The sequence below is a fragment of the Pseudoliparis swirei genome, chromosome 24 (genome assembly GCF_029220125.1).
Source record: "Pseudoliparis swirei isolate HS2019 ecotype Mariana Trench chromosome 24, NWPU_hadal_v1, whole genome shotgun sequence".
Classification (NCBI taxonomy): domain Eukaryota; kingdom Metazoa; phylum Chordata; class Actinopteri; order Perciformes; family Liparidae; genus Pseudoliparis; species Pseudoliparis swirei.
The window spans coordinates 11,232,408-11,376,586 of record NC_079411.1 but is presented as its reverse complement, the minus strand read 5'-3'; the positions used below and the strand labels follow the sequence as shown (position 1 = coordinate 11,376,586).

General features: G+C 40.6%; 9 protein-coding genes and 2 non-coding genes across 14 annotated transcripts in view; 7 read left to right on the top strand and 4 right to left on the bottom strand.

The window, feature by feature from the left end:
- Window positions 1-2,013: 2,013 nt before the first annotated feature.
- Window positions 2,014-2,087, bottom strand: trnai-aau (transfer RNA isoleucine (anticodon AAU)). The gene has a single exon. It is a non-coding gene; the product is annotated as a tRNA-Ile (tRNA).
- A 3,808-nt stretch (window positions 2,088-5,895) lies between these two features.
- trnai-aau (transfer RNA isoleucine (anticodon AAU)) lies at window positions 5,896-5,969 on the bottom strand. The gene has a single exon. It is a non-coding gene; the product is annotated as a tRNA-Ile (tRNA).
- Window positions 5,970-15,214: 9,245 nt separating this feature from the next.
- On the top strand, window positions 15,215-22,912 carry sparcl1 (SPARC-like 1). Its single transcript, XM_056408753.1, is given in 11 exon segments — window positions 15,215-15,284; window positions 16,214-16,269; window positions 16,367-16,820; window positions 16,823-17,403; window positions 17,694-17,802; window positions 19,246-19,367; window positions 19,459-19,579; window positions 19,671-19,807; window positions 20,090-20,238; window positions 20,940-21,088; window positions 21,499-22,912. Coding segments are annotated over 10 exon segments (1,905 nt in total). The 5' UTR covers window positions 15,215-15,284; window positions 16,214-16,215; the 3' UTR covers window positions 21,528-22,912.
- A 24,164-nt stretch (window positions 22,913-47,076) lies between these two features.
- Window positions 47,077-50,275, top strand: odam (odontogenic, ameloblast associated). Its single transcript, XM_056408788.1, has 8 exons — window positions 47,077-47,136; window positions 47,213-47,248; window positions 47,352-47,399; window positions 47,516-47,758; window positions 47,856-47,912; window positions 47,998-48,120; window positions 50,042-50,125; window positions 50,240-50,275. The coding sequence occupies exons 1-8, from the start codon at window positions 47,077-47,079 to the stop codon at window positions 50,273-50,275; spliced, it is 687 nt and encodes a 228-aa protein (XP_056264763.1).
- A 5,103-nt stretch (window positions 50,276-55,378) lies between these two features.
- Window positions 55,379-74,018, top strand: LOC130189819 (tetraspanin-5). 3 transcript variants are annotated; one of them, XM_056408763.1, is made up of 10 exons: window positions 55,935-57,321; window positions 59,302-59,352; window positions 61,954-62,100; window positions 62,197-62,367; window positions 62,486-62,611; window positions 63,884-63,931; window positions 71,115-71,231; window positions 71,322-71,383; window positions 72,085-72,138; window positions 72,258-74,018. In XM_056408763.1, exons 1-9 carry the CDS (start codon window positions 57,238-57,240, stop codon window positions 72,095-72,097), a joined length of 819 nt encoding a protein of 272 aa, XP_056264738.1. In that variant the 5' UTR covers window positions 55,935-57,237; the 3' UTR covers window positions 72,098-72,138; window positions 72,258-74,018. The 3 variants fall into 3 exon arrangements, with proteins under 3 accessions (XP_056264739.1, XP_056264737.1, XP_056264738.1); XM_056408762.1 differs by lacking the exon at window positions 71,322-71,383 and having other exon boundaries at window positions 55,874-57,321; XM_056408764.1 differs by lacking the exons at window positions 62,197-62,367; window positions 71,322-71,383 and having other exon boundaries at window positions 55,379-57,321.
- Window positions 74,019-78,265: 4,247 nt separating this feature from the next.
- Window positions 78,266-89,534, top strand: mttp (microsomal triglyceride transfer protein). The gene is made up of 18 exons (XM_056408751.1): window positions 78,266-78,429; window positions 79,951-80,135; window positions 80,343-80,486; window positions 81,391-81,498; window positions 81,594-81,710; window positions 81,798-81,937; window positions 82,015-82,165; window positions 83,250-83,407; window positions 83,518-83,686; window positions 83,880-83,987; window positions 84,127-84,339; window positions 84,437-84,648; window positions 84,784-84,881; window positions 85,150-85,271; window positions 85,697-85,924; window positions 86,581-86,705; window positions 88,315-88,485; window positions 88,591-89,534. The coding sequence occupies exons 1-18, from the start codon at window positions 78,333-78,335 to the stop codon at window positions 88,736-88,738; spliced, it is 2,694 nt and encodes an 897-aa protein (XP_056264726.1). The 5' UTR covers window positions 78,266-78,332; the 3' UTR covers window positions 88,739-89,534.
- Window positions 89,535-96,287: 6,753 nt separating this feature from the next.
- Window positions 96,288-111,030, bottom strand: LOC130189809 (uncharacterized protein C4orf54-like). The gene is made up of 2 exons (XM_056408750.1): window positions 106,767-111,030; window positions 96,288-101,397 (listed from the first exon to the last, which is right to left on the bottom strand). The coding sequence occupies exon 1, from the start codon at window positions 111,018-111,020 to the stop codon at window positions 106,791-106,793; it is 4,230 nt and encodes a 1,409-aa protein (XP_056264725.1). The 5' UTR covers window positions 111,021-111,030; the 3' UTR covers window positions 96,288-101,397; window positions 106,767-106,790.
- A 5,342-nt stretch (window positions 111,031-116,372) lies between these two features.
- On the top strand, window positions 116,373-122,340 carry LOC130189814 (leucine-rich repeat LGI family member 2-like). Its single transcript, XM_056408756.1, has 8 exons — window positions 116,373-116,548; window positions 116,716-116,787; window positions 117,038-117,109; window positions 117,437-117,508; window positions 117,638-117,709; window positions 118,522-118,691; window positions 119,445-119,609; window positions 120,303-122,340. The coding sequence occupies exons 1-8, from the start codon at window positions 116,373-116,375 to the stop codon at window positions 121,136-121,138; spliced, it is 1,635 nt and encodes a 544-aa protein (XP_056264731.1). The 3' UTR covers window positions 121,139-122,340.
- A 6,093-nt stretch (window positions 122,341-128,433) lies between these two features.
- On the top strand, window positions 128,434-136,993 carry LOC130189813 (coiled-coil domain-containing protein 149-like). Of its 2 annotated transcripts, XM_056408754.1 has the most exons (13): window positions 128,434-128,600; window positions 129,630-129,791; window positions 129,937-129,975; window positions 130,505-130,612; window positions 130,842-130,958; window positions 131,974-132,146; window positions 132,310-132,382; window positions 133,538-133,622; window positions 133,802-133,949; window positions 135,387-135,463; window positions 135,579-135,614; window positions 135,793-135,858; window positions 135,954-136,993. In XM_056408754.1, exons 1-13 carry the CDS (start codon window positions 128,556-128,558, stop codon window positions 136,505-136,507), a joined length of 1,683 nt encoding a protein of 560 aa, XP_056264729.1. In that variant the 5' UTR covers window positions 128,434-128,555; the 3' UTR covers window positions 136,508-136,993. The 2 variants fall into 2 exon arrangements, with proteins under 2 accessions (XP_056264729.1, XP_056264730.1); XM_056408755.1 differs by lacking the exon at window positions 135,579-135,614 and having other exon boundaries at window positions 128,435-128,600.
- A 122-nt stretch (window positions 136,994-137,115) lies between these two features.
- LOC130189820 (extracellular superoxide dismutase [Cu-Zn]-like) lies at window positions 137,116-140,483 on the bottom strand. The gene is made up of 2 exons (XM_056408765.1): window positions 140,256-140,483; window positions 137,116-138,828 (listed from the first exon to the last, which is right to left on the bottom strand). The coding sequence occupies exons 1-2, from the start codon at window positions 140,267-140,269 to the stop codon at window positions 138,198-138,200; spliced, it is 645 nt and encodes a 214-aa protein (XP_056264740.1). The 5' UTR covers window positions 140,270-140,483; the 3' UTR covers window positions 137,116-138,197.
- A 1,669-nt stretch (window positions 140,484-142,152) lies between these two features.
- Window positions 142,153-144,179, top strand: part of LOC130189811 (ATP-dependent RNA helicase DHX15-like) — a 12,695-nt gene continuing 10,668 nt past the window's right edge. Inside the window, 1 exon segment of the mRNA XM_056408752.1 lies at window positions 142,153-142,304. Within this exon segment, the coding sequence (XP_056264727.1) occupies window positions 142,240-142,304 (65 nt within the window). The 5' untranslated portion in view covers window positions 142,153-142,239.

The window sequence follows — 144,179 nt, the reverse complement described above, 5'->3', positions numbered from 1 at the left end:
CAAAACAATGTAAATTCACCTTTTAAAGACTTTTGCATATGACACATCCCCATGTGTTATACATCAAACATTCCAGAACAATCTCAGCTCTATATATTGAGGCACATTGTCCTCGCGCCGTGTTCTCTGCTTCTCTGACTGACAGGTTGCTCAAGAGCCTCACATGTGTGGTGGGAGGTCCTTGTGATTTACTGAGTGATCATTGGTTGTATTTTTCGCAAAATGTTGACAGACAAACGGATTGACCAATCACGTTGAAGGTTTCGTGTGATGAGTTCTTTCAGCGCCGCGTCACCCGACACGTCGCCCCTCCGTTCCTCTGTGTATCAGAGGGGGAGACGGGAGGAACGAGGAGCAGGAGGAAACCCGACTGATTCATCCACGAGTTAAACTGATTTCTGCTCCTTATTTTCGCGAAGAAATAATTGTTTTAAAAACGGAAACAGTGTCAGAGGAGTGTAAAAACTTCAACGAACACCGGAAGCAAGTCGAAGTGTCCTTGAGCAAGGCACTGAACCCCCAGTTGCTTCCCGGGCGCATCACTGCAGCCCACTGCTCCTTAATAACTAAGGATGGGTTAAATGCAGAGAACTAATTTCCCCTTGTGGATTAATAAAGTATATAAAAAATAAAAAAATCCCCCCCCCCCCCCCAAAAAAGTGCGTTAATTGCGTCAAAATATTTTAGTGCGTTAAGGCGGCCAAATTAATCGCATAGATTAACGCGTTAACGCTGACAGCCCTAGTAAAAACATATATGTTGTTTATAAATATATAGTTTATATATAAATGTGTATATATATAATAAATATGTTATATTTATACATACATATATGTGTGTATATATATATAGTTATATTTATATTCCAAACAATTCGGTTAAAAGTAAAAAGACACCACTATGGTTAGTAATTAAAATATTATTATACATATACAGGACTGTCTCAGAAAATTAGAATATTGTGATGAAGTTCTTTATTTTCTGTAATGCAATTAAAAAAACAAAAATGTCATGCATTCTGGATTCATTACAAATCAACTGAAATATTGCAAGCCTTTTATTCTGATTTATTGCTGATTATGGTTTACAGCTTAAGAAAACTCAAATATCCTATCTCTAAATATTAGAATATCATGAAAAAGTATACTAGTAGGGTATTAAACAAATCACTTGAATTGTCTAATTAACTCAATACACCTGCAAGGGTTTCCTGAGCCTTGACAAACACTCAGCTGTTATAAATCTTTTTTTTTACTTGGTCTGAGGAAATATTAAAATTTTATGAGATAGGATTTTAGAGTTTTCTTAAGCTGTAAGCCATAATCAGCAATATTAAAAGAATAAAAGGCTTGCAATATTTCAGTTGATTTGTAATGAATCCAGAATGCATGACATTTTTGTTTTTTTAATTGCATTACAGAAAATAAAGAACTTTATCACAATATTCTAATTTTCTGAGACAGTCCTGTATGTTTGTGTGTATATATATATATATATAGTTATATTTATATTCCAAACAATTGGGTAAAAAGTAAAAAGACACCACTATGGTTAGTAATTAAAATATTAAATTATTAATTTTAATCTGTGAAATCTATCATATCTTTATTAGGCTGAATCATAACAAACCGACCACAGATTAGACACTTTCCGGAGGATGCATCAGAGGAGACTTGTGCTCGCCGATATCCCAGAATGCATTTCGCACCAGCAACCAGAAGCAATAGCAGAGGAGAAAATAAACAACCGACGGTTGACTTTTTCTAAATATTACTGTTGTTGATTCACGTTCTCCCGTTCTTTGGAGTCTGGACTCCCAATACCAAAGTCCAAAAGAACACAAGTCTGTAATCAGCGTACCTGGAATTGATAAACGGCTCAAGTGTCAGTCACTATATAGGGTGGGCTACATAGCTGTTATATCCTAATACTGCGCGAAGAATGATATGACACGTTGTCATCTTGGATTATTTAGTTTCGACGGAAACATTTTAATTGAAGAAAAAAAACTATTGGCCAGTATGGGGTTTGAACCCATGAACTTGGCGTTATTAGCACCACGCTCTAACCATCTGAGCTAACCAGCCATAAATTCCGCATGAAATTAAAGAGTTATGAACTAATGTTGCTCGGTTCAATGTCGCAAGCTTCAATACTAGTATAACGATTTCATAATACATGCAGTGGGATCAAGTAGAATATGTTACCCTAAAATTGGGGGAACTTGATAGAACTTAACAGCACAGTCAAGTTTCACTACATTAGCAAATGTACTTTCCAAAACGGCGCTTATGTAATTGATACACCTATATAAACATGCAAAGACCCATATCATGGTTCTATCATTTGTTTATTATTATCAAAACAGTAAAAATAAATGTTTCGGCTACATTATCGTCACAATTGTAATCACATATACAAATACCATCAGTGGCAGTTAAAATAATAATGCCAAAATCAACAGTCAGAAGCGATGGGCAAATACAGTAAAGATGGGCAAAGTGTCCTGAAGTCTTCAGGCAAGTCATTTAATGGTGCAGTAGTTCATAGTGGAAAAATATAAAGCTGCACATAAATGCATGTCATCATCTCCTTAGACTTAACTCCCTCTCATTCTCATCTGGCACCATCAGAGAGTCCACTGAGTATTCAGCGTCGTCTCCTATATCCTGGAACACATACTCGTCACTATCACAGTTCTGAGTTCCATTCACGCAGTCTCTGGTTTTGATTTGCACCAGCTCAGCGCTGTCACTGGCATTACTCTCCTCTGCGCTCTTGCTGGCATCACTGCTGGCATCACTGCTGGCATCACTGCTGGCATCACTGCTGGCATCACTGCTGGCATCACTGCTGTCACTGATCTCGTTGCTTTCACTGCTGGTGTTCTCACTGCTGTCAATGGTGGCATCAATAACTTCGCTGGTGTCACTGCTGTCGCTGGGATTCTCCACCAGTGGTAGGTTTGTGATGGTCCCCTGTCTGAAAGTGGTGCTGGTGAAGGTATGAGTGGGCTGTTTCTCAGTCAGGTGGTCTGATTGACCCTTGACCTCTATGCTGATGTTGTCCTCCGCACTCAGGACTTGGATGACACTTGCAAACACTTGAAACCAACTCTGAGGTGAGGAATGAGCAGAACACAGTGTTTCCAATCGGTCTGTTGATGTTAAATTGAGCAAACGCCTAATCACGGCAATAAGTGTTCACAATATTCTAATTTTCTGAGACAGTCCTGTATATATATATGATATATATATATATATATATATATATTTTTTATATTTCAATACCCCCCTTGTTTGAATAAGTTTCAGGTTCACCCCATAATTTTGTGTGTTTTTTTTCCATTTTTTTTTATTTTGTGTGTGTTTTTATGCTATAGCATGTTTACTTGAAGGTCAGTGAGGCCTGCCTCTGTATTACCCAAAAATATTTAAATGTGATCTGACGGTTAACTACAGAAGGCGTACAGAGTACACTGTATTGTCTATGATTGCAAACATGTGAAAAGCTGAATAAAAAGAGAATAAAAAAATTAAAAAAAGACTAAATCTGCTAAATGAACGAGTAATCCCTTCAGACAGCGTGTATTTTAGACACTTGTTTAAATGTATTCTTTTTTAAAGACAAAACTTCACACAGAGCTGTGTTTTCAAAGAGGCTCCTACCTATAAAGTGCCAGCGAGGTATTTAATATCGTGGATGATAAATTGTTTCTTCAGTGAAACATCCAGATTAGTAAGAAAATGTGTATTAAAGACCCCATTGGTCCTGTCATCTTTAACATTGAACAGCAGAACCAGTGGCCTTGGTAACTGACTGACATTCAAATATGTCACGTTAACCCTCCGGAGGCTGGGGGCATTTTCTCGATTTTACAAAACAATGTAAATTCACCTTTTAAAGACTTTTGCATATGACACATCCCCATGTGTTATACATCAAACATTCCAGAACAATCTCAGCTCTATATATTGAGGCACATTGTCCTCGCGCCGTGTTCTCTGCTTCTCTGACTGACAGGTTGCTCAAGAGCCTCACATGTGTGGTGGGAGGTCCTTGTGATTTACTGAGTGATCATTGGTTGTATTTTTCGCAAAATGTTGACAGACAAACGGATTGACCAATCACGTTGAAGGTTTCGTGTGATGAGTTCTTTCAGCGCCGCGTCACCCGACACGTCGCCTCCGTTCCTCTGTGTATCAGAGGGGGAGACGGGAGGAACGAGGAGCAGGAGGAAACCCGACTGATTCATCCACGAGTTAAACTGATTTCTGCTCCTTATTTTCGCGAAGAAATAATTGTTTTAAAACGGAAACAGTGTCAGACACACAGAGGAGTGTAAAACTTCAACGAACACCGGAAGCAAGTCAAGTGTCCTTGAGCAAGGCACTGAACCCCCAGTTGCTTCCCGGGCGCATCACTGCAGCCCACTGCTCCTTAATAACTAAGGATGGGTTAAATGCAGAGAACTAATTTCCCCTTGTGGATTAATAAAGTATATTTAAACACCCCCCCCCCCCCCCCCCCCCAAAAAGTGCGTTAATTGCGTCAAAATATTTTAGTGCGTTAAGGCGGCCAAATTAATCGCATAGATTAACGCGTTAACGCTGACAGCCCTAGTAAAAACATATATGTTGTTTATAAATATATAGTTTATATATAAATGTGTATATATATAATAAATATGTTATATTTATACATACATATATGTGTGTATATATATATAGTTATATTTATATTCCAAACAATTCGGTTAAAAAGTAAAAAGACACCACTATGGTTAGTAATTAAAATATTATTATACATATACAGGACTGTCTCAGAAAATTAGAATATTGTGATGAAGTTCTTTATTTTCTGTAATGCAATTAAAAAAACAAAAATGTCATGCATTCTGGATTCATTACAAATCAACTGAAATATTGCAAGCCTTTTATTCTGATTTATTGCTGATTATGGTTTACAGCTTAAGAAAACTCAAATATCCTATCTCTAAATATTAGAATATCATGAAAAAGTATACTAGTAGGGTATTAAACAAATCACTTGAATTGTCTAATTAACTCGAAACACCTGCAAGGGTTTCCTGAGCCTTGACAAACACTCAGCTGTTATAAATCTTTTTTTTTACTTGGTCTGAGGAAATATTAAAATTTTATGAGATAGGATTTTAGAGTTTTCTTAAGCTGTAAGCCATAATCAGCAATATTAAAAGAATAAAAGGCTTGCAATATTTCAGTTGATTTGTAATGAATCCAGAATGCATGACATTTTTGTTTTTTTAATTGCATTACAGAAAATAAAGAACTTTATCACAATATTCTAATTTTCTGAGACAGTCCTGTATGTTTGTGTGTATATATATATATATAGTTATATTTATATTCCAAACAATTGGGTAAAAAGTAAAAAGACACCACTATGGTTAGTAATTAAAATATTAAATTATTAATTTTAATCTGTGAAATCTACTGCGCATATCTTTATTAGGCTGAATCATAACAAACCGACCACAGATTAGACACTTTCCGGAGGATGCATCAGAGGAGACTTGTGCTCGCCGATATCCCAGAATGCATTTCGCACCAGCAACCAGAAGCAATAGCAAAGGAGAAAATAAACAACCGACGGTTGACTTTTTCTAAATATTACTGTTGTTGATTCACGTTCTCCCGTTCTTTGGAGTCTGGACTCCCAATACCAAAGTCCAAAAGAACACAAGTCTGTAATCAGCGTACCTGGAATTGATAAACGGCTCAAGTGTCAGTCACTATATAGGGTGGGCTACATAGCTGTTATATCCTAATACTGCGCGAAGAATGATATGACACGTTGTCATCTTGGATTATTTAGTTTTCCGACGGAAACATTTTAATTGAAGAAAAAAACTATTGGCCAGTACGGGGGTCAAACCCGCGACCTTGGCGTTATTAGCACCACGCTCTAACCATCTGAGCTAACCGGCCGTAAATTCCGCATGAAATTAAAGAGTTATGAACTAATGTTGCTCGGTTCAATGTCGCAAGCTTCAATACTAGTATAACGATTTTATAATACATGCAGTGGGATCAAGTAGAATATGTTACCCTAAAATTGGGGGAACTTGATAGAACTTAACAGCACAGTCAAGTTTCACTACATTAGCAAATGTACTTTCCAAAACGGCGCTTATGTAATTGATACACCTATATAAACATGCAAAGACCCATATCATGGTTATATCATTTGTTTATTATTATCAAAACAGTAAAAATAAATGTTTCGGCTACATTATCGTCACAATTGTAATCACATATACAAATACCATCAGTGGCAGTTAAAATAATAATGCCAAAATCAACAGTCAGAAGCGATGGGCAAATACAGTAAAGATGGGCAAAGTGTCCTGAAGTCTTCAGGCAAGTCATTTAATGGTGCAGTAGTTCATAGTGGAAAAATATAAAGCTGCACATAAATGCATGTCATCATCTCCTTAGACTTAACTCCCTCTCATTCTCATCTGGCACCATCAGAGAGTCCACTGAGTATTCAGCGTCGTCTCCTATATCCTGGAACACATACTCGTCACTATCACAGTTCTGAGTTCCATTCACGCAGTCTCTGGTTTTGATTTGCACCAGCTCAGCGCTGTCACTGGCATTACTCTCCTCTGCGCTCTTGCTGGCATCACTGCTGGCATCACTGCTGGCATCACTGCTGGCATCACTGCTGGCATCACTGCTGTCACTGATCTCGTTGCTTTCACTGCTGGTGTTCTCACTGCTGTCAATGGTGGCATCAATAACTTCGCTGGTGTCACTGCTGTCGCTGGGATTCTCCACCAGTGGTAGGTTTGTGATGGTCCCCTGTCTGAAAGTGGTGCTGGTGAAGGTATGAGTGGGCTGTTTCTCAGTCAGGTGGTCTGATTGACCCTTGACCTCTATGCTGATGTTGTCCTCCGCACTCAGGACTTGGATGACACTTGCAAACACTTGAAACCAACTCTGAGGTGAGGAATGAGCAGAATACAGTGTCAGTCAACTTGAATCAGCTTAATCAAGAAATTGTGTAACACTAAAATGTTGCATCCACCTTTCGAACGTTCTCCTCACTGCCCATACTATTATCTCTGGTTTCAGCCATGGAGTCTGTCTGAGGAAGTACAGAGAATACAGTATGAGCTAAGTGGAGACCATACGGATGAAGTGCCATACATTAACGACACAGTGGGTTTAAATAAATAATTAATTTAGTTTACCACATCATCCTCATCCGATAGACTGTTACTCTCCTCTGAAGTCTGTGCGCAAAAGAAACATACCGTTTTAGAACATAATGGATTTATTTCCAAAATGGACAGTGCAGTATTTCTTATGTTGTATTACTGCACTAAGAACACTTTTTAAAAGTATTATTATAACAGTTATATTACATCCACAACTCTTAAAATATGATTAATCTGAAGGAATTAACCCATCAATGACATGCTTAATGTAGTTTAGTGATGATAATAAAACCCACCGTGTCCTCTGATGTGGATTCTAGCGATTCTGATTCAGACTCAGACACTGAACTCTGACTCTGAAAAGATATCAAGGATATCTTTACAATAATTCAATCCAAATGTTTAGATCCCATGCAGATTGACAAATCAAAAGAACTTACTTGAGTTGAGCTATTTTCTTCAGAGCTCTGCAACATAAATAGGAATACAATACCCATTAGGGTAGAAAATCAGCCAGCAAAAGTATTGCACAAAGTCTAAAAATAATACTTTCCCCTTTACTGTAATACATCTATGCATTACCTGAAGCGCTGATGTACCATTTCCCGATGATTGTGAAACAGAAAAACTTTCAGTCTGGGAAAGAAAAACACATTCAGCAGATACCACAATATATTTAATTATACCGTATAACTGCAACACCAGCAATCATCACAATCAAGCTTTTGCTACATATGGGTGCAGACATACAGTATAGTAAATATTAGTGTCTGAAATTGGAATTGTCTTGAGTCTGGAGAATCTTCCAGTATCCACACTTATTGTTAGGTTTTCTGCTGCATTTGTGAGGAGCAAAATCTGCCTGCAGTCAAAGGATTTATGTGTAAACAGTGTTGAGTTAAATGTCTTAAGAGGGGACTGATTTCAGAAAGCACTCACCGAGTTTGATCCAAGCTCATTTGATTCCAACACGGCGTTGAAGGAAATCTGTTGTAAAAAAATATATAAAGAAATCATATTTAACAGGATTGAGTTGATGTTAAGAAGATGGCTCTATAAGTGAAGTGACATGACTTTGACCCTCTAACAAAACTCGACTTTCTTGTTTAATAAGTATATTAGATACGTTCATTTGTAGAAGCAAGAACATGTGCTAAATGCCTATTCAATTGCATATTTACATTAAAAAGCCTTGTCTTAATTGTTTTTTTCTTTTATTTCTTTTTATCATACTTACTGGGTTGGCAGAAATGGCTCCCATTAGGCAAAACATTATTATGTTGACCATCATTCTGTAATAGACAAACATCATGTGATGATTTGATTTAATTCATGAATCAATACTCTTACTTTATATTATTATCAAGGGAATTTTAGGGTGAAACTGGTTTGCAATCTTAAAAACACAACATTACTAAATAAAACTTGAATACATAATCAAAACATCTTAGAGTTCAAATAGTGTCTCTGTTCACACAATAGTTACTTTTGCATGTATACTGCAGAAACAGAAAATTGTTGAATTTACAATACAACTTGGAGGCTCTTAACAACAATCACACTTTGGAATAATTTTAACCAATAGTGACAAAGACTTATCCTGTAGTACATTATAAAGTAAATATTTTACCTTTTTATCCGTTCTATTCAGAGCTGGTGTGAGAAAGGTCCTGTTCAGTGTATGTAGAAGCTAACAGGGGGCCTAATCTGATCCACGTATGAAAATCTGCTGGTAGAGGCAGAAAAATCCCGCCGTGTGGATATGCTGTAGAATGCTCCGAGGACAACTGCATATAAGTAACCTTAATTCAAAGGATTGCATCATTTCCTTCCGGTTGACTGATGGCACACGTAGGTGTTCTTGTTTCCGGAGAGCAGGCTCAAAACAACATTCACACTGGCACAATTATAGGTGCAGACAAACACACCAGAAATACACACACACAGTTGTTTCATTCAGCCTTTACATGTCCTCCACCCCCTTCCAAGTCTTCAGTGAAATATAGTGTAGCATACTAAACCATAGGGTTTGTGGCCCGTTGAGAAAACAAGCTCACCCACTCAGAGTGGAAAGGAGGGCTCTCTCGCTTCCGGTGAAGAGGATGTTTTTGTTTTTTAACTATCTAGTCTACCAAAAGTTCAATATTAAAACCATTAGATATAAGGAGTAGGTGAAAGGTAGTGCCTTGCTCAAGGGTAGATTAAAAATACTTCAAAAATAATAAGAAAATAAATTCAGTCACGCACACACATTAAGGCTAAATACACTCATTCTATTTTTGTATTAACCCATTGTCGTGCAGTGTTACCTGATGTTATTGGTAATGTGTCTTGCCCTTCGAAATAGGGCATAGAAGCAAAAATAAAGACTTGTATATTTCCTCCCTTAAGCTCAACATTGTTTCCTGGATATCCATATATGGTCAGGCCTAAAATACGATTATATAATTCCTTGTTTAACCTCACTTTAGATTTCAAGCGTGCAAAAGAAACCTGTAATTAGACGGGATGTTCACCAGTCTGGAGCTGTTTGCCAAAAACCACAGCTTGCAGTTGTTGTAAGGTCCTGCTTTAGAAAAAGGGGAGGAGTGAGGAGAAGATGATTGATGCTTGTTGTGGTACACAACAGACCAGATCCCCCATAATGCTAAACACTGTTATTTTTAATAATCCAAAATTAATGAAAACTAATACATTTGGATGTAGATTAGGATAGACCCTTATCATGTAAAACGAAAGTAATGTGTATACACATTAATGTATCAATGATTATAAATCAAATGTTGTTAGGTAACAGGTCTTGTTACCCCCCCCCCCAGCACCAAGGAATGATGACACAGAGTAACGTTTGGCAAGATATTTTATTTGTAGCTCTGCTCTGCCAGTCCCGTCCCTCCATCTCCCCTGCACCTATTCCCAGCACCTGTTCCCCGAGCCACTCCCCCACTCACCTCCACAGTTGATCCTAACTACACCCAGCCACCACATACCCCCACCGCCCGGCATAGGTCAGGGCTCCATCCAGCCTAAACTACTCCTCCTCCCCCCTTGAGAGTGGGAGAGAAAGTTGGCCTAAACCATCTGTTTCCCCGGCCTGTGGATCACCTTGAAATTAAAAGGCTGCAAAGCCAGATACCACCGAGTGATCCGGGCATTGGTATCTTTCATGCGGTGGAGCCACTGGAGCGGGGCGTGGTCCGACCAGAGGGTGAATAAGTGTATGAAAAAGTGGTTCCCCACAGAGAGCTTGCTTTACCTCCTCAAACACCAACTGGCACTGCTCCGTCCACTGGACCGGATCTGAGGTACCTTTCCGGGTCAGGTCAGTCATGGGGCTGGTCAGCTCTGCAAAGTTTGGGATGAACCGTCTGTAATAGCCTGCCAGTCCCAGAAACTGCCTCACCCCTTGTTTCGTCTTGGGCCGCAGGCAGGCTGCGATAGCGGCGGTTTTGTCTATCTGCAGGCGCACCTGCCCACCGCTCAAGTGATACCCCAGATACCGTACCTCCCTCCATCCAACTGCATACTTCCCTGGGTTGGCGGTGAGCCCCGCCTGCCTCAGGGACTCCAGCACATCACCCACCCGCTACACATGCTCTGCCCAGGTGGTGCTGTGGATGATCACATCATCCAAGCAGGTGGCAGTTTATGCAGCGTGCGGACGCAGTACCCAGTCCATGAGGCGTTGAAAAGTGGCTGGGGCCCCGAACAACCCAAAGGGAAGTGTGGTGAATTGGTATAAACCAAACGGAGTGGAGGAGGCCGTCTTTTCCTTGGACTCTGGCAACAGAGGAATCTGCCAGAAGCCCTTGCTTAAATCCAGGGTCGTAAAGAAACGCCAGGGTCGTAAAGAAACGAGCAGTGCCCAGTCGGTCCAGAAGATCGAAATGTGACACATCATTCACCCTGCAATAGTCCACGCAGAACCGTATAGACCCATCCTTCTTGACCACAAGAACAATGGGACTACACCAGGCAATGCGGGACTCTTCTATTACCCCCATCTCCAGCATAGCAACCAATACCCTCTGAACCACTTTTCTTTTGTGTTCAGGTAACCTGTAGGGTCGTGACTCGTGACCGCACCGTCGCGCCCGGAGGAGTCTCAATCTGGTGCGGTATGCGGTTTGTGCGTCCTGGAAGGAGAGAGAACACAGCAAACTGCTCTTGCAACTTGGCAATGTCTGTTCTCTGGGTCCCGGAGAGATGGTCTTCACAAAGGAGCGAGGCCGGATTGGTAGATTTTGGGACCTCAGGCCCCAGCTCCTCTCTCTGAGATACCGGAGACACCAGAGAAACAGACACCACCTCCTCCATGCTTTTAGGAGGTTGAGGTGGTAAATCTGTGTAGCTCAGCCCCTGTCAGAAAGTATCACCTCATAGTCAACATCCCCCACTCGCCGTGTGACTACAAAGGGCCCTTGCCACTTGGTGAGGACTTTAAAGCTGGAAGAAGGAAGCAATACAAGTACCCTTTCTCCCGGTGTGAATTGTCTCAGCTTTGCTCCTCTGTTGTACAGCTGTTGTTGATGCTCCTGGGCCTGGAGCAAATTCTCACATGAGAACCCTTCCCAGTGTGTGGAGCTTTGATCGCAGGTCCAGAACGTGTTGGATATTACTTTTTCTGATGCTCAGCCCCTCCTCCCAGTTGTCTTTACTGAGGTCGAGCAACCCCCGTGGAGTCCTGCCGAACAACAGTTCAAAGGGAGAGAATCCCATGTAGGCCTGGGGAACCTCCCATACTGCAAATAACAGAGAGTCAAGCCATTTATTCCAATTACGTTCATCGTCATTAATACATTTACGGATCATGGACTTCAAAGTCTTATTCAGACGCTCCACCAGACCGTCGGTCTGTGAGTGGTACACACTGGTCCGAATAGACTTGATGCCCAGTAACCCATAACGTTCTCTCAGTGTTATTGACATGAACTGGGTGCCCTGGTCAGAATCTCTTTCGGGATTCCGACTCGGGATATGACCTGAAACAGCGCCTGCTCGACACTCTTTGTAGAAATGTTGCGCAATGGCAAGGCCTCCGGATATCGTGTTGCGTAATCCACAAGGACTTAACACAAAGCAATATCCGTGTGCTCTCCGGTGAAATGGCCCGATGAAGTCCTTAGCGATTCGCTCGAATGGCACCTACATTAATGGCAGAGAACGCAAAGGCGCCCTCGGAATGGCCGGGTGGTTTACCAATTGACACTCCAATAAAATAGTGTTATTATCCAGTCTAGTGTATTTTCATATCCCATGTGACCAGTCATCGGGTTATAGTGAGCCACCAGCAACTGGTTGCATTCCTGCCCTGTCTCAGCGCCACGGTTCACTCTGTACAGTCTGTCCTTAATCAATGAAAAGTCCAGATATGACTGCGCTGCGTCAGGACGCACCAGCTGACCATCAATTTGTATCACTTGGTCAAAGTCTTAGTGTTAGAGTATCGTCCCGAGACTGCTCGAGTGGAAAATCTTCCACGGAGTGGAACTCGCACGCCGGCGAAGTCCCCACGGGAGGCTCTGCCAGTTCACCCTCCCCATCTGCAGTGTTGGACAATCTCGCGTCACCGTTGATTACAGCTCACATATCGCATGACCCTGTTTGACACAAACGCACCCTCGCAGCCTTCCCCATTAATTTATCAAACCCCGGCCAATCTGTTCCCAAGATTACTGGGTGCGTAAGGTGGGAGTTAAACGCAACCTTCATCTGTCTAATTTCCGCTGACACTATGGGATACTCGTGAATGTCCCCATGCACACACCTTATCGTCACCCAAGATGCCTCCAACAATGCCCCGGGACAAACCAGGCTCTGGTGGATCATAGACTGTGTACAGCCAGAATCAACCGTTGCCTGATGTCTACCCCCCTGGATTCTTACCGGTCGATCCTGGACCTGGGGAGGGTGTTGGAGAGCCAGCAACCCTTATCACCTGGCCCACTTCCATCAGCGGACACGTTCTCCAGACATGTCCGGGCTGCCCGCACCTCCAACACTCCTGCCCTGATGTTTAAGAGACCCTCTGTGGGCTGGGAAGGGTGCCTGCGTTTGCTGGTGACAGGATTGGGGAACCGAGGGAGGAGTGCTGACCTGGCCGTTATGAGTCGCGTCAGGAGCTGCATCAGCCTGGCCGGAGCCAGTGCGCTGCCGCTGTCACCCTGACCGCAGGGATGAACCGCCAGGTGATCATCTGCTAGAGTGATGGCGGCCTCCAGCGACGTGGGGCCGGAACAGCGGAGCCACTCAGATGTTCTGGCTGGCAGCTCCCCCCACGAACTGCTCCAAGACGACCTTCTCCACTGTCCCCTGCGTCCCTCCTGAGCTCCCGGGCTGTAGCCATCTGGTGGCAGCAAGTTTAGTTGGTGCGCGTACGGAAAGGTCCGGTCTTTGGGCCCCAGCGTTCTCTCCCGTCGGTGGTCCTGCGAGGTCAATCCCAGCAGATCCATGACGGTTTTACGCACAGCCGCGTAATCATGCCGAGCTGTCGGAGGCAGCCCCACCACTGCTGTCTGCGCCTCCCCGGTGAGAAGAGGCAGGAGACAGATCATCGACTCCGCCGCCAGCCAGCCGCACACCTCCACCGTTACCTCAAATGTCTCCAGAAAAGATGGCACATCATCTCCCGTCTGTTGTCATTTTGTGCCGAGGGGTTCTGTTCAAGAGCGTAGGTCTGCCTCTCTGGCATATTCGGGTGTTGCTCCTCTCTTTCCATGTGCTTTTTTAATTCAGGGGTCCCCACGTTGGGCTCCAGTGTAACCATTTTTGTTACTTTCCCCAGGTCCAGCCCCCCCCCCCCCCCTCATCCTAACTAACATGGCTGTAACTAAGATGACAGATATATTCTACTGAACTGTTGAACTGCTATTCCAATAATATTCATCAGCAAAGTTTGCAAGTGTCACAAAACTGTGAATGCCCAGAATAATATGTACATTTAAATAACATCCACATTAATGTTACAGCATTTCCATTGATGTGAAAGTGTTTTGTCAAATGAGTAGTATAGCGTATTATAATGAGAAAATGTCAAAAAACATACCTTACAAGCAGTGGCTGGAAATACTTGAAGCTGATAGTGACAACTATTTATCAAGTTGTTAATCATCTCACTCATCCAAATCAAATATTACCACTCGTTATAGTTGTGGCATCAAGATCACTGTAAAGAGTGACATCTAGTGACCAAAAGCATGTTATTTGTGTCACGTAACTATAGGTTTCATCTGACAGGTTTAACTGGTTTAATTTGACTCTGTCAACTACACACAACACAAAACCAAAAAAGAAATTAGAAATTTGACATTATTCATTTTAAATGCTGCCCTATGGCATTAACCAGACAATTTAATTCAATTCAATTCAATTCAGTTTATGTTGTACAGCCTGTTAGAGCCAAATGTGATAAAAACATGTATGTCCTCCATATATACACTGGGTGCCGCTGTTCTGGTGTCTTAAGCACACCAACAGCAACTGGTTTAATTTGACTCTGTAATAAACAAACTACACACAACACAAAACCAAAAAAGAAATTTGTAATTTGACATTGTTAATTTTAATTGCTGCTCTATGGAATTAACCAGACAATTCAATTCAATTCAGTTATTTGTACAGCCTCTTCGAGCCAAATGTGATAAAGTCCTCTATGTCTCACTGGCAAACCTATATCAATCAGGTGAATAATTAGTGACGGCAGGTGTTGAACCCCGGAAAAGGAAAGGGTTTTGACCCCTTTCGCGGTCGAGCTTTCTGCTTGTTTAACGCGGATTGCAAATGACTAAACATATATTCATACATAAGAACGTGTCGGAGAGTCATGTCGGCAATTAAAGGGGAACACAAAAAAACCAGCTGTTGACACGTTAGAAAGATCTATCCGGAGGAAATTAACGCCTCACTAGCCCCAGTAATGGACTGTGATCCTTTAACACAGCCCAAAATCGGGGGGGGGGGCATGTGCAGCATGCCAGTCTGTGTAGACACTGTGAGCGCTCTCTTGAATACAAAAGGACACCTTCACAGGTTCAACACAGACAAAGCTTGTCGTTTCTCTTGCAACTGCCAGCCTCAGGTAAGCTCCTGATTATTGAGACTTTTCCATTGCTTTGAAAGGTAATTTGTAATTGTTCCAATAGAGATGTGTGTGACATCGTGTTGACCAGTAGTTTAAAATCAAACTTGCCAAAACTTTGCTTTGATATTGATGTTTCTATAAATGCCTTAATTATTAAGAGATTTGGATTATTAATATTATATCTGCACTGTGATGTACTAATATATTGTAGGTAATAAACATATTTAAACGTCACTTCTATATACCATCATATATTTTACAGGACAGTTAAATATCCTCAAATATAGGAGACAATCCAAAATTATGATTGTTGTTTTAGAGATGACAAGTTAATGTGTCACCACAACAGTACTGTGGAGAGAATGTTTCCCTTGGGGACAATAAAGCATACAAGTCCAACATTGCCTCGATATTAAAAAGATCAAACCCCTCAACCCCCCACCCCCACCCGTGCACCTATTTGGGGTTTAGTAGGCGGAACCAGAGAGCTATTTTCCCCCTGGACAGGCCCACTAGTGTCTGTTTTGTTTGTCGAGAGAGACAAAATGTTTGTGGACTTAGTCAACTTTTTCCAGTCTGGCAGCTTCTGATGTTTACTTTAGCTCTGAATGTGACGTTTGAGAGAGCGGCGCATCTCAGAGGCCTGTAACCATGACAACAATGAAGGCCAGTCCTGCAGCTCCGCTTGTCATGAAAGTGTTGGCAGCACACGGGTGCACTCATTTGTTTCAACTTTGAAAGATTTGCCAAGTACCTGTCTGTGTTGACGACAAGTCAGATTATACTGAAATTATTCTTTACAGTGTGTTTTGTTAAATCAATTTATCTAAATTCCAGCTGTGCTATGATTCACAATAATTTATAGTCTAATTCAAATTGATTTCGATTTTTGTCCCATGTTTAAAGTATTCCTTCCCATGTTTCAGGTATGAGGGCCTGTTTAGTATTCCTCTGCCTACTGGTAGCAACATTTTTCTTGTCTGTGAGTAAAGCTCTTTTATTCGACACTAGACTTTGCTATGACAGAAGTTGTGATGTGATATTTGTTTAATGACTTATGAATTATCTTTTACATCTAGGTAAAGAGTAAACCTCATTCAATACATCATGGATTGTATAAGACTTCCCATAAAGCCGAAGAAAAGCAGGAGCAGGAAGATGAAGAACTGAGCTCCCAAGACAATGCTAAAGCTAACAAGGAGGAGGGAGAGTTTGAGGAGAACAAAGGGAGCGACAAAAGCACTGCAGTCCTGCTGAGTGAGGAGGAGTTGGTAGACCTCTTGACGAAAGGAGCAGAAGAAGAGGAGGAAGCAGAAGAAAGAGTAATAGAGGATGAGAAAGATGTGGAGACGGACGAAGGCAAGGTGGAGCCTGAGGTCGTGGAGGACGACAAAGCTAAGGCGAAGGAGAGCAAGTTGGACGACAAACTAGAAATAGAGGTGATAAATGAGGAAGAAGAAGTAAATGATGAGAGTGTAGAGGATACTGAAATGCTGGACAAGGACAACGATGAGGTGGAAAATATGCAGACGGAGAGGAGCAAGGTTCATTGCTGGAGGAAACAGATGGAAGCACAGAGTCAGAGATCCCCGTTGATCTTGACTATGCTGCTGATAGTGGCATTTTACAACCTCTACAGATTGTATCTGCAAAAATACAAATAAAAACAGATGTTAAAGAGAGGGAAACCCAATGGAAAGTACCAGCCACCATTGCAGATGACTTTGAACACAACACTGAAAACATGGAGGCAGTGGACCATGAGGAAGTGTCTGATCAGGACAAGGACAAAGGTGCACAGGCCAAATCCAGGGATGTTGATGAGAAAAAAACAGAAGCAAATGTGGACCCTCAAGAACCAAAGAGCAGTCCAGGGTTTCAACTCGATTCTGAACCGGCTGGAAAAGAGGAGGAGAAAAGTAAGAATGACAGCGGAAGTTACAACGAGGGAAAAACCAAGAAGCAAAAGAAGAACAAGAGGGCAAGGAAGCACTCTCCTCAGACTGAGGAAACAGAGTCTGTACCAGAACAGAGCCAACAGGTTCCTCAGATGTCTGAGGGAAGCAGTATTGACAACAAAGCCCAAAAGGCAAAAAGGAGAAGGGCAGGAAAATGGGTAATGCATACACACTTTATTTTAAGTGGTTATGATCAATAATTTTTAGTTATAATGGATCACTTGGCTAAAAGGGGTTTTCCCTCATAGTGGCAGAGTTATCATTCTCCTCTGATGTTCCCTTTACCTCTGTAGGGCTTTTCAGCACCCTTCAGCTCATATTGCTGTATTTATGGGCTTCAACTGTCCACTCTCATCACTCCTCATAGTAACGTTAGGCTGCAGTAGGCAGCTGTTGGCTCATTTTGAAGAAATATCTCAAGAAATTAAACTTTCATTTTCTTTTCCAGGGTCCTTTAGTAGGAATGAATCCAGTGCAGATAAGAGCCACAGTGGATCTTTACCCCGGCTCCAGGCCCTCTCTTGGTGGAGGCGTACATCACCCAGAAGCCCCCGCTGGTTGGTTAATTCAGCACTCACCAAACTGACTAATGCACTATCCCAACAGCCTTACATGGGAATCTGCTGACTGGGTCATTTAGCAAAAACTTCCGCATGACTAGTATCACTCTGCTTCATGGTCACTACCAAAACACAGCTTACGGTTTGAATAATGGAGATCAAGTTGAATTTGATCGCTGTGCAAACTCAAATGGCAGAGGAATGTAGGCATGTGTTTATGGGGTCAGATCAGTCTCAATAATTGCCACTGCACACAGAGAGACTCACAAATTAAAACACAAAGATTCACAAATGCGCACAGAACATTTTCCTAAATATATTCAATTTACAAATGCACACAGAACAATTCACGAATACATTACAATGCACATGTATATAAATTACGATTCATATACATGTAAAAGAAAAATCACAAATATATTTTTGCATTTCTATGTGGATTTGTCAATTTGTTTGTGGATATGTATTTATTTGTGGATCGCACTCGATTGTTTGTGGATTGCTACACTTGACGATGGATTTATGAGACTCCCCTGGCGTGTCTCAATCTGTAAATGTGTTTTTTTCAACATGGACCAATCAGATGTTGTCCCGCCTTAGAGGGGCGGGGCTTATCCCTGTGGCTTGACTCCGTGGAAAAAGTTAACTTTCCCGCCATCGACACGAGAAGTAATAACCACTAGTTCTGCTTTATAATTGCTGAGGACATCCCACACGTCGGAACATCTAACGCCCTTGTGTTTGGGTTTATATTCCTGCTACCGACCACGCCACTGCCCTGTTGAGACTCCGCCCACTCCTCCTCTCTACCTCCATCTGCCTGATGGATCGTGGAGGCCTCCATCGTGGAATATGCCTACTACGAACTATTCATACACTCTGTCATATTCATTGATTGTGTTACTGTGTTTTAATTTGTGTATAATGATTCCTTCTGTACACATGGCATCTATTACAACTGGGATGTCTATGTGTACAGATTGTAAAGCACTCCGAGACAAATTTGTAATTTGTGAAATTGGGCTATACAAATAAATTGAATTGAAAATTGAATTGAATAACATCACCCGTAGGCTCACACAGCTCTATCACTTTCACCAACTCGGTATGACAGACTGTCGCTTCCAATGTGACTAGAGAAGCAGCAGTCAAGCCACAGAAATAAACCCTGCCACTCTAAGGTGGGACGACATCTGATTGGCTACAGATCGGTCCATGTTGAAGAAACCGCATGATCCACACAAAAAAATGCAGTGCGATCCATTACATAAATAAATACATATAAATTCACAAACAAATAGACAAATCCACCTAGAAATGCATAAATATGTTTAATAAGACCAAGCCAGTCTTGAAAATGATTCTCGATGGAACTGGTTTTAAAATTCAGACAAAGTATACAGGTCAAAGGTCATTGCGGTGCTTGTTTCTTTCTTCTAGATCCATGTGACAACTTTCCCTGCAAACGTGGAAAGATTTGTAAGCTTGATGTGGACAATAAGCCGAACTGTGTGTGTCAAGAGTCGTCAGAATGTCCTCCCGGTGTGAATGAGTTTGATCATGTGAGTATCGATGGCCTGTTGAAAGATAGACATTAGTGTGTTTCAACAGCTGTTACACTGCATTTGATTGTTGCTCTATCAATTTCTGCAGGTTTGTGGAACAAACAACAAAACATATCATTCATCGTGTGAACTCTTTGCTACTAAATGCAATCTGGAGGGCACTAAGAGAGGACACAGACTTCATCTGGACTATACTGGTCCATGCAAATGTGAGAGTTAACCTCTGTACAAAGTATATGGTTTGAAGAAGTTTTCTGTTGGAATATTTGAGCCTGATCTGTGTCTCTGTTTCTCTTCCAGTAATACCTCTATGTGTGGACACTGAGCTGGTCCAGTTCCCTCTACGAATGAGGGATTGGCTCAAGAATGTGCTGCTGCAGCTCTATGAACACGACTCCATGTCTCTTGGCCTCCTCACACCTAAACAGCGTTTTAGAGTAAGATCCACCACACAAATTAATATATGGGATTGTAGGTTTTTATGGAGAAATAATATTTTTTATTAAAAACTGTTAAAGTACTATGATTTATCTTGATTCTCTTTGCAATTTGTTCTGTTACTTTTATCCAAATTTCTCCAATTTTGTCCACTGGTGAATCAGAAATCGTCACACAGCAGCTGTAGGACATGAAAAACGTGTATAAAATGTATGTTGGTAACAGTTTATATGTTTTAGCTAATCACAGTCAACTGCACTTTGGTGTTCTGTATTATGTAGGTGAAGAACATCTTTGAGACTGAGAGGCGTCTCCATGCTGGGGACTACTCTGTTGAGCTGCTCGCGCAGGACTTTGAGAAGAACTACAATATGTACATTTATCCAGTGCACTGGCAGTTCGCACAACTGGACCAACACCCGTCTGACAGGTAAATTTGATTACTCTGCGCTTACAGTGAACTTTGATTTTTGTCAACCTTCATATTACATTGAACAAATATTGTAGTGTTCAGGAATGGGTTTCGCTGGTTGTTACACATGAAAGTCAATGAAGCCAATATGTTTGCCTATGGTGTTTATATCTCACCATTTTCATTGGAAAAATGTAAAGCAATGATATAATTGTCTATTTAACAAATCCCCAGCTAGAACTGGACAGGGTATATAATAAAACCTATTCATGAGTCATACTATAATGCAAACATACTGTACTCTATATGATTCAGTTTCAATTCAATTCAGTTTATTTGTATAGCCCATTTTCACAAATTAGGAATTTGTCTCAGAGTGCTTTACAATCTGTACATATAGACATCCCTGTCCTGTCCCAAAACCTCACATCGGATCAGGAAAAACTCCCAAACAACCCTTCACGGGGAAAAAAGGGGAAGAAAGCTTCAGAGATGAGAATTCATCCATAAGTAAAGAGAAAAGAGGAGAGAGGTGCTCAGTGTATCCTAAAACGTCCCCGGCAGCCTATAAGCCTATAGCAGCATATCAAAGGGCTGGACCAGGGCAAACCTGATTCAGCCCTAACTATAAACACTGTCAACGAGGAAAGTCTTCAGTCTACTCTTAAGATGTGCAGACGCTAAGAATGCTCAAAACTGGATGTTCCTCCGTTCTGCAGAGTCTTGTCCCACTCAGAGCTGGCCCCACTTTCAGTCCCTCTGGTGCCGATGGAGCACTGCACCTCCCGCTTCTTTCAAGAGTGCGATGCTGACAAGGACAAGCAGGTGTCCTTTAAAGAGTGGACTTCCTGTTTTGGCATCAATAATGGTAAAAGCAACACTATGTCGCCAACATACTATGGTACACTATTATAGGCATTGATGGCTTTCATTGTGACACTTCTGTGTTGACATAAAATAGCTCTTATGAATTTGATGATTTAGACAATTAAAACATTCTACAATGTCTTATTATTTTTAAATACAATTTCTAAATGAGAATGTAGATAATTTAATTTATTTAATAGTATTTTTTATTTTGTATTGTATCCAATTCAAGTACTAATGTCATATCACATAGTGAACGTAGCAGTTAGCTTTTTGTAATTGGTTTTCAGTAAAAAAGACCAGTTTACACGTGGTTTGTTTATATTCGTCTGCTATAATTCTAATGCAATTCTAAAGCATATGGTAAATACTGTTTATCATACAAATGCCTGCAATCTCTTTATTCCACAGATGATATGGATGCCAAACTGCTATTCTGAGCTTCATTTTGTCATCCATTAACTAGACAAGCAGCTCGAGACGGTGCAGCATGGTGATCGTGCAGCTTGAAGCCTCCATTAACCTCCACTGACACAAACGGATGAAAAAAACTAATGTTTACCTCCTGCAAGTGTTGGTGCTAATTGCTGTTATTTTGTGTCAGGCTAAGCTTTTGATCTTTGATCTGTATTTAGACAAAGCTGCTTGAATAATTGTATTAGAATTAGTGCTGTGAAAAATAACGCGTTAACTCAGTTAATTCAATTACAGGTTTAACTAGTTATTTTTTAAAACGCATTTAACGCATGCGCAGAATGAGCTTCCAATCCGTCTGTTGTTGGTCGTCGGGACGAAAAAAAAGTCACTTGCAAAATGAGCTTCCAATACACCACTTCAATCTGAACTCTGTCCGCTCTCATGCAGACGGTCTGTTCATCGGTAATGATCCTTCCGCAGGTTCACCTACGGAAACCGTGTTACGACTTTTACTTCCTGTAGATCAGGGGTCTCAACACGTCGATCGCGACCTGCCAGTCGATCGCGGCGTCGTGTTGGTAGATCGCATGACATTAAAAAGATTGGCCCGCCCCCTGACATGTTCTCTATAGCACGTCTTTGTTCTTTTATTAAACTAAACGTCTGTTGTTGATCGTATCTCCACAGCAGCATGTCATTTCTGTCTCTTCGCGTTGCGTTAACACTTATCGATCTCCGTCTCGCGCGCCACAGAGCTCCGTGCACGCGCATCGGGACCGAGCAAAAAAAAAGCCACTTGTCAATCTGTCCACCTGTCCGGGCCGGTGAGGTTTCAGCTTTGCAGCGGTGTCCCCGCCGTCCCTTTCATCACGGCCCAGTTCATGAAGAAAACCCACACAGTCAGTTTGCCTCAGCAGCTGCTAGAGGAAGACTAGAGGCCTTTAGATTGCATCATGGTGGAGTTAATGGTTGACAAACAAGAGAAACATGTTCTGTTTAACCCTCCTGTTACCTTTACATTTACTAACATATTTTACCCTCGGGGTCAATTTGACCCCAGCAATTAAAACCTCCAGAAAATTATTAGAATTAATATTGTTTCCCAAGTTTAAGTGTGAGGTACTTTATGTTTGTTTGTTGACTACCTAAATAGCCCTTTAAATAAATAAAAAAGTTGATATTTCTTATATGTTTGACACAGTGAAAAACAGCCTGGGGTCAAATTGACCCCAAAGAACACCAACATTAAACATTGAATGGGGTCAAATTGACCCGAAAGGTAACAGGAGGGTTAAACATTCTGTTTAGGATGAAGATGTATTAATGTTCCATATGGAAGAAAACTGCTAAATAACTGCTGAGTTGCAGCACCATTGTATAGAAGAATGTATAAATGTATATATCCGTCTTTTGTCATAAATCTCTATGTTCTCACAAAATATACCGAGAATATCGGTAATATGTGATTAATCATGATTAATCCACAAAAACCTGTGATTAACCCGATTAAAATTTTTAATCGTTTCACAGCCCTAATTAGAATTGAATAATGTGTTATGTTTAGCTGGCTTTATCAAGGAACTGTTTCCTGATGCGTTCTACACTGAGGAATCATCAGCTCATTAGTAGAAAGGTTGTTATATGTTGTACAAGGCTTTAAAATATCTGTTGATTTAATGTTTGAGTGATTTAGTGGAGAATTACTCTTTAAATCAAGGTGAAGTATCATTTTACAGTTGGAAATGTAAAACAATATCTGTGTTTCTTATCTTAGTGGCAAATGCTGTAAAGGTTAGTCAGCAGGGCCGGAGTGGGGCCACTTTTCAGCCCGGGAATTTCAGGCTCAAGACCAGCCCACTTTTTTCATGGTATCGTGGAAATTGGATAAATGAAGCAACAGTTCAGCTCTTACTATCCTGTAGTTCTTTTATTAATACCATGGTCCAACAAATAATGTTACGGTTAAATAGAACAATAATAATCCACTTAAGATGAGAAGTTAACAAAATATGCACAACATTAAAAAAGGCAGAAGGGCGTAGCAGGGGTGTCAGACTCAGATTAGGCAGTAGGTGACTTCCACGAACATCGATGTTGGACGTTGTATGATAATCTGTAGGCATGGACGGATTAAGAAACCACGGGCCCCTGGGCCTGGATGTGTCAAGGCCCCCCCCCCGCAAAAAAAAAAACACATCGCTAACAAAACAGTCCGTATGGAACTACAGATCGTATCATATCAATACAAAGTTAATAACAGAGACTTCACGCAAAGGCTCTGGCTAAGGGGCCCCCTGAGCTCATGGGCCCCTGGTGCCGGTAGGCTCGTTCGGTAATCCATCCCTCAGTAGGACTATTGGGGCCCTGTTACTGACATGAATGACTTAAGCCTAGCATATACCGGCTCCGGCGCATCGTGTCATATCATCATATTCATATCAATACAATGTTAATAACAGCGACGTCATGCGCGGAGGCTCTGGCTCAGGGGCCCCCTGAGCTCATGGGCCCGGTAGGCCCGTTTGTTAATCCATCCCTGTCTGTAGGTCCTCCATTTTGGTGATCGGGCCCTATAATAATAGTAATATTGTGTATAATATGGTCATTCATGAACCAACTTCCTTTTTTTTTGGCGTGAACAAGTCTTCAAGTCTTGAGCTCTGCTGAGCCATGACTGGTCCTTGAGTCTGTTCTGCCTCTACCTGGTTGTCACGATCTTCTATACCATACCAGCCATAAATATCATGTAGGCAGTGTTTTTGCTTTGCTTTTTTCAATTTTTTTTTTTTTCTTTTCTTTTTTTTTTTTCTTTCTCTTTTTTCTTAGTTTTCTTTTTTTTCTTTTTTTACACTTTTTTTTTCTTTTTTCTTCTTTTTTTTTTTTTTTTTATACTTTTTGTAGCACTGAGTCTTGAAAAACAAGATAGGGACCGCCTGTCTGGCGAGCCTGGGCTGACGATCGCGCGCTGTGCGCTCGCCTGGAGATCGCCGCCTGGAGCTGCGTGAGCCGCTGAGAAGAGAAGAGACTGGCGGGTCGAGGTGAGCGCGAGGAGGGAAACGAGGGAGATCGGGAACGAAGCGGAGAACGGGAAACAACGGCAGGCGGCATCGGAGGGGCCGATCGGAAGAGGAACTGAGGGCGATTGATATCAAGACGGATGAGGTGCTCGTGCTTAACTGTCTCGAGCTTGGATCAGTGAGGGCTGCTGGGGACTATTTGGATCACAGCGCGTCTTATCCGCGGATCACAGAGGCCGCTGCGGACTATCCAAGCTACAGGACACACTGCCGGCTTCAGGACTGGTGAGCGGTAAGAAGACCGGTGCCATGTGTGCTGGAGTGTGAATGAACGTTGAACGAAGAACTGGCGGCCCGCCGCGGCCGTGAGTGCGTGAGGTACGCCCGTCAGCCGCCGGTGTGCCTGAAGCCTTTGTGCCGAGACAGTCCACGCCCGGAGAGCTGTGGAACCCATCCACTCCGCTGTGCATGCTCCACTGCTGTGTGAATCATCAGCCTGGAGCATTCAGCTCTGCTGACTGTGCCTGGAGCATTCATGATTATCACTGGTGACTTCAACCACACCAGGAACAAGCAAAAACAACACACCAAGTATACTCTGCAATTTAACACTGCTACAGCTCTGCACTGCCCCCTGTAGCGCCGGACTGTCGACTGATCCCTGAATCCAACTCTGGTTCTGACCTGCAGGTCACAGGTCTGACCGGGTCTGCTGAAGAGGAGGCAGGTCCTGGTGAGACCACCAGGAGGACTGGTCTGGAGGCAGGACTGGGACCAGGTGGACTGTTGAGGACTGGGAGGAGAGGACGGGAGGTGACGACGGGAGGACATCAAGTCAACATGCCATCACCATCGACATCACATGCCTGAGGACACACACACCATCCCACACAAGCATCCCATGCTTCCCAACAACAAGCCCTTGGATCACCAGGGACCTGAAGCGTCTGGAGACAAAGGATGAGCTGAGGGTCCAAGACAGGATATGAAGGTGAAAGAAAGCCTCTGGAACCAAGGGCAAGCTCAGAAAGAAGGGGAAAGGAGGCAAAGGAGAGGAGGAGAGGACTCTGGAGGGCAAGGAAGCAACAGGGTGGTGGGGTGGTGGAGGGAGACAGATAAGGGCAGTGACAGCCTGGGAGCTGAGGGAGGAGCCCTGGAGGAGAGGCCAAGCGAGCTGAACTGCTCCTTCAATAGTTCAGTTTCCTCCCCCTCCTCCTCCTCCCTCCCCTCCACACCTCACTCCACCCCCCCCTCTCTCCCCTGCACATCCACCCTGCCTCTCTCCCCCCCCTCTGACCCTCTCTCCTCTCCCCTCTCCCTCTCTGTGACGACACAGCTGGAGAAGAGCTCCCAGAAAGAGAGCAGAAGAGCCTGATGGCATGTAGCATCAGCCCCAGGGTCCCTGCAACCCTTCAACGCCCAGCCAGCTTCAACCCTGCTGGCCTCTTCAACCTGCGGAAGCTGGGGGGTGAAGAAGTCGTCCGGTCCCTGTCCCCAGAAGTCCAACACCATCTGGCCTCAATGATCGTCGCCTCACCCTCACTCCCATGTGAGGTGCTGGAGGCTGGTCTTGGAGAGGCCGGTGCCCAGGTGTCCTCAGGTGCAAGCTGCGCACTTGCTCTAGCTCAGCCCAGCACCATGTGGGAGTGATCATGCACCTCCTGGCTGCCATCACGATCCTGCTGCTGGATGGATGGAACCGTCTCTGTGGATGGAACTTTGACTTCTGTCACTTCCAGTGCATTCTCCAGTGCTTTCTGCTGATCCAGCAGCTGCGGCGTGTGTGAGGAAGCTGGGTGGCATCTCCTGGATCACTGACTCACTGACCACCACACAACAGAATGTTGACTGGCTGCTGGGAACGGGTCGGGGTGGCACTGTGGATGTTGGGGAACTGTCTCTGTCTCCTTCCTTCCCTCTTCTTCTTCACCACCACACTACACAGTACAACAACAACCATCTCCCAGCATGCCAGCATGATTCTCTGATGATTCTGCAGTGGTCGGATGTTAGGGAGGAGGAGGGAGGGAGGGAGGGAGGTGAGTGTGAGTGACTTTGTAAGAACCAGGGGACTGAACCACCTGCCTGGGAGGAGAGAGATGGTGAGGAGAGAGAGGGTGAAGTGGTCAGGAGGAACCTCCTGGTGTCTCACCTCTGGACGTGGTGTGGTGTGGGAGTGGACATGGTGGAGGTCCATGAGTACCCCCACTGCCCTGGGCCAAACTCAACTCTGTACAAGTGTGTGTACAAGGGGACTCTTTTCCTTTTTTTTTTTTTTTTTCTTGAGCGGTGCAACGTGTGTGCTGATGCTGGAGTATGGAGTGTTGTTTGAGTGCTGTGTGCTGCCCTTGCCTGCTGGGGAGCTGGGGGAGAGGCAGCAGACCGGTGACAGCAGCCGCCTTAACAAACTGGTTAGAAGGCGCTGGCTCTCATATCTGCCAGCCAGCTGGAGCACCTGGAAGGAGAGAGGAGAAGAGACTGTTGTTGTGTGTTGGACATTGGGACCACGGACCACTCCACCACCACCTCCTACAGGGAGGAGTACTTTCTCTCAAACCTCTCCGCCCTCCGCCGCACAACACACACAGACAGAATTCCTTCCGCCGACGGCTGTGAGGCTCTACAACAGTTCACCTCTTGCCAGATCACCCAAACCCTTCTTATATTTGTGTTTTTTTTTTTATTTTTATTCTTGTGTGTTGCTGCTACTGGCTCGACAAATTTCCCCTTGGGGATTAATAAAGTATATATCTATCTATCTATCTATCTATACTGATACAATACCATAAAAACAGTATACCATAAATAAGACACTGGTATATTTATCTATAATAGTAATAAATAAAATATCTGTATGGTTCACTTTTTACCAACTTTTTCAACACTTAACAAATGGCAGTAATATTAGTATTAGCCTACAAGATATGAATGAAACTACATGGAGCCATCATAGCATTGATTATACACTATGAGGCCGTTAGTCTCTGACCAGATGATACCGAGTTCATCAGGATGAGCAGCTGTAGTTACAGAACTTTACAGACTGAACTTTAACATTTCACTTCTGGCATCTTTTTATTTTTTTATTTTTAAAGCCGACAATTCCGCCACTTAACGCCCCTCTCTGTTAGCGCTGCGCAGTGTGCGCAGACAGCTTGACACGGAGCAGCGCGTGCGCTCTGATCCCGCGCTCTTTTAATGAAGTATCGAGACAAAAAATATGCTAAATCACATCGCTCTTAACGTACGGGTACTTTGTTAGTATCGCTACACCGTGCAGCGTGACAGCAACAGATGTAGCGGGCTAACATACAAGCTAACCTAAACCACCAAACGCTGAAGACGTCTTGACGCTGATTGGCCGAGACGCGACACGTCCCATCAAAGATGTTTTATTGCGAAGAGCACCACTCCACATTTTCTCCGTGTCCCACTCCAATCTCATAAACGCCGGCCCGCCAATTGAACCCCTACCCCAAAACAAAAACTCTTCGGATCTACACGATTCACGTAAGTCACCTATTTTGGTTTCAAAACGGCGAATTTCGCCGAAAGGTGAGGGATTTTCATGCCTGTGTCTTATCTGCTGCTCCGAAGCTACAAAGAAAAATTAAGTCATATTACTGCATACTTCAATATCAATAGTATATATCAATATTTGCATAATATTTGCAAAGTCTATGGATCACCATATTTTGGGTGATATAAAAAGGCTAATATTTTAATTCAATTTAATATTTTGCTTGGGAATAGGTTGACAACGCTACAATGACGAATCTTGAATCTTGAATCTTGAATGATATTAATCAAGGCCACAACGTTAGCCGAATAGTTATGTTGCTAATCATTAGGCCTTTGTCTCGCCACTTGTGTTTGTCCTCTTGAAAATAAATCGGGAAGCTTGGCACATTTGGCAGCATCCTCCTCCAATGCCTTTCTTTTTTTCAACCTGGCTTTTTCAGCCCCTCCTGCCCTCTTCCTCCCGTCCATCCTCCCTGACTCGTATCGTTGCGGTCGGACCGGCCCAGCTATAGGTAGCTGAGAAAACTTTTTGGAAAAGACCGCTAAGGACCGAACCAACTTTATTTTGGAGGGGTGAACTTCCTCGCATGGTATACCGGCTGTAGCCTACCATGCGTGGAAGTTCACCTCTCCCAAAATGAGTTGGTTGGTTCCATAATGGACTGAACCAACTCTAATATTTGGGAGGGGTGAACTTCCTCGCATGGTACAACCCATGCAGAGGCTGCGCTGTCAGAATGCGGAACGTGTGTAGCCCACCTTAAGAGAAGATGGACTAACGTGACAAATGTCAACAAATAAAATTCTCGACCGGCCCAGAAGTGAAGCGGCCCACCGGGAACTCTCCCGATTCTCCCGATTACCCACCCCGGGCCTGTTAGTCAGTACATATATGTTTATTTGCAGCTCTAATTAAAGCTTTATGGATAAGAGTGGACTTCTTAATATCATGAAGACTAATTGATAATCTCAAAACCTCTTTGGCTGGCGATGACAACCTTTCTGCATTTCTTGTCAAACAGGTGAAACAGTCATTACTGCTGCCACTTGTTAACATCTTCACTTTGTCTTTGAAAACAGGTGTTGTGCCAGAAGATTTTAAAATTGCGAGTTATTCCTTTGTTTAAAGCAGAAAACCCATGTTTTAACAACTATAGACCTATACCTATATTGCCTTGTTTTACAAAAATACTAGAAGTGTAAAAAAAAGGATATTGTTTCATATAGTCTAATTCAATTCTTTACAAACACCAGCGTGGTTTCCGTAAAAATCATTTAACATATATGGCTTTACTTTACCTTGTTGATAAAGTTATCTCTGCATTTGACAACAATGTTATTTGCAGTATTTTCATAGACCTTTTCAAAGCTTTCGACACAGTAAACCATAATATATTGGAAAAGCTGCATAAATATGGATTCAATTAAATTCAATTAAATTCAATTTATTTGTATAGCCCAGGGGTGCTCACACTTTTTCAGCATGCGAGCTACTTATTATGTGACCAAGTCAAGGCGATCGACCGACGGGGGGGGGGGGGCTAGTAAGTGTGCTCACCTACCGCGCGCGACCCGAGAAGAGTTGTTGACGGGGGAAACTCCGCGCACGAGACGGCGGGCAGAGGACTGTTAACGCGACACGTAGAGACAGAAATGACATGCTGCTGCTGTAATGTGGCGCTATAGAGAAAGTGACAGGGGGGCGGGCCAATTTTTTTTAATGTCATGTGATCTACCAATACTATGCCGCGATCGACTGGCAGGTCGCCGCGATCGACTGGCAGGTCGCCGCGATCGACCGGTCGATCGCGATCGACGTATTGAGCACCCCTGGTATAGCCCATTTTCACAAATTAGAAATTTGTCTCAGAGTGCTTTACAATCTGTACATATAGACATCCCTGTCCCAAAACCTCACATCGGATCAGGAAAAACTCCCAAACAACCCTTCACGGTGAAAAAAAGGGAAGAAACCTTCAGGAGAGCAACAGAGGAGGATCCCTCTCCAAGATGGACAGTTGTAATAGATGCCATGTGTACAGAAGGAATCATTATACACAAATTAAAACACAGTAACACAATCAATGAATATGACAGAGTGTATGAATAGTTGGTAGTAGGCATATTCCACGATCCAGACCTCCATGATCCATCAGGCAGATTGAGGTAGAGAGGAGTGGGCGGAGTCTCAACAGGGCCATGGCATAGTAAGTAGTAGGCATATTCCACGATCCAGACCTCGATGATCCATCAGGCAGATAGGATCTATGACGAAAAATGACTCCGGGGAGGAAGCAGAGTTAGTAATGTACAATAGAGCTGAAAATGCATCCATAACTAGAGAGAAAAGAGGAGAGAGGTGCTCAGTGTATCCTAAAACGTCCCCCAGCAGCCTATAAGCCTATAGCAGCATATCAAGGAGCTGGACCAGGGCAAACCTGATTCAGCCCTAACTATACGCACTGTCAAAGAGGAAAGTCTTCAGTCTACTCTTAAATGAAGTGAGAATCTCTCTCATTCCCTTCCCCCTATCCACAGACACCTGTGGTTGTTGTCTCCCCAGGACCTTTCAAGGCTATCTCCATGGCAGTGACCATCTTGCGGACTGAGAACTCTGTCTGTTGTGGCCTGGGGGAGGACGACATACCAGGCCACTCATACACAAACTTTCAACACACTGATATGCATTCACTACCCTCACCCCCATCCCACGCCTTTGCCTGCTTCGTACCCCCAGTGTGACAGGACGGGGTCTGTGACTGGCAACGTAATGGCTGCTGGACCGGCTGGCTGCTTGTCTGTGCTGGTTACCTTCCGCCCCCCAATGGCTGGGCTTAGATCACCCAGTCTTTGGTTTACCCCCCCCCTCCTCCTCATTGCAAGTCATGTTTAAAATGTATGTGTTTATGTGCTCTCTCCCCTCATGTTATGCTGTAATCTTCAATCCTTTCTTGCCATTTCGTTGCCTCTGTACCTGTACTCTAGCAATGACAATAAATTGAATCAAATCCAATCCAAAATGAGTTGACTTTGTCTGCCTCCCGGACTGAAGGTGGAAGCTGGTTCCATAAAAGAGGAGCTTGATAACTGAAGACTGGCTCCCATCCTACTTTTTAAGACTCTAGGAACTACAAGTAGTCCCGCATTTAGTGAGCGCAGCTCTCTAGTGGGGCAATATGGTACTACAAGCTCCTTAAAATATGATGGCGCATCACCAATCAAGGCTTTGTAGGTTAAGAGAAGAATTTTAAATGCGATTCTTGATTTTACAGGGAGCCAGTGCAGAGCAGCTAGTGCAGGAGTGATGTGATCTCTTTTCTTAGTTTTAGTGATTACACGAGCTGCAGCATTCTGGATCAACTGGAGGGACCTAAGAGACTTATTATAGCAGCCTGATAATAAGGAGTTGCAGTAATCCAGTCTAGAAGTAACGAATGCGTGAACCAATTTGTCTGCATCTTTTTGAGACAAGATGTGCCTGATTTTTGAAATATTACGTAGATGAAAAAATGCAGTCTTTGAGATTTGCTTCACGTGGGAGTTAAAGGACAAGTCCCGATAAAAAATAACGCCGAGATTCTTTACAGTGGTGTTGGATGCCAGGGCAATGCCATCTACAGAAACCACATCACCAGATAATGGATCTCAGAGTACAATTACTTCAGTTTTCTCTGAGTTTAACATCAAGAAGTTGCAGGTCATCCATGTTTTTATGTTTTTAAGACATGCTTAAATTTTACTGAGCTGGTTGAACACCTCTGGTTTAATCGATAGATATAATTGAGTATCATCTGCATAACAATGAAAGTTTATTGAGTGTTTCCTGATAATATTGCCCAAAGGAAGCATGTATAAGGTAAATAAAATTGGCCCAAACACAGAACCTTGTGGAACTCCGTGACTAACGTTGGTAGTTATCGAGGCTTCATCGTTTACAAATACAAACTGAGATCGATCTGATAAATAGGATTCAAACCAACTTAGTGCGGTGCCCACAACATTTCTCGGAATTATTATTGATGCAAATTTAAGTTGGAGTAAACATATTGTCTTTCTTAGTAGAAAAATAAACAAATCTATTGGAATCATAAGGAGGGTTAAACATTTTGTGTCTGCAAACTGTCTACTTATTATTTATGACAGTTTAATTTATCCTTATATTTCATACTGCAATATAATTTTGGCAAGTACTTTTCCTACTTCTCTAAAAGAAATGTTGGTCCTCCAGAATTGTTTTGTTAGGATTGCAAGACGATCACAGTCTCCAATCTTAGCTGCTCGTTTTTACCCAAACTACAGATTCTTAATTTGTATGACATTAACATTTCTTTAATTTGCATTTTCATGTATAAGATACTTTTAGGTGAAGGAAATATTCCTGATCATTTCAAGACCTTCAAAGTCAATTCACAGATTCATTCTTACTCGTCAATCTTCACATCTTCATCCTCCCAAAGTTCTGACTAGCAGAGGTCAATTTTCTATTAGATTTCGGGGAACCAAATTATGGAACGACTTTTCCCACCTAAGAAATGTCCTTCGATAAAATGTTTCAAACATTGCCTATAAGAAAGTATAATTGCTGGTTTGTAAGAGTTTTTTTATGGATTAGTGTTCATGTCTTTCTTGTTTTAGCTGTTATATCAAAAATATGTATCTGTTTCACTCATGGGGACTTTTATCATTACCATTGCTTAGGAAATGCCACAGGGGTATCATCCAATATCCCTGAACAAACGCCAGCCATGCTTACTTTCACATGCACACACATATACTTGATATAATTACACTATCTTTCTTTCTTTTCTTTTGTTGTCTATCTTATGCATTTTTCATTTTATGTTTGTAATTTTGTAAAATGTTTAATATATGGGTGGAGGCTTCAAATAAGCCCAGTTGTCTTTTTGTCTCTTCCTGCACTGTGATATTCATTTATCTGATGATTTTTATTTTTTAAAAAACAAAAGAAAAAAATGAAGTACAGTAGCATAGTTCAGTAATAATGATTTTCCTTATAGCCCTGAAATAAAGTTATTGCTTCATATTTGTGGATCCCAGTTGGGAAAACATCCGGTTATGCTTTAATGTTTTATTCAATGGTCAATTTCCCTGATGCCACCATGACATGAAAATACGACCACTGCAACATTGGTTATGAGAATGCAAGTCACTGACACGTAGTTATGGTTTGCCACATAATCCTGAATAATGGCCATCTATAAGGTAACTAAGCAAAAAATAGCCTCCAGCATGGTCATGATTATTACACTGACCTGTTGTTTTGAGACACTAAACTCTGATTGGATCGTTCTTGGAGATCATAAAAGCTGACACTCTATAAAAGTAAAGAAAGAAGCAGCTCTTTACCTGTCGACTGTCTGCGCTTACTGAGATAATGTTCTGCATTCTGTGGGTCGTCTTCCAGACCTTGGCGGTTGTGGTGGAGGGTGGTGTGTCTTCAGGGAGTGCTGAGGCACTTGCCAATGGGGTAGTGAATACCAATGGAGCTGCAGGAAACAATGCTAACCCTGGGGCTCAAAATGGGGTCCCAATAAATGGCGAGCACCTAGTGGCATACTTAGTCCAACTTGGCGGCTCATTTTTTATCCAGCCAGTTGGAAACCAAGTAGGTCAGGCTCCCCTGCAGCAGCTGATTCCAGTCGGAGCTCTCCAACAAGGTGGGGCGTTTCTCGCAGGCCAGGCAGGCATAGCCAATGTGAGTCCACAGGGGCAGCTGACTAAGGGAGCCAATGGTGGGCCGGTCACACTGTTTGCTGTGCTGCCTCAGAGAAATGCTGGAGGAAACCCACAGAGTGCCCCGTTTACTCCGGGCCAAGTGCAGCTGATCCCGGTTGCAGGGTTGAACAACCATCAGCTGGGCGCCGCTGGTGGGAGGACTGTCGGCAGACTGAGGTTTCAGCGTTCAGTGGCAGCTCGCCTCTCGAGGACACAGTTTCCAGTGATGAAGGCGATGGCAGCTGAAGAGGAGGAGGAAGAATGCTCTGGAATGGAGATGGAGGGGAAGCATGCAAAATGAGACAATACAGCTGTGATATCTCATGTTTCACTAACGACATCCTGAACCTGTCCGAAATGTTATAAATCATTGTCACCATAACTAATGACCAATAAATGATGAAAGTCAATGGTTAAATTGATGTGGTCTTTACTCCAATACATTAATAAAATACCTGCTTGACTGTACATTATTTAGAGCCAGAAATATGCGGAAACACTGATAAACTAGTGCATGGGTGTGGCTCCTCTGATGTCATTTTTGTGAGACAAGTACAATTATGCTCACATTTCTACTTACAGTACACTGCTTAACAACTATGTACAATATGGTGATTTAGGTCTCTAAATATGAAAAACATCTTGAAAAACATTGCTCACGTCATTACAGAACAGATGTGTGTTTAAAGAAAAGTATGAAAAACAGATTCTACAACAAATTCACACATCATACATGTAAAACCACTCATGTTTGCGTAATCGCACGTATCATTTGTCACATAATGAAACAGCAAACAATTTTAACTGCATGACAGTGTGTAATTAGTATAAAGCTCCATACCAGACTACAGAGGGTGTTTACCTGCTCTGCTGTGGGCTGTCCAGTCAGACAGCCTCAGTATGTGACAACATACAACCACACTGGGAATAAATATAATGACTCTAAACAACTTGAGAAAATATGCTGATGAAACATGACAGACAAATATCTGCTACTGTAATTAAGGAGCATCCAAGGTTTTAACTAATTATGGCCTTTTGCGCTCACCGCTGTTGTGTTGCTGTGCTATATGGTATTTGTTTCATGCTGCTGGGAGAAGAAAGGCGATTGGGAAAAACATGAACAGAACGCATATCACAGTGAGGCTTCCCTCCAGACGTGCATGTATTTCAACTCTGCATGATAATAGAGCAGCAGGAAACATGAAATGCCATATTCTGTTTTGCTGAAGTCATGGCCAAATTGCCTGTTTGATAAATATACAATTACATTTATGCTTACAGATGAATTTTTTCATGGTATCGTCTACAGCAGGGGTGCCCACACTTTCTTGGCTTGCGAGCTACTTTTAAAATGACCAAGTCAAAAAGATCTACCTACATTAGTTTTTCTCTATGGCTTTGGCTCAATTCTTGAAACAGAAATGACACTCAAAGATCTTAGTGCATTTGGTAAAATAGCATATATGGTTCAGCACAACTACATAGATCACCTTCAAAAGGTCATATCTCACCCAAAACAGTTAACTCAAGCTTCAAACCCAAATCATTTTCTCATAAAAATAGTCAGTGCCCCCAAAATGAAAACTTCCTTCTCGATTGCTGTGGCTCACCTCTCTCTCGAAAAAAAGGACATTCTCAAAGCTTTAAATACATTTGCCAAAATAACGTAGATGGTTTAGCAAAACACTATGGCACACCTGCAAAAGGTCATATCTCTCCCAAAACAGACAACTCATCAGTCAAAACTCATTCATTTTCTCATACAAATAGTCAGTGCCCCCAAAATGAAAAGTCCCTTCGTCATTGTTTAAACACTGCAGGTCAAAATGTTTAGATGTTTTGTCAGTATGGCAGTGGACCATAGAAATATCCCTCATGTGCACATTTCAATCTTGGCTTAGTCCTTTGACACTGAATGGTTACTGTAGGAGATGTTTTCTTTCCAGAATACAATGTGTATCAAACAGAAAAAAGATTCATTCAAGAGGAGCCAACAAGGTTTCCCATCACATACTGTATTGCACTTATACTGCCATGGAAATTGTTACAGTAATTGCAAAACAGAAACAGAAAATGTGTACAGCAAAAAATAGTGTCAAACAAAAAGCACATCAAAAATATAATTAAGTATAGCCTACACTACTGTAACAAAACATACAGTAGGAAAGTAAAGCAAAGCTGGAGCTCAAAGCTGGAGTTCATCCTCACTCTCCTGCTCATCCTCACGTCTGTCTGGCCACAGATTTTCATCAACATCGCATCTGATGTTCTCCCTTGCGATGCAACGCAGGAAGAATCGCCGTGCATGCCGCAACCATCCCCTGCACTGATCTGCTGTGACATCGGCACAAGCAGCATCCATTGCCTGGAGAAGGGACCTCTGGTTTAGAGCCCGATGCTCATACACCCTCCACCGCCATGCAGAAAAAAACTCCTCAATAGGATTGAGGAATGGGGAGTAAGGTGAGAGGAGCACCATCAGCATCCTTGGATGGGCAGTGAACCATGCCCTGATGAGCGGGCCACGGTGAAAGCTCACATTGTCCCACACAATCACATATGTAGGCAAGTGGGGCCCTACCAAACCCCCCTCATTTAGAGGGATAAGATCAGCATGCAGGTGGTTCAAGAACACCAGGAGCTTCTGGGTGTTGTATGGGCCAATACTTGGAATATGGGTGACTACACCATTTTCTGAAATGGCAGCACACATAGTGATGTTGCCCCCACGCTGTCCTGGGACATCCACCGTTGCCCGGTGGCCGACGACATTCCGGCCACGCTGTCTTCCTTTGGCCAGGTTGAACCCAGCTTCATCGACAAAAATGAGGGTGTGAGGGTTCTCATTCGCCTCCAGCTCCATTATTCTCTACAATACAGTCAACACAATATTACTGTAAATTGGTTATGCAGTAGAATCTGACAACAAATTACATGGAAATGTTCTGTGTTCTCTGCTAGTTCAATAAACTGGGCTCTATACTCCACTGCTAACAGGTCATAATGATATACAACGCATAACACTGTACAATATACTCGGCGTAGTGCACACCACTGCTTTACCTGTACATACTGATAGCGCAGCTCCTTAGTTCTCTCAGAGTTCCTTTCAAATGGAACTCTGTATAGTTGCTTCATGCTCATCTGATTTTTACTCAGGACCCTGTCAATTGTCGAGATGCTGACAGCGTTTACGTTCTGGAAGATGCCAGCATTGTCCTCTAGGATTGTGGTCTGGATTGCTCGCAGTGTGATGGAATTGTTGGCCACGACAATATTGCAAATTTCCTGTTCCTGTTGTTGGTTGAAAATTGCTCTTCTGCCACACGTCCCAGGTTGTCTTCCAATCCTAGACATTAGAATGCACAAATGGACACTATTACCAATTTTATTTAGTTGTTTTACTTTTACTTTAGTTCAATACATTTGAATACTACAGTTAGTAACTCTACCACCAATAATTCCATAGTTGACTGAGCACATACCTGTTTTCCCTGCGGAAAGTTTGGATGATCGAGGACACTGTAGAGCGTGGCACATTAGGCTGAACTCGACGACCTGCCTCTGCCATTGTGAGGCCATGGTTGACCACATGGTCCACAAGTGTAGCCCGAATTGCATCTGCCACTGCCTGTTGTCTTCGTCCTCCTCGGCCTCTTCCCCCTACTCCACCACCACGCACCCTTGCTCCTCTTCCTCTTCTTCTTCCTCCTCTTCCTCGAACAGGCAGTTGCACTTGTTCGTTTACCTGGCCAGGTGCTTCCATGTTCATACTGTAAACTGTACTGAACTTTGTCAAGCCCTAGATATTTGATGGAAGCAGTTATACTCCTGGAGAGCACCTGTCAGCTAACTAAAATGACTGTGTGATTGGTGATCGGATGTGAGAAACTCCCCCTTAATTAGTAAAGTTCTAGTTGCACCTGAAAATGAAGCCGATGATCCAAGAGATCCATATTACAGTATATATACCATGATATTTTTCATGGTATTATGTGCCTGAACAATTTTGACAGTGGAGTGAACTATTGTGCAGGTGATGATGTACACAAGGAAATTATGCCAAGATGTTTTGCAGAGAACAACGACTTGACTGAGAAGCAACAGTCAGTTTATACCAGCAAGATGTATTCAATTGGTAATTGGGCTAACTGAAGGCAATTGTACCAAACCGTTTGCACAGATGTGCTAAATCATTTGAAATGTGTGCAAGCTGTCGGCAATTGTACTTGTCATTTGCAAGGAGTTTCTAAAACAATTGCAATTTGATTAAAAAATGAGAAAATCAAATCTGTTGTGAACAAGTGCCCAGTGGTTTGGAGGTTTGCACGAGTTGTTTTGAGAATGTCATTTCTGTTTCAAGAATTGAGCCAAAGCAATGGAGAAAAACTGTAATAATACTATATACCAACCGACCGACACAAACATCTATACAGGACTGTCTCAGAAAATTAGAATATTGTGATGAAGTTCTTTATTTTCTGTAATGCAATTTAAAAAACAAAAATGTCATGCATTCTGGATTCATTACAAATCAACTGAAATATTGCAAGCCTTTTATTCTGATTTATTGCTGATTATGGTTTACAGCTTAAGAAAACTCAAATATCCTATCTCTAAATATTAGAATATCATGAAAATGTATACTAGTAGGGTATTAAACAAATCACTTGAATTGTCTAATTAACTCGAAACACCTGCAAGGGTTTCCTGAGCCTTGACAAACACTCAGCTGTTATAAATCTTTTTTTTTACTTGGTCTGAGGAAATATTAAAATTTTATGAGATAGGATTTTAGAGTTTTCTTAAGCTGTAAGCCATAATCAGCAATATTAAAAGAATAAAAGGCTTGCAATATTTCAGTTGATTTGTAATGAATCCAGAATGCATGACATTTTTGTTTTTTTAATTGCATTACAGAAAATAAAGAACTTTATCACAATATTCTAATTTTCTGAGACAGTCCTGTAGTTGATGCTTTTGCCAACCTAAAAAACAAAGTTGGAAAAGTTAACATTTAAAGACGCTCGACAATTTAATGCAGTATAAGAATTCTTTAACTCATTTTATAATTAAACAAGTTTGCTGCATCAGACAAAAAACTAATAAAAGTTTTCAATCACTTTATTAAAATACAAATACAGTTAAATATGTGCAAAAATAACTTACATTTGGCAAAAAAAATAGCATGTTGTGGCTGCAATTAACCTGTTTTACACTGAATATCTTTTCAAGATAACAATAAAGTGCAACCTTTGAAAAACTAAAACAAAATAAGTTCAATATTTGGCAATAAAGAGTTTAACACTATATATCATTTCAAAACAACAATAAGGTGCAGAACAAAACTAGTGCAGACATGTGTGAGTCATCACGTGTTATCATTATTATACGCTGCTATGAGCTTTCCACGACACCTCTTTTAAAACGAGGTTGCAGGCTACGGTCACTCTCAATAAAGCTCAATGTTGAGCTCTCGTTTTGAAGGGCAACAGTAGGAAAGCCAATATCACCGAGGTAGACCTGGCAAGTCGCCAAGAATCTCGGCAGTCGCGCATACGCAGTGTAACCCGTAAACATTTACACGAAAATACAGGCATTTTGCACTTTATTTATCAATGACTTAATTTTAAGTCTGTGTACTTCGCAGGGCTCTCAAGTCTCACGCATTGAGCGTGAGACTCACGCATTTCGCTTGCCAGTCTTCAAAACTTGAGAGCCCTGACTTTGTAAGATGTGAAGTTATAAATAAAGGTCTTGAAATAAAAGAATCAGCATTTCACCTCGCGCCCCACCTCTTTTCTGCTCCTGAACCCGGAGCAGGAGAGCTACTCTGAGACTACTTGTCCATCTTCACCACCAGTGGCGGCTGGTGAATTTTTTTTTGGGGGGGGCGCAGTTGGGCGACGCGGTTTAAATAGCACTCAACAATGAAAAGAAAAGAGGTTTTGAGTAGAATATTGTAAAAACCAAAGCTTTATTTCAAGAACACAGCGTGCTCATCAACACTGTCCAATAACAACTATCAACACACTGTAACTTTGGGCATGAGAGGTTCAGAGCAGAATTCTTTAAGAAACATTGGGTTGGGTTTTAGAGGTTTGCAAAATAAAAGAGTTTCACCCTCACATGAAAGAGGTTCAGAGCAGATGTTACAGATGTGGAACGGGCATGGAAGAAGTCGGCTCAGATGGTGGATTTTCCCAGCACTTATTTATTCTGCAGAAGACAACAGAACACACACATCTGCCTTCTGATCTGTCTCTGCACTTCCACTTCCCTCAGCAAAATAAAACCATTGTCCATGGAAGACAGGACCACATTAAATCTAAATAATAACAATTCTCATCAAAAACCATGACATGTAACATACAAGGGGAAAACAGAGACCCCTAATGGACAAAATAAATAACTACAGTCATTTCAGCAGAAACAGAGAAAATTCTAACTTTGAACAAAAGGGAAACACATACCTGCAGAAGACAACAGAACACACACATTTGCCTTCTGATCTGTCTCTGCACTTCCACTTCCTAGACACGCAAAACACAATTTACACAAGGAAAATATACGTCGGGGCGACCGGATGAAGCTAAACAACTATTATGTGCCTGAACAATTTTGACAGTGGAGTGAACTATTGTGCAGGTGATGATGTACACAAGGAAATTATGCCAAGATGTTTTGCAGAGAACAACGACTTGACTGAGAAGCAACAGTCAGTTTATACCAGCAAGATGTATTCAATTGGTAATTGGGCTAACTGAAGGCAATTGTACCAAACCGTTTGCACAGATGTGCTAAATCATTTGAAATGTGTGCAAGCTGTCGGCAATTGTACTTGTCATTTGCAAGGAGTTTCTAAAACAATTGCAATTTGATTAAAAGAATGAGAAAATCAAATCTGTTGTGAACAAGTGCCCAGTGGTTTGGAGGTTTGCACGAGTTGTTTTGAGAATGTCATTTCTGTTTCAAGAATTGAGCCAAAGCAATGGAGAAAAACTGTAATAATACTATATACCAACCGACCGACACAAACATCTATACAGGACTGTCTCAGAAAATTAGAATATTGTGATGAAGTTCTTTATTTTCTGTAATGCAATTTAAAAAACAAAAATGTCATGCATTCTGGATTCATTACAAATCAACTGAAATATTGCAAGCCTTTTATTCTGATTTATTGCCGATTATGGCTTACAGCTTAAGAAAACTCAAATATCCTATCTCTAAATATTAGAATATCATGAAAATGTATACTAGTAGGGTATTAAACAAATCACTTGAATTGTTCAATTAACTCGAAACACCTGCAAGGGTTTCCTGAGCCTTGACAAACACTCAGCTGTTATAAATCTTTTTTTTTTACTTGGTCTGAGGAAATATTAAAATTTTATGAGATAGGATTTTAGAGTTTTCTTAAGCTGTGCCATAATCAGTAATATTAAAAGAATAAAAGGCTTGCAATATTTCAGTTGATTTGTAATGAATCCAGAATGCATGACATTTTTGTTTTTTAATTGCATTACAGAAAATAAAGAACTTTATCACAATATTCTAATTTTCTGAGACAGTCCTGTAGTTGATGCTTTTGCCAACCTAAAAAACAAAGTTGGAAAAGTTAACATTTAAAGACGCTCGACAATTTAATGCAGTATAAGAATTCTTTAACTCATTTTATAATTAAACAAGTTTGCTGCATCAGACAAAAAACTAATAAAAGTTTTCAATCACTTTATTAAAATACAAATACAGTTAAATATGTGCAAAAATAACTTACATTTGGCAAAAAAAATAGCATGTTGTGGCTGCAATTAACCTGTTTTACACTGAATATCTTTTCAAGATAACAATAAAGTGCAACCTTTGAAAAACTAAAACAAAATAAGTTCAATATTTGGCAATAAAGAGTTTAACACTATATATCATTTCAAAACAACAATAAGGTGCAGAACAAAACTAGTGCAGACATGTGTGAGTCATCACGTGTTATCATTATTATACGCTGCTATGAGCTTTCCACGACACCTCTTTTAAAACGAGGTTGCAGGCTACGGTCACTCTCAATAAAGCTCAATGTTGAGCTCTCGTTTTGAAGGGCAACAGTAGGAAAGCCAATATCACCGAGGTAGACCTGGCAAGTCGCCAAGAATCTCGGCAGTCGCGCATACGCAGTGTAACCCGTAAACATTTACACGAAAATACAGGCATTTTGCACTTTATTTATCAATGACTTAATTTTAAGTCTGTGTACTTCGCAGGGCTCTCAAGTCTCACGCATTGAGCGTGAGACTCACGCATTTCGCTTGCCTGTCTTCAAAACTTGAGAGCCCTGACTTTGTAAGATGTGAAGTTATAAATAAAGGTCTTGAAATAAAAGAATCAGCATTTCACCTCGCGCCCCACCTCTTTTCTGCTCCTGAACCCGGAGCAGGAGAGCTACTCTGAGACTACTTGTCCATCTTCACCACCTTGGGAACGCAGATGTATCGGTTTGCTTTTCACTCGACATTATGGACGCTCTCTGGGGGCTGGTGGCTGCGTGCTCACCTGTGTGCGCGCATGTGTCTGTGTGCATGGGGGCGGAGCTCTTCCGCGCGCGATACCGACAGCCAGGCACGTGCACAGACATGTTGGTGGGCAGGGGCTCAAACCAAAAAAAAGGGCACCCATAGTCAAAATGATTTATCTATTGATCACTGTGACTTGAAGTTAGCAAGACCTACGCAACACCTGAAACACATCGTGTCGGGAGAAGACATGAGAGCTAAACAAAACGATGTTTTCTATTAACAATAACAATTTATTTTAATTTACAAAATGATAGGAGCGAAAAATGCTTGTGAGCGCTGCAGAGCATGTCGGGGCAAAATTTTCACAAGAACTCAAATAAATGCCCCGTCAGATATCAAAACACATTTGGGGGGAATTGATGACAGAGTCAATTTTATTCTTAAATACTTATTAATGAATAAAAAATTGGGCTCCAGCAGAAGGGGCACTTTTCTCATCCAGGGCAAAAGGGCAGGTGCTTGAGCACCACTAGGGGTCTATCTGTGCACGTGCCTGCCGACAGCCGAGGAGAAGTGCATGCCACGACATAGAGACAGAAGGCATGCCGCTGTGTAAATACGATCAATAACATACGGACGTTTAGTTTAATAAAAGACAAAAGTGGAGAACCTTAAATTACTTCTGTTATCGGGCACTATAGAGAAAATTACAGGTGATTTCAGGCGGGGGGGGCGCCACCCTGTTATAATAGTATAGGGAAACACTAGGAGGATACATTTTCTGTAATGTCATGCGATCTACTCACACTGCCTACCGACCTATTGGGCACCCCTGATCTACAGTCTATGTTCTATAAAAGAACGTGATGATGATGTCAGTTGTTTGCCTCCTGTGACCACGACCCGCAACATTTAGATGGATCATAGTGGTTTTTAGCCAGGAGCTTCTAGAAACCCCCAGAAACCCTTCCCCAGACACTGAATCACTCTGTTATTCTTTGAGGTCAATCTTCCGCATGGAGAACAATATATGGTTGAATAGGGTGAAGTGCTTTTAAAAACAAGGAGCTCAATGTTATATAGTTCTTTAAATCTTATACCATAGAAAAAGAAGATGTCATATCACACACAGGTTCCCATGACACACAGGTGACAAATATAGTTCATGATCAACTCAGTGTTCTCCTCTCTAATTGGCTCATAATAATCTATGGGACTGATAAAAGGTGCATTGAATTCAGAGAGCAACTATAGTCCTCCTTGGCACATAGCATTTAACCGGAACAACAAAATATATGGTATGTATTGAGATTTTATAATACCATTGGATTGTACAATTTAGTTTGGAAATGCAAAATATTCATGGTCTAATTAAAATCATGTGCATATTACCAATAATATTGAGATTTTACAAGTTCAATGTATTTAATGTTTTCACAGGTTTCAGGCTGTAAAAATGAAGTTTCTTCTCCTCACTTTTGTAGCAACCATCTGCTATGTGAGCACATTCTATCGATCTATCTATCAATCAATCAATCAATCTATCAATCAATCTATCTATCTATCTAATAATTCATACGTGATATCTATCTAAAAGCAGTGTGTGTAACTTCTCTCTTGTCTCTTTACTTTTTGCAGGTCAATGCAAGCAAGGTAAGAAACAACTATGACTACTAACTCAAATGTGACTTGTGCATAAATCCAAAATTAGATCATGTTTAAAAATAAATGTTTTTTCTCCCCCTCCACACAGAAACAGAGGATGCTGGCAGCTATGAATGCTATGAACGGAGGGATGATGGGAGGAATGAATGGAGGTATGAACAGAGGGATGATGGGAGGAATGAATGGAGGTATGAATGGAGGGATGATGGGAGGAATGAACGGTGGTATGAATGGAGGGATGATGGGAGGAATGAACGGTGGTATGAATGGAGGGATGATGGGAGGAATGAACGGAGGTTTGAATGGAGGGATGATCGGAGGTATGAACAGAGGTAGTAATGGATGGATGATGGGAGGAATGAATGGTAGAATGGCAAACAGAGTGAACTCTGGGATGATGGCTGGAGGCCTGAACCCACCAATGGCTGCTGGTGGTGGAGCAGGTTTCATCGGGCACCCACAGTTTGCTCAGGTGAGTATATCAGGTTGTCACTTGATTACATCACCTCAATAGCAAAAGAAAAGCACATTACATAGTTTAAAAAATAGTTTTAAATTGACAGAGTTTTAGTGGCTTAGATATCATGGACATTGTTTAATGTATATCTGCTTTAATTGTATAGGTAATATAATATGGAACAAAGATCAGAGCAAAAAAAAGTATTGACTTAAATTACATGTTGTAAAAAACAAGACAACTAATCCAAGAAATAAGCAGAACTTGCATGGTATTGCAATGAATGAGTAAATAACTTAGTCATTCATAGATTGAAAACACTATTAATTGCCACCAATTTGTGCATTACAAACTGAATACAGATTGCCATCTTAAGAACAGTCACATCTGTACACTCTCTCTCCGCCTCAAAGTTTGTTCCTGCAGTTTCTGCTCTTGCCGCACCGGCTCCCATTCCCAATGTGTACGCTGTCCCTGCAGTCAATAGGGTTAGTGTTGCAGAACCATGTAATTGTGTTAAGAACACACATCTTTTGATATTGTGTCAGGCTTAGAGTAATACACAAAATGGATGTATGTCTTTTTTGTCTACTATCAGATTCCTTTCATGGGAGTTCCTCAAATGGCTCAAGTAAATCCTCCTCAGCCGTCTCTGATGGTAATCTTTCACCTCGATCACTGATTCTCAGTCCACAAAACACTTTTATTACAGGTTACATGATGATTTGTGGAAATTCAACTTCATTTGAGTCACTAAATCTTGCTGCCTGTGTTTAGGATTTCAGAGGCGGTGCCACTCAACAGCAACTTTCTCTTCTGCCGGATCCATTCAGAAGATTCAGGGTAGGAACAAAGTTCACTTTACTAGATGTGAATGCTGATGAAAGAGCAACCAGCTAATTGTCGTTCTTTGACTCTCCAGCGTCAGGTTATGAAACAGGACAACACCTGGAAGACCACAACTCAGGTAAGATTAGAGAAGCAGATTCAGGTGGATATTATCATCAACGCTGTTCATTCACTATCTGTTCCAACTTCCATTCCTCAGATTCCAGTTCCGACTGAATCAACCACAACAACTCCCTATGATGAAGACTGTCATCATGAAGATTATTAACATGACACTAACTTTCAATGATCAAAGTGATTAAAATATGACTATATGATTTTTAAATTCCAATTATCATAAGAAAAAAATCCCAAGAGAAACAATGTATGTGACGTGCTAACTGTCAATTAAAATAAACAAATATTTAAAATGAAAATGTGTTTTATGTCACCCTCTGAATTTACACCAATGTATTGAGACAGTTCAGACAGTTCTCACCATTAAACTGTGGTCATAATTACCTTCGCATTGAAAATGCAGAAGGTTATGTTTTGATCGCCGTGTATTAATTAATTTATTTATTTGTATGCGTGTTATTCGCAAAACTCAAAAAGTATTGAACCGAATTGCATGAAATTTGGTGGGATGATTGGTTATTATCCGGGGACCAGTTGATTAGATTTTGGGATAGATCGGGTCAAAGTTCAAGGTCAAAGGTCATGAACAGGTCAAAATCTTCTTGAATCGCATGAAATTTGGTGGGATGATTGGTTATTATCTGGGGACCATTTGATTAGATTTTGGGATCAATCGGGTCAAAGGTCAAGGTCAAGGTCATGGAAACGTCAACATCTTTTTTTTTACCATAGCACGATACATTTTTGTCCAATTGGCATGCAACTAATGCCAAAATGTTCATAATTCAATGCCCAATCTTGTGATATGCGAAGGTATGCGCTCTACCGAGTGCCCATTCTAGTTGCATTATGTAGTGGATCTCTACTGCCATCTAAAGTATATAACGTATAATTTAAATCCACATTTTGAAGAAGGCGGAAAAAAAAGTTATAACAAAGCACAAAAAAATGTCTGCAAAGGGGCTTAAAAACAACTTTAAAATTATATTTTGACGTTTAAACTAAAAGACTAACTTTCCAGACAGATTCACACATTTCTTAAATTTTTTTGCTGTGTGTCTTAAACATGAATCCCAACTCAGTAAGCGATTACTGCCATACGCACAATTGACCAATAACATGCCAACATTAGTCAGCGCACGATGAACAATTTGTGACAAATGTCTAATTCTAAGGTTCTGTTTGCCTTTTTTTTCATGCCAAACAAAAAAGTATAAGCACCCAACTTGAACATATGCATATACACTTAAAATATAGGATGTGTGTTATGAACACAGGTCCCCTAACACTAAAGTACTGAGACCAAAACACTGGTGTAAAGTGTTTGTAGAAAACACACAATTGAGAAACTTTGGAGGATAGTTGACAACTTGACGTGTCATGGTGGTTAGAGACATGGCCTACACTAATAACATACCTACCTGTCCTATGTTGTAAGAGTCTGAGTCTGATGCCATGTTGTGTCTGTTACACTGACCACACACTGTCTGGATGGGTTGGCCGTTGACTATAACAGGTCACATGGACAGCATTTAAAAGAGACACTGACGAGGTGAGGCGACACAGCAAGGCAACGCAGAACTAAAGGAACAGTAAGGCGGCTCAGTGAAAGTTATATTTCTGTCATGGTGAAATCTTTGGCAAGAGATGCTTTTTTAAACATGCTTTATGTTTGTACCAATTGTAGGACATCATGAAGCTGCAGACTACCCTTCTGCTGGTCTGTCTATTCAGGGCAAGCTTCGCTCTTCCAGTGAGTTAAAGATAAAGTAGGATTCTCCTATCTACTAAGATGGCAGAGATAAAGTGCTATTTTTTGTGTTTTACAGTTGCAGTTTGGAATTATTGGAAGCAACAGCAATGAGGTAAGTATACATGTTAAAACTGTTATATTTATTAGTTGCAATGTCAAAATCCTGTGTCAGTATGTAATTCATCAAATTGAATCTGACCCTGTTGTCTGTTTAGATTTTACGACTGAATGGACTAACTTTTGCAACTCTTGGACAACCACAGGTACTGGAAGTGTATAAAACATTGTTTCCTATCCTTACAACACTAGTATTAAGTACATTCCTTGTGTGGAAGGAAACAAAGCAAAAAAGATCTAAACCCAATCCTTGCTTCTGCAGGCGTCGTCAATATTACCCCAGTATGTGCTGCAGCAGCAACAGCAGCCGGAGGTGCTGCTCACTCCACAGCTTGTGAACTTTAACCCTCAAGTGACCAATCCCTTCGGGCCCCAGCTGTTTTATCCCGCCCAGGGTAACCATCTTATGCCTATGTTCGTATCAAACGGCCAGCAAGAGCAGTTTGGACCACCACAGGATCCCAACTCTCCTAATGTTCCTCAGCAGGCCCAAAACCCTTTTCAGGTACAACAAAGCTTCATGGAGATTCAATTATCCCTTCAGCTGCTCCTCAAGTCATATGGAGAAATTCAATTTTAAATTAAATGTATATTTCCTATAGGTGTTTCCACATTTCCAGTACCCATCTTATGGATTCCCTCAGCTTCCCAGACAACAGGTATGAAGGAAAACATATTGACCGGTGTGCAAACCTCAATATGTTCATTCAGATGCTGATTTAAATTGATTTGTATCATACACAGGGCTTTCCGTACTTTATGCCTCCTTACGCCTATCCCCAGCAGAGGAACAATGTGGTGTTGCAGCCCAACAACGGTCAGCAGAAGCTGGAGCGAACCACACAGAGACCACAGCTCCCTCTGCAGGTGAGAGCTCAGTGAAGCTCCTGGAGTAGGGTGACATTTTGAGGGCAACGCTCCAACAACATGTCTAGTATATTCAACACAGCTCCTAAAGTATTTACAAATATGATGCTGTCTTTATCAACTCTCCTCTTCTTCTCTGAATTAAGGTTAAGAACTGACGCAGCAGACTATTATGCCTAAAGACAAGACTTATTGATAATAACATAGCTGCAGATGTTGAGTCAATGTGCGGTGACTGTCATGTAAAGTCGACTGTCTTCCATATTGACCACATCGTGTCACATTTCAATGTTAAGCAACCGATATATTTCAAAAGTTTCGATTCTTGTTGCATCCTGTAGGTTGTTTTTGTGGCGAGAATGCTTTTTCGATTTAAATTTAAGTCCCCCAAAGTTTTGGACATTGTGGTTAAACTGTCTAAAACATTATAATATAATATAATATATTGATGTTGTACTTCAAATTAAATAACACAACTTTGGCTATAAGAATCAGTAAGCCATTTCAACACAACTCAAAAACCAACGAAAATAATAATTCAAATAGTATAATCATAATTTCGTCGGAGAAGGCCACTCGGAACGTTTCCGGAACTAGCGACACGTTGCTTCGTGCGTGAAAAAAAGAGATGTTAGAAAGCAAGAGGACTCCATACAGGTTCTGAATATCTTCAGTACAGAATCATTCTGCACCAAAGCATCACGGAGATATGAGCCAAAGAACACAGCCACATGAATCGCTTCATCGCTTTAAAGTCAGCTAATGCTGCTTAATTTGTGGATTAGAAGAAGAAAAAACGATTTTTGCCAATAGATTAAAACTATACTATACGAACATAGTGTACGTGTAAGTCCCTTTGAAAAACATGGTGGACATTTGGAGAAGAAGTGAAAATCAGCTGTAAAGAAGTTCAATTTCAGCGAATGGGATTTCACGTTTAAAAAATGAAGATGCCTTTCTGTATCCTTTTGGCTCACAATGAATGTCAATCTTGTCTTTCTTGGTACCAATCGATTCTATTGGATCGGTGGAGATATCTGCCTGGCAACAGCTCTGGAGCGACAGAGAGAAAAATATCCATAAGCAGAGGACACACACTACTTTGTTTTATCGTCCTTATATCTTTGGTTTGCTGTTGTAAAGCCACAGCCTGCTGTATTTAGATTTATTATACTCCATAAGTCATATACAAGTGAAATATATGGTTTGGTACATGAGAAAATTCAAATGGCACATGGTGCTCAAATGCACATTTCGAAGACCTCGCCTAAATTCTCTTTACTAAAAACTTTCTAGCTGCTTTCTGCTTCACTGTTTTAAGTCAAATTTTGCAGAGAGACTATCCACAAGTTGTGCTATTATATGGGTGATGTTAGGCCTTTGCTGTGCATCCTTCCAAGAGACATTCATCCTGAAAGTGCTTTTTAATTTTTTTAGGCGAACCTGAAATTTCTATTTTTCCTGTGTTTCATCTTTATTTACTCTTAACCAGTAACATATATACTATTACTAATATTTACACATCTGAACAAAAGCTCACATGTGCTGCCTTTATTATAACACCAACTTAATATAGCCTTTGTGGTTGCAGAGCTCCACCCTTTTTAGTTTGGGTATGTTATTTCAAGCAGAAACCTAAAAAATCGGGTGGTTTCCAAAAGGTTAATGTTTATGCTTTTTTTCTTCTGAAATGTAAAATGAAATACGGAGGTGAATACTTAATTCATTCTCTGAAATCTTATTTTTCTGCCTATCTTATTACTTTAGCAGGCTTCCCAACCTAAGGTGCAAACTGAAAAAGTGAGTTCACCACATAAATAACCTCTGATTATTTATAATTTCACCAATAATCAAGGGATGAGACAAGAGTACACCAGTTCAGTCTAATTGCTGGGATGTTGTACCTTTCTGTCTACACCAGACATGGCCACTGGGGACACAGAAAGAGTCGACTGCAGTTCCTCCTGATCCTCGTGGCGACACATCTGGCCCAGGTGTTGATGAGGTATAATTGGTAAAAATAAAAAAAACCTTGGTTTCTGTTATATGTCACTGTCATTCGTGTTGTGCAGGATTTGATTCTGAATATTCCAACAACTATGTTTTTATGTTTCTCCAGGGTCAGTCCAACTTCCCATTCCTCTTTGAGCCCTAGATGTCACCTGGGAAATGACAACAAGGGCATCTGTGAGAAATTACATTTCTGTGTGTTCGGCCACATGACTCATTCTTAAAAATGTAAGGATGCCAATCTTCTAAATGCAATATGCACTCGACTATTTTTATATTATTCTGAAACTGTCTTGCTCGTGTCAGGAATCTGTTTCCGTCTCTCGCAACATATCAAATAAATACCTTTCTCAAAGTAATTTTTTTCAGATGTTTTTTTGGGGTTTATAGAATGTATTTTTGTACAGGAAAATGCTGATTTCTCATAATAGACCACAGGAAGGAAAACTGGAATATTCTTTGAAGTTAGTCAAACTTGTGGTTGTTTCTTCCTTAGAAAAGTGAGATATGAGAAAACTTGTCAGCAGAAGTTAGTGTAGCAAACTGATGATCAGGAAATTCAAGTGAATCAGTTTCACTCAGTTAACATTCTCACCTTTTATTGTTGTCAATAATCTTCAGCATTGTTTTCTTCTCCAATAGATTCACCAAGTTTCATCTTGAAAATGGAAAAAGTTGTTCAAATTAAACCACAACAACTTACACTTTCCAAAGTTACAAAATATAAAGTGTATATACTTACAGATTTAAAAAACCCAAACTCAACTGAGACTTTGTTCTTCAAATGGAAAAAGAGACATCGTAATTAGCATTGACTATATAGAGTTAGTGTAATAGATATTTCTATAAAATACTGTAAACATAATTTAGATTACCGGCTCTGTAACATTGTAGATGAGCTTTAAAACTTGCTAAAATGGAGATTAAGCAAAGCTGCAGTCGAAAATAATGTGTTTTTAAACATTAGATGGAAATAAATGTTTATACCATATTCTTCGGCGGCCCATATCTTCCTCCCTGTAAAAGAAGTAACAATGAAAATGAATTTGCTACGAGTCTGAGCTCTGACACTGTAATCACTGCGTTCAATAACATTTCATACCTTATGGTTGTGAGGTCCTCTTCCTCCATCCTATGGATGGATTGCCCGTCATAAGTATTCATAAATAACGAAAAACATCTTTATGGGCTTTTTTTCTGATTATTTAACTATTATAAACATTACTGTATATTAAAGTTAATTTTTCAGTTACTTACCCTCGGCATCAGAAATACGTTCTCTCCCTATAAAGTTTCACACCAAAGGTCAGCGGAATCTTAACATTTCATGAGATGGAATAATTTACAAAATAGAATGAATAATTCCTCAATAAAAATTCAATCAAGCAACTAAATCATTCTGTTTACTTCCTTCAGGGTTACATTAGACGTTCTATGGATGAAATGCCACACGATTAGGTTAAATATAAAATCCGGTGTCAAGCGTGTCCTTTCAAATGAACTTTTTGATTTGAGCAAATGGCTGCAATGAAACAAAGAGTGAACATTTTAAAGGGGTCTGCATACATTCCGTACGCACTGTAAATACAGCAGTCTTTGGCTTTACACAAGTAAACCAAAGATAAAAGAACGCTAAAACAAGATTGACAGCAATGTGAGCTGTAATGTCCATTCTTCCTCAGAAATATCTATCCCAGATTCCTTTTCCCATTTTGCTTTAATGTATGTAAACGTTTTTATTTCAAGAGCAAATATTTTTGATTTGCAGCAACACATTCTAGTTTCATAAGCAACACTAACAATTAATTTACCTACAAATGAGAAATTTGCTCTCAAACTCGAGAAATTGCATCTGTGTAATAAAGGCACAAATCTACCTTCATTCATATCCACTGCACAGACACAAACCACACACATTGGTTGGAAACAGTTTAAGTCTGAACATATCATTTTATTGGGTTTCAGTTTTTCTCCATTGCTTTGGCTCAATTCTTGAAACAGAAATGACATTCTCAAAACAACTCGTGCAAACCTCCAAACCACTGGGCACTTGTTCACAACAGATTTGAATTTCTCATTCCTTTAATCAAATTGCAATTGTTTTAGAAACTCCTTGCAAATGACAAGTACAATTGCCTACAGCTTGCACACATTTCAAATGATTTAGCACATCTGTGCAAACGGTTAGGTACAATTGCCTTCAGTTAGCCCAATTACCAATTGATTACATCTTGCTGGTCTAAACTGACTGTTGCTTCTCAGTCAAGTCGTTGTTCTCTGCAAAACATCTTGGCATAATTTCCTTGTGTACATCATCACCTGCACAATAGTTCACTCCACTGTCAAAATCGTTCAGGCACATAATACCATGAAAAATGTCACGGTATATTCTGTAATATGGATCTCTTGGATCATCGGCTTCATTTTCAGGTGCAACTAGAACTTTACTATTCAAGGGGGAGTTTCTCACATCCGATCACCAATCACACAGTCATTTTAGTTAGCTGACAGGTGCTATCCAGGGGTATAAATGCTTCCATCAAATATCTAGGGCTTGACAAAGTTCAGTACAGTTTAGTATGAACATGGAAGCACCTGGCCAGGTAAACGAACAAGGGCAACTGCCTGTTCGAGGAAGAGGAGGAAGAAGAAGAGGAAGAGGAGCAATGGTGCATGGTGGTGAAGGGTGTATGAGCATCGGGCTCTAAACCAGAGGTCCCTTCTCCAGGCAATGGATGCTGCTTGTGCCGATGTCACAGCAGATCAGTGCAGGGGATGGGTCCGTTGCGGCATGCACGGCGATTCTTCCCCCGTTGCATAGCAAGGGAGAACATCAGATGCGATGTTGACGAAAATCTGTGGCCAGACAGACGTGAGCGCGAGGATGAGCAGGAGAGTGAGGATGAACTCCAGCTTTGCTTTACTTTCCTACTGTATGTTTTGTTACAGTAGTGTAGGCTATACTTAATTTTATTTTTGATGTGCTTTTTGTTTGACACTATTTTTTGCTGTACACATTTTCTGTTTCTGTTTTTCAATTACTGTAACAATTTCCATGGCAGTATAAGTGCAATACAGTATGTGATGGGAAACCTTGTTGGCTCCTCTTGAATTAATCTTTTTTCTGTTTGATACACATAGTATTCTGGAAAGAAAACATCTACAGTAACCATTCAGTGTCAAAGGACTAAGCCAAGATTGAAATGTGCACATGAGGGATATTTCTATGGTCCATTGCCATACTGACAAAACATCTAAACATTTTGACCCACGGTGTTTAAACAATGACGAAGGGACTTTTCATTTTGGGGGCACTGACGATTTGTATGAGAAAAGGAATTAGTTTTGACTGATGAGTTATCTGTTTTGGGAGAGATATGACCTTTTGCAGGTGTGCCATAGTGTTTTACTAAACCATCTAGGTTATTTTGGCAAATGTATTTAAAGCTTTGAGAATGTCCTTTTTTTCAAGAGAGAGATGAGCCACAGCAATCGAGAAGGACGTTTTCATTTTGGGGGCACTGACTATTTTTATGAGAAAATTATTTGGGTTTGAAGCTTGAGTTACCTGTTTTGGGTGAGATATGACCTTTTGAAGGGGATCTATGTAGTTGTGCTGAACCATATATGCTATTTTACCAAATGCACTAAGAGCTTTGAGAATGTAATTTCTGTTTCAAGAATTGAGCCAAAGCAATGGAGAAAAACTGTAATATGGAGAGAGATTTGATGATTCTCAGTTCAATTTGTTCCAAAGAGAGGGACCAAATAACAAAAAGCTCTTCAAGAAAGCAAAATATGAACTTGATGACAGGGAGTACAGAGAACTAAACCAGGACTTTTTGGAATGGTGCCAGCAGAACAGCCTCCACATCAACTCCAGTAAGACCAAGGAGCTGGTGGTGGACTTCCGCCGTGGTAAACGCTCTCCTCCGGTACCAGTGAGCAGCAAGGGACTGGACATTGAGATTGTAAAATATTATACCTGGGTGTTCACAAACTGGACTGGGCTGACCACGCACATGCACTTTATAAAAGTAACAGAGCAGACTCTTTCTGCTGAGGAGACTGAGGTCTTTTGGAGTGCAGGAAGCACTTCTGAAGACCTTCTTTGACTCTGTGGTGGCATCAGTCATCATTTATGCAGTGGTGTTCTGGGGCAGCAGCATGGCAGCAGTTGACAGGAAGAGGCTGAACAAGCTGATAAAGAAGGCCAGCAGCGTGCTGGGGTGTCCTCTGGATACTGTGGAGGTGGTGGGGGACAGGAGGATGATGGCAAAGCTATCGTCCCTGATGAACCACACCTCCCACGCATGCAAAACACAGCAGCTCTGCACAGCTCCTTCAGCCACCGGCCGATTTATCCCGGTGTCTGAGGGAGAGGTACCACAAGTCCTTCCTTTCTGCTGCTGTCAGGTTGCACAACAAACTGCAGTAGATCGCTGGTGATCTTGGAACACTCAGCACTTTATTTTCCTGGACATTTTAACTTACTAGAAATTCACTTTGGTCACTGCCTTGTGTATATATTTAGTTTCCTCTGTATATGTAGTATTTTAGTATTAGTATTTAGTATTTAGTATTGTTATTGTGTTTTATTTGTATCTTTTACTAATGTGCACCTGCTGCTGTGATCCTGAAATGTGGGACTAATAAAGGATTATCTAATCTAATCTAATAAACTAGAAAATTAATTCACTTCTGCTTTAAATATATTCTTATGTCCATTCTGAATATAATGGGGAAGCAAATTTTTAGAAATACATTACAGAAGATGACCGATGTCGTTATATTCATAAACTACGAAGAAAAAGCCTCAGATTTGTTACACTGCATGTAAGATTGTAAAAAGGTAGAACATACATGTTTCTCACAATTTAATATATTTTGCTCAACTTAAATACATATCAACTAGAATAAACTTAGTACAATTGTATGAATTGTTGTTATTCTACTTGTATTCATAATTCATTATTGAAGATAATTTTTTCAGATTTTATTTACTCAAGGTCACTTTTTGAGTATGACAGACAAAAAAACCAAAGTGACATAATGAAATAAACTAGGGCTGTGAAATGATTAAAATTTTAATCGGGTTAATCATAGGTTTTTGTGGATTAATCATGATTAATCACATATTACCGATATTCTCGGTATATTTTGTGAGAACATAGAGATTTATGACAAAAGATGGATATATACATTTATACATTCTTCTATACAATGGTGCTGTAACTCAGCAGTTATTTAGCAGTTTTCTTCCATATGGAACATTAATACATCTTCATCCTAAACAGAATGTTTAACCCTCCTGTTACCTTTGGGGTCAATTTGACCCCATTCAATGTTTAATGTCGGTGTTCTTTGGGGTCAATTTGACCCCAGGCTGTTTTTCACTGTGTCAAACATATAAGAAATATCAACTTTTTTTATTTATTTAAAGGGCTATTTAGGTAGTCAACAAACAAACATAAAGTACCTCACACTTAAACTTGGGAAGCAATATTAATTCTAATAATTTTCTGGAGGTTTTAATTGCTGGGGTCAAATGGACCCCGAGGGTAAAATATGTTAGTAAATGTAAAGGTAACAGGAGGGTTAAACAGAACATTTTTCTCTTGTTTGTCAACCATTAACTCCACCATGATACAATCTAGTGCTAGTGACTATTTTTTTGCTGCTCCGTCCCGATGCGCGCAGACCGGCGTCGGAGCTCTGCAGCGACCGCGATCGACCTATCGATCGGCGTATTGAGCACCCCTGCATTCAAGCATTAAATAGCCGAGAGTTTTCAGCGTGAGGAATACGATGTGTGGCGGGAGTGCGTGAGTTAAGACCGAAATGCGTGAGTCTCACGCTCAATGCGTGAGACTTGAGAGCCCTGCGATCAACAACAGACGTTTAGTTTAATAAAAGAACAAAGACGTGCTATAGAGAGCATGTCAGGGGGCGGGCCAATCTTTTTAATGTCATGCGATCTACCAACACTACGCCGCGATCGACTGGCAGGTCGCGATCGACGTGTTGAGACCCTGATCTACAGGAAGTAAAAGTCGTAACAAGGTTTCCGTAGGTGAACCTGCGGAAGGATCATTACCGATGAACAGCACGACCGTCTGCATGAGAGCGGACATAGTTCAGATTGAAGTGATGTATTGGAAGGCAGCTCATTTTGCAAGTGACTTTTTTTTCGACCCGACGACCAACAACAGACGGATTGGAAGCTCATTCTGCGCATGCGTTAAATGCGTTTTAAAAAAAAACTAGTTAAACCTGTAATTGAATTAACTGAGTTAACGCGTTATTTTTTACAGCACTAAAATAAACACATTACTTTGCAATGTGACTAAAATAATGAACAAGTCTTGCTATTGTAAAAAAGGAACCGCAGGATCAATTAACCAATCATACTAAAAATCTGACTTTAAAAGGTTTTTATTATTATTTCACTTTTTTTTAAAAGTGTTGCTTGTATTTATGTGTTACATAATGTCTAACCGATTGTATTTTTGTGTTGAACACGTTACGAAGCAATAGCTCAATATGATTTATAAAGTTTAATTTTACAGTCCTAATTTATATTATGAGCCAAATGAATTAGTCGATGGATGGATGGATAGATTAATTAATCATACTCTAAAGTGAATACTACTGTAAATCATGGTCAGACGAGGACAGTGGAGCTTTCTTCTGGAGGAAGTCCCGCCTACTGTGACCAGAAAAGGCTCTCATTGGCTCCCTAATATATCAATTAAATGACAGCCATGTCTACATTATGGGTCAGATAGAAGACCATCGGCTTTAATCTCGTTGACTTCAGTGGATGTATTTGACCGTTACCTCTTGAGAAAACCTATTTTGGAACAAACAGCCATCTTTTCTGATACCAACAGGTCTGAAGCTCCTCTGCAGCTTCACCCACGCCTTTTGTCCGCGGAAATAGCTCCAGGAGGATGTTTATCAGTAGACGCTAAAACAATTGCCGACGCGTTTGTCGAGCCTTAAAAAATAAATAAAGGTGTTTCCACAGACAGGTTGTCAACATAAGAGGATACATGTGAGTCCTTTCCCACTGTGGGCGGCGTTTAAGATACAAAATCCATCCAAATGATGTCAGGAAAGCATTTCAAGGCTCACGAAGTGAGCTGCTGCATCAAGTATTTCATCTTCGGATTCAACATCATATTCTGGGTAAGTCCCCTGTTTGTTGTGTTCGGACTTCAGGCCTAGTTGATCCTCGTCTTAAAACACACCGACGTTACATGTTTGTGTCCGCAACCAACAGCAGCTGCGGTCGGAGCCGTTTTCCTTCTCCCGGTGACATGGCTCATTGCATCATCTCGCAGCCTTTGTTATTTTGTGCAGACCGCATCCGCGAGAGGGCTTTCCTGACACCGTCGCTTGCATCGTCTGATGACATTGTTTATTATGATTGTGGTGTCAGTGATGTTTGTGTAGAGCGAACCATATCTTCAGCCCCGATCTGAGTAAAATCGTCGGTGAACCAAACACATGATCTGGTTTTCAAAGAACGAATGCATTTATACTTTGTTGAGATAGTCCGCCCATGAAACTAGCCCTTCACAGGATGGAATAACCTGCTCATGTGCTATGATACCCACCAGTAACCCCAATAAAGACTTCTGGATGTCCCACTTTGGGCCTCCAGTCAACAGAACCTGGTTGGGTGCTTTAGTAGGTGAAGGTAGGCTATTCTTTATTGTTAAAGGCAAAACAAATGGCTTTAATAATGTAAGACATTCGTAATCAAAATACAATACAAACATCTAATATAATATATATAAAGGGCTGTGTAAGATAAAATGGAAACTATCTACATAATGCTACAACATATATCACAAGTATAAATACAAAATAAATGCCATATTAATGGAATAAGTATGACAGTACGCCTCACATGAAACCTGATTAGGTGAATAACCCTAGCCCTTTTCCTCGATTGACAGAAAACTAATATGATTCATTGTTTAAAGATGGCCAACATTTGATGAGAATTCACTGCTCTTAGATTATAGTAAATAGAATTATTTGCAGTTTGAAGAGCATTTCCACCAGTTCTAAAAGACTTGTAATTGACTGCAAATTATTTGCATGTTGGCTTTATAATTGACTGCAATGATGAATTAATTTTCATAATTATTGCGAGTTAGTTTGCTGATGATGAACTTAGGAATGTTGCAGGCTGCTCTACTCCTGATATTAGTACTTATTGTTTGTGATATAATAACTATTTATGGATGAACTCACTGGATAGGACTATCAATGTTAGGCTAATCAAGTAGGTAAAATACTTGACACTTCACATTTTGATAAAAAAGTCAAACAGCAGATTTGCAATTTTGTTAAAATGTTTAAAAAAAAAGAATGTATGAAAAAAGAAAGTTGACAGTTATAGCGCCCCGCAATTATATCTCCTTTTTGAAATTCTGTGTCATAAGGGAAGCTTTCAAGGACCTCAGAGCGATGAAGAGGAAGGCCGTCGGTCAGGCCCTGCAGAGGGTTTCAGCCTGCAGCCTGTGACCTCTGTGATCCTTTCCCCATTCATATGTCATCAGAGGAAGTCTTCCTCTGCAACGTTTTCACGAAAGAAAATCCCTGACAAGCTCTTTTGCAAAGTGCTTTGTATCTTTTTGGGGAACCCGTCACTAGGATCCAGTCTTTAAGTGGGTCTAATGTTAAAAAAGCTATTTAAAGAGCATCATTATTTGTTGATTGCCACGAGCAGTTGTTTAGATAGTCTCGATAAGTGGGCTTAGTGGTTTTTATTCTTGTAATGTTCATGACATTTACCTGTCTTATATGAGTAATTTTAAGTATTCTAATTTTACAATTATCTATACACAACTTGAATATTCTAACCAGATCAGATTACAGATTGTCATCAGCAGATACAGTTTGCTCAGTTGTTTTTGAGTGTTGTCATGCGAGGATGTGAGAAACTTGGCTCATGCAGCTTCAGGCTGCTAGAAGATGCTTTCTCATGTGGAAGTCTCCTGATACTGCAGAGAAAATTAACACCAGAAATATTAGGTTGACGGATCACTGCCAGAAAAATCTCTCTGCGGTTTCTCCTCTGTTTAATGACTGTGTTGCAGTCGCAGCAAAAATAACCTTGCTCTCTTGTCTCTCTCTTCCTTGTCTGTTTGCTAGTTCCTTGGAGTGGCATTCCTCGGCATCGGGTTGTGGGCATGGAGCGAAAAGGTGATTTCACTGCGTATCTCTCTGTGTAACAATAAGCTCACTCAATGTATTGTGTGAATGTTTTCACTTGTGAATGAATACCTGCAAATAGTCCATAAATAAAGCAGATCGTTTCAATTCATCCGCGCTCGCTTACGACCTTCTGAGTACACGAAACAAGGGCAGTGGCTTTACTGAGTCAGAAAGGAATGTCATGCTTTCTGGTGGGACGCCCCTCTGAACAATGCACAGAAGAAAAGATCTTATGCATGTCACAGATCCATTTACTGTCCGGCTACGGGGTGTCGAAGGGAGACTTTCATCTTGACTTTCACTGAAGAACTTTTTAAAGTTCAAGATTATTTCTTGGATTCATCTTCATCTTTCATGTATGACTGCAACCAGAGAATGTGTTAAAGAAACACTTCTACAATTGAATTAGTAGTTTAACATTATATGAAAAGAGGCCAGTAGTCTGTCTCGCAAAGAGTTAGATGAGAAGATTGATACTTCTTTCATGTTTGTTTGTTCAGTATAAAACTGGAAACAGGAGTTGGTTAGCTTAGTTAAGCACAAATACTGGATTAATTAATCGAAATTTCAAAATGTGCGATTAATTAGTTAATTTTCTTTAATCGATTGACAGCCCTAGTTACAACTGCTAGGCTATTTCTTTATATATGGCACTAAATCATAGTTAGACATCATTATGATGTTCCGGATATTTGCGTGAGCAAATTCTCACTAACTGGACCATGATTTTAATTGAACTCCCCTAGATGAGAGGCTAAAAGCCATTACAAAAGAAATCATGAAGTACACTTTCCCCATGAGCTTATAGTGTCCAAAAACCCAAAACATCAATTATGTGCATACCTGCAAACTTGTCACCTTTCGGTGAAATTCACCATTTTGAACTCAAAATAGGTCATCCACGTGAATCGTGGAGATCCGAAGAGTTTTTGTTTTTGGGGAGGGGGGGTCACCTGGCCCGCTGCCGTTGAGATTGCAGTGAGACGCGGAGAAAAGTGTGAAGTGGTGCTCTTCGCAATAAAACATCTTTGATGGGACGTGTCGCGTCTCGGCCAATCAGCGTTCAGATGTCCACAGCGTTTGGGGGTTCAGGTTAGCTTGAATGTTAGCCGCTACATCTGCTGCTGTCACGCTGCACGGTGTAGCGATGCTAACAAAGTACCCGTACGTTAAACACGATGTGATTTAGCATATTTTTAGTCTCGATACTTCATTAAGAGAGCGATCAGAGCGCACGCACTGCTCCGTGTCGAGCTGTCTGCGCACACTGCGCTGCGCAGCGCTCACAGCGAGAGAAGTGGCGCAGCTTTAGAGACCGACTTCGGCTTAAAAAATAAAAAGATGCCAGAAGTGAAATGTTTCAGTCTGTAAAGTTCTGTAACTCTACAACTGCTCATCCTGATGAACTGTGGATCATCTGGTCAGAGACTAACGGCCTCATAGTGTATAATCAATGCTATGATGGAACCATGTAGTTTCATTAATATCTTGCTGTATTAATACTAATATTACTGCCATTTGTTAAGTGTTGAAAAAGTTGGTAAAAAAGAAAACCATAGATGTTTTATTTATTACTATTATAGATAAATATACCAGTCTCGTATTTATGATACCATATTGTTTTTATGGTCTTGTATTGAATTCTGGTATCATGATATTTATGGCAGGTATGTAATATGTATAGAAGTTATAATATGAGTATCGTGACAAACAGGTAGAGACAGAACAGATTCAGGGAAAAGTCTATGAGGACTGTTCAGGCAAAAAAAAGGAAGTTGGTTCATGAATGACTTTAACCATATTATATATAATGACAATGTATATTTGTTATTATATTGAATTAAATTCACCGTTTAAAGTCTTTTGCATGTGACACACCCCCACGTGTTATACATCAAACATTCCAGAACAATCTCAGCTCTGAAATAAGGCTCATTGTCCTCGCGCCGTGTTCTCTGCTCTCTGACTGACAGGCTGCTAAATGAGCCTAACCTGTGAGGTGGGAGGTCCTTTGTGATTTACTGAGTGTTCATTGGTTGTTTTTTTCCCGAAATGTTGACAGACAAACGGATTGACAAATCACGGTGAAGGTTTCGTGTGACGAGTTCTTTCCGCGCCGCGTCACCCGACACGTCGCCCCTCTGTTCCTCTGTGTATCAGAGGGGGAGACGGGAGGAAGGAGGAGCAGGAGGAAACCCGACTGATTCATCCACGAGTTTAAACTGATTTCTGCTCCTTATTTTCGCGGAGAAATAATTGTTTTAAAAACGGAAACAGTGTCAAACCGTACTGCCGCGGTTTAAAAAAAAAAAAAAGTTGCGTTAATTGCGTTAAAATATTTTAGTGCGTTAACGCGGCCAAATTAATCGCATAGATTAACGCGTTAACGCTGACAGCCCTAGTTGTAACGTCTACATTTAGTCAACTACTGACTGTCATTTCAAATATAGTTAATTCTGGTGTGAAGCTATGTCACCCAAAAAAGTGGTGTGCTGGGACTTTATCTGTGGTTATTAAAAAACCATGTAGCGTCTGGACCCGTCCACCTTTTAGTGACCCCTACTCTAACCCCTCGCTCCGTTTTTCCAGGGTGTTCTCTCCAACATCTCGTCCATCACAGACTTGGGCGGCTTTGACCCAGTCTGGCTCTTCTTGGTGGTGGGTGGCGTGATGTTCATCCTCGGATTCGCTGGCTGCATCGGAGCGCTGCGAGAAAACTCTTTCTTGCTCAAGTTTGTACGTTCGCTTGTCAAACAAGCTTGTGAAGAAATGAGAAAACCTTTTTTTATAATGTTATTGCTTTCATAATTATATTGATCCAATGTATTTCAGTTCTCCGTATTCCTGGGTATCATCTTCTTCCTGGAGCTGACTGCAGGAATCCTGGCCTTTGTCTTCAAAGATTGGATCAAGGACCAGCTAAATTTTTTCATTAACAACAACATTCGGGCCTATAGAGACGACATTGATCTGCAGAACCTGATAGACTTCACCCAGGAATATGTGAGCACTGTGTTTCTTTATCCACAGTACTTATTACACTCATGTGTTGTTTTGACCATTTCTGTGGGACATTGTTGAAAAATACGAGAGTTTATTTTGTGTCTGTTTAACCTTGTAGTGGGAGTGTTGTGGAGCCTTCGGAGCTGATGACTGGAACTTGAACATCTACTTTAACTGCACCGATTCAAACCCGAGTCGTGAAAAATGCGGAGTGCCCTTTTCCTGCTGCACCAAAGATCCAGCTGTATGTCACCACATAAACTCACCACACTTCAATCTTTCTAATCCACAGCCAATTCATTCCCATTTACGGGAATCACAACCGGCCTTTGGGGTGGAATTTGGTCTTTTTGTGTCTAAAAGTTGGAGTACAAATTGAGTAGGTCCCTTTCTAACATGTTGAACTCGTTAGTTTGGGGGAACATTTGGAAGGTCCTCCCTGTGACTCATTGCTTGGTTATCTGCCTCCTCCAGAAGGCTGGCTGACGCTGTCAACTATCATGGCTTGTCTCTAACAGGACGTCAAAGTCCTCAGTGTTTAGTCCGCTCAGACCCTGCCAACACAGCAAAGTATGAAAGCGACTGGAAGGAGTTATTTTGACCAAGACCCCTTCTTTTGGGGAGGATGGCCTTTGTAGGCAGCACTTTATAACAACTAGCATGGGGTAACACATGATTCAAAATTAAAGCACTCTTAAGTGATAAGCAAACATGTTGTTAAGTCTTTTGAGGGGATCACGATTTTTTAATAAATAAAATGCAAGTCAATTACAAGTCTTTAAGATCTCTGATTGCTGACCATTAAAATGACACATTTAATTAATAAGGTGGGTATTTTTCTTACTGTAATCAAAGACCATAAAAACACTACAACCAACAATATTGCTCTTCTCTCAATATTTACTGATATCCTTCGGTCTGAGTTAATTATTTCCGACAAAAGACAAACATTTTTAGTTTTTTTAAAGGGTCATAAATACTGTGTCATTTAAAAAACAAAACAAGAGGTTGTAATTTTCTCCAGACAGCTGGGTTATGTAGTTCTCTGTGGCAAAATCGATCAGGAATAATGTGTGCATTAGCTCAACAGTGGAAACAACAGAGCTCTGTGGCACAGAATAATGAGATATATTCAGCTTTGCCTACACTTAGAATACAAGTTAAAAGGTTAAATTACTGTTTTTTAGACTTTGCATGGGATTTGTTGACAACAAGAAAAATAGCATCACCAGAGTTTTGTCAATCCAAGCCTGCCCTGTGGCTGTCTGGTTTGTCAGCTCTCATAGCACTCGGGTCTAAAGTCCCAGAATTTGTGACTTAAATCCATGCCTTGGTCTGTGCTGGTTTAGTTCACAGCAACCTTCCTGGTAATACATTAATCTTGGCAGCAACAAATATGAAAATAAGTCCAGGTTGAAAACAAGCAGCATTGCTGTTCTTGCATCTTCCTGGTATACGTCTCTAAATATCTTGACTTTTGAAAATGTTTTAAGCTTGAACCATCTTCTCTTCACAGGAGGATGTCATCAACACTCAGTGTGGCTACGACGTTCGGGCAAAAACGGTGAGTGGCTTAACAGAAACTTCCATTCATAACAGAGATTCAGAACCTCATCTTAATGTAAGCCTGTGCTATAAAACCGTCCAGGTTTTTTTGGCTGCATGAGGTCATGCATCGGGTACTCCACCCTGGGCACAATATTTTTCTTTCAGTATGTTTCTCAACTGTACAGTCTTCAGAATACAGCAGCTGGCTTCCCATCAGCACTTTGGTCTGGGTGGTATTACTCATGCCGCAGCAATGCACTGGGAATTAAATCCCCTTCCCCATCATTAGTTTCGGCCTTACTCCACAGCAGCATAATGTAAGGAAAAGGCTGTGTTTTTTTATTGACTTGAAATGTGGGGGAAAAGGCAGAGTGGACTAGGTTTTGAGAGTCAGTCAAACAGCAATTGAGCTGAGTGTGTGTGGTAACAACTAGGCAACATTAATACAGATGGATTTTACTGTGAAGGGCTTTTGAGGAGACCACAAGATGACAAGTAGAATCATGTCTTACCATTAAAAATAGTGCCGCAAAGTAAATCCCAACATCATTGTCTATGGTTACACATAATATTTAAAATGTTTAAAAGGATAAACAAAGTGGTAAATAACCCCATGGAATGTTTATTGTTTTGGGTTGATTGTCTGTTTTGTATTTGCCTTATTGGTTTTGATGTATGCCTGATGATATTGTATTGTATGAAGAATTTATAGAGGCTTTATGTTACTTCCTCTCTTATAGTTTTATCAACCTTTTATTTTGAGAAGGTAAAAGGAATTACAGTTTTGTTTTGTTCGAATGCACTCTTGACTGTACGTCTACCGATCTTCTTACGGACAGATGCATATTTATACATTTAAGAAAGTGTTATAGTTTACTGGACCTGTATGAGGCTAAAGCTCTTACAGTGGTTATAGTTTACCAGTTTAATTAATGTATTGTGACCCAAAGGAAGAAAATAAAGGAGTAATTTCACCAGCATTAAGTTTCATGCTACTTCATATATGGCAGGAGTCACCAACTTTTTTCAAACAGGGCTATTTCAAAGGTACAAAATAATACAAAGGGCTACTTGTTTGATATAAACTTCCTGAATAACAAATTTGCACAGTTCACCTTTTAAATAATGATTGTTCTGACCAACATTCTAAACTGATCTGATTAAGAACATAGATTGTGCTGAAAACACGAACAGTAATAGTTTAAATAATTTTAAGAACAATAGGTCCTCCGCTCCGACTATGTCAGTGTTCGGGCTCTAATAGTAAGACAGCATAGCTATGTTTGACAATTTCTTTTTTGAGAGACCGAATTTCATCATAGTGGTATTTTATGCTTATCTGACACTATCACTTTATTGTATTTCGAATTCGCTCGTTCACACTCTTGCTCACTGGAGACGGTTTCCATTTCATTTGCCTCAAGTAAAGCTAAATGTAAGCAGGTAATACTAGTTAACAACTACCGACATTCTGTAACTACTTGGACTTACTGTTCACTACGTGCATCATTTACTTTGAGCGAAACTCCTGGCTGTCTTTGTGAGAGAGGGCGTTTATCAATCATTGTTCTTGTCTGTACTTGTGGACTCGTGAAACGTCATCAGTCGCAGCCCGAGTACATGTTCGAATTCAAAGTCTGCTTCTAGCAAAGCACGGTCAAAATGCCAGTCGATATCCCAGAATGTATTTTGCACCAGCAACAGTAAACAATAGCGGAGGAGAAAATACACCACTGAAATCTAAATACTACTATTGTTGAGTTACTGAATGCAATTTTAGGTTGTTTTCAGGCGAGAAGTTAGTAGTTTAAGCATCAAATCTGTGGTCTGTTTGCAATGCTTCAGCCTAATAAAAATAAGCGCTGGAGATTTGAGGTTCTGCTTGCGGGACCAGTGAGCTCCGCAGCACCTGGCGGTCAGCGCTCAGTGTGGCCGCCGAGAACAGCCTGATCTTGGAAGGACTTTTTTAAATGCTCCGCATGGCTCTGATGCCTCCGTAGCGGTTAAGCATGAGATATAATTGAGTTTGGAAGATCTAACGAGCACAAAGAGTTTAATATTTATTCAGAGGGAACGTTAAATTAGTTTGACTGAGGGTTACTATTCATACTTCAATATTTAAATTAAACTTTAACTATAGTGGTATATTTTTACTTTTGACCTAATTGTTTGCAATTACGTGTGATATATATATATATATACAAATAAATATATATGTGTGTGTGTATATATAAAATATATATATTTTATACATATTTATCTATATATATAAACTATATATTTCTGAACACAATATAAGTATAATTAGGGTCCTCGTGACGACTTCGTCGTAGAGGAACCTATTGTTATTCAAGGAATTATGTTGTCAAATTTGAGGGGCCGCACGGTGGTGTAGTGGCAAGCACTGTCGCCTCACAGCAACAGGGCCGTGGGTTCAATTCCCGGGTGGTCCTTCTGTGTGGAGTTTGCATGTTCTCCCCGTGGCAGCGTGGGTTCCCTCCGGGTTCTCTGGCTTCGTCCAAAGACATGCAGCAGGTTAATTGGTCTCTAAATTGCCCTTAGGTGTGAATGTGGGTGTGAATGTTTGTTTGTCTCTAGATGTGCCCTGTAACCCTGACTGGCAACCTGTCCAGGGTGAACCCTGCCTTCGCCCAATGTCAGCTGGGATCGGCTCCAGCGCCCCGCGACCCTAATGAGGATAAGCGGTATGGATAATGGAATGGAATCAGGACTGGGGAAAATCTTGATATTTTAGAGGTCTCTCATTTGGGTATTAAAAATGGCTCTATAGCGCCCTCTTGCGGTAGACAGGCTGCTTTTTTTGAAAACCTGCTCTATTTGGACCTGCTCTACAAATAAGTTAATGGTGGCCATAAAATGCACCTACTATTTTCAGGTAGTGCGCAGACATCCATTGAGGGATGTCAGTCAGATAGGCAGAGATTTGCGCCACTACCTGTGTTTCAGATTGGGGAAACGAGAGGATCAGTTGGGTGTCATCAGCATAGCTATGGTAGGAAAAGCCATGCGAACGAATGACAGAGCCGAGATAATTAGTGTATAGAGAGAAGAGGAGGGGACCCAGGATGGAGCCTTGAGGGACCCCAGTAGTGAGAGGACAAGGATCAGACATATATCCTCTCCAAGTTACCCAGTAAGTGCGGTCGTTGAGGTAGGATGAGAAAAGGGAGAGTGCAGTGCCCGAGATACCCAGATCCTGAAGGGAAGAAATAAGGATCTGGTGTTTCACTGTGTCAAATGCTGCAGAAAGGACAGAGGAGAGAGAGGATGTTCTAGCAGTGTGAAGCTGCTCAGAGAGAGCAAGGAGGGCAGTCTCTGTTGAGTGGCCGGCCTTGAATCCAGACTGGTGAGGGTCAAAAAGGTTGTTGCTGTGGAGATAGGAGGACACTTGGTTAAAAATAGCGCGCTCCAGAGTTTTTGAAAAAAAAAGGTAGAAGAGAGACAGGTCTGTAGTTGTTGACTTCAGACGGGTCGAGGGTGGGTTTCTTTAGGAGAGGGTTATTTCTCGCCCCCTTCAGAGAGTTAGAGAAACAGCCAGTTGAGAGGGAGCTGTTAATAAGATGGCTGAGAAAGGTAAGAACGTCAGGAGCAATAGCCTGGAGAATGTGAGACGGGACGGGGTCAAGGGGGCAGGTGGTCGGTCGAGCGGAGGTCAACAAGCTAAGAACTTGATTAGGAGACAAGGGGGTGAAGGAGGAAAGCGAGGGGGATGAAGAAGAAGTTGGTGGTGGTGTAGTGATAGAAGATTAGTAAAGGAGGAGCGTATGTCATTAATCTTGTTTGTAAAGTAGTCGACAAAGTGGCTCGGCAGAAGGGTGGAAGGAAGAGGGTGATAGGGGGATCAAGGAGGTTGTAAAAGATAGAGAAGAGTTTTTTGGGGTTGGAGAAAGAGGACTACATTTTAGTTAGGTAGAAAGAGCTTTTGGCTGCAGAGACAGAGGCAGAGAAGGAGGAGAGAAGAGATTGATAGGCGAGGAGGTCGTCCGCTTGATTCGATTTGCCATTTCCTTTCCGCCGCTCGCAAGGTGGCCCTCTCGGCACGCACCAAGTCAGACAGCCACGGAGCCGAAGAGGATTTGCGAACCGGTCGTGTCTTAAAAGGACAAAGAGAATCGAGAGATGAAGACAGAGTACAGAGGAGAACGTCTGTGGCAGAGTTAGGATGCATGAGTGAGAAGGAGTCAGTTGAGGGGAGGGCAGATAGAACAGAGGAGGCCAGAGAGGAGGGACAGAGGGTGCGAATGTTGCGACGTATAGGAGTCTGTAGATATGGGCGGGTTTTCAGTTCCTGAGAGTGAGAGAGAGTAAGAGATGAAGAGTAAGAGATGAAGAAGTGGTCAGAGACATGAAGAGGAGTTACAGTGAGGTTAGATATAGAGCAGTTTCTAGTGAAAATGTAGTCAAGGTGGTTGCTGGCTTTGTGAGTAGGAGGGGAGGGACTGAGTGAGAAATCAAAGATAGACAGTAAGAGTAATAGATCAATGACTTCTCTGTCTGGGTGTTCGTCACCCAGAAGGATGAGCGGGGGGCCGTTTTCCGAGAAGTTCGACAGGAGGACATCTTGTTCTTCCAAGAAAGAACCAGGGGGACAGTAAAGAACAACAATGTTTAGTTGAACCGGATGAGTAACTGTCACAGCATGAAAGTCAGTGGGGTAAAAAGTGGAAGCCGCTAGAGAGAGAAACACCATTTGGGTGAGATGAGTAAACCTGTACCTCCACCCCGACCAGAGGGTCTGGATGTGTGGCTGAAGGAGAAGGCAGAGGAGAGAGCAGCCGGGGTAGACGTGTTGTCTGGTGTGATCCAGGTCTCAGTGAGAGCCAGGAAGTCAAGCAACTGCTCAATGGCAAAGCCAGAGATGAAATCGGCCTTCATTGGAGTCCAGCTGTGTTTAATTGAACTGATTGGACTTGATTAGTAAAGGCACACACCTGTCTACATAAGACCTTACAGCGCACAGTCTATGTCAGAGCAAATGAGAATCACGAGGTTGAAGGAACTGCCCTTGGAGCTCAGAGACAGAATTGTGGCAAGGTACAGATCTGGCAAAGGTTACAAATGAATTTCTGCAGCACTCAAGGTTCCTAAGAGCACAGTGGTCTCTGTAATCCTTAAATGGAAGAAGTTTGAGATGACCACAACTCTTCCTCTTTGGTCCAGCCAAACTGAGCAATCGCGGGAGAAGAGCCTTGGTGAGAGAGGTAAAGAATAACCCAAAGATCACTGTAGCTGAACTCCGGAGATGCAGTAGGGAGATGGGAGAAAGTTCCACAAAGTCAACTATCACTGCAGCCCTCCACCAGTCGGGGCTTTATGGCAGCGTGGCCCGACGGAAGCCTCTCCTCAGTGCAAGACATGAAAGCCTGCATAGAGTTTGCCAAAAAACACATGAAGGACTCCCAGGCTATGAGAAATATGATTCTCTGGTCTGATGAGACCAAGATTGAACTTTTTGCCAATAATTCTAAGTGGTATGTGTGGAGAAAACCAGGCACTGCTCATCACCTGCCCAATATAATCCCAACAGTGAAACATGGTGGTGGCAGCATCATGCTATCAGGTGTTTTTCAGCTGCAGGGACAGGACGACTGGTTGCAATTGAAGGGAAGATGAATGCGGCCAAGTACAGAGATATTCTGGAAGAAAACCTCTTCCAGAGTAACCTGGACCTCAGACTGGGCCAAAGGTTCACCTTCCAACAAGACAATGACCCTAAGCACACAGCTAAAATAACAAAGGAGTGGCTTCGGAACAACTCTGTGACCATTCTTGACTGGCCCAGCCAGAGCCCTGACCTAAACCCAATAGAGCATCTCTGGAGAATCCTGAAAATGGCTCTCCACCAATGTTCACCATCCAACCTGACAGAACTGGCGAGGATCTGCAGGAAAGAATGGCCGAGGATCCCCAATTCCAGGTGTGAAAAACTTGTTGCATCATTCCTAAGAAGACTCATGGCTGTACTAGCTCAAAAGGAAGCTTCTACTCAATACTGAGCAACGGGTCTGAATACTCATGACCATGTGATATTGCAGTTTTTCTTTTTTAATACAGTTACAAAAATGTCTACATTTCTGGTTTTTTCTGTCAAGATGGGGTGCTGAGTGTACATTAATGAGAAATAAAATTAACTTTTTTTAATTTTAGTAAATGACTGCAATGAAACAAAGAGTGAACATTTTAAAGGGGTCTGAATACTTTCCGTACCGACTGTATATGTTCACATTCTCACAGCGCCACCTCTTTGCTCAGCTGGACTTGCTTGAATCTGCCCCAAAAGTGTCATGCTTGTTAAAATTCCCGGCCTGAGGATATCGACAAGCCTATTTTCACTCAGTCAAAATGCCATCGACTGGCTCAACTGGACTAGCTCGAATCTGCCCCAAACTGACATGTCATGCTTGTTACAAGTCACGGACTGAGGATATTAACAAGTTTATTTTCACTCCGAGCCAAAGCGCCACCGACTTGCAAAATAACATCAGCATCACGTGACAGATGGTAAAACGCCCGACTGACGGGCCTGCGTTCTCGGCCAAGGGAGCCGGCTGCCAGTCGGCGTGCGAAGGAGGAACGAGGACCCGCACATCGCTGCTTGCAGCTTTAATTATATCTGTATCTATATATAGATATAGATATAGACATATGTTTTATTTGTTATATTATACACACTATTTTATATATATATATATATATATATATATACGTCGAGTCAGCTGTTGTTCCAATTGCAGAAAGACCCCTTTGTCCTCCCATCCTTTGGAGTCTGGACTCCCAAGTCCAAACTCCAAAAGTACACAAGTCTGTACTTGACGTACTTGGTATTGATAAACGGCCAAGGAGCTGAATAGTGCATGCACTAAAGAGGTTGTAGACATCTTAACGGTGATTGACTAATCGACACGTCACATCAAAGATGTTTTATTGCGAGGATCACCACATCACCTTTCCTCCTTGTCTCACTCCAATCTCAGAAATCTCTTCTTTTTTTGACTGAGCTCAGTGTTGACTATCTTTAGAACATGCCTTGCGGGCAACTCACGTGGGCCTTGCGGGCGACCAAGGGTCACCGTGTTGGCTTCCTCTGATATACGGGGATCCATTACAAAAGTAAAAGCTAAATCCTTCATCCACACTTACCTGTTGGGCTTTAATACTATTTTTTTATTTTCTGTCAGGACTCTGAGCAGCGGACCTTCATCTATATCAAAGGATGCGTTCCTCAGTTTGAGAAGTGGCTTCAAGACAACTTGACAGTGGTGGCAGGCATCTTTATTGGGATTGCATTACTACAGGTGAGGAACAATGTGAACACTTTACTTTAGTATCTCATCTCTATTGACTTTGTATTTACCCATTGAAAAATCTGTATTTTTTTTTATTAGATTTTTGGCATCTGTTTAGCGCAGAATCTTGTGAGCGACATTGACGCCGTGCGAGAGAGTTGGTACGTGACAGCTTTGTGTTCATTCAAGCACAATTTCACTCTCAGAATAGTGATTTATTTATAATACATTATCCCCTTTTGAATGATACAGAAATATAATACCAAGATTCATGGTCCCTACAGGATTAACTCTGGTGACCCCTTTTTGTCCATCAACGGGTCAAAATGTTCATTAATCCTGAGAGATTTTCTAACATATACCTGATGGATGAGCACAACATTTTGTGTAGACATTCATGGTTCGTAGAGAATGAATCCTTACGGACTTTGGCGATCATCTGACTTTTCCTATAACGCCACCATGAGGTTGGCATTCGTAGTTTTTCAAACAAATTCCTGCTAACTGACATTGCCACCATCCTCAGCTGTATTGAGTGTTTACTGCTAAATAGAAAAAATTAGCATGTTAACATTCCTAACTAAAAAGCTTGAACGTAGTAAACGTTAGACATCTTCATTGTGATGATGGCACAATGCAGTAGCATTGTGCCAAAAATGCCATAAGTATAGCCTTGAGACTCAAAACTCCAGCAACACTTAGTATTCATTTAGTTGTTACAAACACTGGTATATTTAAAGTTGTGCCAGATTGTGTTGTCCACCAAGCATCGCCTCGTAGAGCTGCTGGTGAAGTTGTTAATTTTATGACTTCATTTGACAATATTTTATCTGCACTTAAATCTTCCTTTGTTTTTGTGCAGTTTGTTTACCTAAGATCTCCACAGAATCTCCAAAGGCATGACAGGATGTACCAGGTAATCACTTATAGATTCAACATAAATGTTGCAGCCTATACATATTAATATTCATATTGATTTAATCCATTGATGTTCCCATGTCTCTTTGAACTGAAATGTTTTCTTTGTGTCTACAGGACTCTGCAGTTTTAGACGCCATTAATGAAGGGAAATACATTAATTAGCTCACGTGTCCAGAAGAGTCTCATTGACATGTAAATAGTAAATGTAGAGTTATTTTTAGAGTTATTTGTGGCCTATTTCTGAATTAAGCACAACCTCTAAATGGTATTGTAGTTCTCATACAGTACAAATCAAAGAAATGCAATGTAAATGCATCGCAATACAAACAGATATGATGCTGTAGTGGCTCAAAGGACAAGTGAAGAGCGGAGAGGGTAGATTAACTGGTAGATTTGATGTTTTTATCAGAGGTAGTGCTTCATTCAGGGAAGGGGCTTGGTTTTATATGTCTCACAGCTGCAGTTTTTAACACTGCGTTTAAAGGTTGTGTACAAAGATAAAAGTGATTCTGGAAATGCACTGCATGCCTATTGTCTACTGGTAGGACATCGGCTTTCCTAAATGTATTTCATTAATGTTAAGTATTTTAAAAATATTTGTAAAATAGTTACAATAATTAAGAGTGAATCGGCACTTTGTTGAATGTATAACGGACTCTTCTAAGCAACAGCAAATTAACTTTAGAGTCTCCTTTTCCCCATCTGTGACGTTATGCTCGTATTTTACAGATACAGTTTGTAAGCAGAGTTTTTGTGGAGTTAAGGTGGATATAAAGTATCATGAAGGGAAGTGATTGATATTGTAGGCTTTGCAAAGTTTCATTTCGCAGAGATTTTTAGCAGTGACATTAAAAGCAATGTCCAACTATACTGAAAGAAACCGAATATGTGACATCCAAACTCAAACTTAGCCTTAAGCACTTTAATCTTCATATGATGATTTCTGTCATGATGTGCTGTTATCTTAACAGCAGCCACTGGAGGGGGCACTTTTCCTTAAACACTTTCAAACTGCATCTGTTACTTAATGGTGCTCCATAATGTCATTTTTTCTCCCAAAAAGCATTGACAGAAAATGTTTTCCAGCACATTATGAGTGTTGTGCCGTTACTTGCACATTATTTTATTGTCAATGTCCATTCAGTCATGCTCCTCTATTTTCATTTTAGTTTTTTTGCTGGTGTGTGTTTCTTTAATGGAATCTGCCTAATTGATGAGATACCTTTGTTTGTTGTGTTTTAGTCTTTTTGATATGTAAGTTTTCACTGGAAAATTAGGATGCAAGCTATTTCCAATACTCGTCGTGCAGCATGCTGCTTGGTGGAACTGACCAGAACCTAGTAATGATTTATAGCCGACATAGATACATTACTTGGAAGTAGAGCACACAAGCTCTCAACAGCATTATTTTAAATGCAAACTGAGATACAACTTATATGTTTTTTTTCTAGACGGCACTTTATGTTGACCTTTATTAATAGAACTGCACAGCATGAAAAGTAAAAGCAGCCGTTTATGTAGAGGCGCTGTGAGCCTGCAGTGTGTTACACAGAGCTTTTCTTTGCAGTCAAATCTTTTACAGCCTTGATGAACTGAACTGAACATCCTTACACAAAAGATATGAAATAAATGCATGTCAGCTTTTTGAAATCTTCTCAATGTATTACGGCTGCAATGGGGTTAAATATCCTTTTTTTCCACTAAAAGCTTCATATGATTGTTATTGACTGATCACACTTTTTCTTACCACACAGTGCCATATTTGAGATTTCTACATCCCCTTGATTATAAGTTGTTCATGTGTACTCCTAATTCTTGTAAATAGCTTGTTGTAAATATATATATATATGAATAAATGTGGATCTTGTAACCTCTTGTCTGTGTATAGCATCCACACTTTATATCGATCCTAAATGGGTGGAGGTTTGTTTAGTTTGGCCACAGTTATTATTACCTTAAAAAAAAAAGTATGACTGACAATGAGCCAGCATGCACAATGACTGGAGCAGCTCAGCCATTCTTCATGTTACCATTTTTTTCTACTGGACATGTTAAAAGATGTATTGCTTAACTTTGGAAGTGTAGTGTGTACAGAAGCCATGAACAGAGGAGGAGGGGCAGAAATTGCTGTTGTGCAATTAATTAACTAAAATAATTTTTGTTGGGACATCAATGTCCTTAGAAAAAAAGGCACACATGAAACCAAATTTCAATCCTCATTTCTTTGACTGAGGTAGTGATGGAGACCAGCTTTGGTATTACATAGAAAAAAAGTAATGGACTGCCACTTAATTCATATTTTAATATATCATGAATATCTTGAGAGGAGATGCTCAAACTTCAAGAATACAACTAGACATCTGTTCGAGAGTGTGGTCTCTATTACATTTCTACTAAGTTTAATAACATAAAATCACATTTTCAGCTGCATCAGTTTCTGAAAAGTTGTTGGAAAAACAAACATGGTAAATACATGCAACAGCTATTAGTTTTAGAAGCCTGAGTCTGGTTTTGTCTCATGATATTCATCTGTTGTCTCTATTTTCAGTTCCTTGATTGTCATTGGTTGTTTAGATTGAGGAGGAGCCATCTCATTCACGGAAAAAGCAAAACAGATTACACACAAACATACACGCACACACTTTTCTTTCAACACAACCCTGATAATTTGCAATTTAGATACGCAGCTTTGATAAGCGTATGTATTTGCTGTGTTATCAGGAATTACTTGCAAACCTATGATATGACCTTTGGCCAGATGCCTCAGTGTTACTTCCAGCCCATTTCTGGACTCAATAGAGAACAACTGCAGACTTGATGTAATCAACCTTCCTCTCAAACACGTTCTGTATAAATTAAGTCAACAGTCAACTACTATAAGCACCCTCCTTCTGATCTTTTTATTATCCAGACAGCTGCACTCTGACAAAGAATTATCAAAATCACTTTTGTTCTGTAATTTCAGACGCTTTTACTGATTAGCACACAACCAGGGTCACTGCTCAAAATGGTGTGTACATGAATAATGCTCATCAGTAGTTTTACAGTACATTTATAGGGCTGACACTTTTATGCAAAGCGACTTACAATTGTGCATTCCACCACGTAAATTAGAACCCAAAAACTTAAAAGAATCATATAAATTCATCAACAAGTATGCTGATTACTTCAAGTGCTACATTTAGAAACAGTAAGAAGATGTTACTCTTATTTCAGCTCCTTTTCATTTGTCCCAACCTTCTTTCAGTACGGATTTAAAGATGTTATTGTTCTCGTTGCCTCTCGACCCCACATATTACGTTAGGTAACCTGATGTTTTTAAAAGCAGCACAAAACGTGTGAGCAGGGATCACCGTGTCTTCACAGTCAGGAAAACTTACTTTTCATTCATATAAAAAAGCAAGGATAACCTATTCATCCCCACAATAACAAAAAGCAGCAATACTCCTGCATTTTCTCACAGGTCATGAGTCGTACTTACATTATCTGTAAAATGATCTGAGAGAGATACTGCATTAACACTCACAACTAAGAAAACAGCTTCCTAACTGTGGTAGTGTTGTTGTGTGTTGTGTATGCATGTGTGTTGTATATTTACATATATATTTTGTTTTGTATTTTACTTTTATTTTACTTGTATACTTCTATATCTTTCATCCCTGTTTCTTATATTTTGTGTTTTGTTTTTACTCTTGTGTGTTGCTGCTACTGTCACGACAAATTTCCCCTTGGGGATTAATAAAGTATATATCTATCTATCTATCTATCTATCTAGACGTGAAGCTTCAGAACTCAGATGATGTCTGTGTTCTCCGGGTGGGATGACATGATCTCAACCTGAAGACACAAGACGTTCTGCATGGACTGAAGAGATCTCATTTCTGTGTTTGGCTCTGGGTTTAGATTCACATTCAGAACCTTCAAACTGGTAACCATCAACACCAGCAGATAAACAATGACACCGTATAGCAAGTATTTAACATTGATTTCACTATAGTACAATATTTTAACGGCACTCATTTACTGAAGTAAGATGACAGGACATTTATGTAACTTTGTGAAAGAGAGGAGACTTGGAGAGAAAGTTTGACCTGTAACTAAAGTAAAGGACATATTCCTTTAAATTATACAACAATGTAATAATAGACTAGGATCCAATTTAATATAGATGAGAACATACAAATATGTGTGAAGTAACTTATTGTTGTTGATGGAATCTACGAATAAAGCCATTAAGCCTGCACCCCCCCCCCCCCCCCAACATACACGTGCACACACAATCACACACACGCACACACAGATGATTACCAAAAACACTTATTTTTTATTTAAATAAATAAACAGACATCGCGAATCTTACAATTACATGTAGCACTAATTTATAGATGAATGGATTCTAGAATCGTAAAAATCTAAAGTATCTTTACTTTATTCAAAATTCACCCCACATTCTTGGGTCCTATGCAGGCACGTGCACAGACATTTTGGGGGGCAGGTGCTCAAACCAAAAAAAAGGGCACCCAATGCCCAAAAAAATTCGGACAGAGTTGAAGCATAAGCATCAATACACGGATGAAGCTGTCCTTGACCTGCGTTTCCTCTGGCAGCATCAGACCACTAGCTTACATTTTCTTTATGAATAAAGATGAATTATTATATAGCAACAACAGTACAAGCATTCTGATTGGCTAATGGGCGTCATGCCAGCCACGTATTGCCCTCCTCGCTGGTCTGATACGGATCCGTATTGCCCTCTTATGTCATTTTCAAAATGAGCGATATTGATAGACATCAACATCCAAGAGCAGTGATCCTCAAACTAAGGCCCCCGGGCCGGATACGGCCGCCTCCACATTTGGCCCAGCCCTCTGAACAAGAGAGGCCGTATGATTTTTTTTCTCAGTCTGGCCACGCAAATCCTAGACTAGCCCCTGTTGAATAGAACGGAATAAGAATTCTCTCTCTCTCCTCTCTCTCTTCTCTCTCTCTCTCCCTCCCTCTCTCTTTTCTCTTTAATTCTCTCTCTCCCTCTCTCTCTCTTCTCTCTCTCTCTATTCTCTAAACATAACTAACGTCAGTAAACAGCTGGACAAGGCTTTGAAATCACCGAGTTTTTGTTTGTTAATTTTTTTAGGAAACGTCGGACCAGTTGTGACGTCATGTTTTCAGCAGCGTAATGTTGTGGTTGATTTATCACAAAACAACGTCAGGGGACAAACACCGTCAGGACCTGTGTGTCTGGTGCTGCGGGTCAGAGGAGAAGGAGGTGCAACCGTTCGGTGGCGCGAGGAGCACTGCGTGGAGGAGGAAGTGGTGGAGGAGGAGGGAGGGGCGCGGGTGGGGGAGGGAGGGGGGGGCTCGTGAGCGCCGCGGAGCGGGTCTAGGCGAAATTCTCACAAGAACTCAATGCCCCGTCGGATATTAAAACACATTTGGGGGGACTTGATGATAGAAAGAGTAACTTTTATTCTTAAATACGGATGATTTTTAAAAATGTGTCTCCAGCAAAAAGGGCACTTTACTCATCCAGGGCAAAGGGGCTGGTGCTTGAGCACCGCTAGGGCTCTATCTGTGCACGTGCCTGGTCCTATGAGACGCTGAAATTTGAGCTCGAGGGCTGGTTTCACCGACAGACTGCCCATTTCCTCCAACGAAGGGCATGCTGACAAAGTAACAACTGTTCATCCCAAAAAGGAAAACAATGGCTGAAAGATATCTAACGTGCGGACGTCTCTCTGCCACCTCCTGGTAAATATGCTCTTGTATGCTAATTTAGATATGTGTCCAGTAATTGTTTTGCGTATGTATGCATATTTTCTTTAACTTCATTGTTTGCTGCCTAATCAGGGCTCGCAGCAGAAATGGATCGACGAGTCTCACTTGATCCCAGATCAACAGAATCGATCAGATAATCCCATGTGTTTTGATTAATCAATCACATGGCCGCGCGCAGACGCAGTCGCGGCCTCGCGGTATTAAAAGGGGACTCGTGTTGCATCTGTCATCTGCAGAAGTCGCTTTCAAATCTGTGCTCCTCTGCTAAAACTGTTAATGATTGGCCGGTTATCTCGTACTTAGTACTTGAGCGTGGAGTTTGGAGTCTGCCCTCCCCGTAGATAAAATAGAAAAGGAGAAGCTCGGACTCTCTTTGCCTTTCTGTTTGGCCTTTTAATGAAACACTGACTCAGAATGTTGGTTCTTCTGGCTTCAGCGAGAGGACACACAATGTTAACTGTAGTTGTATTCTTGCTTTGTGCGGCCTCCTCTGTCTCAGCTTCTGTCAAAGGTGAGTTGAGTGTGGGAGGTTTTCTGTGAGAAGTAGGGTGTTTTGGGGGCCAACAGTAACATTTAGTAGGTTATTTAATACAGGTTGAATGTGTTTATTTGGGACAAGAAGATATATATCTGCATGCTCAATTGGTATACATGTGTCAATATGATTTATTTGTAGCTCAAAATGACACCTTTGTTGTGGTTTGGAGGGTTCTTCATAGAGAGAAAGTTATTGATGATCCAAGGTGACAAGCTTTATATTATTCTACCACATAGATTGATAAATTCACAAAATGAATGAATCCCGCTGGGGATCCAGAGACTACAATGTCAGTCTCCTATTTATCGTCAATGGACTCTTCATTCATAGAGTGCTGCTTTGTGACATATCTGAGTTGAAGGAGTCAAGAAATATATAACCCAACAGTACAAAACAAAAAATACTTTTGTTATGTTTGTCTTTTGCTTCTGATGTCTAATAATCTCAGTTGGCTGCTGATAATAGACAGAAAAGACATTTTAATTTGTTGAACTTCAGGATTAAATCAAGTACTGACACGTCAGTCTGCCTTCCACGTGGCCTATTGTCATATCTAATGGAAGGCTTGTCATTAGGAGAGCAGTCGATAGATCTTAATCTTCTCTGAGGTCGAACACACCTTGTTAATTTGCCTCTGATTGAATCTTCTCGATGCTATCCACAGATATTATTTCTGTAAAGAAATTTAACTTCTAATCTTTTTTTTTTTAAAGTTCAATTAAAAGCTGAAAACACACATCTTCAGAGTTTGTGTGGCCACAAGTAAAAGGTAGCTGTTTTTAACAGTTTCAGAATGCTTTATTTAAAAAAAAGTTACCTGAATTAAAGACACGTACAATAATACAGCGTTTTAGTCTTCTATGTTGAGTTAATTCATCAGAATGAACATTGTGGCTTCTCAAAGTTACATTTTCTTTGATGGCAGTTAAAAGTGGGGATTGCTTTGAAAAGTAGTGCACTTATTTGAGCTAATATATTTGAACTTTCGCTCCGAAACAGCATTTTTTTTTTAATTGTAAGAAACTACTAAAATAATGTTATCGATCACACAATATCCATGTTTGTTTATTGTTTCCCATATCTATTTTTCTTATGACACAGTCTAATATTTTAGAGCTTGAACACACCAATATGCAGTTTTTAAAACAGTCACTGCACACAACTACAGTGACAAACAAACAAAGATAGATGAGTGTTGTTGATGTTGGATTACTATTTCCGGTTTCAGGTTTCTGATATCTGATGTTCTTAAGAACATTAACCTTAAGGTTTAGACACAAAATGAACCAGTGGATAGAAAAAAAAATCATCTAAAAAGCTAAAGTACGCTTTTGAAAATGTAAAGCAAATTTCATTCAGAAAACCTCTTAAGTCTGCAGTATTTTAACAGACATTCAATGTCTTCACACCACAATATGACAAGTGTTATAGCAGATCAGTCTTACTCTCTTCACTAATGTTTACTCACCAGCTGTGTTTCATGTGTTTCTTCAGGTGCTGCTGGACCCCGGCTGAACAACAACCAGCTGTACAAATTCAGCTACACCACCGAGGTGCTGGTGGACGGGACCAGGGGGTCCAAAGAGGGCAGTGCTGGCTACAAGATCTCGAGCGATGTGGATGTCCACCTCGTGTGGAGAGGGCCGAGCAGCAAAGATGACCAACTGATTCAACTGGCGGTATGTCAGTCCAATCATATGTTGAGACGGGACATGATGTAATTTTGAGAGTTTGAATCATCCATATATTTCGCATGACTCTTGAGTCAACTGGTAAAAGTCTGCATGCTTCCTTTTCTTCAGAGAAGCTTTCGACGTGTTGCCAACGCACAAAGAGAATGCATTGCAACACACTTTTATTTCAAGTAATTAATCTCTCATTCTTAGATCTCTAATGTGAGGATCGGTCCTGCGTCTCACCAATCAGAGAAGAAGAATGTCCTCCATGGATCCACTGCAGAAAGCATTTTGGGGAAGACCAAGCTGTCAGCTCTGACTAAACCGTTCTTATTGAATCTGAAAAATGGAAAGGTACGATTTAATTCTTGATTTGTCAAATATTTAGCTTTCGCAGTTCACATTGCAAGTTTAGATCCTTTGTATAAAACAACATGGGTATAAATACCTGGCTACAGCCAAGTGCTAATATCTCTATGAAGTAGAGTAACTATAGAATATATACTTTAACAGCATACTGTATGTATTATATCTTACTATGAAAATTACACTCACAGTTGTGTAACTGTTGAACACCAGCGGGGGAAAAAAGTTTTATGATTAAAACTGGTTCATCGTGGAGTAAAGGTTGAGAGGAACCGAATAGATCAGTGTCTCCCCGTTGTTGTTTTGTTTATACTGATGGCAGACTGGGACATGAATGATACAGAGTAGCCGTTGGCAATCTATTTATGGTGGTCATAGCTGATATTGTGTTCAAGCGCCACGCATAAATCACATACTGTGCATGAGACCCTGTAGGATGATGTAATATAATAGGCTGCTTTCTCCACACATAAGGACACAGAGTCCATTCCGAGCTGAACCCTCACTGGAAATCTGAACTATGTGATATTTCTCAAGATTAACACAGCCCATTTAACTGAGCTTTGGTTCCATTATTTTAATATGGCATCAGCAAACATAAGAATGACTCATCTTTTATTCTGGTCAGTGTTGTGTACTGATGTGCATTCTGAATATAACTAGAAGTTAAGAGACTCCTTTTTTAAAAAGTACTAACACCAAAGTATCCTAGTTTCGTTTTTGATCTGCACCTTTTAAAGAATATCTTATTTCTTCATGTAATGTAAATAGTCACTGATGTCATGAGCATGTATTTCTATACACAAGTCTGCAACGCAAAACTGACACCCTGAATGCCTTTGTAGGGTGCTGTGGGTCACTTTCTGTGGGTCACTTTCTGCTTTCTTCATAGGCAAAAGCATTTTATTCCTACTGGTCCGAACCTGCAATCATCAAGAACCTAAAAAGAGGGCTGGCCAGCTTACTGCAAGTACAGCTCAGCACAGGGAAGGTTATAGAGGTAAACTGCATGATAATACACCCATGCCATGTTTTCATGCATTTCTTATTTAATTATTCATTGCTAATGTGAACAAATGTAATGCCTGTGAATAGAATGATGTGTCTGGAAGGTGCACGGTCGAGTACAAGGCAGTTAAAGATCAAGTGACGAGAACCAAGATTCTAGAGACGTGTAAGACTGTGGAGACTGGCTTCACGACGCACAGTCAGGTATGTCAGAATCCAGACCTGATCATCGTGTTAGAATACAAATGATATTGAATTACTAATGATCTACGCCTCTCTGGCCCCCTTCAGGTGTTTGGTGTGAGCCGAAAGTCCAGTTCTGTTACAACATTCACATTTGAAGATGGTTTCATCCGCTCGGCTGTGGCTGAAGAAACGCACTCAGTGATTGTTAACGCCCGCAGGTCTACTGCAGCTAAAGTCATATCCAGGTAAATGCCTCAAACATATTGCCCTCAGCTGCCATTTAAAATACAGGATTATTTAAAAAGTTGTCATTGCTTCCCAGGCAAACCTTCACATTTGTAGGAAAAGAGGCTGGACCACTGGAGGCTGCTGGGAAAGATGTGGCTGGTGTTGTCAAGTCAATCGATGCCAAACTGGCAGCGGTTGGTATCATTGGAGAAATTGTAAAATCCCAGTGTAAGGGCTGTCCATCAGTGAGTACCTGTTTACTTTTACATGACACATCTTCACTTACACAAACACAGCTCTATGGACGACCCACCACTTTGATTCAGACTCGAATAACCGTGTTGAATAGTGTTTGGAAAGATATTCCTGGTCTCTACGGTCTGCATTTGAATGCATTATCCTCGACAGCCGCCATGAGGCTGACATGTGTGGTTTTGTGAGAAATGTCATGACGGATTACTATGACATTTGGTGAAGAAATTAATATCAGGTTTAGGATTAATCCTTATTAACTTCTTTGATTCTATGACTTTTTCAACGGGTATATTTTCAATTTGTCCTTTTTCTTCTGGTTTATGACTCAATACCGATTACATTAGCTTTACTTTTAATGTTAATTAGCACATTTTAGAATTCTAAAATGCTAGGATGGTTAATTATTATACCTGCTACACATTACCATGTCTGTCCTGTCATTGTTGCTATTATAGAATGGCTTCCAAATATATTGCAAAACTAGGGTTTGTTTAAAACTTGTATAATCATCTGAATGCTTGTGTTTCTTACCCTGCCAGAATTATTTATGCAATGTCATTGCATTGTCCAGATAATGTTAATTTGAAATGTTGAGACTTAAGACAGAAACAATCACCCTAAATTAGGAAAATACAATTGGGAAAATACAACTGAAGTTGTAACAAACTGGAATTATTGTTTCTTCTAGTTAGTATGTATACAAATTTAGCAGCTGGTTTGATTTAATATATGTATAATGCCGCAGCTTAGTTTATGCTTGAGTTTCAATGTACTATATTGTCTTGGTAACCAATTCAATAAACACTTTCTTTTATTCACTTGTATTCATGACAAGTGATTATTAATAAAAGGAAGCAGGACACTTTTCCCCCTTTTTTTTATTTCTTCAGTATTTCTTACAAAGTTGCATAAAGATCCCCACACTTTTTGTCAGTGCAAATAACACATTGGTAACTCATTATTACAGTACAACTCCCGAATAACACTGTATTAGTTCATAGTTACTGTTAAATATTGTCACGGAAATTATTGAGTGAACTTCTGATCCCTTCTCCCCTGTGTTCTCCCTCTTAGCTTTTTGAACATTGGCAGACTCAGCAGAAGCAGCTGGAGCCGGCAAGCCTGTCCAAAGCCACGGCTCCTCGCAGCTTTCTGGCCCTCATCCAGAGCATTAGGAAGGCGTCCAAGTACGAGATCCTCAAAGTGCTGAAGAGTGCCAGCAAGACAGCTCTGTAAGCAGACTCCGCCTTCTCTCCTACATCTTAATGTGCTTACTGATCCCATCACTCGGCTGTTTCTTTGAATTGGTCTAACTTTATCAACTTGCCATCATCCTGCTCAGACCTCAGGTAGTAGATGCTGTCACCTCCTCCCAGACCGTTGCATCGCTGGATGCCATGCTGGAATTCCTTAACTTTACCGATGCCAAAAGTTTTGTTCTGCAGGAGAGGTTTCTCTACGCCTCGGGCTTCGCTTCACATCCCGACGAGAGAATGCTCAAGGTTCTGCTGGTGAGCGCCATGTTTTCAATAACAGAATTGACACCTTTTCTTGCTCGTCAAAGGACATAATATGACCTGCTGTCATCTCCTACATATCAGTGAAGATAAACATGAAAAATAGACAATTTTATATGACGGATCTTAAACATTTTGTCATATCATACATATTTTTGAAAAGTTTAACAATAGTTTCCTTTTTTAGGATATTTCAAAGGGAAAAATTGGCAGCACAGACATTAAAGAGTCATTGGTGATCATTATGGGAGCCCTGGTCCATCGACTGTGTCAGAAAGGAGGGTGCAACTTACCGGTGAGCTTTCAAGAAGATACTAAATGAAAACGTGTGAAACTGTCTGTTTACAGACATGAAAATTAATATTCCTGAAACTAAACCAAATTGGAATGAATCCTATAGTTGTCTGATCGTCTGCGGTGTATTTACCTCTCAGACAGTGGTCCAGGTGAAGAAGCTGATTTTAGACGGTGCTGGCAGCGCGCAGGGAGAGTCCGAGGTCCAGATGTATCTTTTGGCTCTAAAGAACTCTCTGCTGCCCGAGGCCATACCCATCTTTACCAAATATTCAGAGTCAGAGGTGGGAGCTTACAACACCATCGCCCTCACTGCCCTGCAGAGATACGATGTAAATCTCATGACCGATGAGGTGAGCCATAACGTACATAACACTTCTGTTATTTACGAGTGATGTGTGGAATTAATTGGCATATGCATTGAAAACCAGCATTTAATCTCACTTATAGGTTAAACGAACAGTCGGCAGAATTTACCACCAGAATCGACGGATCTATGAGAAAAACGTGAGAGTAGCTGCTGCCGACGTCATCCTCAGTAGCAGACCCTCATACATGGAGGTCAAGAATCTGCTTCTGTCTATTGGAAACCTGCCTCATGAAATGAACAAGTACATGCTGTCCAAGATCCAGGACATCATCCGCTTCCAGTTGCCAGCCAGGTGTGTTATTAGTGATCCAATGGACCAAAAAGAGGCTTCTGAGCTGAACACAAAAAAAGAAGCATTTTGTGTTTCAGAACATAAAAAGATATAAACAGCCATTCATGGTATAACATTTTTTTCTTAATTTTTTAGCAAAGTTTTACAACAAGCTATGAAGGACATGGTTTCCCATAACTACAACCGTTTTGCTAAAGTTGGGTCGTCTTCTGCATTCTCGGGTTTCATGGCACGTAAGTAACTAACTCATCTCTAAGCCTAAAAAAATACTCAACATTGTTCTAAGATTTATAGTCTGAAACTTTTCAAGAAAGATGTTTATGCAATTTAAAGTAGTCCAGAACAAAAGTTTGCAATTCAACCAAGTTAGATGTTGACAATTTAAAGGGTGGTTGCACATTTCAGCTTGATATGGCTCCTTAAAACCATTTTAAAAATAGAAGCTAACATGACCACAGGTATGTGGTGCTGACTGAGCACTTTAAAATCCTCTTCCTTCAGAATCTGCTGATGTGACTTCCACATACAGTTTGGACATCCTGTATTCAGGCTCTGGGATCCTGAGGAGAAGCAACATGAATATTTATGGTGCTAGTAAAGGAGAGATGCTACATGGACTACAGGTAAGGAAACCACGGAAAGAAAATTAATTAATTACTATAATAATATATAGAAAACCCACTTAGCAGGACTGCAGGGACAATGTTGGAAGAGCAGGAGTTTTAAATATATGCATGTCATGTATGTTTTCTTTGTATATAAAAAAATGTGTGATAAACAAGAAGGCAATCCAGACACTCCGAAATCAAAGGCCTACATAAAAGGAATTATTTGATCCCCATTATTGTTATTTAAAAAAAGAAAAAAAATGTAAGCCTGTAAGTCTTATTCGGTGCATTTAACGCGAAATTGCCTTTGTGTCCATCATGAATTCTTCCTCTGTTTTCCAAGAGCACTTGACACATTTTGATCTACAGTTGAGTACACAGAGCAACCAGTTATCTCTCTGCTAATATAGACTGATTTGGATATTCTTCCTGTCTTCCAGGTGGCAATTGAGGCCCAGGGTCTGGAGTCACTGATTGCTGCCACACCCGATGAGGGAGAGGAGGACCTGGAGTCGTACGCCGGGATGTCGGCTCTGCTTTTCGATGTCCAGCTGCGGCCCGTCACGTTCTTCAAGGGTTACAGTGACCTTATGTCCAAAATTTTCTCCATGACCGGGGAGCCCATGAATATCGTCAAGGGTCTCATCCTGCTGACTGATCATTCTGAGGTGGGCAGCTACAACTGTGTACAACACCAATGCCCCATTTACACCATATCTGAATGTAGTATTTGAAGTTGATTTCAGTGTTTAAAGTTGTCATGCAGTGTGTTAATAAATTATAAAGACTTTCCGTCCAGTTGCTAAACCGAACTTATGTGATGTTAACAGCACAAAAAGAGAACATGTAATTAATTGGGCATACAATGCATATACTTTGTGGTGCTGTTTGTGTCCCATCTCCTGCCAGCAGTCGGCACTGATTTAACTCTTTCTAACTCTAACCAAGTTTTAGGTTCCAAAAATGAACCGTACTTAACGAACAAGATGGCATGGGTCATTTCAGTCGGCACTGGCCTTTACTTGGTCAGATGCATACTATATGTGTAGAAAGGCACAGATGGGGAACGACTCACGGTAATCACTTCAGATATTGAGCTTAGTGATGATGAATGAACAGAGTCTAAATGTCTACAGCTGATGCAATGATGTGGCATTTCTTACCCCTTATGCTGTGGCTACTTTCAAATTGCTTTCACAGTGTTCAGATCAGTTACACATGATCTATGATAAAAGGAATCTTAATTATCAGTGTAGTCTGACATAATGGACTCTTCATTCCATTTTTTCCTTCTTTTCTTTCTCTCTCATCTTCGACCCTCCAGGTGATCCAGCTGCAGTCCGGTCTGAAAGCCAGTGTGGAGTTCCAAGGAGGGTTGGCCATTGACATCTCTGGAGGCATGGAGATCAGCCTGTGGTACAGGGAGTCCAAGACCAGCGTCAACAACAGGTACACAAAACAAAAAATAATACTACTGTTTAAGATGTTTTTGATCGGTAGCCAAATCGGAGCATTAGTAAAGCTTTTATATAATGTTGTGTACTCTGTTATAGGTCACAGCCTTGGAATAAGCGTTAGCTCACTGAAGTACTGTATGTACAGTATGATGTAACACACTTGCAGGGCAAAAGCCTTTGTCATAGACAGACGATTCTTACAAATAGGCCTTCATGACTGAAAGGAAAGTCGTTTTAGAGGTTACAGTTGAGCTTGTCAAAGCGCTGCAAATAGATTTCTCTTGATGTCTGATTCATGTGAACTTTACATGGTACTTAAGTGTCATCCGATTCATTTGTTCCACCGGCACATTGGACATGCTACAGCATTGTGCTTCATGTCTGTGTGGATATGATGTCAGATCTGTCTGGGTCACTATTTAAAAACATTACCATCAACGTGCTGGTTTTGCTTGCGAAATGTGGTGATGAAATGGGATTTAAAGGGCAATGCCGCATATGTTTAACATTAAAATAAGGTGGGATTTTTCTCAGTAGACAGACTGTTCTGCAGTGCTTTTTTAAGTACCAACACTAACCTTGTAATTGAGTGTTTGATCAGATTCTTCATCCTGTTCACTTGTATTTTTGGGCAGATATTCACAGATTTCAGAGTATTTAGTTAAAAGGTACAAGTTAAATGTGGAAATATATATATATAAATAAATAAAAATGCATTGATGTGGAATTGATGCACTTTTTTAAACAAATGTATTTATGTTTTAATTTCCGTCCCACTTTTCGACCGGTTTGGGGGCACATCTTGGATTTGAACTTCAGTATGATTTTACTCATGTGTGCATGGGAAGGACACAGGCAGGTGAATGGATCAGCATAGTTGCACCTCTGATAATAGGATGGTGTGCTATTCATAGAAGCAGAACAAACCACACTGGCATCTTTGCCAAGGCATGTCTCCACTGGCATCGTTGCAGAGGTTGGCGGTTCAACTGGTTGGCACACACTTTGGTTTGGAACTTTAAAGGAAGTTGTTATATTGTAGTTAAAGTCTACTTGTTCAACTCTAAGCTCTACTGTGCTTTTAGGCAGCTGATACAAACTGTATGATTTAAATAAATATTCACAAATAAGGACCATTCCAATGTATTTGGGACGAGGCTAAATAATATTGTTTCCGAGTGTAAGCATAAGTGCTGGTGGGGGGTGAAAGATTAAAAACTGCTTTCATTTGATTATTTTGTGAGTGACTGTGCGACTCTTATAATTGACTCTGACAATACAAATAATGAACAGTGTTTATCTCTTTACCCCTTCTGGGCTTTTCAAGGTAAAGACATTTCACAAATAAGTTATGTTTTTTTTATGTGACATTATCACAAAGTAACATGTTTTTTTGTGGCCTTTTCCCATGTAATAAATCACACCGTTCAGACACATAAAGATAACTTCACATCACCTATACATTTAAAAAATATATATTTTTGACATGTATCATGTCAATTTTATGAACTTAAGGGAATGCACACATTTCACTTACTGCTCTTTGTTAGTTTGATACATTTTCAAGTGCTTCCCCCCCCTCCCCCCCCCTATGGTTTCAGGGGAGCGTTGGTGATTACAGGCAATGTTACGGTGGACATGGATTTCATGAGAGTGGGTGTGGAGGTCAGCTTTGAAACGGAAGCATCGCTGGACTTCATCACCACTGTGCAGTTTTCTGAATATCCATTCCTAGTGTGCATGCAGATGGACAAAACTAGCTTCCCCATCAGGTATTGAGACCCTCTTTGTACAGAAAATGTCAATATTCTTTTGGATTTTATTGTTAAAATCATCTAATGTAAAAACCCAATGGTCTATTCTTGATCTGCTTTCAGTGAATACCTGACCAAGTACGAGAGCGTGTCATCGGGGAAGAGCGTTGAGTCGCGTAAGAGAAAGAAGCAGCTCGTACCCGGCTCTGAATTTCCTCTTCACCAAGACAACTCAAACATGTGCAAGAAGGTTTTTGACTCCAGTTGGTAGGGGGGATACCGTGTACTATTCAGGGGCGAATATTGTCACTCAAAGAGGATTTATTGCATTCAGGGACTGCTATCGCACCTCAACCTCATGCCGTGAAAGCATGCAAGAGAGAAGAGGCGTGTATGATTTTAACTTTAACAACGAATGCAAAGTTTACATTCCTGCGAGTATTAAGTCATTTTAATTTGACATTTTTTGAGACCAGGAATTATTACATTGTCTTCTTATGGATTTTCTTAAACATTATTTATGGGCACAAATGGGAAACATGATTTATTCAATGGATACGCAGCATGAATAATACTACTGTAACTATCCCAACCCAGTGACAGTATAAATGTACATGTAAATATCCCACTATAGACAGTGGATCGACTCTACCCATGAATGGAAACGCTCCCGTCTTTCAACATTCTTTTGTTTTTTAATTAAATGTTTACTATGGAGGAGTAATATATTTTATGTCAATCACTGTCACACACCTCAAATAATTTATTTACCAGTAATATAAAAAAATTCCATGTTATGATGATGCTTTTTTAATTGTTCCTACAGAGACGATTGTCTGTTTCCTCTTTATTTTGAGGGGAAAATCCAATCTCCAATAGTGAATCCATTCACACTTGACTATATATTTTTTGTACTTGGCTGTAATTGCTCAGTTTGTTAGAAAACATTCTGGTAGTTTTAAGACTCTTGACGTACTCTGAATATGTGTTTTCATACTTGGGGATCAGTTTACTAGATTTGTAATTGGCTGACAATAAATGTGTCGTGGAAACACTTTGCCTTTTGACTGGACTGATGGATTTGGATACAGCAAAAAAAAAAAAAAGTGTATGTGTAATTGTGCAATATGTAAGACTTCAATAACCCTCTGGGGGCCCCAGGGGCTGAATTAGGCAGTGGGACTTTTTTTTCCTTTTTTTTCAGGGGTACTAGTGAAAGTCAGTTTATTTGGTATTTGCCTGTGAAAACAGTTGTATAAAGTCTGAGGAAGATGCTCAATTGATGACCAATTATAATAATAAAAAAGAAATAGCATTACATTTAAAAGACCCCATCAAGTCAGGATAGCTCAGTTTCTATCCACAAAGTCCCCCTAATGTGTGTAAGTACTTGCATTACAGAGGTCATGGCCTACTCCTGTTATGAATTCTATCCCTTGGTTATTGTGTGTCAATTACATTGTAGACATTTGATTAAACACAAATGCATTTGATGCAATTAAAGCACAACACTATAACACAGGCCCTCAACAGTTGGTGTCATTTTATGTAATTTAACAGCACACATTCCCTTATTTATTAAGTCAATCACCACAAAGTACAGTTTCCCATTCTTTGAGTTAATTAACGAATGTTAACATGGTAAACTAAGATGATGAACATAGTACAGATTGGATGCCATTGTGTGACCATGCTGACATTACATTTAGCTGAAAGCACTGTTGTGCTAAGTAATGCCTCTCAGTCACTGACATAGCTGTAACCTATTAGAAACCAGTTGTTTCAAGATGGCAAACTCCTAAATTTGAATCTGCATTGAATTTTGTAGATACGTTTTTCCACTTTGGCATGTAATTAATTAGCTGCACTCTTTTGTTGTTGTTGATGGTTGTGTCCAAGGATACACAATTTAGTTAGTGGCCTAAAACACACACTTGCTGATCCAGTTGGGGCAATAAATCTTCTTTTCTTATGTCACAGCGGTGACACATCAGAGTCCCTCCTGGCATCCAAACCCAACAACTGGGCCTTAATGTAGATTCTTTAGAAAGAGCAGCTGGGGGTAAACCAGTGTGCCAGTTTCACTGCAACCACGGCGACCAAGTAAACACAGCAGCAAACTGTCAGGTTAAACTTAAGCCTCGGCCCGGGTGATGTTTCAGTGTCACCAGAAAGCTAACCTTGCACACTGGCAGATGCCAAAATTGCTCTTCTGTCGGCATAAATCTGTTTGATTCTCTTTGACCCTTGTCATTTATTTTGTCTGTACGTTTTTAACTAATTTATCAAGCAATTAGGTCAGGTAGATAAAAAGGAAATAAAGTTTAATAGTCACAGGATAAAGAGTAATGTTCAGAAACGATATAAAAAAGTCAAAATACTCAAACATGTTTGAAGAAAAGGGTTGTAGGTTATTTCAACCAATTATTAGCCAGAAGAACAAGATAATGTGTAGTTTTCAATTAAATATATTTTCTTCTGGTAATTTCCATCTACTTTTTAGTTATTGTTTTCTTATAGATTTACCATAAGGGGTGTATAATTTGCAAGTTGCAAAGAAAATTCTATTAATGATTTATAAAGCATTTAGTAATGTGTCAAAGACCTATTATAAGCCTTCAGCTTTTCAGTTCATCAACGCGTTGATTGTTGTTTGTCAAAAAAAATCCTCGTTTGTGTAAACATTCCTGGCAATAAACGGATTCTGATTCTGATTCTGATCAAACTCTCAATTGGAGCAGCAAAAGGTAATGTTCACAACATAGCATCCTAAGGTGTTCTCATCAGTGATCTGAGAATGTAATGAATGTTAAATAAAGCTAAGGGTTTCTAGTATAAGCTCTTGGAAGTAATAGAAAGTATAACCGCCTCACATGTTATAAGAAGGGCTAACCCGCTAGCCCGAGTCCTGGTGACACAGGGTTCCCAGCTGCTCCTGAACGCATCATCTCACTCTTCCGGTAAGCTCTGGTTGCCAGCTCAACAGCGAGCATGACTTCTTCTTCTCTCCCTCCCGCTCCCTCTTGCTCAGTGTGTCTCATGTATAGTTATCCCCTTGCCTCCCTTAATGATAACGATACATGCAACAAGTGTAGTTTATTTGCTAGGTTGGAGGCAGGTCTAAGTGGGTTAGATGCACGGCTCCGCTATCGAAGCTCAGACAGCTATGCTAGTTAGCCCGCCCTCTCCCGTAGTCGGCGCGGAGCTACAGTCAGCTGATAGCTGTTCCCCGGCGGTAACCGTGCAGCCGGGTGGTTGGGTAACTTCGCAGGAGTAGTAAGTCTACACAGAAGCCCGCTGTGCACCAACCACTTCACGTTTCGAACCAGTTTTCCCTGCTCAGCGACACACCCGCTGAGGAACACACCCTGGTTATCGGGAGCTCTATAGTCAGGAACGTGAAAATAGTGACGCCGCGGACCAGAGTCGTGTGCCTCCCGGGGGCCAGAGCGGGCGACGTGGAGTCTTGTTTGAAGCTGCTGGCTAAGGACAAGCGGAGATACAGTCGGATTGTAATACACGCCGGTGGTAATGACGCCCGAGCCCGTCGGTCGGAAGTCACTAAAATTATTGTGGAATCGGTGTGCTTATGCCAAGACGTTGTCGGACACCGTAATTTTCTCTGGCCCTCTCCCAAATTTGCAGACAGACGAATTGTATAGCCGAATGTCATCTTTCAACCGCTGGCTGTCGAGGTGGTGCCCAGCGAATAATGTGGGCTACGTAGACAACTGGAAGACTTTCTGGGGAAAGCCTGATCTGATGAGGAGAGACGGCATTCATCCCACGTTGGACGGAGCGTCTCATTTCTGCGAATATGACCAAGTTGATCACCGGACTTAATCCATGACAACCCAGGGTTCAGATCAGGAACCGGGAGCAGAGTTGTAGTTTAACACCCTTCTCTGCTCTTCCATTCGAGCAGTTACCCACCCATGACTTTAGAGTAGAGACTGTCTGTCCCACGGCCACTTCAATTAAATAAATCAAAAGTAAGCAGAAGAGGAGTCGTACACAATAACCTTATACAAATTAACACCATTATTTCAGCAGTGCAACAAAATAGGTCTATTAAATGTGGTCTCCTAAATATTCGATCTCTGTCATCTAAAGCTGTGTTACTAAATGATTTAATATCAGATAATCACATTGATTTATGTTGCCTAACTGAAACCTGGCTGAGCCATGAAGAATATGTCTGCCTGAATGAATCGACTCTCCAAGTCATATTAATATTCACATTCCTCGAGGCACCGGTCGAGGAGGTGGAGTAGCAGCCATCTTTGAATCGAGCCTATTAATTAATCCTCAACCAAAATTACACTACACCTCATTTGAAAGCCTTGTTCTTAGTCTTTCACATCCAACCTGGAAAACACTACAGCCAATTCTATTTGTGATTCTGTACCGGCCACCAGGTCCATATTCAGAGTTTATATCTGAATTCTCAGAATTTATATCTAGTTTGGTTCTTAAAACCGATAAAGTTATTATTGTTGGAGATTTTAATATCCATGTGGATGTTGATAATGATTGCCTTAGTGCTGCATTCATCTCCTTGTTGGACTCGATTGGCTTCTGTCAGAGAGTACAGAAACCCACTCACAGCTTTGGCCACACGCTTGATCTTGTTCTTACTTATGGTGTTGACATTGAGCATTTGAACGTCTTCCCACAGAATCCTCTTCTGTCAGACCACAACCTCATAACTTTTGAATTTATACTACCGGAGTGTACTCCGTTAGTCAAAAGTTTCTACACCAGATGTCTAACTGACAGTGCTGTAGCTAAATTTAAAGAAGCGATTCCTTCTGTATTTGATTCGATACCACGCCTCAATATAACAGAGGACTCCTGGTCTAACTTTAGTCCGTCCCAGATTGATCATCTTGTTGACAGTGCCATAGGCTCTCTGAGAATGACACTGGACTCGATAGCCCCTCTGAAGAAGAAGACAGTGAGGAAGAGGAGGTTTGCTCCTGGTATAACCCTCAGACCCGCAAACTGAAGCAACGTCACGAAAGCTTGAACGCATATGCTCAACTAATCTCAAGAATCCCGCTTAGTTTGGCGAGATAGTCTTAAAACATATAAGAAGGCCCTCCGTAATGCCAGAGCAGCCTATTACTCATCAGTAATAGAAAAAAATTAAAACAACCCCAGGTTTCTCTTCAGCACTGTAGCCAGGCTGACAGAGAGTCACAGCTCTGTGGAGCCGAGCATTCCTATAAACCTCAGTGGTAATGACTTTATGAACTTCTTTAATGAAAAGATTTTAACTATTAGGGACAAGATTAATATTCTCTTGCCCATAACCAGTGCCAATCTGTCCTCAAGTGGAATGGCCTTGGAAACCGCTGTATGCCCTGGTGTATATTTGAGGGTTTTCTCCCATCAACCGTGACCAATTATCTTCAACGGTTTCTACTTCAACACGCCTACCTGTCTCTTGGACCCCATCCCGACGAGGCTGCTTAAAGACGTTTTGCCTTTAATTGGCAGCTCTCTATTAGATATTATCAATGTGTCTCTGCTAACAGGCCCCGCACCACACCCTTCAAAGTGGCTGTTATTAAACCACTCCTGATGAAGCCCACTCTGGATCCAGAGGTGTTGGCTAACTACAGACCGATCTCTAACCTCCCTTCCTCTCCAAGATCCTTGAGAAAGTGGTCGCAAATCAGTTGTGCGACTTTCTACATCATAATAGTTTATTTGAGAAATTTCAATCAGGATTTAGAAAACACCACAGCACCGAGACGGCACTGGTGAAAATTACAAATGACCTCTTAATGGCAGCAGATAAAGGACTCCTCTCTGTCCTGGTCTTGTTAGACCTTAGTGCTGCATTCGACACCATTGACCATGACATCCTGTTACAGAGACTGGAGCAGTCGATTGGCATTTCAGGCACGGCACTAATTTGGTTTAAATCCTACTTATCAGATCGATCTCAGTTTGTATTTGTAAATGATGACGCCGATAACCACCAACGTTAATCACGGAGTTCCACAAGGTTCTGTGCTTGGACCAATTTTATTTACCTTATACATGCTTCCTTTGGGCAATATTATCAGGAAACACTCCATAAACTTTCATTGTTATGCAGATGATACTCAACTATATTTATCGATAAAACCAGAGGAGAGCAACCAACTCGGTAAAATTCAAGCATGTCTTAAAGACATAAAACATGGATGACCTGCAACTTCTTGATGTTAAACTCAGACAAAACCAAGTAATTTTAATCGGCCCTGAGCACCTCAGAGATCAATTATCTGGTGATGTGGATTCTGTAGACGGCATTGCCCTGGCATCCAACACCACTGTAAAGAATCTTGGCGTTATCTTTGATCGACTTGTCCTTTAACTCCCACGTAAAGCAAATCTCAAGGACTGCATTCTTTCATCTACGTAATATTTCAAAAATCAGGCACATCTTGTCTCAAAAGATGCAGAAAAATTGGTTCACGCGTCACATTTCCGAGACTGGATTACTGCAACTCCTTATTATCAGGCTGCTCTAATAAATCTCTTAGGTCCCTCCAGTTGATCCAGAATGCTGCAGCTCGTGTTCTCACTAAAACTAAGAAAAGAGATCACATCACTCCTGCACTAGCTGCTCTGCACTGGCTCCCAGTAAAATCAAGAATCACTTTTAAAATTCTTCTCTTAACGTACAAAGCCTTGATTGGTGATGCACCATCATATCTCAAGGAGCTTGTAGTACCATATTGCCCCACTAGAGAGCTACGCTCACTAAATGCGGGACTACTTGTAGTTCCTAGAGTCTTAAAAAGTAGAATGGGAGCCAGAGCCTTTAGTTATCAAGCTCCTCTTTTATGGAACCAGCTTCCAATTTCAGTCCGGGAGGCAGACACAGTCACCTCGTTTAAGAGTAGACGTAAGACCTTCCTCTTTGACAGAGCTTATAGTTAGGGCTGAATCAGGTTTGCCCTGGTCCAGCCCCTTGATATGCTGCTATAGGCTTATAGCTGCCGGGGGACGTTTTAGGATGCACTGAGTACCTATCTCCTCTTTTTCTCTCCTTAAGGATGAATTTTCATCTCTCAATCACACGTTACTAACTCTGCTTTCTCCCGAGTCCTTTTGACTTCACGTCTCATGGGGTCATCGGACCCTATGAGACGGCATAGATCCTATCTGCCTGATGGATCATCGAGGTCTGGGTCGTGGAATTCCTGCCCTGACTACGCCACTGTCCTGTTGAGACTCCGCCCACTCCTCCTCCCCACCGCCATCTGCCTGATGGATCGTGGAGGTCTCCATCGTGGAATACGCCTACTATGAACTATTCATACACTCTGTCATATTCATTGAATGTATTTTAACTCTAAATCTGTCCTTCTGTACACATTACATCTATTGCATCTGTCCATCCTGGAGAGGGATCCTCCTCTGTTGCTGTCCTGCAGGTTTCTTCCCTTTTTTTCCCCCTGAAGGGTTATTTGGGAGTTTTTCCTGGTCCGATGTGAGGTTTTGGGGCAGGGATGTCTATGTGTACAGATTGTAAAGCACTCCGAGACAAATTTGTAATTTGTGAAATTGGGCTATACAAATAAACTGAATTGAAACTGAATTGAATTGAATTTAAAGCTTCTTTATTATTCTCACATCCCTGTATCTGAGCTATTTCACAAACAAAAAGTTATTTGAATATGTTTACTTTTTAAATTCTCTCTAACAATGAGTTCATGTGGGGTTTTCTGAAAAAACGTAAGATTCCGTCTGCAGGAAAATATATTTCATTCAAACATAATTGTATCCTAAAGTGATTTAAATGAATGGACAAATACCTGTTCAGTTGCTTGATTTTGTATTTATTGCAAACATATGAAGGCTTGTCAGTCTACATTACATTCATTTATCATTTTATTACTTTCAAACTCATAAGTGCAAACGCAGCACTCACTTCTCCTTTCAAGGCATCCCTCCAATGTCATCCTGACCTCTGTCTTTTTCTGGGGCTGTCAGTTTACATCAGGAATGAAATATACATATGACAGTACAGCCGTGAAGGCATTTCATTCAAATATGTGCCCTTGTTCTTTGAACATTCATAAATAAACTTATCTCAGACCATCTCACCTTCTTTTTACCTTTTTCCCTCTTTCCCTCATACAAAAGTAAGCTCTAATATAGACAGTTTCTTACATTTAACCTCAAAGTCTGCAGTTTGTTGAGGGACATGTGTTTGAATAAAACATAGCATTCAATGTTACAGGGCATCTCTGGCAAAATTCATCAGAAAAAATATACAGATGTTTACAGTCATTCGTTGCCCTCAGTGTCGTGGCAAAAGAGTGACAATCCAAGTGCATTAAGTACATTATTATTCACATATTAAGCATGTGGGGAAATAAAAATAAATTTGTTTTAATGTTTTTTGTTTTGTTTATGACAACATTAGTATTGCTGGTTTAATGGACCTTACAAATTATATTTTTTATTTTCTCTAATATTTAGGTCTTTATTTATATTGCTGATCAAACACATACTTTTAAAATACTTGGGCAGGAGGTAAAACATCATATCTCTCAATTAAAAATGGTTCATAGTACCCGTTTACTTTCCTTTGGATACTTGGTAAAACTTCTGATTTATAATTTCTAAATAAATAACTGTTTGCATTACACTCAACTGCCTTATGAGACACATATATTTTGAAATTATAATAAAATGTATAATATTAATAAATATTTTGAATTGAAAGTAAAAATGTAAGTAAAAATTCACCTACAAATGCATTAAATGTTCTAACATCAACTTGCTATAAAGGGCAAACCATGTCCAATCTACTGCAAAGTTAGTCTTTCAAATTACTGCATGAATTTATATCACTTGAAATGAAATTAACTCAGAGCAATTAAAATAAAGTCGGTTGTATAACATTTATTTTACAGAATTAAGGTACATAGACTGACCAGCAGATCCAAATACCTTTAATATGCATTTGGATTTGACACATGCTAAAAAAATAGCAATCTACAGTTTGCATTAGTTTTACATGGGATGCTGGTATAACTGAGTCAAGTATAGCATAATGACCGATGATACCCCACTGTATTTATTCAAAAGGAAACAGAACAGATGCAAATTTGACATCCGAACTTCTCAATATAGAAAGCAGTCATATGGATGTCATCAGTTGATATGTCCCTAAGAGGTCAAGGGGTTAAAAAAGAGAAACTGACATTGCTGTGTGTAAAGTGTGTCGACACACCCAACACATGTCTGTACACCGTCGTCTACAGTGAAGTAACATGACTCCTTGTTGTATACTCACAGAATACTGAAATGCCATACATAACTCACTGCCACGAACACAGACACATTCAGATGCACACACACTTACTCCTATCTCATTACACAGAAAAGTGTAAAATAAACCAACCCAGATCTTAGCTAGCTCTAATTCATTAGGTTCAACACCACTTAGGAAATACTGATTTAAATACACAGTTAAACCAACGTCCCAGCTCCACTTCATCTGGATACACACTCAGTGTGTTTCTCTTTTTTCTCATTCTTTTCAACACACAAGGAGCGTGCTTTTAAAATATAAACATACACTACTTTATACACCATATCAGTTGTGCAGGTATTAGCAACATGTTGTGAGTCTCATCACAGATGTTACACATACTTCAAGTAGAACATCCTAAAAAAGATGGAAATGTTATTGTGAATGTGGAACATTAGTGTTGGAGAGTAGTGATATGATACATAGCAATGTTATATAGTTACCATTTACTTGGGACATTTTTAAAACATTATTTTGAAATACAATTATTGTAATCCTCTGGCTGAATTTGGGGTGATTCAACACTACCCCGTAATCTGCATTTCTTTTTTATAATTCATTGCAGACAAATGGTCCCTGTACTCAGAAAACTGTGTAAAATAGTGTAGGTTGTATTCACCCTAAGTAATTATCTTATTTTTGGGAATTAAAGTAAGACTTTATAACTTTTGAATAACAATCAAACTATCAGTTACAGGATAATGGTACATTTCCTTTCACTTCCCAAAATGTAAGATTGTTGTATTATTTTTTTACAGACGTCCATCCATCTACCATCCATTTCTCACGGCTGTTCTAGGTTTGGGTCAGAGGGGCAGCAGCCTGAGGCCCATATGTCCTTTACACTCGCCACGTCCTCCATCTTTATCTGTAGAATCATTTCCAGGACGGATTGGATATGTAAACCCCAGTTCATCCTTTGTCTGGAATAACTACGCAGGTACAGAAGGCATCCAGGAGGTACGCAAATAAGGCTCCTGAACCAACTAATCTCACTCCTTTCAACACAAAAAGGCAGCAATCTTACTCTGAGGTTCTTTCAGATGTATGAGATTGTCACCCTCTTAAGTTTGCACCCAACCACTGTGCAATGAAACTCATTTTGGTGGCTTGGAATCTGTCATCTTATTATTTCAGTCATTACACAAAGCTAATGCCTATAGGTGAGTGTTGGAACATAGATCAACTGTTAATTGGACATCATTCATTGAATGTATTTTAACTCTAAATCTGTCCTTCTGTACACATTACATCTATTGCACCTGTCCATCCTGAAGGTTTCTTCCCTTTTTTCCCCCTGAAGGGTTATTTGGGGGTTTTTCCTGATCCGATGTGAGGTTTTGGGACAGGGATGTCTATGTGTACAGATTGTAAAGCACTCCGAGACAAATTAGTAATTTGTGAAATTGGGCTATACAAATAAACTGAATTGAATTGAAAATCATCTCTTCCCCACAATAGTCCGATACAGCGCCCGCATTACTGCTGACATGGCACCCATCCGCCAATAAGACTCCATATTACTCTCACTCAGGACTCAAAGGTACTTGAAGTCCTTCAATTTTGGAAATGATTCACTCAAAACTTAAAAGAAATAATCCGCCATTTTCCAGCAGAGTACCATGGTCTCAGACTTGGAAGTACTGACCTTTGTCCCCGCACAAATTATCTCAGTTCACACTCTCGTCAATCTCAGAGATGCAATCCTGAGACCAACATGCAGGACACCTGACATCTTCGCTGTGCCAAGAACTTCTCTTCATGAATATCTGAAACGGAAGAGGTGACAAGGCACAAATCTGGAGAAACCTAATATGCCTGCTGAGATCCAATCAGCTCTCACTTCAACCATAAAAAACTGAATGGCTTGTAACAATGGTCTTGGTAACCCATACTCCTGCAGTAATCAACACAAGATACAATGTCTCTTTGGAAGTGGTCATAAGCCTTCTCCAAATCTACAAAACAAAGATGGGCCAAATTGACCACCCCAGTATTTTTGCGTAAATAGCAGGTCCAATGCTCCACAACGAGAATGGATTCTGCATTGTTCTTCCTGGACCTAAGGTTTGACAATAAGTCTGAGCCATCTTTTCAGTGCCCTGGTATAAGTTTGAGAATGTTCCTTAATAGTTGGAACACATCCATCCCTTTAAATAAAATATGGGAACCACCATTTTTGTCCACCAGTCCACATGCCAGAAGGCATGTCAATCAAGCCTGACAATACCAAGAACCTTCAGTCTCAGTGCAAATACCATCCACCCCTGGTGCCTTGTGGATCTTTTGACTATCTCAGTGACCTTCGCTAGTGAAATGGACAAAGCCTTTGCCAAGCCTTCCAGCTGCATGTCCTCTATGGAGGATGTTAAATCGGGTGATAAAGTTCCTCAAACGGTTCCTTCAACTGTCCAACAATATTGTTAGTCTGGGTCATCAGTTCTAATATTATTCCAAAAACAGCCTGAACTAAGCCCTACTTCGCCCCCAGGCTCATCTGACAGTTTGGCAAAATCTTTTTGAGGCTTACCAAAAGTCGTTCTCATGGCCTCCCACCCAGTTTATGCATCTGTGACCACAGATGGTAGAGTCCTCCTGATATCTTAGTGATGCTTCAAGAATCTCTGACATCAAAATTAATTTTAAAGGACACCTTTGTCATATTCTGGGCTCGTTTCCCACATGTGTGTTCTATGGTTGCATCCACAGCAAGTGCAGTCAACCTATTGGCCACAACTCTGTGCAGTCATATCTGGAATGGAGACTTTAAACACGACACACTCTTGATTCCATTTCCAAGGCTTTCATTCTTTCTATGGAGAAAAGAATCATTGGGAAGTGAGATTTTTTACAGATGCCTCTTAATAATGCAGAATATGCAGAAAATACTTTTAGGGATTTAGGGGATGTTTTGGTTGCAGTAGCTCATTGAGCCATAAGGATAAACTGGCATCAATGTTCTTTTCTTTGTGGTTTAAACCCATTGACACATGTATCTTTGACATTCTAAAGTGTTTTAGCAGTACAATTGGAGACATATTGTCCGCAAACTGACTCAGTGATATCAGTTACACACGATACATCTATCAAGTTTGCGGACTGATTATAGATTGAATTTAGCACATTTGTGATTTGAAAAGTTTGTTAACTTTTGTTTTTTTTATAGCATTTTTTTTGCCTTTCGAAAGTTGCAAAGTCTTTCTTTAAAGACATGGGAACATTAGATTAATGATGAAAATTGTGGCTTGGCCAATAACACTGAACTGTAATCGAAGACTTGCCTTGTTTCCTTTTGAATAGACATGTTGCAGGGCCAAACCAGCATTTCAAAAGTACTAGACAGCAGCTGAATGGAAAGTATCACAAAGCAGATTCATATAGCAACATGGCAGAGCATCAGCCAGAGGATGTGGCTTAATGCGTTTACCCTACAAAGTGCTGCAATGCATAAATATTAGAGTAAGGTCTGCTGCAAGGATAAACAAAACAACAGAGTGGTGATACAATTGTTGTTGGTGGAAGTTTGTCTTGGGGTGTGGATCACTGGTGGAAGGGTTGAACACTGCACTTGCAATGAATAAAGGCACATTCTTCGCTGTAGATATCTAGAATGACAGAAAAGAAGACATAAAATGGGTGTTAAACTGATGTATGCAGTGAAAATAAGGCAAGGTAATTGAGTATGATTTGGTTTTGGTTTATGCAGTTTATAATATAAGGCGTTGTCTTAAGCCTGCCTTTAGTTCCGGGTTTTGAACCAGTTGACTAGATTCAGCCGAATCACTGCAGGGGGCATACCACTCGATTTGTTTACGTAGGAGTGTTGGAGGTCAGCAGTGCTCTCCACCTCCTTCTCCCCGTTTAGGAAAAGGCAGAGGGGGAGGGGGCTATAAAAAGTTGACCCCATCTCAGCCTTGCAGACTTGCCTCCAAGATGGAGCTGCAGCAGCATCTGATCTCTCCGAGCAGCTGTCCTCTGCATCAGCACAACAAATACTTTACATTGCCTGACCTTTTCCTCCTGCATCACTATCGGAGCCATGCCCCTTCCACCATCACACACACACACACACACACACACACACACACACACACACACACACACACACACACACACACACACACACACACACACACACACACACACACACACACACACACACACACACACACACACACACACACACACACACACACCCACTGTGTTCCTCTTCACACCACTACTCAACCCCATGCTAGGCCCCTTGCTTGCCACGCACCCGGCTGACATGTATTCCTCATGCTCATGCAGTTGTATTAGTGCTCTGACAAAATAGCCTAGAATGTGACTAATTGTAAGTGTGTATATGAGTGTATGAGAATCTAAGAATGAATTATTCTTTTTTTTATGGCTGCAGCATTCAACAGTGTGACGAGAAAGCAGACATCGGGCTAACCTCTAATTTGTATGATTTTGGGACCTTGGTCCATTTGATTGATTCACTGTCTCTACTGCACTTATATTTTAATCTATTTTCCTTCTTATTGTATCTAAAATAATGTCATGTTTTATGTTTTATGTCTAAGTACATATATTTGATAATGGTGCACATTTTTATTCCCATTTAGCATTCACTCATATCATACAGAAAGCATATGTGTTATTCACTACACCTGTGCTTTTCCTGCTATGACAAGTCAACATGTTTGCTGTAAGATGTTTGCTGAATTCAACGTGGAACTGGAGATTCCGCCTAAACACTGTGGTATAAATGTTAGTGAAAATCCCATTAGACTGGAATACTGAAGACAACTGGGAAAATTTGATATGTTCAAATGCCTGCTAACAAGCTATAGCATTAAGTCAAAATCCCAGCTGAGGTAGAAATCAGAGTCGATGGTTGACACTGTGCAGCTAAAGGTCAAGCTCAAGCTGATAAATCCGAGGAGAAGGATCCTCCTCTGTTGCTCTCCTAAAGGTTTCGTCCCTTTTTTCCCCTGTGAAAGGGTATTTTGTATTTCTTGGGAGTTTTTCCTGATCCGATGTGAGGTCCTGTGACAGGGATGTCATATGTGAACATATTGTAAAGTCCTCTGAGGCAAATTTGTTATGTGTAATATTGGGCTATATTAAATAAACTGAATTTAATTTTAATTTAATTGAATAAATTAACACTGAAAGAGACAATTTACTAACTAGTTTTCTGGAGAAAAAAATTCGGGCAACTCAATATAATCAACAGACCCCACTGTGCTTCTCATGATTTATTCAAAATAAATCTATTAATAGCAAGGTACCGACAACTTGTAAACTGTCAACCTTATGGAAAGAATAATGTCTGTTGTGTTTGGAGAGCAAGATTTAAAATAACCGTAAACAAAAATTGTCTGCTCGATGAAGATCTATGGAAACATGTAACTTTAAAGCTACATATTTAACTTATTCTGTGATTTTTATGAAATGTCACAAACAAGAAACAAACACATTAATGAACTGTAATGCTATCCAAGTAATTAAAGCATTTATGATGTTGAATACGAATAACTGGTTGTACTGACTGGAATACTTTCCTGTGACAATTTCCAACCCTAAGAATAAACCATGTAAACAAACTCGTCTCACACTATCAAAATAGCCCGACGATGTGTAATGCAGAGAAAAGGGAACTCGACCGACTTGCTCTGGGCCGAGGCTGAAAAGCCCAGCATGCCCAGTAGAGTCTGGTTACCTGTCATGAAGCCACTGCATGTCTATTAACACTGACATGCCAATGCCTGATTTACATCCCAAACATGAGAAAAACTCATGAAGTACTGTACATCAGGACCTTTACCCAGGTCAACGTGACAATGTGAGGGTTGCACTGCTGTACAGTGAGACCACATGGTTCAGTATCAGCAACCTTAAAATACCTCCAGGGGTGGAGAGGAAGAGGCGTGTGGAAATACCTTCGACTTTGTGTTCTTTAGTCTTTAGTTATCAAGCTCCTCTTTTATGGAACCAGTTTCCAATTTCAGTCCGGGAGGCAGACACAGTCACCTCATTTAAGAGTAGACTTAAGAATTTCCTCTTTGACAGAGCTTATAGTTAGGGCTGAAACAGGTTCACCTGGTCCAGCCCCTGGATATGCTGCAATAGGCTTATAGCTGCTGGGGGACGTTTTAGGATGCACTGAGCACCTATCTCCTCTTTTCTCTCTCCTTATGGATGAATTTTCATCTCTCCATCACACATTACTAACTCTGCTTTCTCCCCGGAGTCCTTTTGACTTCACGTCTCATAGGGTCATCGGACCTTATGAGACGGCATAGATCCTATCTGCCTGATGGAATCGAGGTCTGGATCGTGGAATTCCTGCTACCAACTATGCCACTGTCCTGTTGAGACTCCGCCCACTGTTGAGACTCCGCCCACTCCTCCTCTCTACCTCCATCTGCCTGATGGATCGTGGAGGTCTCCATCGTGGAATATGCCTACTATGAACTATTCATACACTCTGTCATATTCATTGAATGTATTTTAACTCTAAATCTGTCCTTCTGTACACATTACATCTATTGCACCTGTCCATCCTGGAGAAGGATCCTCCTCTGTTGCTCTCCTGAAGGTTTCTTCCCTTTTCCCCCCCTTGTGAGTTTTTCCTGATCCGATGTGAGGTTTTGGGACAGGGATGTCTATGTGTACAGATTGTAAAGCACTCCGAGACAAATTTGTAATTTGTAAAATTGGGCTAGAAATAAACTGAATTTAATTGAATTACTACAACTACTACTACTACTACTAGTAGTAGTACTACTAATACTACCACTAAAACTACTTCTACTACTACTACTTATATTACCACTACTACAACTGCCACTACTAGTACTACTACTACATCTAACACTACCTGTTAAAGGAGCCCTGTCCTTTACATGGGCTACTGAGGCATTTTGGTTCCTCCGGCTAGCTGATTGACGCGCTCTGTGGTTCTGCTGCTTGCTGTTTGTTTCAGACAACTTGCCTCCGACACTCTGAATGTTGTTCATAGGGTTTTAATTGTGTGAAGTCCGGTACAAACAGTTTACCAGCTCACCGTGATACGGTCAAAACCTATTTTCCCGTTCCGGGGTCAAAACACCTGCCGTCGCCAATTACCTGGTGGTTAATGTAGGCGTACAAAATAACAGCAACAGCGCCACCCAGTGTATACATAAAACATACATGCACCTACACAACATGTGGCTCTCACACTACCACGACGACTACTTCTATTACCACTACTACTACTACTACTACTACTACTACTACTATTACCACAACCACCACTACTACAAATACTATTACCACTACTACTACTACTACTAATAGTACTACTACTACTCCTAGCAGGCTACTACGACCACCACTACCACTGCTACGACTATCACTACAAGTGTTGCTGCTGCAACTACTAGGCTACTACTACTACTACTAGTGTTGCTACTACTACTACTAGCCTACTACCAGTACCACTACTACTACTACTTCTACTACTACTACTACTACTAGCACTACTACTACAACTGCTGCTGCTGCTACTACTACTACTACTAACCTACTACTACTATTACCACTACCACCACTACTACAAATACTATTACCACTACTACTACTAATAGTACTACTGCTCCTACTACTACTACCACCACTGCTGCTACTACTACTATTACTACTGCTCCTACAACTACTAACTACTACTACTATTATCACTACTGCTACTACTACGACAACTACTACGACTACTACTACTACTACTACTACTATTACTACAACTAATACTAGCGCTGCTGCTACTTTATTTGCAAATAGAGCTGCACAGATCATTATGGAATTTTGATTTGATTAGAGTAGATTTGTGAACTAAACATTCCTTGTGTGAACTTTACTCCAGCATAGTATAACACAAATAAGTTTCAAGATTAGTCATGCTGTTTATGCCCAATTCCCCCCTACATATGTATGTTATGTAACTTCTACAATGGTGTCATTCAGGTTGATGATGACAGTTAGAAAATAAATTGATACAAAATCGAATGAAGGCTCTAAAGGATGATTATTACTGTCATGTGTTTCCCAAATAATAAACACAGATTTTTGGGCATAATTTTATTTCAGCGGAAAAAAAATCAACCCAGAGGATCATGTCCCCTTGTTTTTGGCTGAGCGCCGAATGTTTATAATGTACCCTCGCCTAAATCTATAATGTCACTGCCAATTGAGGGCGGGGATAATTTATTTTTAGGAGTGTAAAGTGACTAATTACAAACATCGATTCATGATTATAACTAAGTTGCTTTTTTAGCTAATGAACACAGCCCTGTGAAAATTATAGAACGGCTGTATTTGTCTACTCTTTAAAATAGCATTTCATTATTTTATTTTAAATTGACAAAATATTTTTTGCCAACGTATCACTTTCAGTGAAAAGCAGTTGAACTAGTAGGTGGATGTTGAGTTATGGTTTTACTTTTTCACAGGTCAAGAATTTGAGAAGTAAGTTGTGGCACAGACAGGAGTTCAGGTTGTTTTAAAAGATGGCTTGGTTTCTGAAGTATGAATAACTAGGCTGCTGCATCTGAACTTTCCTCGTTACACTTATGTTTATATACAACCAACTAAGTCAGAGACATCTTCAAGAGAGGTTGCTTTTTAAGTTGTGGGTAGTTTTTCAAAAAGGTAAACATTACATGAAGAAATATTTAGTATGTAAGTCTGAAAACAGAGTGACATTGTAACTTACTTTACAGAACTAAACTACCAACTTGCACTGCAATAGCAAACACACATGTTTTGTTTTTGCAGTCAATTGAACTTTTATGTTTGAATGGATTCATTGATTTTGACAAAAAATAAAATTTTTGATATTTTATCTGGTTTCAATCCAATGTTAAATAATTGAAAATACATTTACATTCAGACACAAAGGAAAAGTGTTTAAGGAGTGAACGGGACGTGTGAATATGTGCTGACTTACATGTATGATGAGCTGTTTCCTTGGTCACCGATGCTCCACTACAAAACTCATTGTTGTGCCGTCATAGGAAGGTGGCGCGATGATTCTTGGACCTTGTTGCGTTGTGAGGCTGATAACTGGCTTCCTGTCAGAGCTCGCTGCACCTCCTCTGCCGGTCACATGTCCCAAACTAACAGGAAGCTGCAGTGGCCCTTGTGTCGTCTCACCTGTTGCACTGTAATACGCACTCTCTGCGCCTGCTGCATTTTTGTCTGGCTTCGGACTTCTGACATTTTTTGCCCTTTCTCCACCTGCATCCTCAGAGTGACACGGCGACTGAGACAATACCGCCTGGGCTTGCAGAGTGGGCGAGATGAAGCCTGGGTAGATCATGTAGGTGGGGGCGTACGCTCCTGCGCTCAGGGTCAGGGGGGACAATGAGAGAGGCAAAGGGGTGACAGGTGCTACGGAAGAACGGGACATAGGAACATCCACATACTGGCCTGTCTCAGGGTCAAATAGTCTCTTTGTGGTGGCCTGTATAGGAGTGTCCACCAGGTAATAATGTCCTGTAGTGGGGTCCAAAAGCATCTTGCACTGTGTTTGTGGCGCGGCCTCTCCACTAGAAAGTGTAGGTGACACGCTCGGGAAAGATGGAGAGAAACACAACACGTGCGGTTGTGTTTGATGGCAGATGCTTGAAGCTGGGTACTCCATAATTAACGGAGATATTTTCTGCTCAGGTGTCTTCCTGTCACCTGTTTTGATTTGGCTAACATTTGAACTCACTTCCCTGGAAACGGGATCTCGATTCAGCAGTTTGATTTCATTCGTATACCCTGGTATTGTTAAATAGTTCTCAGAGTCCGAGCAAGCCTGTGCGACAGTGGGATTAGTGGGAATGATTTTGACCTTTCCCTGCTCCACCTGGCTGTCTTTCGGAGGCTCTATTTTTACTGACAGTGGAGCCACCGGTGTCCTGGAGCTTTTCATAGTCGATGATGTTTGCAGAGTGGCGCTTTGTGCAAGAGGATCACTAACTGAGCTGATGCCGATACGCGCCTTGTTGCCAAAATGAAGCACGCGTTTGTTACTAAATGTTTTACTTTGCTGTGATTGTGTTTTAAACGTGTCATTACTATATGGAACATGTATGATATTCAGAGCTCCTTTAGTATCCTGTGACTGAGGAACCCTGTTGGTGTTTGTTATCTCCTCCGCTCTCTGCTCCTCACTGGCGATAAGGGATAAAACATGGCTATCTGTGATTGGCTGTGGAGCTTGACTTTTACGCTTCCATTCGTTTCTATCGAAAACATAAAGCTGTTCCATTGTTTTGACTGCAGCTTTAAGCTTCTCTAATGCAGCCTGTTTTGGTATTTTTGGCTCATTTCTCCTCTCAGTCATCTCACATGCAAACTTTTCCTGCCTCTGTTTTGTCAGTTTGGTTTCAATATTTGGCTGATTATCCGATCGATCAGCGTGTAGCTGCTTTAATGCAACGAGTGGCACCCTACTGGCTGTGCACTGTGGCGGTTTATATTCACTTTGAAATGTTTTAGATGAGATGCCTGCCTCAGCTGTCTGTTGTTTAACATTTGTTTTTACAGAGTGACACTTAATCACAATGGGAGATGGTAATACATGCTTAACCGGCGCCTTTGTGACCTCAAGTTTTTCAGCAGTTTTTTCACTTTTATCCAATGAAACAAAGCGGTATGAACTTTTTACCAATTTACGGACATCTCTGACTTGATATATGGGCATTTGAAACCTGCATTTGGTGTCTCTTATGTCTCTAACAGTGAAGTTTGGGATTTTATCTGAGGCAGACAACGCATGGCATTTGGCATCACCTGCTACCTTGAATGTGTTTAAACTTATTTTAGGCGTTAACAGGTTGGCGATATTCAGTGTACAGCCTATATGTTCCTTCACACTCCTCAGGCATATTTTTATCCCAGGGTTTTTTCCCCCTTTCTCATTTTCTTCTTTGCCTATGTTTCCATTTTTGCCTGTTTTTAACTCTTTTTCACATGTCTGTGGGCCAGCAAGTGCACCTGTAACATGTGCACGGATTGGCAAGTTTTCTGTAAAATCCTTCTCTTTTGAAAGGAGCTGGCAGCTTGGGACGAAAAGCAGTTTAGTCCGCATGCTGCTGGTGTCTAATCCCTTTGTTGTGGTCTGCTTGTCTGTTAAAAATGTGGGTTCGGCCTCCTTGACCGGTTCTGGCTCATCTTCTTTCAGTGAATTAAATGCACTGCTTTCACTACGGACGAATACAGCGTTTGTAGGCTTGTGTTGCACCTTTTGCAAATCATCTGGCGCGTTGCTGCTTTTCTGCTTCTCCGCAGGCTCACAGGAGCTGGGTCTGCTCCCCTCCAGGCATTGATCATCGGAGTTAACAGTAAAACCTGAGCCTGATTCTGATTCCTGTCTTTCTAAGCCTCTTCCTTGACCCCTGTTTTTCATCCCGTCGTGATCTTTAAATTGAAAACTCGGGGAGAGTGCTGGGTTTGCATCACTAATTTCACCCCTCTCCATTTTCCGCTCCTGTTCAAACTGCATTTTTTTGGAAATCACATTTTTTAATAGACTTGATGCAAAAACTGCTCTTTTGTGTGCACCCCCAGTGCTATCTGAGTTAAGATATTGCATTTCACTCCCTGACCTGGCCAACACAGCCCCAGTAAACTCATTGGATCGTGCTTTCTTGGATCCTTTAGGACGTCTAGCGCCTTCAGGCGTTTCGACATTACACCGGTAATTCAGCGTGACTCCACGCTGCTTGGGCTGATCGGGATCGTGAACTTCGACCTTTTTGCTTGATGAGGATGATTGTTGAGAGGTTGATCTCTTGTTCAGTGCGGACATTTTGTTTTGTGGAGCTTTCATGCCGGTAATAGACTTGCCATGCCTCTTACTGCCGACAGTGTTATTCATTTCCAAGGTTGTGCTCGAAGTCTCAATTACGCGTTGCTCTCCTCCTCGCGATATGTTTCCACATTTCAAATCCACAAAAGCCGACCAGTTATTCAGCCCATATTCCGACGTGGAGGACTCACTGGAGGTTCTCAAATTAATGGCATCGAAGTATGGGCAAGCCAAGCTCCGGAAAGACTTGGCGGTTAAATTACGCACCTCTTTGTCAGCGTCGTCTAGCTCACTGATGGAGCTGGACCCTCCACTGGAATACTCATTAATATCTTTCCGTCTCAGTTTGGATGCAAGGTGCTGACGGCCCGGAGCGGGGATGAAATATTGGGCTCCGTCGCTAAAGGGTCCCGCTCTGACGCCAGAGCTCACAAAAGAGAAGTGGCTCCCTTCCCCAAAGTGTTTTGTGTAGCCACATGTGTTGTTGTCAGAGATACTGACTGGTTCATTCACCGTCCTGGAAGATGTTTTTATAGACACATGAATTCCCCCAGCATTAGCGTCTCCAATGTGTTTTTTGCACAGGCTTTCATCTGAACTGGCGCATTTGTCCGAGTCGCAAAGATCACTATCCTCCTGCTCGGTGCTGACAACTTCTCCAACCAGATTAGACAGCACTTTCGCCGGGCCCCTTCCCTTCAGTATCAAAGTCCCCTTCTGCGTTTCGTCGCTCTCAAAAGACGCGTAATCCACAAAGGAAAAAACCAGGTTGTCGTCTTCAAAATCCCAACAGGTCCCTCTCCCTAGGTCGTAGTCTACGTCGTGGTCGAGCTCGGTCAGCTGGATCTCGTGCGTCGTGATATAGTGAGACTCGTCCTCCACGGTGTCGGAGCTGCAGTGGTCGGACAACACCGTGCTGGCACCATCATCCGACTCCGATTTGCTGTTCAGATACATGTCCGTGTACTGGAGCTCATCACTCTCACTGAACACATGGTCACTATTGTCGAGCTCGGCCTGCCGCTGCTGCTCCTTTTCCGAGTCCCGATCGGTGTTGGGAAGTTTGATCAGAGCTGGCCCGGGGAAGGTGGCCCGCCTGTCCTCTAACTGCTCTTCAACACAATACTCTGAAATGATTAGACCCTCCTTTTCATGCTCCCCATGATTTGAACTGTCGCATTTAATAACAGGCAGCTGTTTGTCCTCGCCGGTGAGAGTCACTTCCCCTGTTGTTGCGCTGTTGGGTTTCATGTCCAGGTCCACATAGTTGGACTCGTCGCTTTTCGTCTCGGTGGCGTGGCCCTTACTGTCCGCCTTGTATCCATGCTTGTCCTCTGGGAGCAGCTTCCTGTTAAGTAAGGTGTCATCTCGGTAAGTGAGAGTTTCCTCCGCTGCTTCCATTTAGACCAGTCTTACCGTCAGGTGGCCCTCCTTTACGATGTTGTACCGACACAGGACGGAAAACTCTGCAGGCTGGGGCAGGAGAAGGAGGGTGAGCGAGGAGGGTGGGTGAGTGGAGAGAGAGAGAGAGAGAGAGAGAGAGAGAGAGAGAGAGAGAGATGGGGGGAGTCCCAAGGAAAATCCCACGATGATTTCTGTCTAGTATGAGTCTCAGTGTTGGGAGGCGGTGTAATATTTAAAAACTTTTACAATCAGACCTTTTCTAACTTTGTACACCAAGCACGAGGCCTCTAACCTCCAAAAAGTGCCAAGATTCAGTACCTTTCCTGGAAGAACAGCTCCCCACCACGAGTTTCTCAAAATTGCTCAAGCTACTTTTCTGATCTTGGGTAAACAGCCTTTACAGATATGTATAACATTATGTACATTTTGCAAGACACTACAGGTGCATAAGGTACATTATGTTTTTACAAGTAGATGTCCCTGAAACTTCCGCTAGTTGATTATTTTCATCAAGTGTGCATTTCTTTTCTTCTTCTCTAGAAAACGGCATCAATAACACATTCCACTCCAGTTCTCAGCGTCACCTGCCCTCAGATGTGAAATATAAACAGAGCTGAAATTGTGACTGTATTGTGATCAAGTGATGTTTGGTTGTGCAAAGAACGCTGGAATAAATATATGTATATTTTGCTGTGCTACTTAATATTGGCACCAACAATGTTTTTGGAGCGGAGAACAACATCCGTACTCTGCCCTCTCACTAAAACAGCTGCCTAAGAGACAAATATTCCCTGCCAGATGGTGCCAGTCAGCTCAAAGAATGTACTACAAGTTCATCATGTCATGTGTAAATGTGGTTTGAGATTCATGTCTAATCTGTTGAGAACTTTTCCCTACTCCCATCCCTAGACACGCATGACTCACGGGCCAACAGAAAATGTTCGATAATAATGTCAGTTTATGTCGCCATAGATATTAAAAATGTAATCTTGCACAGTAATGATCTAGTCATCAGAGCTCTGTCTGAGTGTTGAAGACACAAGTGTTGTTTCTGGACAGGGCCCCAGATTGGTGGTATGCAGCAGGGAGGGGTTGGGCCAACAGTTGCTTCATGTGGAGGGTACACTGACAGCAATATCAAGGACAGAGACCACCAGAATAAATCCTTTGTCACCGTCAAATCCCACTTTTATTAATGTGGTGCAGCCTGTTAAAAATTACTTGTTTTTTTACAGTACATTTACTCAACTCATAAATTGTGAACCCCTGGACTAAAATACTCAATTGGATATGAATGAATAAATATTGATGCATCAGTAATAATAATATACTAATATATACTATACATCACTTACTGGGGAAAGTTACTTTGTGTTGATATTGGTTGTATATTTGCTGGTAATACTTTAAGATTAATCCAGGACTTTTACTTGTGATCAAATATTTTTACATAGCATATTGCTTTTTTCATCATAACTTTGTATGTGTGCCCCTGCTACATAGCAAAGACAAACAGCATTCAACCAAAGGTCATCAACATTACATCTTTAATTTCTATTAAATTACAACAATAGTCCTTGATTGAGGTTTACAGTTTCTCTTCTTCGTTGAATGTTGGAATTTCCATAGTGACAAAGCAAAATAAAGTAAACTAATTCCACAAACATGTCATAATTGTACAACCTCCTTCTTCATAAATAATACAAGTAAAACAGTGCTTATGTAGTCTTGTGTTGTATTTCCCCAAAGTCGGAGTTATTAAAGATTAGATTTTCAATTCCGGTGCCAAAACATGAACACACACATGCAGGTTGAAATGACCTCCACAAAGCTGATACATTTAGGCAGCTATTTAAAATGGGGACACCACTCAGTCACGCAAGCATGTTGAGATCAGTTTCTTACAGTGGCTACATTAAAACAGCAGGTGTTAAATCTGAGCACGATTTATCAACGCCATGAACACTCCCTGTGAAAACCATTTCAACCCTCGCTTACACCCTTAAACCATCAGATGTTGAGACAGAATACACAATATGTACCTAGATAACCTAAAAGTTGTATTGTGTGAAGGAAAGCTGGAACACAGCAAATCTTCCAGCGTTAACAAATGTTGATTTTAAGACTTGACAAGTGTTGGTTAGATGCTTGTTTATCCACTTGCAGAGCAGATGTGGGTTTGAAAGGGCTGCTTTGAACATGTTAAATAAATTGTGCATATGGAGACTGGAGAAGTTGTAGATTTTAATTCTGAAAAAGTTAGCTAATCAGACATCTTTAAATTAAATTGATCACAAAATGGAAACTGTAAATAATAATAAGTAGGAGATTGAATATACAACTCTGTCTCCTCGAAAGTATGTGTGTATACGACTTAGGTAAATTGACACACACAAATCAAAAGCTATCTAATTATTTTTTTTAATAAGGAAATAATATTTTATTTAATTACATTATATCACCGGTCTGTTACATTACATTACATTACATGTCATTTAGCAATTGCTTTTAAAACGAACTTACAAAAGTGTTTCAACCTAGAGTACAAACTAAGAACAACAAGAATACAGGAAGTAACATTTCCTCAACATAGTCGAACTACAAAAGTACCATAAGTTCAAACCCACACAACTTTATTTGTAATTGTAAAACAGAACTTTGAAATGTTATTGGATGTAAACATAATACAGTTTCATTGAGGATTATATATCTTTTATATATATGCATTTGTTTAATCATAATGGCTTGCTCACACTGATTCAATGGTAATATATTGTTAACACAACCTGCATTTGTTTTGTGATGGCTTGCTCATGATTTGGTAATATATTGTTAACACAGATTTGTGGAATATACAAAATCCTAGAATTATATGTTTCTGTTTCCTGCATGATTGTGCCATCCAGCAGCACTGGTGACTCTCTGACATCGACTCCTAAATCTTCTGCAGCTTCTGAGTGGGAACTGGAGAAGTATGAGAGCTTGAACACCTGCTGGGAAGCAGTCACTATTAGCCAGACACCGCACTTCTCCAGGTTACACCTCCCAACCCTCAAAGGTTTCATGGTTCAAAGGGTGAAAGGTCACTTTTGGATTTGAAAGTGTCATATGTGGGCTAGTTTACTGAATGTAAGGGATTAGAGTGGTACTCTAAACCCTTGATTATGGCAATTCACTTCAGGAGGATAAATGATCACCGTGAGTGTTTTGGTCCCTTTCACTGATTTACTGGTGCAGGATTATGTGGGTTTACCAATTTGTAAATATCACAATTTTAAAGAAGCAATCCATTCATACCAATATGTAAGAGGAGAACCTGCAATATTGTTTCATGTTCAGTAAAGTAAATTCTATTGATATATCCCTGTCCATCCGGGGAGAGGGCTCCACCTCTGTTGCTCTCCCAAAGGTTTCTTATCTTTTTTCTCCCAGCAAAAAAGTTTTCTTGGTGGAGTTTTTCCTGACCATTGAGGATGTCGTATGTGTACAGCAAAATGGAATATTATAATGTTGGTTGTCTAGAAAGAAATAGCAAGCTTGCTGTTGCGTCCTCTGGTTTCAACTTGCACGTGTCCCGAGTGTTTCAGGGATACTCTAGCCTAAAAACAGCAATGCTAGATGCAGAGTTGTCATGAGCAATGCCAGCAATGGCAGACATGTACGGTTGCCCACTTCTGGCAGTGGGTATTTGGTTTCACTCATGCTCATAAACTACTGTCTTCCAGCAAAGGTCAGCACCTTGTTAGGGCCTGCTGCAACAACTAACAACCCTATTGTGTAGTAAATACTTCTTTCTATGACTAATGTGGCATTCAAAGATAATGTATAATTATGTCATATGGGTCATCATCGTGGATTGCAAAACCAAAGTATATACAATAATTAGTTTTTTCACAATTCAATAGAAAACCTTTATTTGTTTTGTTTGGTCCTTTTAATACTTTGTTGATATAAATATATTACATTAAAAATGTACAAATTAGGTTATAATCCCCAGTTTATTAAATATTAACAGTTACAATAGTGTAAATACTAAAACCAAAAATTGCAGAAAAGAAAAAAAGACAATTCAGTGTCAGATCCTGCAGCTCGAAAATACTTTTATATGATTATAAATCCTTCTATCATTAATTTTCTAGAACAAGTTAGTGATATTCAGGAAAGTATGAGTTAAATGTTTCTCATCTATAAAGAAAGATTGTCGGTTGATAAACATTTTATTTACTTATAGTGAGGTATAATAATAAAAAAACTGGGTGAAATTAAGAATGAGGATTACTTTGAATTTTACTGTCCAATCAAGTAGGACATAAAAGATGCATTTTTTTAAAAATAAAATGACTATTACAAAAATTGTTGTACTCAACCTTTTCTGGAGCAGATTGTATTTGCCAAGGTTGAGAGAGAAGGCAGTATATTTAAGACTGGAAATAAAATGTTCTGAAATGTTCGACCACTGCAGATATATTTTTTGTCTTTTGATGAGAGTTAGGCAAAGACAATTTCATCCTATAGATTTTCAAACGAATTCAAACCGCTGAAATAGCATAAAAAGACCAAACTAAACCAAAGACAGCTGATTACTTTTACCCCTTTTAAATCTATAACTTTTTCAGACTTTTGGTAAGCGACAGCTGCCCTCAAGTGGGAGGATCATGTAACAGCATGTGTGAGTAATCGCAGCAGTTGCTCCAGTAAAGAGAGAGGGTTATGTTCATTCCAATCCAAACGCGTTTGGAAACTTATAAGTAACTGTATAGTTTAAAGGAGAATATTTGAAACGTTTTGGGCACATGGTTTAAAAGAAAATTATTATTTTGCCTCCAATCAGCATCACTTGTTAATGCATTTTACTCTTTATGGGACTTTCTGTATTGCAGTCAAAATGACCTGGTATGCATATTGTGTGACGTGATAAAGGCTGCGCGTAAAATGTGTTAATGCTCTCCACGGTGCTGAAACTAATATTGCATTGTTCTGCTTTCGTATTGTTTTTGGTGTTGTATTTAGTTCCTATTCTTTAATATAATTTGAAGAATATATTGTATGACATGTATTCATATAAAAAAACTAAATATCTAGAAATCTAATTTGTAAGTCTTTATTTTCAACTCATTAGATTAGGCGAACAATTATGAGGGCATAGGAGTCCGCGTTTTTTTCTTCTTCTTCTTTTTTTTATTTTTTACACTGTCAGAAATCGAAGCAGCCTTCCGGCACGCAGCTGCAGCCGTATCAGCCTGTGTCAGGGGTTTCCACTAGTGCAGCATTTTGATGTCGCCCAGGCGGGTAAAAGCTGCTCCTAGCACCAACCACGGCCTTATTTATTACTAATATTCAAGAAGCAACATGACATCTACTCGGCAGTGGCTACTGGCCAGTGTTGCGCTACTGTGTGTTTGTGGAGCAGTTGAATCTAAAAGGAATTTCAAATGTCCTTCAGGATGCTCCTGCACCAAAGAGAGCATCATCTGCGTCGGTACTTTACAGATCCCACGGACCATACCGAATGAGATCAACTCACTGTGAGTAACACGTCGAATGTGTGGATTCTTTCTTCAGTAAAGCACAGGGCACTCAATGTCGCGTTCAAGGAGACAATGCGCTTACTCCTCGGTGCTTCCCTGCTGCTGTTGTGTCTGGCACTGACTGTCCAGTAAGACTTTGTTTTCTTTGCGTTTTCTTTCAACAGGAGCATGGTAAATGGATCCATTTCTGAAATCACAGAAGGGATGTTTTCACTTATGCCTTCTCTCCAGCTGCTGTAAGTGCTATTTTGTCACGCGAAACTAAAATGGATTCATTGCATTAATCAGCAATTTATATTTTACGTGCGTTGTACAAACAAACAAACAAACACACAAAATAGAAAGTTTACATATTATTAATAGTACAAACCAATTCGTTTTTTGTCTTTATTATTATTATTATTAAGAAAAGAACCAAACATTTTAACATAAGTTTTCATTTGTAGTTTGTTCAATTATTTTGTTGTTGTGTTTTTATCCGCTCAGACTTCTAAATGCTAATTCTTTGACAACAATCAAAGATGATGCGTTCTCTGGCCTTCCACATCTAGAATATTTGTGAGTATTAATTGATGAACTTGCTGTTTCAGAAATGACAGTTTGTTGTTTTTGTGATTAAAGTATTAAAAATGAGATGCTTAACGGTTAACTTGGATACCTATACATATTAATTATGTTGAAGGTTTGTATTACATCATGGTGTAAATACAAATGCAGATCCTTTCTCCTCATTCAGCCCCACCCCCTGTAAATTACCCCTCCGTATTATTCTGACATGTATGTTGACATCTGCAGATTTATCAATATGGCATGATATAACACATTAATGTATTTCTATTGCTCATATTTTGCTTTGATAAACCTTTGCTTTGATTCTTTGAACAGATTCATTGAAGGGAACAAGATTGAAATGATCACAAAAAATGCCTTTCGTGGTCTACGAGATTTGACACATCTGTAAGTCAACAGTCATTTTCTTTCCCGCCAATGCAGCATCTGCAGCACTAATAATTTACTATAATGCATATTGACTGATACAATTACAACAATGTACATTTTTCTGGTCTCGCTGTGTTTCTGGTTTAGATCGCTCGCCAACAACAAGATGAGGTTTCTCCCAAGAGATCTGTTTTTTGACTTGGATTCGTTACTGGAACTGTGAGTAAGCAGTTGTGGTGTCAGCAGTGTGTGTGTGAGTGTGTGAGTGTGTGAGTGTGTGTGTTGTCTTTATCCATACTGCGCTCCTAAGTGAAGCTGACTCATTTTGTGTATGGCAGCAATACACTCCACAAGAATGATATGGAACATTTGGAGTTCCTGTCTTCATTCTCCTCTCTAGTGCATTACAGTTTCAGGCTACATTTGTAGCTACTTTTATGATCTTTTTAAATGTATTTTAGAGAACAAAAGCTAAAATTATTCATGTTTCAGACAGTTGCCCAGTGCCAGTTAAGACTTCAATGTTGCAATGTTATTAATCTTGCAGCATTATTATTTAGACTATCACAAAGTATATGAATGTGTGTTTGAATTATACTTAGTTTTGTCACATACAGGACTATTTTAAATTACTCACTTTAATGTCTTGAGCCTTTGATACATGTACTTGTACAGCGCTTTTCTAGTCGTCCGACCACTCAAAGCACTTTAACACTACATATCACTATTCACCTATTCACACCCATTCATACAGGGATGGGAGGAGCTACCTGCCCAGGACCCATTACTTATATTCACACATATTTACACCTTTGGGGTTAAATGTCTTGCCCAAGGATCCCCGAAATGGACTAGCGGGGATCGAACAGCCAATCCTCTGAATTGAAGGACGACTCCTCTCTACTACTGATCCACAGTCTCCCCATGCCTTTGCAGCATCTCAATTATTTCCTCTTGCGAATATAAAATATATTATGTATTTTATTGTTCAGTAAATGTACCCAACCTGATTGTATCATTTCATACATTAGGGATCTGAGAGGCAACTCTTTCCAGTGCATTTGTGAGAACAAATGGCTGATGATGTGGTTGAAAAACACAAATGCCACGGTGTCGGATGTCTTCTGCGCAGGCCCCGGTGACATGAAGGGCAAGCGGCTCAATGACCTTCCTATTCCACCGGGCGAGTGTATCTCAACAGGTAAAATGACAAGTACACTATCAAGGGCACTGATGAGCAGGCACAGGCAAAGCTAAAGATGCAATGTTGAACAAAAGAAAGAAAGAAAGAAATCAATAAAACTGGTAAATAATTCAAAACGACACGAACATGCACTCAAAAACAAACACGCTTACTCCAAGACTGTTAACATGTGTGCCACTGATATACACTTATTGTTGTACACACACATGCACACACACATCCACAGCTACGCCAGCAGCTCTGTGAGGCTGCACTTACGCACCGGTGCTTTGAGCAAAATGACGTCAGCATGCTAATTGAAATGCTGATAATATTCATATATATCATGTAAACCTTAGTTTAGTTTGTGAGCATGATACAATTTGCTGTTATGAGTACTAAACAGTAAGCACAGCTAAGGCTGATAAGAATCTCGTTAGTTTTCTAGCTATATTGTACATTTTAGAGCCACAAACTCAATGTGAAAATGAAATCAATGTGGTTAGACAAGGCAATTGTAAAATGAAATAAATACACATGGAATCATTGCATAACAATGACTCAACATAATATAAGTAAATATACTATTAGAACTACCAACATAATATAAAGCATGCTATATTCAAAAAATATATGACAAAATTAAATAATAAATAATGATATACGTGTTGTTTGTTTGTTATCCAGAAGCTTTTCATAGCATTGCACATTTGTTTGAAGCAGTGGGGTTTTAAATGTCAACTCTTTCACTTTTGTGTCTTCATCTCATAGACTTTGTGCGTCATCAGTCCATTTCCATTCAGTCCATGTCCGCGGACATCTTCGCCTTTAAAGAGGATATCTTCGTGGCGATGGCTGCACCCAACTCCAACAGCTGTGTGGTCATGGAGTGGGATCACATTGAAATGAATTTCAGGAAATTTGACAATATAACAGGTTTGATTGTATTGTTTGTATTGTCCGAAAAATGTCATGATAAGAACAAAAACAATCATTAATTTATCTAAGAAAACATATTTGCCTGATACAGATTGTTCCTTTTTGTTGTGTTAACACAACAATAGGGACTAATGGGCATTGGGGCTGAAAGTAAAAGACAAACAGGGAAGTCGAAAAGTATTAAGCAGGGTCATTTACATGTGTTGGTCTTTTCACAGGATACATATTAATTTAACCCTTGTGTTGCCTTAGGGTCATTTTGACCCGAATCAATATTACACCCTCCCCCAGCCTTTGGGTCATTTTGACCCGATTCAATGTTTCACCCTCCTGTTACCTTTATATTTACTAACATATTTTACCCTTTGGGTTCAATTTGATGCCAGCAATTAAAACCTCCAGAAAATTATTAGAATTAATATTGTTTTCCAAGTTTAAGTGTGAGGCACTTTATGTTTGTTTGTTGACTACCGAAAGAACACCGACATTAAACATTGAATGGGGTCAAATTAATCCTAAAGCGGGGGGAGGGTGTAATATTGATTCGGGTCAAAATGACCCTAAGGCAACACAAGGGTTAAGAGACCAACTTTATGAGGACATTTAAATTTCTGTGTCAGTTAATGATGAACTTAAACATTATTTTCTGTGTTGTATTTCCACTCATCTTTTTTTTTTTTATCTTCACAGGAAAGTCTGTTGTTGGCTGCAAGTCGGTTCTGATCGATGACCACATCTTGATAATTGTTACCCAGCTCTTTGGTGGCTCCCATATATATAAGTTTGACAATCCTCAAAACAAGTTCACAAAGTTTCAAACAATTGAGGTCTTCAACATCTCGAAGCCAAATGATATTGAGGTCTTCCAAATGGACCGTGAATGGTACTTTGTGATTGTGGACAGCTCCAAAGCAGGTTTGTCTACTTTGTACAAGTGGTCAGACCAACCAGACCGCAATGAAACTGGTTTCTACTCCTACCAGTTTCTCCACGAGTGGTTTCGTGATACAGATGCTGAGTTTGTTGAGATGGACGGGAAGTCCTATCTCATCTTAACCAGTCGCTCTCAAGCCCCGGTCATCTACCTGTGGAACAAGAGCACCCTGAAGTTTATATTTCATGGGGAAATCCCACATGTGGATGACGTGGTGGCAGTGAAAGCTTTCCGGGTGGAGGGTGAGTTGTATTTGGCCATGACTTGTTATATCGGTGACTCCAAAATCCTCAAGTGGACCAATAAGCAGTTCACTGAGGTGCAGGCTCTCCCTTCTCGAGGAGCGATGATCCTCCAACCTTTCACATTCACAGACAAGCACTACCTTGCTCTTGGCAGTGATTATTCTTTCTCCCAAATCTACCTCTGGGATGTGGAGACCAAAACGTTCCACAAGTTCAAGGACATTTATGTCCAGTCACCCCGGTCCTTTACAGCAGTGACCACTGACCAGAGGAATTTCATCTTCTCCTCCAGCTTCAAGGGCAAATCAATGGTGTTTGAGAATATTATTGTAGATTTAAGCTTGTAATTTCTAGCAAAAATAATGACATATAACAATATGAGTTGGTCACTCAGATTAATATCAAGCAACGATGGCCAAGCCACCCCACACAAGAAATTACCTATACTATTAAGGGTTGTATAACATTACTCATTCAGCAATAAATAAGTGTTCATCAAAAGTGACTATGGCCTAAAGCTCTTCACTACTCTACCATAAACAAAACACAAATTTGTATGCCACCTTCAAGTGAACACTCAAGGTGTCAGTATGTAAGGTGGCTTTTTAAAGTTGTTCTGATTGGTCACATTTGAAGGCTAGTTGGACAGCCTTCTGCCATAGAGATGGGCGAGATGTAATAATCATTTAGAAATGGAGATGATGACACACACTTTTTAGACAGTGTTTCCTGGAATGTATTCATGGTACTGTACTTAGTTGTACAACAGAAACCACAACATATGTGTTAGTGTTATTGTTAATATAGGAAAAAGACAGCTGAAACCCTCCTTACATTCTCATTTCCTCTCACCTGGCCAAATCGCTTGTGAAGTGTGTGTACTTGTTGGATTGTCTGTTTTGGAAAATTACAGCACAAGTTTGAGAATGGTCTAAAATGCTGTAAGTGATTTGTTAAAAAAAATTGGAGCAGTCAGTCAAAAGGTTGAAGCCATTCATCCCAGGAAGCGTCACCATTTAAATGTGCATGAAGTAAAGTTTCAATAATAAAGTAATTTCCCCAAAAATCCAGCTGAATGAATAGCCACATATTATGAGCTTAAGGCTAACTGCACACTATTTATAACCAGCTACTGTATTCATAACATAGTGCCTGATTAGTGTCAGAACTAATTATAATTGAATCCTTATTCCTATGCAAAATGTATAATACTAAGTGTTGCTCTTAATTTTCAATCCCAAGGATGATTGTGTACTGCAATATGACTTGAAATAAAATTTACATTTTACTTAGACACAATCGTGTTTTCTTTACAGATGTGTTTATATTTTTCCTGTATTGCACAGAAATACTTAGTGTGTTTGGCTAACTTTTTCATACAAATAACAATAGCATGATGTGCAAATTAGGCCATGGTCTCAATAGACTGTCAAACATAATAACTTAAAGTCACAAAATGTTAACAAGATCTAGCATACGCATTGTGTTTTTGTTAGCATTTTAGATTTCTTGGTTCTTTATCTCATTTACTTCCTAGCAATTATGTATATTTTCCACTCTTCTAAACTAAAGCTAAACCACCATGCTTATGTAATGAGTGTTTAAATTCATTAAAGAACATTTAACCACATGCAGTGTACTTGTGTCCGCCTTTCTTTGCAGATGCACAGACTGATAAATTTTTTCAGACAGCATGTTTGAAATTGATAATGCTGTCACCATTTTGCATCTCTGTCGAGTTGTTCTGTACAAAGCATTGCTGCCAAGTTGTCTATATACTGTTTGTTTTCTGTTATGAACTATCGACAGGTATTTATTGAACAACCTGGATGCGCGTGCTGTCATTAGGAACATATGCAATGCACATATAGAGTTGTTTTATTCTATCAAAAATGAATTTAATGAAACAGATGAATGTTATAGCAGAGTGAGACATTTCTGTGAGACATTTCTTTCAATCTCAGTGTGAAATTTAATCAGTCACACTCAAAGAAATGAGGCAAAGAAACTGTCTCTGACACGTCGTGCCTTGCCCCAATCATATCACAAAATAAGGGGTCAAAGGTCAAATGGAATTCACTGATCACCCCAATTATGGAAGCTGATAACTACAAAAACATTTTAATACATACTGCAAATGCCCTCACAAAGTACTATTCAATTCAATTCAGTTTATTTGTATAGCCCAATTTCACAAATTACAAATTTGTCTCGGAGTGCTTTACAATCTGTACACATAGACATCCCTGCCCCAAAACCTCACATCGGACCAGGAAAAACTCCCAAATAACCCTTCAGGGGAAAAAAAAGGGAAGAAACCTGCAGGAGAGCAACAGAGGAGGATCCCTCTCCTAGGATGGACAGATGCAATAGATGTAATGTGTACAGAAGGACAGATTTAGAGTTAAAATACATTCAATGAATATGACAGAGTGTATGAATAGTTCATAGTAGGCATATTCCACGATGGAGACCTCCACGATCCATCAGGCAGATGGCGGTGGGGAGGAGGAGGGCGGAGTCTCAACAGGACAGTGGCGTAGTCATGAGCAGGAATTCCACGACCCAGACGATCCATCAGGCAGATAGGATCTATGCCGTCTCATAGGGTCCGATGACCCCATGAGACGTAAAGTCAAAAGGACTTCGGGAGAAAGCAGAGTTAGTAACGTGTGATTGAGAGATGAAAATTCATCCTTAAGGAGAGAAAAAGAGGAGATAGGTACTCAGTGCATCCTAAAACGTCCCCGGCAGCTATAAGCCTATAGCAGCATATCAAGGGGCTGGACCAGGGCAAACCTGATTCAGCCCTAACTATAAGCTCTGTCAAAGAGGAAGGTCTTAAGTCTACTCTTAAACGAGGTGACTGTGTCTGCCTCCCGGACTGAAATTGGAAGCTGGTTCCATAAAGAGGAGCTTGATAACTAAAGGCTCTGGCTCCCATTCTACTTTTTAAGACTCTAGGAACTACAAGTAGTCCCGCATTTAGTGAGCGTAGCTCTCTAGTGGGGCAATATGGTACGACAAGCTCCTTAAGATATGATGGAGCATCACCAATCAAGGCTTTGTAGGTTAAGAGAAGAATTTTAAAAGTGATTCTTGATTTTACTGGGAGCCAGTGCAGAGCAGCTAGTGCAGGAGTGATGTGATCTCTTTTCTTAGTTTTAGTGAGAACACGAGCTGCAGCATTCTGGATCAACTGGAGGGACCTAAGAGATTTATTAGAGCAGCCTGCTAATAAGGAGTTGCAGTAATCCAGTCTCAAGTAACGAACGTGAACCAATTTTTCTGCATCTTTTGAGACAAGATGTGCCTGATTTTTGAAATATTACGTAGATGAAAGAATGCAGTCCTTGAGATTTGCTTTACGTGGGAGTTAAAGGACAAGTCCCGATCAAAGATAACGCCAAGATTCTTTACAGTGGTGTTGGATGCCAGGGCAATGCCGTCTACAGAATCCACATCACCAGATAATTGATCTCTGAGGTGCTCAGGGCCGATTAAAATTACTTGGTTTTGTCTGAGTTTAACATCAAGAAGTTGCAGGTCATCCATGTTTTATGTCTTTAAGACATGCTTGAATTTTACAGAGTTGGTTGCTCTCCTCTGGTTTTATCGATAAATATAGTTGAGTGTCATCTGCATAACAATGAAAGTTTATGGAGTGTTTCCTGATAATATTGCCCAAAGGAAGCATATATAAGGTAAATAAAATTGGTCCAAGCACAGAACCTTGTGGAACTCCGTGATTAACGTTGGTGGTTATCGGCGTCATCGTTTACAAATACAAACTGAGATCGATCTGATAAATAGGATTTAAACCAAATTAGTGCCGTGCCTGAAATGCCAATCGACTGCTCCAGTCTCTGTAACAGGATGTCATGGTCAATGGTGTCGAATGCAGCACTAAGGTCTAACAAGACCAGGACAGAGAGGAGTCCTTTATCTGCTGCCATTAAGAGGTCATTTGTAATTTTCACCAGTGCCGTCTCGGTGCTGTGGTGTTTTCTAAATCCTGATTGAAATTTCTCAAATAAACTATTATGATGTAGAAAGTCGCACAACTGATTTGCGACCACTTTCTCAAGGATCTTGGAGAGGAAGGGAGGTTAGAGATCGGTCTGTAGTTAGCCAATACCTCTGGATCCAGAGTGGGCTTCTTCAGGAGAGGTTTAATAACAGCCACCTTGAAGGAGTGTGGTACGTGGCCTGTTAGCAGAGACACATTGATAATATCTAATAGAGAGCCGCCAATTAAAGGCAAAACGTCTTTAAGCAGCCTCGTCGGGATGGGGTCCAAGAGACAGGTAGGCGTGTTCAAGTAGAAACCGTTGAAAATAATTGGTCACGGTTGATAGGAGAAAATCCTCCAAATATACACCAGGGCATACAGCGGTTTCCAAGGCCATTCCACTTGAGGACAGATTGGCACTGGTTATGGGCAAGAGATTATTAATCTTGTCCCTAATAGTTAAAATCTTTTCATTAAAGAAGTTCATAAAGTCATTACCACTAAGGTTTATAGGAATGCTCGGCTCCACAGAGCTATGACTCTCTGTCAGCCTGGCTACAGTGCTGAAGAGAAACCTGGGGTTGTTTTTATTTTTTCTATTATTGATGAGTAATAGGCTGCTCTGGCATTACGGAGGGCCTTCTTATATGTTTTAAGACTATCTCGCCAAACTAAGCGGGATTCTTCGAGATTAGTTGAACGCCATATGCGTTCAAGCTTTCGTGACGGTTGCTTCAGTTTGCGGGTCTGAGGGTTATACCAGGAGCAAACCTCCTCTTCCTCACTGTCTTCTTCTTCAGAGGGCTATCGAGTCCAGTGTCATTCTCAGAGAGCCTATGGCACTGTCAACAAGATGATCAATCTGGGACGGACTAAAGTTAGACCAGGAGTCCTCTGTTATATTGAGACGTGGTATCGAATCAAATACAGAAGGAATCGCTTCTTTAAATTTAGCTACAGCACTATCAGTTAGACATCTAGTGTAGAAACTTTTGACTAACGGAGTACACTCTGGTAGTATAAATTCAAAAGTTATGAGGTTGTGGTCTGACAGAAGAGGATTCTGTGGGAAGACGTTCAAATGCTCAATGTCAACGCCATAAGTAAGAACAAGATCAAGCGTGTGGCCAAAGCTGTGAGTGGGTTTCTGTACTCTCTGACAGAAGCCAATCGAGTCCAACAAGGAGATGAATGCAGCACTAAGGCAATCATTATCAACATCCACATGGATATTAAAATCTCCAACAATAATAACTTTATCGGTTTTAAGAACCAAACTTGATATAAATTCTGAGAATTCAGATATAAACTCTGAATATGGACCTGGTGGCGGTACAGAATCACAAATCGAATTGGCTGTAGTGTTTTCCAGGTTGGATGTGAAAGACTAAGAACAAGGCTTTCAAATGAGGTGTAGTGTAATTTTGGTTGAGGATTAATTAATAGGCTCGATTCAAAGATGGCTGCTACTCCACCTCCTCGACCGGTGCCTCGAGGAATGTGAGTATTAATATGACTTGGAGGAGTCGATTCATTCAGGCAGACATATTCTTCATGGCTCAGCCAGGTTTCAGTTAGGCAACATAAATCAATGTGATTATCTGATATTAAATCATTCAGTAACACAGCTTTAGATGACAGAGATCGAATATTTAGGAGACCACATTTAATAGACCTATTTTGTTGCACTGCTGAAATAATTGTGTTAACTTGTATAAGGTTATTGTGTACGACTCCTCTTCTGCTTACTTTTGATTTATTTAATTGAAGTGGCCGTGGACAGACACAGTCTCTACTCTAAAGTCAAGGGTGGGTAACTGCTCGAATGGAAGAGCAGAGAAGGGTGTTAAACTACAACTCTGCTCCCGGTTCCTGATCTGAACCCTGGGTTGTCATAGATTAAGTCCGGTGATCAACTTGGTCATATTCGCAGAAATGAGACGCGCTCCGTCCAACGTGGGATGAATGCCGTCTCTCCTCATCAGATCAGGTTTTCCCCAGAAAGTCTTCCAGTTGTCTACGAGCCCACATTATTCGCTGGGCACCACCTCGACAGCCAGCGGTTGAAAGACGACATTCGGCTATACAATTCGTCTGTCTGCAAATTTGGGAGAGGGCCAGAGAAAATTACGGTGTCCGACAACGTCTTGGCATAAGCACACACCGATTCCACATTAATTTTAGTGACTTCCGACCGACGGGCTCGGGCGTCATTACCACCGGCGTGTATTACAATCTGACTGTATCTCCGCTTATCCTTAGCCAGCAGCTTCAAACAAGACTCCACGTCGCCCGCTCTGGCCCCCGGGAGGCACACGACTCTGGTCCGCGGCGTCACTATTTTCACGTTCCTGACTATAGAGCTCCCGATAACCAGGGTGTGTTCCTCAGCGGGTGTGTCGCTGAGCAGGGAAAACTGGTTCGAAACGTGAAGTGGTTGGTGCACAGCGGGCTTCTGTGTAGACTTACTACTCCTGCGAACAGTTACCCAACCATCCGGCTGCACGGTTACCGCCGGGGCACAGCTAACAGCTGACTGTAGCTCCGCGCCGACTACGGGAGAGGGCGGGCTAACTAGCATAGCTGTCTGAGCTTCGATAGCGCGGAGCCGTGCATCTAACCCACTTAGACCTGCCTCCAACCTAGCAAATAAACTACACTTGTTGCATGTATCGTTATCATTAAGGGAGGCAGGGGGATAACTATACATGAGACACACTGAGCAAGAGGGAGCGGGAGGGAGAGAAGAAGAAGTCATGCTCGCTGTTGAGCTGGCAACCAGAGCTTACCGGAAGAGTGAGATGATGCGTTCAGGATGCTATTGCATGCATTGAGACACACTGCTTTGTAAATGTGACTAGATGTAACATCCTGGTATTTTAGGCCTACTGAAATTTGAATTATTTATGTATTGAGACATACACAAATATTTCTGGCATACTAAATAGAATAATAGTATGGATAGTGAATGCTGAGATTTATGTACAGGTGTAGACAGGTACACTTGCAGTGTTCTTGGTGTATTTATATATCTACATTTTCTTTGAATGGTTTGAATGTGAAAGTCAGTTAAGACCTCAGACCTTAAATATATTAATAAAGCACCTAGAAGAGTCCCTATACCATTGTTCCTACCACATTTATTGTTTGTCAATCTGTTGATTTTGTAAAATAAAATTAGTGTAACATTATTCAGTTACAATAATTGTCTTGCCATAGTTGTGCATTGAGAGTACATTAGTAATTCATGCCACAACATGCAAACGATGGGGAGCCAAAATGTGTGATATTAAATCAATAAATAAGGCATTATGATATTAATAATTACCTAAATAGATATAGACAACATGTATTAAATTGTTGGATCATCCAATCATTTTTTTAAAACCATGACATTAGCATGACACTGTGAACTACATTACATTATAGCCTTACTGTTAATTATTTATTTAAAAACATAAAATCACATTGTTGTCTCGGTTTATTCACATGATTACTAATTTAACATTGTCTGGTCGCCAAACAGGGATACGACGGTTACCAGTCACTAACTTGGAGTTAGTTCACACATTTACGAGGGTTACCAAATGCGTCGTGACGCTTCTCTGACGTTGGAGACGGACGGAAGTGACGCAGCTAGTGTTCCTCGATCAGCAAATCTGCGTTATCAAAATCTGATCGCAACATAGTGATGCTCGTGTGAAACTCACCTAGCGTTACTGTTCGTATTCCGTCCTGCAGTTCAGAGGGAAATGGACCCGTCCCGCAGGAGCGAGGGCGACTGTCAGGTTAACGAGGTGAGACAGGAAGGACGCAGAGAGGAGCGTGAACGTAAACACTCACTAACCTCCACTCGTGTTTGTTTGTGCACCACTAAACTATAACATCAGCGTTACATCTGTGTCTTTAGATGCTGTGGGTCGCCTCCTCCTGTCATCCACAGACAGTTCAGGGATTTTAGATTAATGAGGAAGTAGGATTAAATGTCAGCTGCTTTGGTTTTTCTTATCCTGTAGATACGGAAACAGATGCTTTTCTCTTTTTACCTGCAGAGCCAAATATGATGAAATACAACGCTGGTGTATTGAACTCTCACTGTTTCAGATCATCTGTCTCAATCAATACATTGAGATGACAGCTCATGATTACTTTATAATCGCGTTCATGTCCATCTTTTACAGAGATCCATGATGCAGTAAAAGCAACACTTACTGTGTTTTATGACTAAAATCACTGTTCTTTTTTGTTTCATATCGGGAATACAAAACGCTGTTCTACAAATTATGAGCCCTTCTACCAGAATTATTCTAAAATACCACTTTACCAAGTATGGTACTCAAATAATGATTTGATTAATCAATCAAGAGAACATTAATTGAAAACAGTCCCGGTAATTGATTCATCATTTTGATAAATTTATCAAGCAAAAATGTCAAGCATGATGCATGTTATAGCTTCTCAAATCTGAGCACCTGCTGCTTTTCTTTCTTTTATACGATTGAAAGCTTAATTTATGTTCTTATATATTGTGTACATTTTTCAGTAATTTCTAAAATGTAATTACGCAATTAATACAAAATATAACTGACAGATTAATTGATTTCGAAAATATACACAATTTGCAGACCTAAAATGGGGATTGTCCTACCTTGACAGTTGTTGATACAAATCAACATCAGAATGTCTTCAATTGATATTGTGATGTAAATTGTTCCATATTGGCCTTGCTGCTTCATTAACAGTTAAAAGAATATGTTTCTCCCTAGATAACCATCATTATTAAAAATTCTGGTATGTAATCCCTTCAACTTTTTCTCTTTCTGTAGTTCCTCATTTGTAAGCGTAAATTGGAGAGTAAAAAAGAAGCTCTTCTGATTCTGTCTAAAGAGCTGGACACCTGCCAGCAGGAGAGGGATCAGTACAAACTGATGGCCAACCAGCTGCGTGAGCGACACCAAGGGCTCAAGAAGAAGTACAGGGAACTCATTGTAAGCTGAACTATTACAGTCGTAAAGATGCATCGTGAGCCTTTTTCAATGCAGAAATTGGAGAATATAAAATGTCATTATCCACTATTGAATTTTAGCGATGTTGTAATGAATGACATCTCTTTTTGTTTTTTATAACTAATAGGACGGAGATCCTTCTCTGCCACCAGAGAAAAGGAATCAAGTAAGCAATGTTATCCTGCAGATGTTCTTGGTCCATCAGTCATCACGTTCCAACCAAAATGCATAATGTGATAAATAACTGTTAGAAGTGGCTCATCAAGGTTGCATTTTGTTGCTTTACACAAGATGGTTCAAAGTCAGTGGAATTCAGTTATATCCACAGTGTGCTTGTCTTTATGGACGAGGCTGGTCTCCAAGTTGTATGCTAAAATATTCAAAGGGATAAAGGATCACAGCATTCAACCCAGTTGTGTCTAGGTGCAGCAACTGTGCTCTGTGAATAGTTAGATAATACAAACCAGCAGTTTTTAATTAATCCCTGTTTGCTGCCAGTGTTTATAACAACCCGCCAATTTTATTGGGCGACTGGGATGCTCTTCTCAACTGCTGACCCGTAGTTACAAAATTGGGGAATATTTACATAAAATTTTTCTTACGTACAAAGTGTAATGTCAATTGCGAAACATTTGTGTAACCACTGATTAACCCTGTGTGATATAGCTCATGTGACCTCACGTTTATGTCTTCAGGTAAATTTATCCCAGCTCCTGAGAGACTCTAGAGAAAAAAACAGTCTATTTTCTGAGGAGGTGAAAGAGCTGAAACAACGACTGGTGGAAGCGCAAGGTGACAACAAGGTACCATGACATACTGTGCACGATACCGAAAGATTCAGTCAAATTAAATTGGTATATCATGTCTTTATTGCTTTTTGCGTGCCGTGAATATCTCTCCATCATTTGCTGTTGATGAAGTTATAAGTTAACAGCAATTAAGTTAATTTGAATGCAAAGAAAACAAGTTCATAAAAAGAAATAAAGCAGAAGAATCACATAGAGTAAAACTTTGGTCTCTCTGTCCCAACAGCTTCTACGAATGACCATCACCAAACAGAGGCTGGGAGACGAGGAGGTCGGCGCTCGACACTTTCCTGCTCATGAACGAGAGGATCTGGTCAAACAATTAGAAAGAGCTGGAGAGCAGGTGAGATCAGCTTATTTTGGTGACTTTCTGTTGTTTGCTTCTCGTTGACAGCATTGTGATATTAAACAACTTCATGTTAAATGAATGAATGAATGAATGGCCAAAGGGAAAACTCACACTTTTCCAGTGTTACAACCCTCGCAGGCTGCCACATGAATGGGAGACCAGAAAAGTTAAGAGTAATAAATAAGCACATTAATTTGAAGAATACATAAACTAAACTATACAAAGAGTCTCGGTAGCCGAAATGAACTTCCTTTCGTCGGGTGGCCTGGCTCTGGAGGGAGTTGCAGTGGAGCCACTGGTTTGGGCATCTGTCCAGGATGCTCCCTGGATGTCGATGTTATTAGTTAGTGACATGGGAGTTTTTTTCGTCTTTAATGAGTCTTCAGTGCAACCCTCCCATTATTGCCAACAATCTTTTAATAAAATAAATATCTTTGTTATTCCTTTTTACAGTACTAACAATTTAATTTAAACATAGCTTTTATTACTTAGAGAATACGTCACATTAACGGTTGGCAAATTCTATACAAAGATGATTTAGCGTCCTTCAATGGAAGTATATTGTGATGAAATCGTATATAGAGATATTGTGATACACAATTGTGCTGTCGAAATTGATACTAAAGATTTTTTAAACGTATCACCCAGCCCTAATTACAGGCACTTTTTCAACAACTTTGTTCAATTCAGTTTATTTTATATAGCCCAATATCACAAATTTGCCTCAGAGGGCTTTACAATCCATACACATACCCTGGACCTCACATCGGATCAGGAAAAACTCCCAGAAAAAACACTTTCAGTGGGGAAAAAAGGGAAGAAACCTTTAGGAGAGCAACAGAGGAGGATCCCTCTCCCCAGATTGACAGAAGCAATAGACGTCATCTGTACAGAATGAACAGCATTACAGATTTATATACTTTGTGTAGTAAATGAAGTATTCCGCCATATCATAAGTAGATTAAATCATAGTCTCTGTGCTTATATGGTGTGTTTTTTGTCGCTGCAGAACGAAGTTTTGGAGCACAGCGTAAAGTCGCTTACAGATGAGCTTCAGGATGTGCGAGCAGAGCGTGACGTGTTTCAGCAGAAAGCTCATCGACTAAATGTGGAAATGAACCACATCTTAGGCAACGATGAGATACGCCTTTTAGACGTAGATGCACTCTGCATGGAGAACAGGTTTGTTCAAGATATTTTATTAGTGCTTCACAGAAATAGAGCAGCAGTCCTCATTTAAAGTCACAACCGTTTGCACGAGTCTAACCTGCTGTTGAAAGCAGTTGATTTAATTGATGAGGTTTAATGCTTTAATCATGAACATGCGATCTCTATAATATTTTAGGTATTTGCATGAAAGATTCTGTCACCTTCAAGAAGAAATCAACCTACTCAAATCAAACCTGGTGAAGTACAAGGTAACTATATGTTTTTATCTTTATTACCTTCGCATTGAAAATGCGGACGGTTATGTTTTGATCGGCGTGTATTTATTTATTTATTTGTATGCGTGTTATTCGCATAACAAAAAAAGTTTTAAACCGAATCGCATGAAATTTGGTGGGATGATTGGGTATTTTCCGGGGACCATTTCATTAGATTTTGGGATCGATCGGGGTCAAGGTCAAGGTCATGAAAAGGTCAACATCCTCTTGAATCGCATGCAATTTGGTGGGATGATTGGTTATTATCCGGGGACCATTTGATTAGATTTTTGGATCAATCGGGTCAAAGGTCAAGGTCATGGAAAGGTCAAAATCTTCTTTTTACCATAGCACGGTCAATTTTTATCCAATTTCAATTCAATTCAATTCAGTTTATTTGTATAGCCCAATTTCACAAATTACAAATTTGTCTCGGAGTGCTTTACAATCTGTACACATAGACATCCCTGCCCCAAAACCTCACATCGGACCAGGAAAAACTCCCAAATAACCCTTCAGGGGGAAAAAAAGGGAAGAAACCTTCAGGAGAGCAACAGAGGAGGATCCCTCTCCGGAATGGACAGATGCAATAGATGTAATGTGTACAGAAGGACAGATTTAGAGATTAAATACATTCAATGAATGTGACAGAGTGTATGAATAGTTCATAGTAGGCATATTCCACGATGGAGACCTCCACGATCCATCAGGCAGATGGCGGTGGGGAGGAGGAGTGGGCGGAGTCTCAACAGTGGGCGGAGTCTCAACAGGACAGTGGCGTAGTCAGGAGCAGGAATTCCACGACCCAGACCTCGATGATCCATCAGGCAGATAGGATCTATGTCATCTCATAGGGTCCGATGACCCCATGAGACGTGAAGTCAAAAGGACTCCGGGGAGAAAGCAGAGTTAGTAACGTGTGATTGAGAGATGAAATTGGCATGCAACTAATGCCAAAATGTTCATAACTCAATGCCCAATCTTGTGATATGCGAAGGTATGCGCTCTACCGAGTGCCCATTCTAGTTTATTCAATATTTTACTTCGAGAGATATCTTTTAAATATTTTCTATTGTTGCCTTAACCTTTTGGAAATTTGAAAAAAGAACAAACCCCTTCTGCTCAGTATTTTTCTTCCTCTGATTTCAGAGTGCCCTGGACTGTAGGAAACCCTCTAAAATCTGTGGGAAACCCAACAGTAGTGCACTGACTGGGGTGCTCTCTGCTAAACAAGGTCAGATGAATCTTCTTTTCTTTCTTTAAAAAAAATATACATACTGAAGTGAGAGGGTTCAATGTTACATAAATGTGATGTCAACATTAACAAGTTAAAGGTTACTTTTTTACAAATCATTCATTTGATGACAGAATGTTGTGTCTCTGCTTACACTTGGACCAACAATCTGTTTGCAGTGAAGGAATTGTTGCTGTCTGAAGAAAACAGCTGCAGTTTGCCGGTGACTCCTCAGTCCATTTCAGACCTTAAGTCACTCGCCACGGCTCTGCTGGAAACCATCCACGAGAAGAACATGGTGATTCAGCACCAACGTCAAATCAACAAGTACTTAATATAAACCTTTATTCCCTCTCTGTATACACCAGGGGTGGGCAAACTTTTTGACTTGCGGGCCACAATCGGTTCTAAAATTTGACAGAGGGTCCGGGCCAGGAGCATTTGGACACACAATGTAATTTATCAAACCTGGAGATTGCGTCTGTTTTTTATACATTTCAATTGAAGGTGCAAAGTTAAAGAAATCAATATTTACTGGAAAAAGATCAATGGAATCACTTTCAACATTCAAAACATATTATTACCCAACGAAATACTCAAGCTCAATAATTTCTAATTGTTTTAAACCCCGCAAAATAATGGACGGATTGTCCTGAGAGATAGACTGTATTAAATATCCTGCCTGCAGCAGAAACTAGAAAGGGGTTTTTAAATTGAGGGTGATGTGCGGCGTCATCTAGTCAGTATGTGTATGAACCCTGTCAGAAACAGACTGACAGCGCTTTACTCGACACTCAGCCGACTATTTGTGGGTTAAACGCGGCATACGTGTCGGTGAGGGGGCGTGGCTTATCTCTGTTTCCTTTCTCCGTGGAAAAATATTTTCCGCCATCCGCCACGGAATAAATAACCACTTTTTCTATGTTATACTTCTTGTGGAAATGCCACACAAGTCGTAACATCTAGCGCCCTGGTGTCTGGGTTCATAACGCCACCCGTAGGCGCACACAGCTCTGTGAATGTCTCCGACGACGTGAATGACTTCCGCTTCCAGCGCCACTAGGGCAGCAGCAGCCAATTAGATTGATCACCAACAGCGGAGCAGCTCAGCGCTGATTGGCTCTCACAATGCAGCGTTCTGTCCTCTCCCTCCGCGATTGTTTCTCCTGTGCCGCTCTGCCCTCAAATCTACTTTTTTTATACTCAGCGATTTATTGAGGGCCGTAATAATCGCGCGACACAACGAATTGATAAGGAAATTCGTTGACAACTATTTTAATAATCGATTTGTATCGATTTTATCGATTCGTTGTTGCAGCCCTAGTCCACAGCAAACGCAAAGTCACAAAGCCAGTCCGTGTCGCTCAGCTCAGGGAATTCATCGGATTTCCCCATTAGCTCCAAAAACGGAGCTAATGAGTGGACACGAGAGGGGTAAAGTAAGTCCTGGTGATCCGCATCAGTTTCCTCTAGGAACGTAATGAACTGTCCCCTTGCTCGTATGAACTACTGTGCCATCTATTGGGGAAACGAGAGTTTTGAAGGGAAAGGGTGAAAAAGGGAACTGAATGAGGTTTTTACACATCCATGCATTTTTAATTTAGACAAGTTCGGCGGGCCGGATTAAAAAGCCTAACGGGCCGTATATGGCCCGCAGGCCGTAGTTTGCCCGTGTCTGGTATACACTCTGAGTTGTATATGTCAATAACTTGGATGCCAGACAAAACATTTAAATGTAATTGCTTTTATGCCTTCTATTGTCAGGATTCTTGGAAACCGAGTAGCAGAGCTGGAGAAGAAACTAAAAGCGTTAGAAATGTCTGGATTATGGAGACTGCCAGGTAAACATAATTGTCCTAATATACTGTTTCATTGACACTTGTATTCTATTTACTGTGTACAATAATGTACATTTCTTATCCTCTCTTCTGTCCTTTTGCATTTTGCTTGCTGGAGGCCTGACTTATAATGTGTCTCTGGGAATATATGGAAGTATGTTCCTCTCACTTCCTCTAACTACTTTTTAACCTTTGAACTTCTTTTATTTCTTCTCATATCTGTCCAAATGACTATTACTTCTATCTAATCCAACAGTTTTAAGTAGTGACACACATATGGTTGAATTTCTGCAACTTTTATAAAAGCTTACTTTGAATAATGTCCCTCATAGGAGGAAAAGACGCTATCATCCTCAATACTCAGCAGGCTGAATTGACTGAGCCTCCTAGACAGGAAGGTGAATATTTAATGTGATTTATACTTCTCATTCTACGCAATCTATCGTTCTGTGTGTTGGTGTGATTGTATTTCTTAAATCTTCTGTTCTTACAGCTGATGAAGGGTCAGAAAAAATTGTCGTCGATCCGCAGAGCTCCACAGGAGTCCCAGTCCAAGAGAGTGGACCGACAGCCGAGTCAGTTGGTCAGGAGAAGCTTCTTGAGGAGACACTGTCACCATCCAACGAGGAGCTGTGCCAGCCAGACATCTCGTACAAGTCGGCTGAGGAAGAGCTAGTTTGCCCTCAGACAGAAACACCAGACAGTGAAGAGTGTCATGACAGCGGCCAATCACAGGTCACAACTGACCTGAGTCACCAGTCAAAAAAGGAGGAGTATACGAGTGAGTCCTCCCCCACACAACATCCATCAGACCTGTGCCAGATAGAGCAAACTCTAGAGGACTCTGAGCCCACGGGGGGAAGAGAGGAACAGTCGGGTGAATGCATTGAAGAGGTGCCAACTGTGGAGACAGTGTTTGTTCTAACGGTGGCACACAAAGATAGCACAATATACACTGCTGCCGAGGCAGGTTTTGATGAAGAGCGGGAGAACGTCCAGTCAAACCAGGAGAAGGAGCTTCCAGATAGAACAGATATTTTGTGTTAGTCAGGAAATGTGAAGTCTTCCATCACATGTTGTGGAGCATCGGGAAAAATCAATGACGTATTGTAACATGCTACTTTTATTTATTTGTAGGAATAATGCTATCGAGTGGTTATGATTGACAGATGGTGCGTTAATAATGGATGCTGACATTTACTGCAAATCCAAGAAATGTCAACCAATTATTGGAACGCTATATGATTTCCTCGTTAATAAAGGTTTGTCACAGTAGTAAGAATGACTTGTGACAAACCTAAAACAAAATTGAACCATCAACTGTCAGGAACTGATTGTGTAATGTGTGCACGAAGAATGTCCAAACTTAACACCCCCCAAATGTGATTGTTGGACAATTCTAGTGTTGAGTCTGGAGATACCGATTCAAGTTTCACACTAATGTACTTCAAATGAAGAGGGGCAAAGTGTGATTGCTGTTGACTGAATAGGAAGAAGTGGTGTTGCTCCTAAATAAATGATCCTTTATCTTTCTACCTCTGCCGACATTGAAGAAACCTACCGAATCTTATTGATCACTACATCAACAAATCCAGCTGTTGTAAACAATGTTCAAGTTAATCCACAGCTTCATTAGTTTCATCCAATATAATACACACATTTCAAACCATTTAATTTCTTATTGTCTAATATTTTACAGATAGAGGCATTTGGCTTTTTTTGCTAAACACACTTTATTTTTTATTTTTATCAACATTATCAAAGCTATATAAAATGCATGACAATTTACCACATGCTTTTATTTATCTCCTTGGTGGGCTTCTTTAAAACCAATATTTGATGATATACAAGGATTTGTCAGGTGACATTGAACAAACCTTAATTATAAGAATACATTTACAGAATATAGTCTGGAATACAATTGAGCCACAACATCTAGTTTGCCAGCACTGATGTATTGTCCTGTTTTAGTGGTGACACATTAACTCACCAGCCCTATGTGTTAAATGTGTGCAAAAATGTGTACAAAATTGATTTATTTCTGAATAATAAACAATGCTTTGTTGTTGGAAAACTTGTATTACATATGGAATCAAGTGAGCCCTGGAAGGTAATCTTCAGGTTATTTAAGATAGAGGTTAACAACATGCTTGCATGTTTACAATGCAAAGCGTTGTTTGCTATGCTAACCATAATTTAAGCATGTGTACTTTTACAGAATTAGCATAATTTCATTCCAGTCCAAATTCAATTCAATTCAGTTTATTTGTTATAGCCCAGTTTCACAAATTACAAATTTGTCTCAGAGGGCTTTACAATCTGTACACATAGACATCCCTGCCCCAAAACCTCACATCGGGTCAGGAAAAACTCCCAAACAACCCTTCATGGGGGGAAAAAAGGGAAGAAACCTTCAGGAGAGCAACAGAGGAGGATCCCTCTCCAGGATGGACAGGTGCAATAGATGTAATGTGTACAGAAGGACAGATTAGTGTTAAAACACATTCAATGAATATGACAGTGTATGATTAGTTGGTAGTAGGCATATTCCACGATTGGGACCTCCACGATCCATCTGGCAGATGGAGTTAGAGAGGAGGAGTGGGCGGAGTCTCAACAGTTGAAGTTGAGATACTTTATTTGAGATTAATGACAACCTATTTGTATTGCTATCAGACAATGAATGAATATGAATACAGACCAAATTTGTAATTTGACCTACACTATTCCTGTAAAACTAATTTCTCCTCAGCCGCCTAGTATAAAGCTTATAGTTCATAATCCAGGGTTCGGGAGGGGAAATCCCAATAATGCAGCAGCCAAGCCTCCGGCCTGCGTTACCATGCAGCAGGCTCCCCCCGTCGCCACCACGCCCCAAGTCATCCATCTTTTCATGGACCACCATGGCTCTTCCAATCACAGACAGCTCTGTAAACAGTGTTGCCTCAGATTCTATCATTGTATGTATTTTTCCTTCATGGGGCTCAAAGTTGCCAAGGTCTCCTGGGTGGTTGGGGTGATTTTCACCATGTGGATTGTAGTGGCCGCCAGTGGAGTCACACCCTTGGCTCAGGTCTCCGTACTGATGGATGTGCAACGCTCTCAGCTCTGGATCACCCTCTGTGGGAAAGCCATTGAACTGAAGAAGGACATTGAGTTTTCCATGAGGATAATCTTGCTTTAACAGCACCTGGCCGTACATTTTGGGCAGACCTTCAGTTTGTGAAGTGCTGGGTTTCATTGTGCAGGCTGCATACAAAGTACCATTGTACCGACAGACCTCTGGTGGAGCCGGAGTGTCAGTTGAGACACACTGCTGGCAGCCTGCCAGTTGAACCAACAGTGCTGATCCCAATACAAACATGGACCTGAAAGATATTAAAACCATTATGAATGCCTCATTTCTACTTTCTGCATGAAAACATCAATGCAGTACTGTATTCATATGCAAGTAAAATACTTTGTTCCAGGGACAACTTCTGCAGTACATAATAGGGAAGTATATATATATATATATATATAATTTAAATTATTTTAATATTTCTTCTACATTAGGCTTGAATTACAACTGCAAAGATGACTTAGAGCGCACACACATCCACTCCCGGACATGAGTTACAAGAACGCGAGACGTAGATAGTCACAGTGATCTTGTGCTTTAGAAAGAAGGCTGTAGACCAAGGTAAGGGAAGCTCAGACAAAATAACGATAAGAGAATGACCAGGTGGGAGATGTCAGCAAGAGCAGCCACATTCCTTAAAGTAACCGGCTTGAACTGGTGTACTAAGGTAAACTGAGTGAGGAGAAATATATGCAATGAGGGAGTGGACGGAGGCTGCACATGCATTGAGTGTGATGTTATAAATAATATGTCAATGTGTTTGTTTGCGGTTTGGGAAAGACCGATGGGGAAGAAGGTTGTTGTCTTTAATACCGGACCCAACTCGAGTGAATTGTAATATGTGTGTTACAGTCAGATAGGAGATCGATACAAGTTAATACAGCATCAGGTTAAGAGGTTAGTCAGCATCGATTCAGAAGAAAGAAATCCAGCCACAACAATATATATATATATGCATATATATAAAATTATTGAAATATAAGTATGTCACTAAGATGTAAGAAGTATTGTACCATTGCTGACGGATGGTGGAGCTCATTTGAGCTCTATACTTTATAGCCGAGTGGTTTAATCTATAAATGTTCAGATAAGATTATTATAACTGGCCTTTTTTTTAGTCGGCTATGTATCGGCTGTTTTGGTCTTGGTTGATTTCTTGAGTCAATAAGACATTTTTGGACAGTTAAGATTACAATTGCTGCTTTTGTGTGATATCATTCGTGTTGTATCTTTGTATCAATAGTCAACACAGTCGTTTGAGTATAGTTGACCAACAACGTTACCCAACAGTGGAGTGACGCAGCAAAGAAAAAGGTATTCAAGTAAAGTACTGAGGTAGGCCTACCTGAAATGTGCGCGTTACAATAAATCATTATTGTAATGTACGCAAAATGAAGCAGTAACTTTCTTCCACTATAAATGTTTAGTCGAAAACAAAGCCCAACAATATTTTCCTCAACAACCTGAACGCATGAAGCAGCACGAATGATAAGCTCCCGTTCCTAAAAAAAAAGAAGCACAGTAGGCTATATGGTTTTACTCATCAACTCTTAATGTTCACCCTGTTGCGCAATTGCATGCACGTAACATGTACAATGCGTTTCTGTAACACATGTCGCAGTATTTTTCTCTGCAGATGAAGTTAAATAAACGATGTGAGCAAAGTGCACTTACCCGTGCAGAAGCATCGTCAGCTGCAAGAATTATAACTTCACAGCCGTCACTGTTGATAATTGCCGTTTACTGTTGGTCGTCTGGCGAGGAAAGAGGCAAAATATTATAAACGTATTAACCCTGTCAATAAGCGTTGGCCGTTGTTTGCTATTTAAAACGTGTGCATTTGTTTATTTCTCCCGTTCGCGGCTGCGCACGTTTCCTTCAGGTCTGTTTAATGAAGCATTAAGCCATGCAGCAATCGTGCAGTTAAGGACGCCTACTCATGGGACATCACTCCTCCTTCTGAAGCAATGCATCACATCTGTGAGATCCCGTGGATTCCCAGTAAAATTTGATATTTTCAAAACATTACTGCTTTGATGTATGTATCATGCCAATGAACATCAATGCACCCATTTGATGGACATAATCCTGTAGTTCTGGGACTCCAGTTGATCATTTTGCCCAGGTAATCCATATAAATTCCTGTCAACACTCCAAACCAGCAGGTGGCGTAATGTCAACGATATCTGCTGTAAAACACATGTTAACTCCATAAATCATATTGTATTCTCTGTGATTCTCTGTAAATTAGAAATGTGAAAATAATACATTGGCTATGGAAAGAGGGAGACATGTGGAACAGTTCAGGTCAGTTTCAGGACGAAATGAGGATTTTAATTTACAGTAGAGAAGACCAAAAGTATGCTCTGAAACTCAGGGAAGGCAATAATCTGAAATTATAGGTAAGTAACAGAGAGATTTTCTGTTTTTTTGGGAGCACATTTGACCCGAGAATAGCTGGGGAGAGAGCATTTTTTTAATGGATTAATGTAAAAAAGTGCTAAATGTTCTGAGTTGTCTTGCAGGAGTGAGACAGGGAGCTGCTGATGACCTCCAAAGGAGAGCACACAAATGAAGTTTTAGCTGGACAGAATATGCAAGAGACCTTGAATGCGTGAAAATGAGTTTTGCTCAAGTTAATATGACCTTTAATTCCTGCATACATGGTGCAAATTCTGGTGGTAGCTTTTAAACTACTTTAAATTAAGTAAAACAATATAAGTGTATGATCTGGAAAGTGAGTCCTGGGTAAGAGCAGTATAAATTCAATGTGCATGTTTTTACAGATGGATCAAAGGATCCAATAACAGGCCAAACAGGTTCTATGGAGGTGAAGTCAAACCTTAAAATTCCCTTAGTGTATTTTCTGTTGAGCTCGAGCCATCCTGATGACTTTAGACTGGGGAGAACAAAACAAACCAGACAAACTAATCCATAGTGTTTCAGTTGCTGCTCCGTATATCTCATGCCAAGTAGCCTAATAATCAATATTTAGCCTCTGAAATAATTTAAATTCATGCAAAAAATAAGGAAACAACGAGCTGAGGTTGTTAGTGTCCATATTATCAAACCGTTAAGTAAAGAAAACATACACATATTAATCTTTCAAAATCAGAAAGAAAGGGCATTGTAGGAAAGCAACAATTGCAGCAGCACTGAGATCAGATGAAGTCATTTACATTAAGGGGGGCGGAAATAAAAAATAAGGAGATAGCTATTACTGGGTTAAGAAAGGGGCACAGTAATCAGTTCACTTCACATTATAGGGAAACATCCAACCGTTTTTGTGATCATTAGTCCGATGCCAGACACTTTGTGGAGCAGGTGCTGGTTAGTTGCAGGAGATGTGAATCACAGAGAAAGGTCATGTTGGATGAAATCAAAAAGATTGAGGATATCAGGAGCAGGAGTAAAGAATAACTAGAACGTGGCGGAAGATGCTTGAACGGGACCATTGAGGTAAATATAACATCCCGGATACTTTAGAAATGAAGTGCCTCCAGAAGGTGGCAGTAATGTGACGCTGGAGAATGTGACAGCGGTTACAACTAAAGAAGAAGAATAAGTTAGCTTCTGGGTAGCTACCTACCGGTTTCCCGTTAGAATGGTTTACTTACGCGTTAATACATCAACAAAATAAACACATTAAATCCCAAATATGTCCAAAAGACATCGCCTGGATTTGGGCGATGACTACTCCTCCACGAAGAAGAGGTCTGAAGGGTACGTGGAGCTCCACAGTTAAAGTGGCCGCTTTAACCAGTTATGTACGAGCTAACTATTAGCTGAGGCGAGTGGGTTTGGCTAATAACCATCATTAGTTGATAACGAGAACTGATACAATACAATGGTATTTGTTAGCTTTGGTATTTGCCACATTGAATGTTCTCCAGATTTAGGGTAATAAAGACACTGCGTCTTGCTGCATTGTCTAATAACTTCATGGCGGTGAGCTAATGAGGACGGCGCTAGCGCTCAAACGTTACTATCATCATTGAGGCACGTGTGTGTTTGTGGCTAAAGTTCTCACTTAAGGAGTTGCTAACAACTATAGCTAGTTTAAGTGACTTACCATTAACTGGCTATCATTCGTTACAAATTAAAAGTCTGTGTTTTGGTTCATGGACTAGAAAATTACTGTAAGAAATGACTCCCAAACAACTATATTCTTACTCGTTAGCATATCTGCTAACCGAAATTTAGTGGTCTCTTCTTACCCAGAGCACAACCTCTATTATTAACATTACATTACATGTCATTTAGCAGACGCTTTTATCCAAAGCGACTGACAATAAGTGCATTCAACCTAGAGTACAAAACTAAGAACAACAAGAATACAGAAAGTAACATTTCCTTAACATAGTCGAACTACAAAAGTACCATAAATAAGAGCCATTTAAGTGTCACTGAAGTGCTAATCTGTGTTTTAATCCAGATATAGTCGGAAAAGATTTTAGTTTCCGGAGGTAGCTAGGCCAAGTCACTCATTTACCAATTTCCCTCACGTACGGTAACGTTATACCTACCTTATGTGAATGTTATGCTATTCAACTTTATTGGAAACCGCTTTAAAATACTTTCATTCGTTATTCTGAAGGGGCAAATTGTGAAACTGTTAAAATTATGTTGCAAAAAAACTTGTTAAAACAACTTCAGACGTAAACACTTCCCATCTCTGCTGCTCTCAAGTATGTAAACAGAGATACATTATTACTTATCCATTTACAATGTTGAAAGCAAAGCTATCTTGGGATTACTAATGATTTATTTTTAGGGCTGGGCAACGATTACAATTTTTAATCGCGATTAATCGCATGATTTCCCTGATTAATCGCGATTAATCGCATTTGTATACGCAAAATCCAATAATTAATTCAAAAGTAGTGTATAGCGCACTTCTATTTGAAATGTTCTGCCATATGAATGAAAGTGCCATAACACGTGTTGTCCCTGTTAGAGTGAGACACCAGAAAACACTTTCAGTGCAGTTTGTCAATTCCTAGAACGTGACACTTATATTAAATGTACTGCCATATGAACTAAAGTGCCATAAAATCTGTCAGGACATTGTCAAACGCACTGTTATGCAGAGACACTGTGACAGAGCGCTGGAGACTGTGCGCGAAGCAGGGGACATGATCAAAAGGCAGTTGTCTCGCAGCAGCGATCATATTTGGTGCTCTATCTGTGCTCAGTGTGGTGACTTTATTTGACACATTCCACTGCTGTGCAACTTCAGTAAAGTGTCCCGCGCACGTTTCAGCAGAATGTCTCTCCTCTGTTTTCATCACAGTCAGGGCATGTGAATGCAGCGCCCACTTCTCATCAATATAATGCACAGTAACTCCGAGGTCATTGTGGTTACCGAGTGATGTCCAGTAGGGTGACCAGATTTGAGTTTGTGAAAAAGAGGACACTTCGTCTCGGGGGCGGGGGGGGGGGTGCTGAGATTAAACATCTCTCTTGTTCTGCCTGTTTTGTGATATACATGCCTAAAAGGTGCCTAATATTTATAGACTGAAATAATATCGGCATTATAATTATTATAACTATGAGGATTTTTTAGTTGCCTATTTTGTGGAGTCCCCTCAGTACGTG

What these genes read in the sequence shown, in the direction of transcription:
- odam (XM_056408788.1), top strand. Translation starts at nt 47,077, where the DNA reads ATGAAGCTGCAGACTACCCTTCTGCTGGTCTGTCTATTCAGGGCAAGC. An exon ending in GGGCAAGCTTCGCTCTTCCA is followed by an intron (nt 47,137 to 47,212) that starts GTGAGTTAAAGA and finishes TGTGTTTTACAG; the next exon opens with TTGCAGTTTGGAATTATTGG. An exon ending in TTGGAAGCAACAGCAATGAG is followed by an intron (nt 47,249 to 47,351) that starts GTAAGTATACAT and finishes TTGTCTGTTTAG; the next exon opens with ATTTTACGACTGAATGGACT.
- LOC130189819 (XM_056408762.1), top strand. Translation starts at nt 57,238, where the DNA reads ATGATGTCAGGAAAGCATTTCAAGGCTCACGAAGTGAGCTGCTGCATC. An exon ending in ACGACGTTCGGGCAAAAACG is followed by an intron (nt 63,932 to 71,114) that starts GTGAGTGGCTTA and finishes ATTTTCTGTCAG; the next exon opens with GACTCTGAGCAGCGGACCTT. An exon ending in TTGGGATTGCATTACTACAG is followed by an intron (nt 71,232 to 72,084) that starts GTGAGGAACAAT and finishes GTTTTTGTGCAG; the next exon opens with TTTGTTTACCTAAGATCTCC.
- mttp (XM_056408751.1), top strand. Translation starts at nt 78,333, where the DNA reads ATGTTGGTTCTTCTGGCTTCAGCGAGAGGACACACAATGTTAACTGTA. An exon ending in TGTCTCAGCTTCTGTCAAAG is followed by an intron (nt 78,430 to 79,950) that starts GTGAGTTGAGTG and finishes GTGTTTCTTCAG; the next exon opens with GTGCTGCTGGACCCCGGCTG. An exon ending in AAAACTAGCTTCCCCATCAG is followed by an intron (nt 88,486 to 88,590) that starts GTATTGAGACCC and finishes ATCTGCTTTCAG; the next exon opens with TGAATACCTGACCAAGTACG.
- LOC130189809 (XM_056408750.1), bottom strand. Translation starts at nt 111,020, where the DNA reads ATGGAAGCAGCGGAGGAAACTCTCACTTACCGAGATGACACCTTACTT.
- LOC130189814 (XM_056408756.1), top strand. Translation starts at nt 116,373, where the DNA reads ATGACATCTACTCGGCAGTGGCTACTGGCCAGTGTTGCGCTACTGTGT. An exon ending in CTACGAGATTTGACACATCT is followed by an intron (nt 117,509 to 117,637) that starts GTAAGTCAACAG and finishes TTTCTGGTTTAG; the next exon opens with ATCGCTCGCCAACAACAAGA. An exon ending in TTGGATTCGTTACTGGAACT is followed by an intron (nt 117,710 to 118,521) that starts GTGAGTAAGCAG and finishes TTCATACATTAG; the next exon opens with GGATCTGAGAGGCAACTCTT.
- LOC130189813 (XM_056408754.1), top strand. Translation starts at nt 128,556, where the DNA reads ATGGACCCGTCCCGCAGGAGCGAGGGCGACTGTCAGGTTAACGAG. An exon ending in AAGCGCAAGGTGACAACAAG is followed by an intron (nt 130,613 to 130,841) that starts GTACCATGACAT and finishes CTGTCCCAACAG; the next exon opens with CTTCTACGAATGACCATCAC. An exon ending in CAAACCTGGTGAAGTACAAG is followed by an intron (nt 132,383 to 133,537) that starts GTAACTATATGT and finishes CTCTGATTTCAG; the next exon opens with AGTGCCCTGGACTGTAGGAA.